Source organism: Coregonus lavaretus, assembly GCF_964263955.1.
Source record: "Coregonus lavaretus genome assembly, chromosome: 2".
Classification (NCBI taxonomy): Eukaryota; Metazoa; Chordata; class Actinopteri; order Salmoniformes; family Salmonidae; genus Coregonus; species Coregonus lavaretus.
The window spans coordinates 14,372,779-14,516,957 of record NC_139989.1 but is presented as its reverse complement, the minus strand read 5'-3'; the positions used below and the strand labels follow the sequence as shown (position 1 = coordinate 14,516,957).

The 144,179-nt window shown below is 42.3% G+C and overlaps 1 protein-coding gene across 1 annotated transcript; it reads left to right on the top strand.

The window, feature by feature from the left end:
- Positions 1 to 46,585: 46,585 nt before the first annotated feature.
- ralyl (RALY RNA binding protein like) lies at positions 46,586 to 135,584 on the top strand (the record flags this gene model as incomplete). Its single annotated transcript, XM_084178471.1, has 7 exons — positions 46,586 to 46,841; positions 111,694 to 111,769; positions 113,667 to 113,714; positions 121,571 to 121,758; positions 133,246 to 133,362; positions 134,283 to 134,452; positions 135,552 to 135,584. The coding sequence occupies 7 exons, from the start codon at positions 46,586 to 46,588 to the stop codon at positions 135,582 to 135,584; spliced, it is 888 nt and encodes a 295-aa protein (XP_084034597.1).
- Positions 135,585 to 144,179: the final 8,595 nt, after the last annotated feature.

Here is a 144,179-nt window from a genome sequence, read left to right as displayed (position 1 = left end):
TAACACACTACGCGGTCATGGATTAAAATCCTGCAGCGCACGCAAGGTTCCCCTGCTCAAGCCAGCGCATCTCCAGGCCCGTCTGAAGTTTGCCAATGACCATCTGGATGATCCAGAGGAGGAATGGGAGAAGGTCATGTGGTCTGATGAGACAAAAATATAGCTTTTTGGTCTAAACTCCACTCGCCGTGTTTGGAGGAAGAAGAAGGATGAGTACAACCCCAAGAACACCATCCCAACCGTGAAGCATGGAGGTGGAAACATCATTCTTTGGGGATGCTTTTCTGCAAAGGGGACAGGACGACTGCACCGTATTGAGGGGAGGATGGATGGGGCCATGTATCGCAAGATCTTGGCCAACAACCTCCTTCCCTCAGTAAGACCATTGAAGATGGGTCGTGGCTGGGTCTTCCAGCATGACAATGACCCGAAACACACAGCCAGGGCAACTAAGGAGTGGCTCCGTAAGAAGCAGTCTCCATACCTGAACCCAATAGAACATCTTTGGAGGGAGCTTAACCCTTCCGTTGTTTATTAAGTTTACCAACTTTATTTAATTTTTATATTTTTGGGATCATTTGTGAGAAGGATGCAGTGAGACTTTAAATAAAGTATCACTGCCTCCTTCTCACAAATGATCCAAAAAATATAAAAATTAAATAAAGTTTGTTCAACATATTGGCGGGTCATTTTGACCCTAGGACAACGGGAGGGTTAAAGTCTGTATTGCCCAGCGATAGCCCCAAAACCTGAAGGATCTGGAGAAGGTCTGTATGGAGGAGTGGGCCAAAATCCCTGCTGCAGTGTGTGCAAACCTGGTCAAGACCTACAGGAAATGTATGATCTCTGTAATTGCAAACAAAGGTTTCTGTACCAAATATTAAGTTCTGCTTTTCTGATGTATCAAATACTTATGTCATGCAATAAAATGCAAATTAATTACTTAAAAATCATACAATGTGATTTTCTGGATTTTTGTTTTAGATTCCGTCTCTCACAGTTGAAGTGTACCTATGATAAAAATTACAGACCTCTACATGCTTTGTAAGTAGGAACACCTGCAAAATCGGCAGTGTATCAAATACTTGTTTTCCCCACTGTATGTAAACAGACCATAAATGTCTAAATGTTTTGTTTTCTTGGAAAGCTGTGAGTGCTATTATATGATACAATATCAGTACTTGTTGCATTTACAACTTGTCTATCATCAACTGATTTTAGCCAGTTGGAATGTTGCCATATTGGCAGTTAATTTGAAAAAAATGTATGGAATCCTTCCTCTATAACTAGCTGGCTGGCTAGCTAGCTAACAAACATACAGTGCAGATAGCCTAGCGGTTAAGCGTATTAGGCCAGTAACCGAAAGGTTGCTGGTTTGAATTGCTATTTTTAGATACAAAACTAGACAGCACTTCAAGTAGACAATTATCAACCATAATATCAGCATACTGAAAGTCTTAATTTTTTTGCTGAACTGTCAGATGTCACAAGCATGATGATAATGAGTGACACTGTTAGCCCAATGGCAAATTAAGCACCATGAGTAAATAGGCACAACCTTAAAGCCAAGATGCGTTAAAATAGAACGCTAATTATAGGTACACCATGTATATTTTAGCTGTCCATCTTCATATTTAAATGACTCTTCCACTGTCTTTGACTTCCTGCTCTTGTGAGTCGTAATGAGGAGTGGTCGAGTTGATCACGTCTTTGTGGAGCCACTCAGGGTAATGTACTGTGACGCTCTGAACAGAGGGAGGAAGGCTTTAACCCTCTATTCCACATAGAGCTTAGCTGTGACTGCAGCCTTGACTAGCTCCGTAGCTGACTTGACTTTGTGGCAAGTTTTTTTTCTCCATTTGTCCATCAAGGAGAGTCACTGGCTGGCTAGCTAGCTAACAAACATACAAGGCAGGTAGCCTAGTGGTTAAGCGCATTAGGACAGTAACTGAAAGGTTGCTGGTTTGAATCACTTAGATGACTAGGTGAAAAATCTCTGTGCACTTGAGCAAAGCACTTAACCCTAGTTACTCTGGATAAGAGTGTCTGTTAAAATTCATTATTTTACACAGTATCTTATCACAGCAGTGGCAAACGATGGTTGACCAATTCCCTGACCGAAATGGCTGACCTTTAGACCATCATTAGAAAGTTAATGTCCATTCTAGTATTCTAATTTCTAATTCTATGGTCATACCAGAGTATCATGGTGTGTATCTCTAGTCAGTACAATCCTGTTGACAGGAATCTGCTTCAGCAGCCTCTGTACTGGATGTAAGAGGCAAAACTCACAACATGTTTATTTTTAGACTCCATAGTGCTGATTGAGTTGATAGTGATTTAATAAGCAGGGGGAGATTGACTTTGCTGGGTTTTAGACGTCACACTGGAAAGATTAGCCACATAAAGCAGACCTTTAGGAGTAGGAGGGAAGAGGGAGGGAGACTTCACTGTTAACTACACTGACTGACGCATGTAAGTGGTCACCTGGAGCCTTATTTATAAACCGTGCCTAAGTACAAAATATACCCCAACATTTGTGTGCGTTAGAAAACGTGTGCTTTGCTATATTAAACTAAACAAAAATATAAACGTAACATGCAACAATTTCAAAGATTTTACTGAATTACAGTTCATATAAGGGAATCAGTCAATTGAAATAATTAATTAGGCCCTAATCTATGGATTTCACATGACTGGGCAGGGGCGCAGCCATGTGTGGGCCTGGGAGGGCATATGCCCACCCACTTGGGAGCCAGGCCCAGCCAATCAGAATACGTTTTTCCCCACAAAAGGGCTTTATTACAGACAGATATACTCCTCGGTTTCATCAGCTGTCCAGGTGGCTGGTCTCAGACGATCCCGCAGGTGAAGAAGCCGGATGTGGAGGTCCTGGGCTGGTGTGGTTACACGTGGTCTGTAGTTGTGAGGCCGGTTGGACGTACTGCCAAATTCTCTAAAACGGCGTTGGAAGTGGCTTATGAACATTACATTCTCTGGCAACAGTTCTGGTGGACATTCCTGCAGTCATCTTGCCAATTTGTTGTGTGACAAAACATTTTAGAGTGGCCTTTTATTGTTCCCAGTACAAGGTGCACCTGTGTAATGATCATGCTGTTTAATCAGCTTCTTGATATGCCACACCTGTCAGGTGGATGGATTATCTTGGCAAAGGAGAAATGCTCACTAACAGCGATGTAAACATATTTGTGCACAACATTTTAGAGAAATAAGCTTTTTGTGCGTATGGAACATATCTTGGATCTTTTATTTCAGCTCATGAAAAATGGGACCAACACTTTACATGTTGTGTTAAAACTTTAGCTCAGTGTATATATATATATATATATATATATATATATATATATATATATATATATATATATATATATATATATATATATATATTTCATATCTTAAAGTCTGGCAGCCTGTAGCAATGATATGCTCTGGAACAGACCTAGTGACATTCAAACAGAAGGCGTGTGGCATAGAGCAAGGCACCCTGGGACTAGGGCATTGGCCCTCCAGACATGCCAGATGGAGTGTCAGGAAGGGTGATATAAAGCGCGCTAACAGCCCCTGAACACTTCCTCAGATACAGGCAGGCACTGTGGCTAGCAATATGAGAGATATACCTCTCGGGATATAAATTGAGCACACTGCTGCAGCACCTGCATAGAACAGCATAGATGTAGACATAGAGATCTACAGTACACAGACATACACTGTACATTATGATAATACAACTTTACTCCTATTATCCAAGCAGTCTGCAACCCCACTATCCTGCAGAAAGTTGGTGATTTAGTTAGTAGTGTTACAGGATATTGGCAGATATGTGTGGCAGGTCAAAATCTATTTATGCTAACAGCGATACACCTTTCCATGTACTGTATTGATCAAACAGAGTGCCACAGCACTAGCCTACAGATAAATATATAAATAGTGTATTGACCGACACTGTACAGTAGGTAAAAAGCCAGCAACACAACCAATTACACACCCATACCCATATCGATCACATAGACTTCAACTGTAGCACTCTCCTTCTGAGATTGAAGCATCCAGACTTGTATCCCCTCTACACCGCAGGGATCGATAAATATTGACTAATGAGACTGCTTTATGAGATTCACCCTCCGAGAATAATTATTGCCTCTGACTGAGCAGCGGCTGTATCCATGGATATTGGTGTTCTGAGACAACAGAGCTCATCTCTTTTTTAAAACACAGTAGAATCAAGAGGATCTTTTTTGTGGTGAAATTTTGCAGTCATCGATCAGAAACAAACATTATTTGATGATGTAGGGAGAGGTATGTTACAATAATTGCCAAATATTGGCGTTGTTTGGTACAAGACACAGACGAGGTGTAAAGGTACAGTATGTCCCATGAATATTTCAGAACAGCCATGCAGTACAATCTTCTACGGTTATTGAGCAGACAACAGCCTTCTTGTAAAACTAAGCCTACTGATTGGGTGGTACAAAAGACCACCATGTGCTTGTCACACATCAGTGTTTCTGTGAAGTCTAACAATACCACTATCAATACCATATCAGTACGCTACTCACTTATCAGTACTTATACGTAACACAAATATAAATACAACATGTAAAGTGTTGGTCCCATGTTTCATGAAATAAAAGATCCCAGAAATGTTCGACACGAAATGTTCAGTTTTGTGCAGAAATGTGTTTATATCACTGTTAGTGAGCATTTCTCCTTTGCCAAGATAACCCATCCACCTGATAGTTGTGGGATATCAAGAAGCTGATTAAACAGCATGATCATTACAAAGGTGCACCTTGTGCTGGGGACAATAAATGGCCACTTTAAAATGTGCAGTTTGTCACACAATACAATGCCACAGATGTCTCAAGTTTTGAGGGAGTTTGCAATTGGCATGCTGACTGCAGGAACGTCCACCAGAGCTGTTGCCAGGTAATTGAATGTTAATTTCTCTACCATAAGCCGCCTCCAACGTCATTTTAGAGAATTTGGCAGTACATCCAACCGGCCTCACAACCGCGGAACACGTGTAACCACACTAGCCCAGGACCTCCACATCCGGCTTCTTCACCTGCGGGATCGTCTGAGACCAGCCACCCAGACAGCTGATGAAACTGAGGAGTATTTATGTCTGTAATAAAGCCCTTTTTGTGGGGAAAAACGTATTCTGATTGGCTGGGCCTGGCTCTGCAGTGGGTCGGCCTGGCTCCCAAGTGGGTGGGCATATGCCCTCCCAGGCCCACTCATGGCTGCGCCCCTGCCCAGTCATGTGAAATCCATAGATTAGGGCCTAGTGAATATATTTCAATTGACTGATTTCCTTATATGAACTGTAACTCAGTAAAGTCGTTGAAATTGTTGCATGTTGTATTTATATTTTTGTTCAGTATATATCAGTATCATATTAGTACTCCGAATCGCAAGCATTAAATGCCCAAAATATGTTTTATAAGTGCACTGCTTACTCATTCAACTATATTTAACTTTGTGGTACAATAGTGCTCTTTTGAATTATCTGACATCAGCACACTCAGAGACAGATCTAGGGACAGATTTCACATTCTTGCCTCATCTCTAACCATTCTCTGATACAACTGTCACTTTTCATTGTGGCCCTTTTCATATATATATTCATGAAGTCTAATAAGAAGAAAACATATTTGTTTTGTTTTATCCTCATGTTCTAAAGGGCCATTTCATTTCACACCAAAGCTGAACTTCATCCTTCTCTTTCTCTTCTTCATCTCCTCTGTCTGTTACAGACAATCTCCCTTTCATAAATAAGCTCCAGAGAGAGTCATTCATTACAGGAGAAAGTCATTACATGTCTTCTGCATACTGAATGATGAAGCTCAGCGGAGACTTGTGTGTTAGTCGTTAATTCATTCATTACCGGGCTTCAATCTGGCCTTCATCAGGAACAAGGATACAGCTGCATAATCAGTCCTCTCTTGATGCTGCCCAGTGACAAGACTTCCTTCATGAACGTGTTTGCTCTGTCACATCATAACCTACACAAACACTCCTAATTGGCCTGGTGCTCTTTAGGACGCTTTGTTACTCCTGGGGAGAAACACACATTGGAAAATGGAGACCCTCTTGCAGAGTGGAGATTGAAGTGAAGGCTGAACAGATTCAATACGTCAGACTTTATAGGAACTAACTATCTATGACAGAAAGTCATTTGTACCCAGTGTTGATGTTTGAAGCTAGTAGGAGGACTCTAACATATTTACTCCACCTTCTCAAACCCATGTATTTATAAGTCAATTAGACAATTCAATTATTTAATTCTCTACATAATGATGTGCTATATAATATGCATTCAGAGGCTATTGATAGTGCATATAACCATATTGATGAAACATACAGTAGATGGTACACTCATACGCTCAGCTGCAACGGGCGGATAGCCAAAAAGCAGCAAACAGTACAATGCTATAAATTAAATGTAACAAAATGATTTGCAGCAGGTATTCAAGAGCACTTTAAGTATCTCATAAAAAGTCAATGGTTTTTGTGCAAGCTCAATTTGAGAGAGCCAGAACCCCTTTTGACAGCCTGCAAATGGAGCGTGGCTTATAAGGTATTTTCTACAGTGTGGTAGCATGCCAGTTTCTGAATAGCTTAGTGCTGGCTAACGGATTAAACTGTCTATAGGCATTGAACACAATGGGATCGTATTACGTGGGGAAATTATGTTTTTATGCTTCTGACGTTATTTCCTCATTGTGAAGGAACAGAACATTGGACTGGGAGGCTAAAGAAAAGGCTGCAGCAAGTCTAGATGCACACCACTGGTGTGTGTGCGTGAGTGAGTGTGTGTGTGTGTGTGAGAGAGACAGAAAGTAAACATGTTGTGTGTGTGTGAGAGAGAAAGAAAGAAAGAGAGGGAGAGAAAGAGAGAGAGAGAGAGATCATCCAGGACCAGAGTTTCCCACATTCCTCAGAGAGATGGGGAACAGTAAACACTAAGCTGCCTGCAGCCCTGTCATAAATATTATTGGCTTTGATATGATGAGAGCCTCCAAATAATCCTCTTGCACTCTGTTTGGCGAGTTGGAGAACGAATGTACACTGAATAAGCATATGATGGGCATATGGGTGTGTGGGTGTGTGTCTGTGAGTGTGTGTGCATGTGAGTGAGTGAGTGAGTGAGTGAGTGAGTGAGTGAGTGAGTGAGTGAGTGAGTGAATGAGTGAGTGAGTGAGTGAGTGAGTGAGTGAGTGAGTGAGTGAGTGAGTGAGTGAGTGAGTGAGTGAGTGAGTGAGTGAGTGAGTGAGTGAGTGAGTGAGTGAAAGAAAGAAAATAATAACTGAAAGCACCATGTCACGCTATGTGTGTCATATGAGAATCAATTACTTCTGTCTTTGGTCAGTGTGGTCAATATACTGTAAATAAAATAAAAGTTTATTTATTAATGTTTTCCGATAGCTTCTGTAGCTATAGAGTAAATACCCTGCCATCCATCCACACTCCCATAATCCTTACTCTGCATTACGAGGCCTATCAGCACTTCTCATTTCTCACTCCTCTGTGTTGCATTATTCACTAGGTACTTCACCCAATGTTAATAGATTGAGTTGACAGATTTTGTGTCTTGCCCAGCTTTGGATGCAACTGGTAAGAAGCATTAAATGAGTGAGAACATTTCCTATGTTAGCAGCCATCACATCATAGTAGGATTATTTTTTATATTATAATATCTTCTCTGCGATTATGAAATACTTTGCTAAACTAATAATTCACTCAGGATATGCCATATATGAAAATAAAGAGTATGGGCACTTGAAGAGTCTCCTTCCAAAGCGCTATATAAACACATTTTTCACATTTGTGTTTTTTCAACAGAAATGATTGCTTATGGGTACCCTCATTTGTGTGTAAAATATTACTGTTCTCAGATTTTTATTTTAGGTGTGTATTAAAATGGGTTTTGTTGCAAAACACTATATATCCATTGTTTAGATAGAATGGAATGTGCCAAACATAGCAGTACTACTTATTCCTCTGAGAGTTTGCAACAAAACATGATTATTTGTCTCACTGAAATGAAACCATCAAGTGATAGATTTTAAACAAATACATGTCTGTCATTGAACAACCCCATGCCATAATTAGATTGGTGTGTTTTTTCTCCTATCTCTTTCATGAGTTCTGTAGTAAACAATAAAAGCTAATTTACTAACATTTCTGAAAATGGATATATAGTGTTTTGGAGTGAAACTCTTCACTTTTAAACTAACAACAACTATCCATCCCTCTTTTACTTGCAATTGTCAGTGTATGTATAACTGGGTTTTGTCCCCTGCAGTGGTCAGGTTAATAAAGTTAATTAAAGTGCTAACATGTTCATTTGCATTAACTTATTCATCTTGATGACTTTAATTCAACACAGCAAATATGGCAAAAGTGTTGACAAGTTCCTAGAGCAATACCAAGAGGCACTAAATATGTAAATTACTTAATTTGTTTTCTTTATCTTGTTGTTTACTTTATCTTGTGATCTGGCTGCCTCTCAGACATGTCACTGGAGTCTTGTTAGGCACTGTATTACAACAGCAATTCACAGGGTCATATTTGATGATATGAACTTCTGATCAAATATAAACATAGTGGATGGCAAAATGAAGAGGCGATAGGGGGCCTCCATTTCAAGTATTAAAGACTGTCCCCTAAATGGTCTATTTGTTTGGAACATCTATGGTGTCAATGGACTCTTGTCAAGCATTAGGCACATTAACACTGTTTTTATGTCTCATTCACATTTATGGACCCACTGACATAAAATAATGTTGCTGTCTATCATGCAGTACAAATGGTGAGGTGTAAGTGTGGTAGGGTGATATGATTATTGTGCTGGAGGGTGAATGCAGAAGTTGGAACATTCCTGCTCAAGTTTAGCTTCATCGCCTGGCTTTAGCTCACCCCTCCAGGATGTTCCTGTCACTAAAGCAGCAGGAAAATGAAATTGTTTGATAACTCTGTTGCTTTATCAAGTCTGACCTCCAAAACAGCCAGGCTGACATTTGGACTGAGATTGCTTGTGGACTTGGTTGAATTTAGCTCATAGACTGTAGTGAGGGTACTTTTATTAGGATTGGATTTTGGAGGGTTGCTTGATGACCAGACATAGGGGGATTATCTTTGAAGGTCAATTTGACATTAAGTTTACATAAATGTAATTTATTGGCATAAAATGTCCCTTTCCTGTGCTGTGATTCAAAGGAGAAGACATACAGTAGTAGAATTTGGTTTAAATGTGCTTTTATGCCTGAGGAGCTGCACAGCAATTTATGTTCAATTAAATTAGTCATGTTGAAAATTATAATTAGTCTTGTTAAGTGAAAAGATTGCCCAATTCCAGATAGTGATAAAGCATGTCACGATTATAGCTGCTAGACTTGTTTTCTTTTATTCATAGGGAACGAATCAAGACATCTAAAAATATGAAGAAATGTAGTTCTGAAATCATTACAACATGGCATGCGAAGCACAGTCATGCTCTCTGAAAGTAGTGTGGTCCCTGCTGTTAGTAATTCCAACTTCAGAATGCACGTGGGAAATTTTTTGTATTTCAACTTCATCATTAACATCTTTGTGAGACACAATCACAAAATAAAATCTAATTGAACCAATGATGAGACACCTTCATTGACATCTGATTTGGTTTGTGCATTCCTTCATGTGCATTGTTTTTTTCTGAGGTGGGGAATGAAATTGACTCATCTGCAAAGATTTGATGTTTGTCAAAGCACCCAAAGTTAAAATTTTCCTTATCTTTAACTACGCTGTAAAGGTGTTACCATGAATTTGACAGTAATTTACAGGCAGCTCGATGGCAAGTCAAATTGTGTATTTAATATATTGGCTAGCTCCTTTGAACAGTGTCCTGACGAGAGAGTACATTTTCTATGCCAGGAGAAATCGCGCATCATTAGCTCATTGTTATGGATGTATCCAAATAAATGTCACTAGAAAACTGCTTAAACAAACACAAATGCAGCTACTTTGCTGTTATTCTGGCTGCACTGTTTGACGTGACTGTGTTAGCCATAGTTGGCTAGCTAGCAAGCAAGGGATAAGAGTGTTGCCAGCCAGCATAGCAACGGAATATTTAGAACAAACGACTGGGTCGTGTCTCTGGCAACCTAACTGATAGAATGAACGACCAGCCGGCTTGGCTAGCAAACAAAGATTTGTGTTGGGACTAGGCCTACATTTTCACGGTGGGATGACATAGTAGCCTATGAATACATTTATCAAAATAATGTTTTTTTATTATATGGTAACCCGTTGTAGAAGAGCAGTTTTATACTTGAGGTTGTGCTAAACAATTTTTTTAGCACGGCTGTGCTGATCTATGGTACTTGGCGTACTGCAGCACAGCCGTGCTAAAAAAGTTGTTTAGCACACCGTCTCGTGTACAATTGCTTTAGTATTCTGTGGGGTGGAATTACAGTACCATTCGAAATCTAGCCATTTTAGGGCGGCAGGTAGCCTAGTGGTTAGAGAGTTGGGCTAGTAACCAACAAGGTGAAAAATCTGTCGATGTACCCTTGAGCAAGGCACTTAACCCTAATTTGCTCCAGGGTTGCCGTACTACTATGGCGGACCCTGTAAAACAACACATTTCACTGCACCTACAGTATCTGGTGTATGTGGGCTCCCGAGTGGCGCAGCGGTCTAAGGCACTGCATCTCAGTGCTTGAGGTGTCACTACAGACCCCCTGGTTGGATTCCAGGCTGTATCACAACCGACCGTGATTGGTAGTCCCATAGGGTGGCGCACAATTGGCCCAGCGTCGTCCGGGTTTGGCCGGTGTAAGCTGTCATTGTAAATAAGAATTTGTTCTTAACTGACTTGCCTAGTTAAATAAAGGTTAAATAAATAAAATGTGACAATAAAACATATATATACAGTGGGGAAAAAAAAGTATTTAGTCAGCCACCAACTGTGCAAGTTCTCCCACTTAAAAAGATGAGAGAGGCCTGTAATTTTCATCACAGGTACACGTCAACTATGACAGACAAAATGAGAAAAAAAAATCCAGAAAATCACATTGTAGGATTTTTTATGAATTTATTTGCAAATTATGGTGGAAAATAAGTATTTGGTCACCTACAAACAAGCAATATTTCTGGCTCTCACAGACCTGTAACTTCTTCTTTAAGAGGCTCCTCTGTCCTACACTCGTTACCTGTATTAATGGCACCTGTTTGAACTTGTTATCAGTATAAAAGACACCTGTCCACAACCTCAAACAGTCATACTCCAAACTCCACTACGGCCAAGACCAAAGAGCTGTCAAAGGACACCAGAAACAAAATTGTAGACCTGCACCAGGCTGGGAAGACTGAATCTGCAATAGGTAAGCAGCTTGGTTTGAAGAAATCAACTGTGGGAGCAATTATTAGGAAATGGAAGACATACAAGGCCACTGATAATCTCCCTCGATCTGGGGCTCCACGCAAGATCTCACCCCGTGGGGTCAAAATGATCACAAGAACGGTGAGCAAAAATCCCAGAACCACACGGGGGGACCTAGTGAATGACCTGCAGAGAGCTGGGACCAAAGTAACAAAGCCTACCATCAGTAACACACTACGCCGCCAGGGACTCAAATCCTGCAGTGCCAGACGTGTCCCCCTGCTTAAGCCAGGCCCGTCTGAAGTTTGCTAGAGTGCATTTGGATGATCCAGAAGAGGATTGGGAGTATGTCATATGGTCAGATGAAACCAAAATATAACTTTTTGGTAAAAACTCAACTCGTCGTGTTTGGAGGACAAAGAATGCTGAGTTGCATCCAAAGAACACCATACCTACTGTGAAGCATGGGGGTGGAAACATCATGCTTTGGGGCTGTTTTTCTGCAAAGGGACCAGGTCGACTGATCCGTGTAAAGGAAAGAATGAATGGGGCCATGTATCGTGAGATTTTGAGTGAAAACCTCCTTCCATCAGCAAGGGCATTGAAGATGAAACGTGGCTGGGTCTTTCAGCATGACAATGATCCCAAACACACCGCCGGGCAACGAAGGAGTGGCTTCGTAAGAAGCATTTCAAGGTCCTGGAGTGGCCTAGCCAGTCTCCAGATCTCAACCTCATAGAAAATCTTTGGAGGGAGCTGAAAGTCCGTGTTGCCCAGCGACAGCCCCAAAACATCACTGCTCTAGAGGAGATCTGCATGGAGGAATGGGCCAAAATACCAGCAACAGTGTGTGAAAACCTTGTGAAGACTTACAGAAAACGTTTGACCTGTGTCATTGCCAACAAAGGTATATAACAAAGTATTGAGAAACTTTTGTTATTGACCAAATACTTATTTTCCACCATAATTTGCAAATAAATTCATTAAAAATCCTACAATGTGATTTTCTGGAATTTCTTTTCTCAATTTGTCTGTTATAGTTGACGTGTACCTATGATGAAAAGTACAGGCCTCTCTCATCTTTTTAAGTGGGAGAACTTGCACAATTGGTGGCTGACTAAATACTTTTTTCCCCCACTGTACAAGGCACTGTCATTTACAGTATGCTGCAGTAAAACTTTTCAGTTTTTTTTTTACTGTTGATAATACCTCAAATACCATATGAATTGCAGTTTTTCATTACAGTGTAGTAGTTCTACTACAACTGTAAGTATCAAACAGCAAACATTGATAATTAATAAAGAACTCCTCCTTAACTTTGGGCTTTATGACTTGTGTATATTTGTATATGATGTATTTAGGTAATGAACTTCAGGGAGTTACATAGAGGGCTGCTGCAATGCCAATGTGATTTTTTTTATCTCTCTGTGGGGAGGAAGACAGGAAGATACATATTTCAATAATCCTCAAAGTACACACAATGAAGAGATTGCACTGTCAAACTGTCCACATTTCTGAAGTTATACTTTGAAGACTGTGCGTGCGTGAGCACGTGTGTGTGTGCATTTCTTATGGTAATCTGTTTTATAATCTAAAAGGAATGAAGCACTAAGGCAACTATTGCTGTGTATGTATTTCCAGAAGAAGACCAATGACTATTCACATGCAGGAATAAGGATAGAGTGATGAACTGAATATAATTGGTTTCTTTGTTCTCTCTGTCTCCATCACTTACCAAAGCCTCCACACAGCTCCCAACTACTATGTGTGTGCGTGCATGGGTGTGTAAGTAGTGAGAGTGCACATACTTTCTATACCAGTGGCGGTCAGTGCCGTTTAAAATTAGGGAGGACTTATTTCTAATACAGCATATTCGATGACTGTCATTCATATTCTATTCACCCAACTCATTGTAACATCGATAGGTTTAGGCTACTACATGAAACTCAAATTTGCCCTATACCCATCATGAGGTTGCTATAACCCAGCCTACAAATTAAAGTTTATAACGTAGGTGCACAGGTCGAAAGGACAAATTGGAGTAATCAAGGCGACAGATGGTGACACATTCAATACCGCTTTGCACACTCTTGCTTGCATCTAGCTGATCTTGGGTGTAATCATTAGTCCATACAGTTGCTAAACGTTCCGTTTTACAACTAAAATGAGAGTTTCTTTTAGAAAAAGTTATTGTAGGTCCATCCCCGTTTTGTTCCGTTTGCTTCCGTTTAAGAAAACCTTTTCAACAGAATCGGCGGAATAAATACACACCTGATCACCCACACACACAGTTCACTTTCATGCAGCCACATAAAGCATCATTACTTTGCTTGTTGTATAATTCCTTCTCGCATCTACGCGCTCTCCTCCTCTCACCTTTTCCCTTCCCTTGTGGACTTCAGTGCAAAACACAACAGCTGTGTGTGACCAGGCGCAAAAATCTCTTAAAGCCAAACCTTCATACCATAACCGCTAACCGCTACACAGCCTAGAGTACATCGTTGTCACCATATCAGCTAACGTCATAGTCAACAAACTAGAACCAATGCCTTAGTAAACCCACAATCCAATCCATGTGTACAATCACACAGTACAGTGTACAGCAAGCAGTTACACCGGCGGGCCCCGGTGGCAATAAATTAATAAAACCGAAAGCTTACCTTGACTTGGAAGAGTTGCAGCGTTGGATAGCCTTAGCCAATGTGCTAACATTAATAGCATTCATCTCTGTTTGAATCTGGTTGTTGAGTAGGATAAATTAGCTACATTAGCTAAGTAAGTGAAAGATGAACTAAGAAGAAGAAAAAAATACAATGAAATATAGCTTTCTTTCTCTCTCTCTCTCTCTCTCTCTCTCTCTCTCTCTCTCTCTCTCTCTCTCTCTCTCTCTCTCTCTCGCTCTCTGCTGCTTCTCCTTAATTTTGGAAGAAATTAATTTGTTTAAAACTGTTCAACTATTGTCTTTCTTTCTCTTTGAGTCAACTACTCACCACACGTTATGCACTACAGTGCTAGCTAGTTGTAGCTTATGCTTTCAGCTCTGATAGGTTGGAGGACATCCTCTGGAAGTTGTCATAATTACTGTGTAAGTCTATGGAAGGGGGTGAGAACTATGAGCCTCCTAGGGTGACTATTGAAGTCAATGTACCCAGAGGAGGATGGAAAATAGCTGTCCTCCCGCTACACCATGGTGCTACCCTAGAGGGTGCTGTTGAGGCTACTTAATTGCAAAACAGTGTGTTTTAATCAGTTATTTGGTGACGTGAATATATTTAGTATAGTTTTATATATATCCTACACAAGTCCCTACACCCAAACGAGGGCATTGCGTTCTTCCACCTCTGGCCTGCTGGTCCCCCTACCTCTGCGGAAGCACAGGTCCCGCTCAGCCCAGTCAAAACTGTTCGCTGCTCTGGCACCCCAATGGTGGAACAAGCTCCCTCACGACGCCAGGACAGCAGAGTCACTGACCACCTTCCGGAGACACTTGAAACCCTACCTTTTTAAGGAATACCTGGGATAGTATAAAAGTAATCCTTCTACCCCCACCCCACCCCAACAAAAATAAAAAATAAAAACAATAAAAATAAAAAAACTATATATATATATATATATATATATATATATATATATATAAAACAAATGACAATAAAAAATATAAAAAATTGGAAAATATAACAAATTATAATTGTAAAGTGGTTGTCCCACTGGCTATCATAAGATGAATGCACCAATTTGTAAGTCGCTCTGGATAAGAGCGTCTGCTAAATGACGTAAATGTAAATGTAATATAAAAATGATATGTTTTTCTGAAATTCACTGAGGAGCCTCCACTGCTCTATACTTATTCATCTTGTGTGGCCACACACAGTACGTTTGTGTATTCAGACAGTTAATCTCAGTCTGTGATCTATTCCACTGATACATGTGGCCTTGCAGTGTGCAGTGATAGACTCACTCTTCAGTAAAATATGAACAAATCTAGAGTAATAAAACAAGCCGCTACCCTCAATGAAACAGCAATGACCATTTAGGAGATCTGGGGACTCATGGAGGTGCCCTCTGGGCTCTGCTTGGCTACATCCAGAACCTTCTCTCTGTCCTGTATGTCTACCCACTAATCACAGCTCTGAGTCATCAGTCTGTCCACTAAATTAGCAGGTAATTAGGCCAGTCATTCAGGGCTACAGACGCTCTACTGCACACATTTAGGTTTTTCATTAAAACAAATATGTCATCTTATTTTTTGGAAGACTTAGGTTTTCTGATAATGTATCAGTAATTTAAAAAATCACTTTTACCCCCCACACCCAGATTATTTTTGGTTGCCTCAGGGCAACGCTGTGCCATAAGGGTCCTAAAACACCAAGAAAAATCTGATATTTTCAGAACATTTATTAAGTGAAACATAGTAGAAACAAGCACTATTTTCGTAAGAAAATGCAAGTTGGTCATAAACTAGTATATCACTGACTTTCAAAGCTGATTATGGGATCCATTCTTCCTTGCTGTCACTGTCCTCAAGCTCACTGTCCTCACTATCAGAGGGTATGATCCTTACTGCTCGATTAGGCTCCTTTCACCCATAGAATGTCCCTGTGTCCATTAAGTGAATGTCCAAGTCCCTAATTTTACATCAAATTACCTCTTTCATTGAGCATGATATTGCCCAGAAAAGTAGCCTAATGGCACAATGTTGCCCCAAGGCAACAAAAATAAAACTACTTATATACTATATATATCTTTTTGATAGTTTGTTTTTATGTATATATATATATATATATATACAGTGGGGAGAACAGGTATTTGATACACTGCCGAATTCTCCTGTTCTCCACTCATTACCTGTATTAACTGCACCTGTTTGAACTCGTTACCTGTATAAAATACATCTGTCCACACACTCAATCAAACAGACTCCAACCTCTCCACAATGGCCAAGACCAGAGAGCTGTGTAAGGACATCAGGGATAAAATTGTAGACCTGCACAAGGCTGGGATGGGCTACAGGACAATAGGCAAGCAGCTTGGTGAGAAGGCAACAACTGTTGGCGCAATTATTAGAAAATGGAAGAAGTTCAAGATGACGGTCAATCATCCTCGGTCTGGGGCTCCATGCAAGATCTCACCTCTTGGGGCATCAATGATCATGAGGAAGGTGAGGGATCAGCCCAGAACTACACGGCAGGACCTGGTCAATGACCTGAAGAGAGCTGGGACCACAGTCTCAAAGAAAACCATTAGTAACACACTACGCCGTCATGGATTAAAATCCTGCAGCGCACGCAAGGTCCCCCTGCTCAAGCCAGCGCATGTCCAGGCCCGTCTGAAGTTTGCCAATGACCATCTGGATGATCCAGAGGAGGAATGGGAGAAGGTTATGTGGTCTGATGAGACAAAAATATAGCTTTTTGGTCTAAACTCCACTCGCCGTGTTTGGAGGAAGAAGAAGGATGAGTACAACCCCAAGAACACCATCCCAACCGTGAAGCATGGAGGTGGAAACATCTTCTTTGGGGATGCTTTTCTGCAAAGGGGACAGGACGACTGCACCGTATTGAGGGGAGGATGGATGGGGCCATGTATCGCGAGATCTTGGCCAACAACCTCCTTCCCTCAGTAAGAGCATTGAAGATGGGTCGTGGCTGGGTCTTCCAGCATGACAACGACCCGAAACACACAGCCAGGGCAACTAAAGAGTGGCTCCGTAAGAAGCATCTCAAGGTCCTGGAGTGGCCTAGCCAGTCTCCAGACCTGAACCCAATAGAAAATCTTTGGAGGGAGCTGAAAGTCCGTATTGCCCAGCGACAGCCGCGAAACCTGAAGGATCTGGAGAAGGTCTGTATGGAGGAGTGGGCCAAAATCCCTGCTGCAGTGTGTGCAAACCTGGTCAAGACCTACAGGAAACGTATGATCTCTGTAAATGCAAACAAAGGTTTCTGTACCAAATATTAAGTTCTGCTTTTCTGATGTATCAAATACTTATGTCATGCAATAAAATGCAAATTAATTACTTAAAAATCATACAATGTGATTTTCTGGATTTTTGTTTTAGATTCCGTCTCTCACAGTTGCAGTGTACCTATGATAAAAATTACAGACCTCTACATGCTTTGTAAGTAGGAAAACCTGCAAAATCGGCAGTGCATCAAATACTTGTTCTCCCCACTGTATATATATATATATATATATATATATATATATATATATATATATATATATATATATATATATATATATATATAAACAAACTATCAACAATTCTTCTTTAGTGGTTCCTACACAAGTACATCTTTTTTTAAATTATCAAGTTATCTCTATTTAAAAATGCTAAATAATTAAATATATCTTACCCTTCTCTCACACCATGCGCTCAGGTCACTCTGCTTCCTGAAAGAAGGTCCCTCCCCCAATTTATACATCATACCAACTTCTGCACCTCATTGGATTGTTCACAGACATGTCATCACATATTGTCATGTGTAGGATGTTTTTTTTATTTATATGGGCAGATGTGAGGGGCAAAAAGGTTTTCTCTTGCCTGAGGGCAATGATGTGCAGTAGAGGGTTAAGAAAACAGTGGCGCATAAAGAGCAATTTTTCCAGAATACCACCAGAAAGAGAGAAAGACTATGGCTAATATGGAGAGACATACTTAGCGTGACGGTCTCTCTCATTAACCCTATCTGATTTTGCCTGTTTGTCATTCCTCTTATGGAGTGTTTCCCCAGACTTGAATAATTCAATGGGCTGCAGACATCAAGTGCACCTCTGCTGAAAGATTCATACACAGTGGATGGAGGAGCCATCAAATATGGAGGACCCTTTATTTGGGCTTTCTCCATTACAAACACTATGCAATTAAAGGGAAGTGCTATGAATGGGAGTAATGAGGATTCTGCCAGGAGAGGGTGAGGGCGTGAACCATGCTTAATATAGACACCTTGCACTGGCACCCAATTAAATAATGCAGTTGAACATATAATCTACCTCTCAGAGACAATTTATACTTCTCAGACTCAAGCATGTTTTAAACTGAACCATCCAGCCAGCAATGGGGATATGTATCTACCTTCAAGGATAGGTATCTACAAATGTTCCCTTTCTTAGAATTGTCTGTGTTTTGACAGAGCACGCTCCTTGAAGTCAAAATATGGCATCTTGGTTCATAGAGAGTTAATGTGTTTGTTCCTGTTCAGACTGGTAAATGATTGGGTGGAATCGATTTCTTTGTCTGACTTCCCCTCCTGGAGGACTTGCATGTCTCGCATGAAGCGTTTGACAACAAGGCTCTGGTTGGACAACTCCTTCTAGCCCAGAGGAGAATACATGTTACACCTTCCTCCCCAAACCTAAAGCTGCTCCACACTGCTACACTTTTTCTGGTGTTTTCCAGTCTTTCAGGTGGCCTATTGAGGTATATGGGTGGTTCCCGCTCTATCCGCATTTCATTTGAATTGCCCAATGTTCTAATATTCAGTAGTTAGCCTACACATTAAGCGTATAGGGGATTAGAGTCGACAGCGATATGATTTTCAGACATGCTGTTAGTCAAATTGTTGATTGTTGATGTGTTTTGTCAGACTTCTAATATATCACATAATCTCAGAGGGAAAGGACCTAAGCCTGTCTGACAGACAGATCCAGCTACGTGCAGTTGTCAGTTAGGCTTCTTGTTCATCTCTGTAATCTCACTGCAGCGCTCCAAAAGACAAAAGCATCAGTCCTCCCCCAACAGAACAAAGCAAGCTAGGAAAGAAAAAGCACCTGTCTTTTTACAGTGGAAAAGGGGAACAATATTGATTCACCAGGTACAGTGTAAGAAACTGTAGACTTTTTGCAAGAATCAGTCTCAAAGAAAAAGATGGAAAAAGTACATAGTTACAGTAAAGATGAGATTAAGATTGTCCTAGACAATTCATGGGGTCATCCTAGTGTCTGGACGACATGATGTAGCCAAAGTGCTCAATTATGACTATGAATATAAGATATTGCAGGGGCGCTAATGACAGCTGGATATCCTAGAATACCCCTTAATGGCAGCACTTAACCTGTGATTGCACAATCGTTCGACTGATTGGTGTGTCCTGGCAGCTGTAATTACCAAAGTGTCTTCAGCCAACGGAAGGGCAAAGCATGCAGGCTGGGGGCAGTCTCTGTCTCAATTAGTCTGCTCAATTTTATCAGCCTCACTCCAAACACACTTCAATGGCACCGAGAAGGACGTCTGTCCCAGCAAAACACAGCTGGTGGGTATGTCCTGTCGTCTTGTCCTTAAAACAGAACTGGAGAAGATGAAAAGCTGTCATTGAAGTCTGGGAGATTCTTTGAAGTTGATATTGGGTATCTTTAATTGATGTTACACAAAGGATTATACAAACCCTTTTATGCATAATAAAGAGTAACATGATACTGTAACTAATGTTATGTACTTTTTGACAAACTCGCACACTTTCTTATCAGGGTCTTCCTAAATTGGGAGGGCAACTATGGTCCAGAATAAGCTATGAATGTGTGGAAGCCTCTAATCTGGTTCCATGTAGAACCCTTTTTGGTTCTAGGTAGAAACCTTTTGGATTCCATGTAAAACCCTCAGTGGAAAAGGTTCTACATGGAACCCCAAAAGGTTCTACCTGGAACCAAAAGAGTTCTATCTGGAACCAAAAAGGGTTCTTCAAAGGGTTTTCCTATAGGACAGCCGAAGAACCCTTTTAGGTTCACCTTTTTTCTAAGTGTGTACCTCGCATCAACCTTAAACAGAGTACAGCCCTAAACATAGTACAATATGCTAATGATGCAATTACAAGCCAATAAAAAAAGATGCGCAAACTGACAAGCTTTTCTGTCTGTGCTATGGATATGTGTCGATCATGAGAAAAACATGGTAAGGCAGAAAAATTGCAGGGGAATGCAATAGTATGCAGATGAGCTTGAGGGCCAAGGTTCAGTAATTATGCAACAATCTAACCTTGAGTTTGTAGCAGAGGTACGCATCGAATCAAACTGAATTCTGTGGCTAGTCTTAGTAGATAGTTCTCTACGGTATGTGCACATACTGTGGAAAGCAAATAGTTTGATGCATCGTTATGACATACACACACACACACACACAACACACACACAACACACATATATATATATACATACCTCAGGGCTACTTCACAGCTGTATTTTTCTGAGTGAGAACAGGGGAGGAAAAACCAGAAGCAGGTCTGTGTGCGCTCCCTGTCTACCTCATCATGCATTACTTTTGCATGAGAAATATGCACTGTAGAAAAAAGAGGTTGAGACGCAGAACTACTAACATGACGTCACTGTGGTGTCAGAGCGGAGAGGAGGACTGCAGGAAAGGAAGGTGGGTGGTGGTCTGGTGGATGAGGAGACTGCTTACTCATGGGTCAAGTCAAGACTACTGATGCTTCACATGCCGTCAGCATAACACCACTGGAGAACAGAGAGGGGGACTCTAATACAGAGTGGAGATAATGTACAGTAGTTGGATATTTTTATAATGGTACACTGCAGACACACATAAAACTAAAAGGGTCAGTAAATTGAAAATGCGGCACATTTCCCAGTTCTGGGAGATGGTCACTTCTGGTCACTAACTCAGTTGGGAATGTTCCCTTTGTGTTTGTCTGAGTATTTTGTCCATTTGCAAATGATTTACATTTCTTCCTCCTTCCAATCAGACTCAGGCTGTCTCAGGCAAGCCTTGAGAGCCACATAATGGACTGTCATCATGCTGATAAAGACAGGCATTTCAGCACTTAAAGCACTTTCAGAGCACTTTCAGACTCTTTGTAGTCAAATGTTTTGATTTCCACCAAGCAAATTTGTCCCGGACAACTGCCAATACTTTTGAGTGAATATTTTTCAAGAAGTGTTAGTGATGAAACAAGAATGTGTTCCCTCATATGCTAATTCTCCTAAACCCCACTCATCGGTGCCAAAGGATGTTTCTCCATCACATGGTATCAGTTCTGATAGAGGCATACCTTTCATAACTTTGCTTGTTGAAGGAGCCACTAATAATATTTAGACTGTCGATTATCTGTACTAATGTAGAGTTGAGACACTGTTTTACTTCCCCTGCAGAGTGCAACATAAGCAAATGCTAATTTCTTCCCATTAAAAGCACTTTCAGTTGCACCTGGTACTAAGAGTGCTAATCATGACATAGATTCTAACGAGGGAAGAAGAGCGTCCCTTGAAATCAAGTACACCCAAAACAGACAAGACTCAGTCACTGCATTACCAACCTAAAGCATGTGTGTATGATTGCCTGCTTTGACCCGACAAACTAATAGATGTTTGGTGGTACCTTTGAATCAAATTGATATACAGTGGGGAAAAAAAGTATTTAGTCAGCCACCAATTGTGCAAGTTCTCCCACTTAAAAAGATGAGAGAGGCCTGTCATTTTCATCATAGGTACACATCAACTATGACAGACAAATTGAGAAAAAAAAATCCAGAAAATCACATTGTAGGATTTTTAATGAATTTATTTGCAAATTATGGTGGAAAATAAGTATTTGGTCACCTACAAACAAGCAAGATTTCTGGCTCTCACAGACCTGTAACTTCTTCTTTAAGAGGCTCCTCTGTCCTCCACTCGTTACCTGTATTAACGGCACCTGTTTGAACTTGTTATCAGTATAAAAGACACCTGTCCACAACCTCAAACAGTCACACTCCAAACTCCACTATGGTCAAGACCAAAGAGCTGTCAAAGGACACCAGAAACAAAATTGTAGACCTGCACCAGGCTGGGAAGACTGAATCTGCAATAGGTAAGCAGCTTGGTTTGAAGAAATCAACTGTGGGAGCAATTATTAGGAAATGGAAGACATACAAGACCACTGATAATCTCCCTCGATCTGGGGCTCCACGCAAGATCTCACCCCGTGGGGTCAAAATTATCACAAGAACGGTGAGCAAAAATCCCAGAACCACACGGGGGGACCTAGTGAATGACCTGCAGAGAGATGGGACCAAAGTAACAAAGCCTACCATCAGTAACACACTACTCCGCCAGGGACTCAAATCCTGCATTGCCAGACGTGTCCCCCTGCTTAAGCCAGTACATGTCCAGGCCCGTCTGAAGAGTGCATTTGGATGATCCAGAAGAGGATTGGGAGAATGTCATATTGTCAGATGAAACCAAAATATAACTTTTTGGTAAAAACTCAACTCATCGTGTTTGGAGGACAAAGAATGCTGAGTTGCATCCAAAGAACACCATACCTACTGTGAAGCATGGGGGTGGAAACTTCATGCTTTGGGGCTGTTTTTCTGCAAAGGGACCAGGACGACTGATCCGTGTAAAGGAAAGAATGAATGGGGCCATGTATCGTGAGATTTTGAGTGAAAACCTCCTTCCATCAGCAAGGACATTGAAGATGAAACGTGGCTGGGTCTTTTAGCATGACAATGATCCCAAACACACCTCCCGGGCAACGAAGGAGTGGCTTCGTAAGAAGCATTTCAAGGTCCTGGAGTGGCCTAGCCAGTCTCCAGATCTCAACCCCATAGAAAATCTTTGGAGGGAGTTGAAAGTCCGTGTTGCCCAGCGACAGCCCCAAAACATCACTGCTCTAGAGGAGATCTGCATGGAGGAATGGGCCAAAATACCAGCAACAGTGTGTGAAAACCTTGTGAAGACTTACAGAAAACGTTTGACCTGTGTCATTGCCAACAAGGGGTATATAACAAAGTATTGAGAAACTTTTGTTATTGACCAAATACTTATTTTCCACCATCATTTGCAAATAAATTCATAAAAAATCCTACAATGTGATTTTCTGGATTTTTTTTTCTCATTTTGTCTGTCATAGTTGACATGTACCTATGATGAAAATTACAGGCCTCTCTCATCTTTTTAAGTGGGAGAACTTGCACAATTGGTGGCTGACTAAATACTTTTTTCCCCCACTGTATCTCTGCTGTACCTCAGATTGCATATCTGCAGATCAATGCAAATAGATACTGAACTCAGTGACATTCACACTGCTGTTACAGGCTGACAATATTGATACCATCTGGCTCATGCTGGTATATTCCAAGAGATAGTAGCCAGACATATGTCCAATGTCCAAGGGTAAGCTGGGGGCAAGACCAAGGCATGTTTTACAGACCAAGGCATGTTTGCAGTAGATAATGGATTGGCCTGGAGCCACGGATTTGACCAACCACCTGAGGCAATACACAAGGGTCAAATAAGTGGGGGTAGAAGAGGAACCTGTTGACTTCACATATGGGCAAACCCCAAGCTAACTACAAGCATTCTCATCGCTCATCCCAACGTCTCTGTCTCCAGTGCAGTGGGTTTTTCTTCAATTTTCCCTTCTATCGAGGAGATTTTCATGTCCAATATGGGAGAGCCATCTTTTACGAAGACATTGGTTTCAAATTATGATAAATAACACAGATGCTGGGTTAAAAACAACCCAATTTGAGTAAATATTGGACAGAACAAACGTTGGGTTATTTTGACCCAGCCAGTTGGGTCACAGACAACCCATTGTTTTCTTTAAGTTGGGTTGTTGATGCTGGTTTATTGAGCTATGATCGACCAGGGCAGATCAGAAGACTGGAGGCATGGCTTAGTAGGGGTGTTGCTTTCAAATAGTAATTTTTGGCCACCCGTGAGACTAAATGCCAATCCGGTTCTGTTGTATTGTCAGCACATGTTAAGGTTGAGCACTGACATGTTTGTAGCTTTAATAAAGCTAATGCTAGATACAGTTGAAGTCGGAAGTTTACATACACTTAGGTTGGAGTCATTAAAACTCATTTTTCAACCACTCCACAAATTTCTTGTTAACAAACTATCATTTTGGCAAGTCGGTTATGACATCTACTTTGTGCATGACACAAGTAATTTTTCCAACAATTGTTTACAGACAGATTATTTCACTTATAATTCACTGTATCACAATTCCAGTAGGTCAGAAGTTTACATACACTAAGTTGACTGTGCCTTTAAACAGCTTGGAAAATTCCAGAAAATGATGTCATGGCTTTAGAAGCTTCTGATATGCTAATTGACATCATTTGAGTCAATTGGAGGTGTTCCTGTGGATGTATTTCCAGGCCTACCTTCAAACTCAGTGACTTTTTGCTTGACATCATGGGAAAATCAAAAGAAATCAGCCAAGTCATCAGAAAAAAAATTGTAGACCTCCAAAGTCTGGTTCATCCTTGGGTGCAATTTCCAAACGCCTGAAGGTACCACGTTCATCTGTACAAACAATAGTACGCAGGTATAAACACCATGGGACCACGCAGCCATCATACCGCTCAGGAAGGAGACGCGTTCTGTCTTCTAGAGATTAACGTACTTTGGTGCGAAAAGTGCAAATCAATCCCAGAACAACAGCAAATGACCTTGTGAAGATGACCATCGTTATGTTTGGAGGAAATAGGGGGTCGCTTACAAGCCGAAGAACACCATCCCAACCGTGAAGCACGGGGATGGCAGCATCATGCAGTGAGGGTGCTTTGCTGCAGGAGAGACTGGTGCACTTCACAAAATAGATGGCATCATGAGGAAGGAAAATTATGTGGATATATTGAAGCAACATCTCAGACATCAGTCAGAAAGTTAAAGCTTTGTCGCAAATGGGTCTTCCAAATGGACAATAACCCCAAGCATACTTCCAAAGTTGTGGCAAAATGGCTTAAGGACAACAAAGTAAAGGTATTGGAGTGGCCATCACAAAGCCCTGACCTCAATCCTATAGAAAATTTGTGGGCAGAACTGAAAAGGCGTGTGCGAGCAAGGAGGCCTACAAACCTGACTCAGTTACACCAGCTCTGTCAGGAGGAATGGGCCAAAATTCACCCAACGTATTGTGGGAAGCTTGTGGAAGGCTCCCTGAAACATTTGACCCAAGTTAAACAATTTAAAGGCAATGCTACCAAATACTAATTGAGTGTATGTAAACTTCTGACCCACTGGGAATGTGATGAAAGAAATAAAAGCTGAAATAAATCATTCTCTCTACAATTATTCTGACATTTCACATTCTTAAAATAAAGTGGTGATCCTAACTGACCTAAGACAGGGAACTTTTACTAGGATTAAATGTCAGGAATTGCGAAAAAACTGAGTTTAAATATATTTGGCTAAGGTGTATGTAAACCTCCGACTTCAACTGTATGAGTTCCTTAAGTGCCTATGCATATCCCAATGTTGTGATAGTTACCACTTTGTTATAATATTGTTACGAATTTTCTATAAAAAAAATAGGTCATGTGCAAAAATAGAAGTGCCAATTTTATTTTCAGCGTACCAACTTAACATGATGAACATGAATGACCAAAAATAACTAGCTGAAAGCCACACCCCCAATAGGCAATGTCTTTGGATTACCAAACATGGGTTAATTTAACCATCAGTTGGGTTTTTATTCACTTTCATGCTAGGTTGACCCAGCAGATGAGTCTTCAGAAGTTGTGGCCTATTGGGGCATGGCTTTCAGATAGGTATTTTTGGCCACTTGTGACAGTAAATGTAATTCATGTTCATCATATTATGTTTGTACACTGCAAATTAAAACGACCCTTTAATATTTTTACACATTACGTATTTTAATATACAATTATTTACTTGTATTATTTAAATATCCTAACAAAGTAATAACTATCCCAACATTGGGCTACATGTAAGCACTTGAGGAACTTAACTTGTGCAAGCTTAATTAAGCTACAAAAGTGTCAGTGCTCAACCTTAACATATACTATGTAGACTATACAACAGAACAGATGAACCGGAATTACATTTACTCTCATGGGTGTCCATAAAATAACCATTAAAGCCACACCCCTACTAAGTCATGCCTCCAGTCTTCTGATCTGACCTGGTGGATCATAGCTCAATACCCCAAATAAGTGACCCAACTGGCTGGGTCAGAAATAACCCAACATGTGTTCTGTCCACTATTTACCCAGCACTGGGTTGTTTTTAACCCAGCATTTTTTTAAGTGTAGGTGCCAGCCTTACCAATCAAGTGGAACTACAACCAGACAGGGATTTATCTTTTTTTTATTAGCACTTCTTTGTGTTCGGAGAGATCGGTGTAAGTAATGTGTAGCTCGACCGTACGTTGGAAAGCAATTAAATCGAGTCACTGCAAAGGCGTTTCCCTGTCCATCGTGAACAAGTGATTCCTTTAAGACAATTACGAGTTCCGCAGTTATCCATTTGGTATTTGCAATGCTCCCAAACACGAACTCCTGTAGCTCCCTTTCCACCCCTTGTCCCACATCACACTCCTTCAGGGAAGGGTTTTAGTTCCATGTTGGGAGATGAATGAGGTTCTCAGTCTTAGTAATGTCGTGTTACAGAATTCATACACTGCACATTAGCTACAACAGGGACATCGCAGCCGACAATAGTGACTTGTTGTCACACCTTCCACAGAAGGCAATGAATAAACTGAACCTAAAGGAATTGAACATCTTTGAGTGAGGGTTAGAGAGAGAAAAATATTTTGCATATTGCATGTCATGGTCCTTGAGTTATTTTAGACCCACTACTGTAGAACGAGGAAGGCAAGAGACAAAGTATTATCGGTAGTCTATACTCATTACACTAATAGAGTGAAGTCATTTACTGTATCGAGGGATCTTGATGCGATGTTGTGCACAGTGTCCAGTCACAGTGGGAAAAACAGGTATGTGAGTGAGGCTACCCTTTTCTGTTTGACTGAGCTTTTTCAGCCTGATTGTCAATATGACAGGCTGCCTTGGCAACAGTCAGAGTAGGGCAACTGTGGCAGAGGGGGAAATGAGCAGTGGCAGAGTTGTAAATTACACAGGATGTCAATTCTGGAGAATATCTTAATGAACCCACAGGCAGACCTCTTCAAAACTAAAACGGTTCCCTTTTGAGAACCTTCTCTACCTTCGTACAATCCATTACACTGCAAGCCCTAGCACTTGCCCTGCTAAGTTTGTCATCCAACTCTCTCATCTTGAGGCTTTTACTTTGCACCAGTTTTCCACAATATCCCATTATATCCCAGCCTCCCGAGTGGCGCAGTGGTCTAAGGCATGTAGCCCGCGACCGGGAGACCAATGGGGCGGCGCACAAGTCGTCCAGGGTAGGGGAGGGAATGGCCGGCAGGGATGTTGGTAGAGCATGGCGTTTGCAACGCCAGGGTTGTGGGTTCGATTCCCACGGGAGAAAATATATATAATGTATGCACTCACTAACTGTAAGTCACTCTGGATAAGAGCGTCTGCTAAATGACTCAAATTTAAAATGTTATAGAAATATATCACATTTTACATGATGGTTTCTATGGATATATATATTGACATTTGCCTCGAGAGCTTGGCCTTATCAAGACAACTTTTCACTCTCATCTTGAACAGTGAAAATTGTTTGATAGGTTTCAGTGATGGATTTTTACCTTAACATCCTTCTTTACCAGTCTAATATGCTGGTGAAGGTTATGGATTCCAGTCAATGCTTGGAGATCCAATGTCATTATAGCCTTATTTCAGAGGCAGATAAATTAGTTGGAGAGTATTTCTGTTAGGCGTATGACCAGGGGATATTGGGCACATTGGGAACAGGGAACTAGGCCATTGCATAGTGTGCTAATAACCAAAATGGCTTAGGACATTGTTAAAACATTTGCTATACCTGTTTCGACAGCATTTAGTATTTCCCATACATAATCAGTTTGCACCGTGTTTGACATCCAAGTTGTTATCTAATGTTCTCTTCATTGCAATGTCACTCAAGTGGTTGGACAGTTTAATGCAGGTTGTAAATAAAGCAAACAGCAACAGCAGCAGGAAAAGTGGAGATGAAATCTATTAGAGGCCTGTGCTGAAAAAAAGACCGGAACTATAATAGTGATGACGAGGCTGTGGTGAGGAAGAGGGCACACGTGACTATTACCCACGTGATTTATCGGATGAGATTGAGAGGCAATCTAACGCTTCAACGCTTATTTGTGGACTTCCTTCATTCCCTGTCCACGACATCCATTTGGGTGTCAGAGTTGCCGGCCTAAATTACTGTTCGATGCTCATCATGACAGTAAACTCATAAAAAATCAGTGTGTGCACCTGCACCAGCATTTATTTTATTGCTTGCCAATAAATATCAAGGCTATAAGAGCGGGTAACTCACAACAGTGAAATCAAGCTTAGAAACATTTCAAAAACCCACTTTAACCTAGAGTCGATGTCCGTTCCCCCGCGGAAATGTAATTAGCATAATAAACAAATCCCAATAAAATCCAACTGTTTAAGCTAGAGATATCAGTTTTTTGCATGGGCTGCGTCTCAGTCCACCACATCCGCCAATGGTGGCCTTCCGCATCTAGGGTGGAAGGTTGCCGAGCTACAGCGGTGTTTGTCAGACCATGAGACATCCCGAAAATCAGGCTTCTCACGAAAACATCTGAGCGGTTTGGCCTACAAAAACTAATACGACCACTCAATGGAAAGATGAAGGATTACTTTATCCTATCCCAGGTATTCCTTAAAGAGGTGGGGTTTCAAATGTCTCCGGAAGGTGGTGAGTGACTCCGCTGTGGGGTGGGGGGGGGGGGGGGGGGGGGGGGGTAGAAGGATTACTTTATCCTATCCCAGGTATTCCTTAAAGAGGTGGGGTTTCAAATGTCTCCGGAAGGTGGTGAGTGACTCCGCTGTGTGTGTGGGGGGGGGGGGGGGTAGAAGGATTGCTTTATCCTATCCCAGGTATTCCTTAAAGAGGTGGGGTTTCAAATGTCTCCGGAAGGTGGTGAGTGACTCCGCTGTCCTGGCGTCGTGAGGGAGCTTGTTCCACCATTGGGGTGCCAGAGCAGCGAACAGTTTTGACTGGGCTGAGCGGGAGCTATGCTTCCGCAGAGGAAGGGGAGCCAGCAGGCCAGAGGTGGATGAACGCAATGCCCTCGTTTGGGTGTAGGGACTGATCAGAGCCCGAAGGTACAGAGGTGCCGTTCCCCTCGCTGCTCCAAAGGCAAGCACCATGGTCTTGTAACGGATGCGAGCTTCAACTGGAAGCCAGTGGAGTGTGCGGAGGAGGGGGGTGACGTGAGAGAACTTGGGAAGGTTGAACACCAGACGGGCTGCGGCATTCTGGATGAGTTGTAGGGGTTTAATGGCACATGCAGGGAGGCCAGCCAACAGCGAGTTGCAGTAATCCAGACGGGAGATGACAAGTGCCTGGATTAGGACCTGTGCCGCTTCCTGTGTAAGGCAGGGTCGTACTCTCCGAATGTTGTAGAGCATGAACCTGCAGGAGCGGGTCACCGCCTTGATGTTAGCGGAGAACGACAGGGTGTTGTCCAGGGTCACGCCAAGGCTCTTCGCACTCTGGGAGGAGGACACAACGGAGTTGTCAACCGTGATGGCGAGATCATGGAACGGGCAGTCCTTCCCCGGGAGGAAGAGCAGCTCCGTCTTGCCAGGGTTCAGCTTGAGGTGGTGATCCGTCATCCATACTGATATGTCTGCCAGACATGCAGAGATGCGATTCGCCACCTGGTTATCAGAAGGGGGAAAGGAGAAGATTAGTTGTGTATCGTCAGCGTAGCAATGATAGGAGAGGCCGTGTGAGGATATGACAGAGCCAAGTGACTTGGTGTATAGGGAGAAAAGGAGAGGGCCTAGAACTGAGCCCTGGGGGACACCAGTGGTGAGAGCACGTGGTGCGGAGACAGCTTCTCGCCACGCCACTTGGTAGGAGCGACCGGTCAGGTAGGACGCAATCCAGGAGTGAGCCGCGCCGGAGATGCCCAGCTCGGAGAGGGTGGAGAGGAGGATCTGATGGTTCACAGTATCAAAGGCAGCAGACAGGTCTAGAAGGACAAGAGCAGAGGAGAGAGAGTTAGCTTTAGCAGTGCGGAGAGTCTCCGTGACACAGAGAAGAGCAGTCTCAGTTGAATGACCAGTCCTGAAACCTGATTGGTTTGGATCAAGAAGGTCATTCTGAGAGAGATAGCAAGAGAGTTGGCTAAAGACGGCACGCTCAATAGTTTTGGAAAGAAAAGAAAGAAGGGATACTGGTCTGTAGTTGTTGACATCAGTGGGGTCGAGTGTTGGTTTTTTGAGAAGGGGAGCAACTCTCGCTCTCTTGAAGACGGAAGGGACATGGCCAGCGGTCAAGGATGAGTTGATCAGCGAGGTGAGGTAGGGGAGAAGGTCACCGGAGATGGTCTGGAGAAGGGAGGAGGGGATGGGGTCAAGCGGGCAGGTTGTTGGGCGGCCTGCAGTCACAAGTCGCAGGATTTTATCTGGAGAGAGAGGGGAGAAAGAAGTCAAAGCATAGGGTAGGGCAGTGTGAGCAGGACCAGCAGTGTCATTAGACTTAACAAACGAGGATCGGATGTCGTCAACCTTCTTTTCAAAGTGGTTGACGAAGTCATCCACAGAGAGAGAGGAGGGGGGGGGGGGGGGGGGGGGGGGGAGGATTCAGGAGGGAGGAAAATGTGGCAAAGAGCTTCCTAGGGTTAGAGGCAGATGCTTGGAATTTAGAGTGGTAGAAGGTGGCCTTAGCAGCAGAAACAGATGAAGAAAATGTAGAGAGGAGGGAGTGAAAAGATGCCAGGTCGGCAGGGAGTTTAGTTTTCTTCCATTTCCGCTCCGCTGCCCGGAGCTCTGTTCTGTGAGCTCGCAATGAGTCATCAAGCCACGGAGCTGGAGGGGAGGACCGAGCCGGCCGGGAGGATAGGGGACACAGAGAGTCAAAGGATGCAGAAAGGGAGGAGAGGAGGGTTGAGGAGGCAGAATCAGGAGATTGGAGGGAGAAGGATTGAGCAGAGGGAAGAGATGATAGGATGGAAGAGGAGAGAGTAGTGGGAGAGAGAGAGCGAAGGTTGCGGCGGCGCATTACCATCTGTGTAGGGGCAGAGTGAGTAGTGTGGGAGGAGAGCGAGAGACAAAAGGAAACAAAGTAGTGGTCGGAGACATGGAGGGGAGTTGCAGTGAGATTAGTAGAGGAGCAGCATCTAGTGAAGATGAGGTCAAGCGTATTGCCTGCCTTGTGAGTAGGGGGGGACGGTGAGAGGGTGAGGTCAAAAGAGGAGAGGAGTGGAAAGAAGGAGGCAGAGAGAAATGAGTCAAATGTGGACATAGGGAGGTTGAAATCCCCCAAAACTGTGAGGGGTGAGCCAACCTCAGGAAAGGAACTTATCAAGGCGTCAAGCTCATTGATGAACTCTCCAAGGGAACCTGGAGGGCGATAGATGACAAGGATATTAAGCTTAAATCATGTAGTAACCAAAAAAGTGTTAAACAAATCAAGATATACAGTGGGGAAAAAAGTATTTAGTCAGCCACCAATTGTGCAAGTTCTCCCACTTAAAAAGATGAGAGAGGCCTATAATTTTCATCATAGGTACACGTCAACTATGACAGACAAATTGAGAATTTTTTTCTCCAGAAAATCACATTGTAGGATTTTTTATGAATTTATTTGCAAATTATGGTGGAAAATAAGTATTTGGTCAATAACAAAAGTTTCTCAATACTTTGTTATATACCCTTTGTTGGCAATGACACAGGTCAAACGTTTTCTGTAAGTCTTCACAAGGTTTTCACACACTATTGCTGGTATTTTGGCCCATTCCTCCATGCAGATCTCCTCTAGAGCAGTGATGTTTTGGGGCTGTCGCTGGGCAACACAGACTTTCAACTCCCTCCAAAGATTTTCTATGGGGTTGAGATCTGGAGACTGGCTAGGCCACTCCAGGACCTTGAAATGCTTCTTACGAAGCCACTCCTTCGTTGCCTGGGCGGTGTGTTTTGGATCATTGTCATGCTGAAAGACCCAGCCACGTTTCATCTTCAATGCCCTTGCTGATGGAAGGAGGTTTTCACTCAAAATCTCACGATACATGACCCCATTCATTCTTTCCTTTACATGGATCAGTCGTCCTGGTCCCTTTGCAGAAAAACAGCCCCAAAGCATGATGTTTCCACCCCCATGCTTCACAGTAGGTATGATGTTCTTTGGATGCAACTCAGCATTCTTTGTCCTCCAAACACGACGAGTTGAGTTTTTACCAAAAAGTTATATTTTGGTTTCATCTGACCATATGACATTCTCCCAATCCTCTTCTGGATCATCCAAATGCACTCTAGCAAACTTCAGACGGGCCTGGACATGTACTGGCTTAAGCAGGGGGACACGTCAGGCACTGCAGGATTTGAGTCCCTGGCGGCGTAGTGTGTTACTGATGGTAGGCTTTGTTACTTTGGTCCCAGCTCTCTGCAGGTCATTCACTAGGTCCCCCCGTGTGGTTCTGGGATTTTTGCTCACCGTTCTTGTGATCATTTTGACCCCACGGGGTGAAATCTTGCGTGGAGCCCCAGATCGAGGGAGATTATCAGTGGTCTTGTATGTCTTCCATTTCCTAATAATTGCTCCCACAGTTGATTTCTTCAAACCAAGCTGCTTACCTATTAGGAAATGCTGACAATGGTCCTCGGGATCTCGTCACGGTATCTCTGTGCATTCAAATTGCCATCGATAAAATGCAATTGTGTTCATTGTCAGTAACTTATGCCTGCCCATACCATAACCCCACCGCCACCATGGGGCACTATGTTCACAACATTGACATCAGAAAACCGCTCGCTCACACGACACCATACACGCTGTTTGCCATCTGCCCAGTACAGTTGCAACTGGGATTCATCCATGAAGAGCACACTTCTCCAGCGTGCCAGTGGCCATTGAAGGTGAGCATTTGCCCACTGAAGTCTGTTACGACACCAAACTACAGTCAGGTCAAGACCCTTGTGAGGAAAACGAGCACGCAGATGAGCTTCCCTGAGACGGTTTCTGACTGTTTGTGCAGAAATTCTGTGGTTGTGCAAACCCACAGTTTCATCAGCTGTCCGGGTGGCTGGCCTCAGGCGATCCCGCAGTTGAAGAAGCCGGATGTGCAGGTCCTGGGCTGGCATGGTTACACATGCTCTGCGGTTTTGAGGCCGGTAGGACGTACTGCAGAATTCGCTAAAACGATGTTGGAAGTGGCTTATGGTAGAGAAATTAACATTCAATTCTCTGGCAACAGCTCTGGTGGACAATCCTGCAGTCAGCATGCCAATTGCATGCTCCCTCAAAACCTGATACATCTGTGGCAGTGTGTTGTGTGACAAAACTGCACATTTTAGAGTGGCTTTTTATTGTCCCCAGCACAAGGTTCACCTGTGTAATGATCATGCTGTTTAATCAGCTTCTTGATATGATACACCTGTCAGGTGGATGGATTATCTTGTCAAAGGAGAAATGCTCACTAACAGGGATATAAATACATTTGTGCTCAAAATTTGAGAGAAATAAGCTTTTTGTGCGTATGGAACATTTCTGGGATCTTTTATTTCAGCTCATGAAACATGGGACCAACACTTTACATGTTGTGTTTATATTTTTGTTCAGTATATGTTTGCAACATAGAGTATCTAAGTAGCTATATAAACAACACCCCTCTGCAAACACGCCTTCTCCGATGTTGGTTACAAGGCGGTACTTACTTAAATTAGGTAAGAGACTATCATGTTACAATTGGTGTATTAAAATTAGAGTTAGGGTGATGTCACCCTATCCTCTTAATAATCCTGAATCCAAGTGTTTGACATGCGGGAGGGGACCAGTAACTTTATGATTAAACTTTGTCAACGTAGAAGCAACAGTCATTGTTCATACTTCAGTCATCATACTTTGATCTGGTTTCATACAAATATCATCAATTTTCATGAAAAACATAATTTGACTGTTCATGACCATTAAATTGATGAGGTACTATAACCACATAGGAGTTAAATTGGTACAACATTCTCACTCACGGGTGCAGTCATCATACTTTGATCTGGTTATAAGGCCATATGTAAACAGGAAAACGCTCATCCAGAGGCAGGGCTCCTAGAGGCCCGGGGACTTTAATGCAGGGAAACTTAAATCCGTTCTACCTAATTTCTACTAGCATGTTAAATGTTCAACCAGAGGAAAGAAAACTCTAGACCACTTTTACTCCACACACAGAGACGCGTACAAAGCCCTCCATTTGGCAAATCTGACTATAACTCTATCCTCCTGATTCCTACTTATAAGCAAAAACTAAAGCAGGAAGCACCAGTGACTCGGTTAATAAGGAAGTGGTCAGATGACGCAGATGTTAAGCTACAGGACTGTTTTGCTAGCACAGACTGGAATATGTTCCGGGATTCTTCCAATAGCATTGAGGAGTACACCACATCAGTCACTGGCTTCATCAATAAGTGCATCGACGACGTCGTCCCCACAGTGACCGTATGTACATACCCCAACTAGAGGCCATGGATTACAGGCAACATCCGCACTGAGCTAAAGGGTAGAGCTGCCGCTTTCATGGAGCGGGACTCTAAACCTGACGCTTATAAGAAATCCCGCTATGCCCTCCTATGAACCATCAAACAGGCAAAGAGTCAATACAGGACTAAGATTTAATCGTACTACACCAGCTCTGATGCTCGTCGGATGTGGCAGGGGTTGAAAACTATTACAGACTACAAAGGGAAGCATAGCCGCGAGCTGCCTAGTGACACAAGCCTACCAGACGAGCTAAATCACTTCTATGCTACAAGGCAGGTAACACTGAAGCATGGATGAGAGCATCAGCTGTTCCGGATGACTATGTGATCACGTTCTCCGTAGCCGATGTGAGTAAGACTTTTAAGCAGGTCAACATTCATAAGGCCACAGGGCCAGACAGATTACCAGGATGTGTACTCCGAGCATGCGCTGACCAACTGGCAAGTGTCTTCACTGACATTTTCAACATGTTTCTGACTGAGTCTGTAATACCAACATGTTTCAAGCAGACCACCATAGTCCTTGTGCCCAAGAACACTAAGATAACCTGCCTAAATGACAACCCATAGCACTCACGTATGTAGGCATGAATTGCTTTTTAAGGCTGGTCATGGCTCACATCAACACCATTAACCCAGAAACCCTAGACCCACTCCAATTTGCATACCGCCCCAACAGATCCACAGATGATACAATCTCTATTGCACTCCACACTGCCCTTTCCCACCTAGAGAAGAGGAACACCTACGTAAGAATGCTATTAATTGACTGCAGCTCAGCGTTCAACACCATAGTGCCCTCAAAGTTCATCACTAACCTAAGGACCCTGGTACTAAACACCTCCCTCTGCAACTGGATCCTGGACTTCCTGACGGGCCGCCCCTAGGTGGTAAGGGTAGGTAACAACACATCTGCCACTCTGATCCTCAACACGGGGGCCCCTCAGGGGTGCGTGCTCAGTCCCCTACTATACTCCCTGTTCACCCATGATTGCATGGCCAGGCACAACTCCAACACTTAAGTTTGCCGACACAACAGTGGTAGGTCTAATCACCGACAATGATGCAACAGCCTATAGGGAGGAGGTCAGTGACCTGGCCGTGTGGTGCCAGGATAACAAGCTGTAATCAAGACAAAGGAGATGATTGTGGACTACAGGAAAAAAAGAGGACTGAGCACGCCCCCATTCTCATCGACGGGGCTGTAGTGGAACAGGTTGAGAGCTTCAAGTTCCTTGGTGTCCACAACACCAACAAACTATCATGGTCCAAACACACCAAGACAGTCATGAAGAGGGCACGACAAAGCCTATTCCCCCTCAGGAGACTGAAAAGATTTGGCATGGGTCCTCAGATCCTCAAAAAGTTATACAGCTGCACCATTGAGAGCATCCTGACTGGTTGCATCACCGCCTGGTATGGCAACTACTCGGCCTCCGACCGCAAGGCACTACAGAGGGTGGCGCGTACAGCCCAGTACATCCCTGGGGCCAAGCTTCCTGCCATCCAGGACCTCTATACCAGTCGGTGTCAGAGGAAGGCGTTTGTGTGTTTATGACCGAGGACTTCATGTTTCGTTTTTGTTGTTTGTATCGTGTTGCTAAGTACACATTAAAAAGATGTACGCATATCACGCTGCGCCTTGGTCCGTTGCTTACGACGATCGTGACAGAAGATCCCACCAAACAGGACCAAGCAACGTGTTTCGGAGCAAACGCCGGGTAAGGAGCTGGAGAAGTTGGCGATGGCCCAGGTGGGCCAATGGTGGTCCTGGGAGGACATGTTCGCGGGCAAAGGGCCATGGGCAAAGGTTAAAGCCCTGGCGAGAGAGGAGGTACGGCGCCAACCGTGCCGACGACGGACAGGCGAGAGGCAACCTCAATAAAAAATTTTGGGGGGGCACACGGCGTGGACGACGGGGCAGCAGGAGGCAGCTACAGGGCGAATCTGCAGAATAGGAGAGGAGGCCACCAAGTTACGGGGGCTATTGGTCATGAGGGAGCAGGAGTTAGTTGGTCAGAGGGAGGAGCTACTGGAGGCGATAAGGGAGAAGGAGAGAGTAGAGGCACGGCGAGAGGAACTGGTTAGGCAGCAGAGGGAGCGGAGGTTTATGAGGAAACCCAGTCCCGCTTCTCGCACTAAGCAAGTGGTGTGTGTCACCAGTCCAGTCCGGCCCGTTCCTGATCCCCGCACTAAGTTAGTGGTGCGTGTTCCCAGTCCAGCCCGACCCGTTCCCGCTCCCCGCACTAAGTTAGTGGTGCGTGTTCCCAGTACGGCCCAACCCGTTCCTGCTCCCTGCACTAAAGTTAGTGGTGCGTGTTCCCAGTACAGCCCAACCCGTTCCTGCTCCCCGCACTAAGTTAGTGGTGCGTGTTCCCAGTCCGGCCCAACCCGTTCCTGCTCCCCGCACTAAGTTAGTGGTGCGTGTTCCCAGTACGGCCCAACCCGTTCCTGCTCCCCGCACTAAGTTAGTGGTGCGTGTTCCCAGTCCGGCCCAACCCGTTCCTGCTCCCCGCACTAAGTTAGTGGTGCGTGTTCCCAGTATGGCCCAACCCGTTCCTGCTCCCCGCACTAAGTTAGTGGTGCATGTTCCCAGTCCGGCCCGACCCGTTCCTGGCCCTCGCACCAAGCCAGTGGTGCGCGTCGCCAGCCCGGCCCGGCCTGTTCCTGCCCCTCGCACCAAGCCTGTGGTGCGCGTCGCCAGCCCGGCCCAGCCTGTTCCTGCCCCTTGCACCAAGCCAGTGGTGCGCGTCGCCAGCCCGGCCCGGCCTGTTCCTGCCCCTCGCACCAAGCCTGTGGTGCGCGTCGCCAGCCCGGCCCGGCCTGTTCCTGCCCCTCGCACCAAGCCTGTGGTGCGCGTCGCCAGCCCGGCCCGGTCTATTCCTGCTCCCCGCACCAAGCCAGTGGTGCGCGTCGCCAGCCCGGTCCGGCCTGTTCCTGCTCCCCGCACCAAGCCAGTGGTGCGCGTCGCCAGCCCGGTCCGGCCTGTTCCTGCTCCCCGCACCAAGCCAGTGGTGCACGTCGTCAGTCCGGCACAGCCCGTGCCTGTTGCACCGGTGCCTGGTCAGGCACCGGTCAGCTGCTCCACACCGGAGCCTAAGCAATCCGCTCCACCGATGTCAAGTCCAGCTCCAGCCAGCGGGACCAGACCAGGGGCGCTACGGGGGGGTAGCTAGAGAGTGGTGGTCACGCCCGGAGCCGGATCCGCCTCCGAGGCAGAATGCCCACCCGGCCTCTCCCCTCTTGGGTTTAGTTGGCGCGGTCGCAGTCCGCGCCTTTGGGGGGGGGTACTGTCACGCCCTGGCTCTGGGGACTTTTATATGTTGAGCCAGGGTGTTAGTTTCTATGTGTTAGTTTCTGGGTGTTAGGTTCTATGTTTCGTTTTCTATGTTCATGATCTAGTTTATGTGTTCTATGTTGGCCGGGGTGGTTCCCAATTAGAGACAGCTGTGTCTTGTTGTCTCTGATTGGGAACCATACTTAGGCAGCCTTTTGTGCACTTGTCATTTGTGGGATCTTGTTCCGTGTAGGTTTGTGTGTTTATGACCGAGGACTTCACGTTTCGTTTTTGTTGTTTGTATCGTGTTGCTAAGTACACATTAAAAAGATGTACGCATATCACGCTGCGCCTTGGTCCGTTGCTTACGACGATCGTGACAGTACTTTGGTGCGAAAAGTGAAAATCAATCACAGAACAACAGCAAAGGACCTTGTGAAGATGCTGGAGGAAACAGGTACAAAAGTGTATATATCCACAGTAAAACGAGTCCTTCATCGACATAACCTGAATGGCCGCTCAGCAAGGAAGAAGCCACTGCTCCAAAACAGCCATAAAGAAGCCAGACTACGGTTTGCAACTGCACATGGGGACAAAGATGGTACTTTTTGGAGAAATGTCCTCTGGTCTGATGAAACAGAAATCGAACTGTTTGGCCATAATGACCATCGTTATGTTTGGAGGAAAAATGGGGTTGCTTGCAAGCTGAAGAACACCACCCCAACCGCACGGGGGTGGCAACATCATGCTGTGGGGGTGCTTTGCTGCAGGAGAGACTGCTGCACTTCACAAAATATATGGCATCATGAGGAAGGAAAATTATGTGGATATATATAAGCAACATCTCAAGACATCAGTCAGGAAGTTAAAGTTTGGTCGCAAATGGGTCTTCCAAATGGACAATGACCCCAAGCATACTTCCAAAGTTGTGGCAAAATGGCTTAAGGACAACAAAGTCAAGGTATTGGAGTGGCCATCACAAAGCCCTGACCTCAATCCTATTGAACATTTGTGGGCAGAACTGAAAAAGGCGTGTGCGAGCAAGGAGGCCTACAAACCTGACTCAGTTACACCAGCTCTGTCAGGAGGAATGGGCCAAAATTCACCCAACTTATTGTGGAAAGCTTGTGGAAGGCTACCCAAAACGTTTGATCCAAGTTAAACAATTTAAAGGCAATGCTACCAAATTATAATTGAGTGTATGTAAACTTCTGACCCACTGGGAATGTGATGAAAGATTTCAATGCCCTGGCTGAGGGAAGGAGGTCCTCACCCAAGATTTGACGGTACATGGCCCCGTCCATCGTCCCTTTGATGCGGTGAAGTTGTCCTGTCCCCTTAGCAGAAAAACACCCCCAAAGCATAATGTTTCCACCTCCATGTTTGACGGTGGGGATGGTGTTCTTGGGGTCATAGGCAGCATTCCTCCTCCCACAAACACGGCGAGTTGAGTTGATGCCAAAGAGCTCCATTATGGTCTCATCTGACCACAACACTTTCACCCAGTTCTCCTCTGAATCATTCAGATGTTCATTGGCAAACTTCAGACGGGCCTGTATACAGTGGGGAGAACAAGTATTTGATACACTGCAGGTTTTCCTACTTACAAAGCATGTAGAGGTCTGTAATTTAATCATAGGTACACTTCAACTGTGAGAGACGGAATCTAAAACAAAAATCCAGAAAATCACATTGTATGATTTTTAAGTAATTAATTTGCATTTTATTGCATGACATAAGTATTTGATACATCAGAAAAGCAGAACTTAATATTTGGTACAGAAACCTTTGTTTGCAATTACAGAGATCATACGTTTCCTGTAGGTCTTGACCAGGTTTGCACACACTGCAGCAGGGCTTTTGGCCCACTCTTCCATACAGACCTTCTCCAGATCCTTCAGGTTTTGGGGCTGTCGCTGGGCAATACGGACTTTCAGCTCCCTCCAAAGATTTTCTATTGGGTTCAGGTCTGGAGACTGGCTAGGCCACTCCAGGACCTTGAGATGCTTCTTACGGAGCCACTCCTTAGTTGCCCTGGCTGTGTGTTTCGGGTCATTGTCATGCTGGAAGACCCAGCCACGACCCATCTTCAATGCTCTTACTAAGGGAAGGAGGTTGTTGGCCAAGATCTCGCGATACATGGCCCCATCCATCCTCCCCTCAATACGGTGCAGTCGTCCTGTCCCCTTTGCAGAAAAGCATCCCCAAAGAATGATGTTTCCACCTCCATGCTTCACGGTTGGGATGGTGTTCTTGGGGTTGTACTCATCCTTCTTCTTCCTCCAAACACGGCGAGTGGAGTTTAGACCAAAAAGCTATATTTTTGTCTCATCAGACCACATAACCTTCTCCCATTCCTCCTCTGGATCATCCAGATGGTCCTTGGCAAACTTCAGACGGGCCTGGACATGCGCTGGCTTGAGCAGGGGGACCTTGCGTGCGCTGCAGGATTTTAATCCATGACGGCGTAGTGTGTTACTAATGGTTTTCTTTGAGACTGTGGTCCCAGCTCTCTTCAGGTCATTGACCAGGTCCTGCCGTGTAGTTCTGGGCTGATCCCTCACCTTCCTCATGATCATTGATGCCCCACTAGGTGAGATCTTGCATGGAGCCCCAGACCGAGGGTGATTGACCGTCATCTTGAACTTCTTCCATTTTCTAATGATTGTGCCAACAGTTGTTGCCTTCTCACCAAGCTGCTTGCCTATTGTCCTGTAGCCCATCCCAGCCTTGTGCAGGTCTACAATTTTATCCCTGATGTCCTTACACAGCTCTCTGGTCTTAGCCATTGTGGAGAGGTTGGAGTCTGTTTGATTGAGTGTGTGGACAGGTGTCTTTTATACAGGTAACGAGTTCAAACAGGTGCAGTTAATACAGGTAATGAGTGGAGAACAGGAGGGCTTCTTAAAGAAAAACTAACAGGTCTGTGAGAGCCGGAATTCTTACTGGTTGGCAGGTGATCAAATACTTATGTCATGCAATAAAATGCAAATTAATTACTTAAAAATCATACAATGTGATTTTCTGGATTTTTGTTTTAGATTATGTCTCTCACAGTTGAAGTGTACCTATGATAAAAATTACAGACCTCTACATGCTTTGTAAGTAGGAAAACCTGCAAAATCGGCAGTGTTTCAAATACTTGTTCACCCCACTGTATGTGCTTTCTTGAGCAGGGGGACCTTGCGGGCGCTGCAGGATTTCAGTCCTTCACGGCGTAGTGTGTTACCAATTGTTTTCTTGGCGACTATGGTCCCAGCTGCCTTGAGATCATTGACAAGATCCTCCCGTGTAGTTCTGGGCTGATTCCTCACCGTTCTCATGATCATTGCAACTCCACGAGGTGAGATCTTGCATGGAGCCCCAGGCCGAGGGAGATTGACAGTTCTATTGTGTTTCTTCCATTTGCGAATAATCACACCAACTATTGTCTCCTAATCTCAGCTCATTACCTGTATAAAAGACACCTGGGAGACAGAAATCTTTTTGATTGACAGGGGATCAAATACTTATTTCCCTCATTAAAATGCAAATCAATTTATAAAATTTTTGACATGCGTTTTTCTGGATTTTTTTTGTTGTTATTCTGTCTCTCACTGTTCAAATAAAACTACCATTAAAATTATAGACTGATCATTTCTTTGTCAGTGGGCAAACGTACAAAATCAGCAGGGGATCAAATACTTTTTTCCCTCACTTTATACAGTACACACACACACACAAACACACACACACACACACACATTGAAGAAAGATTTTCCTCTTGGATAAACCATATTTCCTTTGATTGTCTCCATTCTATGATACTTTAGATTGAAGACTCACAGGATTGTAGATGATTTTGGAGTGTGTAATGGCTTACGCATATACTGTACTATCACAAGTCAGAGAAAGACATGGAAGAGTGGTGTTTCTGTTCCTGAGTGGGCTACTGAACAGCCATACTAGAGTGATCTCAGTGTCAGGTGTAATGGACACCTGACAGAGAATCTCTCCCCTGTAAATCACATGGCTGTTCTCTATTTAGCGGCTGGCTGAACAATTTCCTCCCTCGGCCAAGTACAAAACAAGCTAGTTTTGGAGCGAAACTTCACTCAATGGTAAGGGACAGTTCTATTGGTAGTATTTGACTTGGGCACATTGCATCTTAGAGATAATCAAGCGCGTCAAAAGGGGGGAAATATGCATGTTTAGCCATGGGATTCAGGTTAGAAATAATGACATTTTACATATTTATAAACAGTTAATGAAACCTTACAAAGGGTGAAGTATAATTTTTTTAAATATATTTTGTATATATATTTATTGAACATTTAAAACATACAATATACTTCCAGTGAAGCCGCTCAACAACAACATCACATTAGTAATCAAACAGACTCCCATCCAGAGCGACACGCAAAAGCAACCAGGGTCAAAAACGGGGACCCGAACCAGCAATCCATCAGCCACCGGCCCAAGCTCCCAACCGCCAGGCCACCAGCTCTCCAAGATCCCCCCCACAGTTCCCCAAGAGTTGCCCCTCAACCATTGAATGAGAGTGTGTGTATATGCATGTGTACAAACACCTGCACGGCATCAGCCTCAGGCAAACAGGCATTAGCTGTAACAACACGGCCCCTCAGTGTCATTCAAACATACTTTCTGTTATGTTTTATTTTGACTTGATATTTTTTGACTTTTATCTTTGACCATCATTCTATCCCCCGCACAGCAACTCCACTCCCACATGTCTCCAATTCCACATCCCAACCCTCAGCTTCCCTCAGCCCATCCCACCGATCTCTGCTGGCCACCCTCTTCGGATTTCTACGCACCATATATCTTTCAACTATGCTGTGATGTTTAACATACAATTTCAATCTATCTAATTGAATAGAATCCACAAATTGCGAGTTGAAGATAAATACTTTTATTAAGAGTATTAGTATACAGTGAGGAAAAAAAGTATTTAGTCAGCCACCAATTCTGCAAGTTCTCCCACTTAAAAAGATGAGAGAGGCCTGTAATTTTCATCATAGGTACACGTCAACTATGACAGACAAAATGAGGAAAAAAAATCCAGAAAATCACATTGTAGGATTTTTTATGAATTTATTTGCAAATTATGGTGGAAAATAAGTATTTGGTCAATAACGAAAGTTTCTCAATAGTTTGTTATATACCCTTTGTTGGCAATGACACAGGTCAAACGTTTTCTGTAAGTCTTCACAAGGTTTTCACACACTGTTGCTGGTATTATGGCCCATTCCTCCATGCAGATCTCCTCTAGAGCAGTGATGTTTTGGGGCTGTCGCTGGGCAACACGGACTTTCAACTCCCTCCAATGATTTTCTATGGGGTTGAGATCTGGAGACTGGCTAGGCCACTCCAGGACCTTGAAATGCTTCTTACGAAGCCACTCCTTCGTTGCCCGGGTGGTGTGTTTGGGATCATTGTCATGCTGAAAGACCCAGCCACATTTCATCTTCAATGCCCTTGCTGATGGAAGGAGGTTTTCACTCAAAATCTCACGATACATGGCCCCATTCATTCTTTCCTTTACACGGATCAGTCGTCCTGGTCCCTTTGCAGAAAAACAGTCCCAAAGCATGATGTTTCCACCCCCATGCTTCACAGTAGGTATGGTGTTCTTTGGATGCAACTCAGCATTCTTTGCCCTCCAAACACGACGAGTTGGGTTTTTACCAAAAAGTTATATTTTGGTTTCATCTGACCATATGACATTCTCCCAATCCTCTTTTGGATCATCCAAATGCACTCTAGCAAACTTCAGACGGGCCTGGACATGTACTGGCTTAAGCAGGGGAACACGTCTGGCACTGCATGATTTGAGTCCCTGGCGGCGTAGTGTGTTACTGATGGTAGGCTTTGTTACTTTGGTCCCAGCTCTCTGCAGGTCATTCACTAGGTCCCCCCGTGTGGTTCTGGGATTTTTGCTCACCGTTCTTGTGATCATTTTGACCCCACGGGGTGAGATCTTGCGTGGAGCCCCAGATCGAGGGAGATTATCAGTGGTCTTGTATGTCTTCCATTTCCTAATAATTGCTCCCACAGTTGATTTCTTCAAACCAAGCTGCTTACCTATTGCAGATTCAGTCTTCCCAGCCTGGTGCAGGTCTACAATTTAGTTTCTGGTGTCCTTTGACAGCTCTTTCGTCTTGGCCATAGTGGAGTTTGGAGTGTGACTGTTTGAGGTTGTGGACAGGTGTCTTTTATACTGATAACAAGTTCAAACAGGTGCCATTAATACAGGTAACGATTGGAGGACAGAGAAGCCTCTTAAAAAAGAAGTTACAGGTCTGTGAGAGCCAGAAATCTTGCTTGTTTGTAGGTGACCAAATACTTATTTTCCACCATCATTTGCAAATAAATTCATTAAAAATCCTACAATGTGATTTTCTGGATTTTTTTTCCTCAATTTGTCTGTCATAGTTGACATGTACCTATGATGAAAATTACAGGCCTCTCTCATCTTTTTAAGTGGGAGAACTTGCACAATTGGTGGCTGACTAAATACTTTTTTTCCCCACTGTATAAGTAATTGACTGACCCAGTCTCTCCAGATCTCCCAACAGTACTATTTATATGGTCAATTTTAGATCAATGTTATGCATTTTCAGCCATTCCTGAACCTGAGACCAGAAACAGGCTACCTGAGGGCAATACCAAAATAAATGGTCTATTGATTCTGTATCCTCACAACAAAATCTGCAGAGCGTCAATGATTGTATGCCCCAAATATTCAACATTTTGTTGGTGGCAAGAATTCTATATAATAATTTTAGCTGAAAAGCACGAAGTCTTGAATCTTGTGTCGTTTTATATACACCAAAAATCTCTTCCCAACTATTTAGCAATCTGTATGGCACAGCTGTCAACATCCTGGTCCTCATATGAAACTGGTATACTTTCCTATTTATGCTATTTTTATTCCTCCGCCAGTTTTGATCCTTTATATTGGGCACTGCCACCTGCCTCCTCCAATTTTTGGGGTAATGCTGTAATCAATTGATTGTAATCTTGGATTGAGCAGACCTTCCCATACAATTCTGATAACTCCATGAAAGACATGGCTCTACCATTCAAATGTACAATATAATTTAAAAACAAAATACCCTTTTCAAACATATTCCCATAAATAAAGGGTGAAGTATTAGTCAAATAGTGTACTGAAATGTAGCTATAAATTATGACTAAGGAATTACATAAACTGAGAGGAGAGTGAAATGTGTAGTGTTGTGCAAATCTGGGAGATAGAGATGTTTTATCAGACCACAGACCACACATTGTGTTTGTCTGAGCTTTGAGGAAAATGGGAAGATTTGAGCTGGTAAGTCACCTTGGTGGAAAATGAATGAATACCTACATTTCTGGGAGCTCACAACAATGCAACAGTGCGTGCGTGCGAGCATCAGTCAGTATCTGTGTTACCGTGGTAACTAATCCTATTTACTGAGAATTGGATCCATTATTCAGGTATTTGGTCTCAAAGCAGAATAGATTTTATCTCCCTTTCTCCTGTCTCAGGGACACTGAAGCAAGAGACCATGACGATCATTGATTGTTTTCTCTGTTACTGAATATTGCACTTAATTCTGTTATTGTATTCCTAGGTCAATTCAATTATACAGCATGGAACTCTTTTAGACATTAACAACGGTGACACCAGTTTGCTTATTTGACACGGGGTAAATGCTTATGTGGTCCCCTAGATCACAACAGGTGTCATTTCACTCACATAATTGGTTGTGCACCCCCGCAAACCTTTACAACAACTTCTCCCCGGGCACCAATGACGTGGATGTCGATTAAGGCAGCCCCCGCACCTCTCTGATTCAGAGGGGTTGGGTTAAACGCGGAAGACACATTTCGGTTGAATGGAGTCAGTTGTGCAACTGACTAGGTATCCCCTTTTTCCCTAGTAAAATGTCTAAATCAGTGCGATGAACGCTAGTCTGAGAGATTCCATTGAGATGTTGAAGACAGCCTTTAAGGGGATCAGTGATCTTGGCAACCATGGTGCTTTGCGCTCTAGGTGTAGGGCTGTCACACCGAGAAGCATTGAATGAAGTGCTTTACAGCCCAAATCTATGTATTTCAAGCCTATTCCTGGTGACTCAAGGACTCTGTGCAACCCGATGATATCTTTATAACTGACAATGTTACAATGTATGTAAGGGCCATGACACGCTCACTTAAAATGGGTGCGAGGGCAGCATTCAGAACTCATACCTAATTTCAGGTGACATTTCGACATCACAAAAATAGAGGCGCTGTTATAAAAATAGACTTATCACTTCAAATAGTTGTGCAAAATGTATTCAAAACAAATTTGTGACTGATCACTTGTAGGCTCAATTTGTGATTGAAACATTTAGCAGTCATATCACATGGTTTAGTTGTCTGCAGTGTTCATTATTGCCAATCTCACTTGACCAGTGCACTAGCATAAAATAAACCAAAGTTGAACATGTTGTCTTCTCTCCATTCACATTAGATCAACTCTCAACCAGAGGGTTAGGGTTGATTAGTGACTCTAAAGCCCTCTACTCCTTGTATCTGTCTGTGTCCCAGGAGGGCAACCGGAGGAGGATGACCGGTAAGATTCAGACCAGCAACGTGACCAACAAGAATGACCCGCGCTCCCTCAACTCCAGAGTCTTCATCGGCAACCTCAACACCGCCATCGTCAAGAAGACCGACATCGAGGTCATCTTCGCCAAGTATGGCAGGATCGTAGGCTGCTCTGTTCACAAGGGCTTCGCCTTCGTCCAGTACATCAGCGAGAGGAACGCCCGCGCCGCCGTGGCCGGAGAAAACGCACGTATCATCGCTGGACAGCCGCTCGGTGAGTTACCATTTAGATTTTCCCTGGTTTTCAATGTGAGCATCAGATCTTCTTTCAGTGTTGAGTGAATTGTTTTTACTGCCTTTAGAGATCAAATAGCCAGGAAATGGCTTGGTAAACGTGGACATTTGGTTTCAAGTGCATTATGGAATGCCTGTGTCTGTACTCATTGCCATTGAACACAGCAATAGTTGTATTATAGACTGTGCTATTTTAATGAGTAATGGACTGTATGTCCCTCATGGGGACCCATCATGCCTGAGACGTCTTACAGTGAGGGAAAACAGTATTTGATCCCCTGCTGATTTTGTACGTTTGCCCACTGACAAAGAAATGATCAGTCTATAATTTTAATGGTAGGTTTATTTGAACAGTGAGAGACAGAATAACAACAACAAAAATCCAGAAAAACGCATATAAAAAATGTTATGAATTGATTTGCATTTTAATGAGGGAAATAAGTATTTGACCCCTCTGCAAAACATGACTTAGTACTTGGTGGCAAAACCCTTGTTGGCAATCACAGAGGTCAGACGTTTCTTGTAGTTGGCCACCAGGTTTGCACACATCTCAGGAGGGATTTTGTCCCACTCCTCTTTGCAGATCTTCTCCAAGTCATTAAGGTTTCGAGGCTGACGTTTGGCAACTCGAACCTTCAGCTCCCTCCACAGATTTTCTATGGGATTAAGGTCTGGAGACTGGCTAGGCCACTCCAGGACCTTAATGTGCTTCTTCTTGAGCCACTCCTTTGTTGCCTTGGCCGTGTGTTTTGGGTCATTGTCATGCTGGAATACCCATCCACAACCCATTTTCAATGCCCTGGCTGAGGGAAGGAGGTTCTCACCCAAGATTTGACGGTACATGGCCCCGTCCATCGTCCCTTTGATGCGGTGAAGTTGTCCTGTCCCCTTAGCAGAAAAACACCCCCAAAGCATAATGTTTCCACCTCCATGTTTGACGGTGGGGATGGTGTTCTTGGGGTTATAGGCAGCATTCCTCCTCCTCCAAACACGGCGAGTTGAGTTGATGCCAAAGAGCTCCATTTTTCTCTCATCTGACCACAACACTTTCACCCAGTTCTCCTCTGAATCATTCAGATGTTCATTGGCAAACTTCAGACGGGCATATATATGTGCTTTCTTGAGCAGGGGGACCTTGCGGGCTCTGCAGGATTTCAGTCCTTCACGGCGTAGTGTGTTACCAATTGTTTTCTTGTTGACTATGGTCCCAGCTGCCTTGAGATCATTGACAAGATCCTCCCGTGTAGTTCTGGGATGATTCCTCACCATTCTCATGATCATTGCAACTCCACGAGGTGAGATCTTGCATGGAGCCCCAGGCTGAGGGAGATTGACAGTTCTTTTGTGTTTCTTCCATTTGCGAATAATCGCACCAACTGTTGTCACCTTCTCACCAAGCTACTTGGCGATGGTCTTGTAGCCCATTCCAGCCTACAATCTTGTCCCTGACATCCTTGGAGAGCTCTTTGGTCTTGGCTATGGTCTTGGCTTTGGAATCTGATTTATTGATTGCTTCTGTGGACAGGTGTCTTTTATACAGGTAACAAGCTGAGATTAGGAGCACTCCCTTTAAGAGTGTGCTCCTAATCTCAGCTCGTTACCTGTATAAAAGACACCTGGGAGCCAGAAATCTTTCTGATTGAGGGGGTCAAATATTTATTTCCCTCATTAAAATGCAAATCAATTTATAACATTTTTGACATGCGTTTTTCTGGATTTTGTTGTTGTTATTCTGTCTCTCACTGTTCAAATAAACCTACCATTAAAATTATAGACTGATCATTTCTTTGTCAGTGGGCAAACGTACAAAATCAGCAGGGGATCAAATACTTTTTTCCCTCACTGTAGGCTTGTTTAGATGCTCTCATGGTTCTCGAGGTTGAAGAGTGTGTGTGTCATGCTGTTCTCAGGAAAGGGGACCTGCTGAATCCATTAGTTTAAATAGTAGCGTATTTCAACACAGTTGGAATGTGGCTCACTAAACTATGTCAAAGTTCCTTTATAAGTTCCTGTGGCTAAAACCACTAAAGGAAAAGCACAGACCTGTTTTCTTCTTGGAAAAATTCAGGCAGTAGATACCTCTCTGTACACTCTGTTTCAAAAATGTTTTCTTTCTACTGAATATGACCTTGGTTGACACACTGCAATGCTAGTTGCAGGGTTGTTTTGCTGTGCCAAGGTTTGCCTTTAAAACCCTTTCTGTGACTCTAGAGCTATGGATTTTGAGTAGTTGAGGCTCTAAACGGCAGCCATTTTGCCATTAAAATGTCTTCTGTGTGTTCCCTCAGGAGACATAAAGATAAATTACAGATGCGCTGCAGCAGTACACAGTCTAACTGAAATCCCTGACCTCTCTTGGGACCACTACTTTTAACAAGGAGGTGCTACAGATAACTTACCCTTTAACTGCAGTCTCATTATCCACTTGACCTGCTTTCAGAAAAGTTATTTTGTTTTTGCAATGCAAATCTGTGGCACAAAACAGCAGCTCTCTATATATAATGCAGAGTATAGCCAAGAGACCACCATTAAAACTAGCCTATTAGGTTAGATGTAATTGCATTCAGGGGCAGTGAGAGTGTGTCAAAGAGAGAAAAGAAGGAGAGCATAAAAAGGAGAGAAATGATGGTGTTGTGGAGAGAGGGAGCAAGAGAGAGACAGAGAGAGAGAGTGAGAGAGAGTGAGAGAGAGTGAGAGAGTGAGAGCGATGCTCCCAGGCCCCTTATATAATCTTCCAGCAACACACAGGTCTGTTGGCTATTACATGAGTGATAGCTGGTTAGATGACTGATGATGGCTAATGCACTGAAAATGTCTTTCAGTATTTTAGGTCTCTCACTTGCAGTTTCCGTTTTAGCGTGAACTTGTGCATTCAGTGTGTAAACAGAACAGACAGAACCATTGGCTAATGGAATCCAGTCAGGGAGATAGATACCATCGCCAAGCCTCTATTACGCCAAGCTCCCTCTTTCTCTCTGCAGTCATGGCGAGTGTCCTGGAGAGCCCTGCCGGATGTTACATATTTATACTCTCCGACATTGCTTTACGATAAGCAACTTGAATATAAATATTTATTTTCATAAAGCCACTCGCTTTGCGGTTTCCTGAAGACACGTACAACCTCAGGCTGTTTTCTATTTACAAACCCCATATCGGAATAGAAATGTTGAAGCTATTCAGCGTTCAGTTCCCTGTCACTAGCTCTACATTGGGGATTCTGTCACTGAAGACCCATTAGTAGAGAAGAAGACAGAGATTCATCTCAGGCATACTGATGTGGGATTATGGAACTATCTGAAATGCTGTGGTGTCCACCAAGGCAGTGTATGTGGTTCTTTTTTGGGTGTTACATAAAATACCAGCTATTTAACATTACTAGGGTTGCATATTTCTGGTAACTTTCCCACATTTCCCAGGTTTTCCAGAAATCCCGGTTAGAAGGTTCCCGGATTTCCTTCTTATTCCCTCCAGATTATGGGAATCTTCCATCCGGGATTTCTAGGAAACCTGTACATTTTGGGTAAATTACAGGACATTTGCAACCCTAAATATGACCCTTATTGCCACAAGGTTTTCATGATACATTGGCTTCAAAATAATCTAAAAACTCCTCTAAATATTTTTAAAGCGACAGGTCATTTTCCATTAGATTTTTGCAGATGACACTGCATTTCTCGTGTTCTACTGCTCTCTGCTCTTTCTACCTACCGTATGAGTGGTACTGCATGGCTGACAAAGCCATTGGAATCTTAAGTATTTTCATCACTTCACAAAGGTCATCGACATGATCACTCAATCTACAAATCATGTGGAGTAATGTTTGAAAATCAAATCAAATCAAATCAAATTTTATTGGTCACATGCGCCGAATACAACAGGTGCAGACATTACAGTGAAATGCTTACTTACAGCCCTTAACCAACAGTGCATTTATTTTAAACAAAAAAGTAAGAATAAAACAACAACAAAAAAGTGTTGAGAAAAAAAGAGCAGAAGTAAAATAAAGTGACAGTAGGGAGGCTATATATACAGTAAAATAAAGTGACAGTAGGGAGGCTATATATACAGGGGGGTACCGTTGCAGAGTCAATGTGCGGGGGCACCGGCTAGTTGAGGTAGTTGAGGTAATATGTACATGTGGGTAGAGTTAAAGTGACTATGCATAAATACTTACTTAACAGAGTAGCAGCAGCGTAAAAAGGATGGGGTGGGGGGGCAGTGCAAATAGTCCGGGTAGCCATGATTAGCTGTTCAGGAGTCTTATGGCTTGGGGGTAGAAGCTGTTGAGAAGTCTTTTGGACCTAGACTTGGCACTCCGGTACCGCTTGCCGTGCGGTAGCAGAGAGAACAGTCTATGACTAGGGTGGCTGGAGTCTTTGACAATTTTGAGGGCCTTCCTCTGACACCGCCTGGTATAGAGGTCCTGGATGGCAGGGAGCTTTGCCCCAGTGATGTACTGGGCCGTACGCACTACCCTCTGTAGTGCCTTGCGGTCAGAGGCCAAGCAGTTGCCATACCAGGCGGTGATGCAACCAGTCAGGATGCTCTCGATGGTGCAGCTGTAGAATTTTTTGAGGATCTGAGGACCCATGCCAAATCTTTTTAGTCTCCTGAGGGGGAATAGGCTTTGTCGTGCCCTCTTCACGACTGTCTTGGTGTGTTTGGACCATGATAGTTCGTTGGTGATGTGGACACCAAGGAACTTGAAGCTCTCAACCTGTTCCACTACAGCCCCGTCGATGAGAATGGTACATCCCTGATTGCCAATTATGGACACTCACTCTCATTCTCCTGGACTGATATGTTTTATTAACATTGTGTAGAGTTCAAGTGAATTTACATGTGCAGCACAATTATATATCGAGGACCGGCTCTCCCAAATGGACTACTGCTGAACCTGTTCTCCCTCTCCATAAATTCTAATTAAAGGAAATTGTGGTGTTAAGCCTGTCAGTTGCTTGTGGCCTAAACACCATGGTGAAAATAGTAATATAAGTGTGATGTGCCGTTGTAGATCTTGCAAAAAGGAGAGAGTTGCAACCCACTACTAGCGTTTCGGCATTGGAAGGTCAAATGTCATTGCCTAGCATTAGGGGTTATGACATTTGTCATGTCTTGCAGGCTATTTTATGCCTATTTCAAGAGCCACACTACTCTTCTCCTTCTCATTCAGTTCATGTTGTTAGAGTATTCCTCCCCTTTGGCTGATGGCTGTGTGGAAGTTTCCTGCTGGCACCATAACAACAGCTAACATTCATGCCACCATAACGCATCATCTGATATGACAGTTCCCTTACCTCACCCTTCATTGGGCTGCCATGGTTACGTAACTTTAGAGACCAACTCGCAGCCCTGAGCCATCCCAGCATGCAGTGTACCTTTCCATGTGTCAGCACAGCGCAGTGTCCAAATCCACATATGCTCAACGAGAGGAACTCCAGGAGGTCCTGAGGACGAGCACACCATGCTTCACCTACATTTCTGCCTGCAGTACTGCAACCTCAGAATAGAAAACAACCAGAGAAAATTAACGTTTTCGTCTTGGAGAGATGTTTACTGGAGTCTTGCTGCAAGTAGGCCTGAAAAGAAATAATGAATTAGCATTGCATCTATAATTCATCAAAACATAAGCCCTCATTTTATATTTATCTAGATTTGGCATACGTTTGAGATGGCTGGTCTTGTTTCATGGCTTCCTTACTAAATCCATAAATTGACCAGTAGGATTGTCAGCTGAGTTTTCCCCTGTTTCTAGTGTTGTTTGTTATAAGACTTACTGCATTATGGAAGTTCTTCAGAGCTTAATTGAGATTGTACAGTATATCCTTGACTGGTTCAGTGTAAGGGTATGTGAACCGGTATTGGATGAATTTTGTATGATGCTGCCCAGCTTGCTGACCGGGTTGGAGTTGGATTAGTTTTCCCTCTGGACTACTACAGCATCTTCCCTTACTCTAGGGTTTTGTCAATGAGCAGGAGGTTTTATATACAGTTGAAGTCGGAAGTTTACATACACCTTAGCCAAACACATTTAACCTCAGTTTTTCACAATTCCTGAGATTTAATCCTAGTAAAAATTCCCTGTCTTAGGTCAGGTAGGATCACCACTTTATTTTAAGAATGTGAAATGTCAGAATAATAGTAGAGAGAATTATTAATTGCAGCTTTTATTTCTTTCATCACATTCCCTGTGGGTCAGAAGTTTACATACACTCAATTAGTATTTGGTAGCATTGCCTTTAAATTGTTTAACTTGGGTCAAACGTTTTGGGTAGCCCTCCACAAGCTTCCCAAAATAAGTTGGGTGAATTTTGGCCCATTCCTCCTGACAGAGCTGGTGTAACTGAGTCAGGTTTGTAGGCCTCCTTGCTCACACATGCTTTTTCAGTTCTGCCCACAACATTTCTATAGGATTGAGGTCAAGGCTTTGTGATGGCCACTCCAATACCTTTACTTTGTTGTCCTTAAGCCATTTTGCCACAACTTTGGAAGTATGCTTGGGGTCATTGTCCATTTGGAAGACCCATTTGCGACCAATCTTTAAGTTCCTGACTGATGTCTTGAGTTGTTGCTTCAATGTATCCACATAATTTTCATTCCTCATGATGCCATCTATTTTGTGAAGTGCACCAGTCTCTCCTGCAGTAAAGCACCCCCACAGCATGATGCTGCCACCCCCGTGCTTCACTGTTGGGATGGTGTTCTTCGGCTTGCAAGGTGCGACCTTTTTCCTCCAAACATAACGATGGTCATTATGGCCAAACAGTTCTATTTTTGTTTCATCAGATCAGAGGACATTTCTCCAAAAAGTACGATCTTTGTCCCCATGTGCAGTTGCAAACCGTATTTTGGCTTTTTTATGGCGGTTTTGGAGCAGTGGCTTCTTCCTTGCTGAGCGGTCTTTCAGGTTATGTCGATATAGGACTCCTTTTACTGTGGATATAGATACTTTTGTACCTGTTTCCTCCAGCATCTTCACAAGGTCCTTTGCTGTTGTTCTGGGATTGATTTGCACTTTTCACACAAAAGTACGTTCATCTCTAGGAGACAGAACACGTCTCCTTCCTGAGCGGTATGACGGCTGCGTGGTCCCATGGTGTTTATACTTGCACACTATTGTTTATACAGATGAACGTGGTACCTTCAGGCATTTGGAAATTTCTCCCAAGGATGAACCAGACTTGTGGAGGTCTACAATTTTTTTTCTGAGGTCTTGGCTAATTTCTTTTGATTTTCCCATGATGTCAAGCAAAGAGGCACTGAGTTTGAACGTAGGCCTTGAAATACATCGACAGGTACACCTCCAATTGACTCAAATGATGTCAATTAGCCTATCAGAAGCTTCTAAAGCCATGACATCATTTTCTGGAATTTTCCAAGCTGTTTAAAGGCACAGTCAACTTAGTGTATGTAAACTTCTGACCTACTGGAATTGTGATACAGTGAATTATAAGTGAAATAATCTGTCTGTAAACAATTGTTGGAAAAATTACTCGTGTCATGCACAAAGTAGATGTCCTAACCGACTTGCCAAAACTATAGTTTGTTAACAAGAAATTTGTGGAGTGGTTGAAAAACAAGTTTTAATGACTCCAACCTAAGTGTATGTAAACTTTCGACTTCAACTGTAAGATCTGTGAGTTCCATACACTGTAAACGTGTCAAACGTGGCTTTTAGAATTTCAATGAAAACACGTCACAGTGTTTAGAACTGTTTATTCGCTGTAACACGTTTTAAACATGAACATGTTTATTCAGCACAAGGCGTTTTAGATTTTAAAAACGAAACACTGGGGGTGTTGTTTTAACACTGTAGCATGGAAAGCTGTATTTTCATATTTCTCAGCATGCCTTTTGAGTGAATGTGAGCGATACCCACCCATGACTGTGTTTGTCAGTGAGAGACACATGGTTGTTGCTTAAGTGAATGCATTCAATTAAAAGTAAATGCTTTATGACCATATATTACACATTTCATAAGGCCTTTAGTTATGGCCTAGCTACCCACAACATTGTGGTCTGAAAATCCTGGCTCATGGGTCTCATCAGACCTATATGTCACAATATGATGGTTTGTGAAATTATTATTAAATCCTATCAGAATACAGCCAGAAAGAGGATATCCAAGAATTTGAATATTTTATCACCCACAACCTGCCATCAGAATGACTGCTATGGTGAAGGACTTAACAGATAATACTACCTAAACCATCTAAACTGGAACAACCATCTCAGTAACGGGTGCAATAAGTCCAACCCCTTACAGATTGGATTAGTTTAGAAAAATGTCAATTATTTATCTTTGTATAATATAAGATCAATTAATCATTCAATGTCCATAGATATTTAAACAAACTATTCAAAAAAATCCAATAGTGTGCGACTGCAGCACGCAATTCGGGGCATTCCTGCATGTGGGCATTCCTGCATCTGCAGGAACGCCCCCCCTCGAGCAACCCATTGGTTCCTGCATGTACACACCCCCTCGAGCACCCCATTGGTTCCTGCATGAACGGAAATTAACTACACAGTTGAATAACAACAACACCACGCGATTGAAAATATTTCTTGAATTAAATGTCCTGTTCAGTTGTGTTGAACTGTAGGTAACAGACATTCCTAACACTGATCTGAATAAAAGGCATGGAAAGTCACATCAATTTCTAATGACTAAATGCACTCTAAACAGGACGATGGGAATGTAAACATTAGTGTTTCAAATCTGAACACTTAGTACCAGTCAAACGTTTGGACACACCTACTCATTCAAGGGGTTTTCTTTATGTTTACTATTTTCTACAGAAATCTCACATTTGGACTCATCAGACCAAAGGACAGATTTCCACTGGTTTAATGTCCATTGCTTGTGTTTCTTGGCCCAAGCAAATCTCTTCTTCTTATTGGTGTCCTTTAGTAGTGGTTTCTTTGCAGCAATTCAACCATGAAGGCCTGATTCACGCAGTCTCCTCTGAACAGTTGATGTTGAGATGTGTCTGTTACTTGAACTCTGTGAAGCATTTATTTGGGCTGCAATCTGAGGTGCAGTTAACTCTAATGAACTTATCCTCTGCAGCAGAGGTAACTCTGGGTCTTCCATTCCTGTGGCGGTTCTCATGAGAGCCAGTTTCATCATAGCGCTTGATGGTTTTTGCGACTGCACTTGAAGAAACTTTCAAAGTTCTTGAAATGTTCCAGATTGACTGACCATCATGTCTTAAAGTAATGATGGACTGTCATTTCTCATCACTTATTTGAGCTGTTCCTGACACAATATGGACTTGGTCTTTTACCAAATAGGGCTATTTTCTGTATACCACCCCTACCTTGTCACAACACAACTGATTGGCTCAAACGCATTAAGAAGGAAAGAAATTCCACAAATTAACTTTTAAGAAGGCACACCTGTTAATTGAAATGCATTCCAGGTGACTACCTCATGAAGCTGGTTGAGAGAATACCAAGAGTGTGCAAAGCTGTCATCAAGGCAAAGGGTGGCTACTTTGAAGAATCTCATATATAAAATATACATGACCAGTCAAAGGTTTAGACACCTACTCATTCAAGGGTTTGTCTTTATTTTTACAATTTTTTACATTGTAGAATAATAGTGAGGACATCAAAACAATGAAATAACACATATGGAATCATGCAGTAACCAAAAAAGTGTTAAACAAATCAAAATATATTTTATATTTGAGATTCTTCAAATAGCCACCCTTTGCCTTGATGACAGCTTTGCACACCTTTGGCATTCTCTCAACCAGCTTGATGAGGTAGTCAAATTTGAGATTCTTGGTTTCAACCGCCATGTCTTTGTGAGACCTGGTGTGGGTGAACAGATGATCTCCGCATGTGAAGTTCCCACCGTAAAGCATGGAGGAGGTGTTATGGTGTGGGGGTACTTTGCTTGTGACACTGTCTGTGATTTATTTAGAATTCAAGGCACACTTAACCAGCATTGCTACCACAGCATTCTGCAGCGATACGCCATCCCATCTGGTTTGGGCTTAGTGGGACTATCATTTGTTTTTCAACAGGACAATGACCCAACACACTTCCAGGCTGTGTAAGGGCTATTTTACCAAGTAGGAGAGTGACGGAGTGCTGCATCAGATGACCTGGCCTCCACAGTCCCCCGACCTCAACCCAATTGAGATGGTTTGGGATGAGTTGGACCGCAGAGTGAAGGAAAAGTAGCCAAAAAGTGCTCAGCATATGTGGGAACTCCTTCAAGACTGTTGGAAAGGCATTCCAGGTGAAGCTGGTTGAAAGAATGCCAAAAGTGTGCAAAGCTGTCATCAAGGCAAATGGTGTCTATTTGAAGAATCTCAAATATAAAATATATTTAGATGTGTTTATCACTTTTTTATTTACTACATGATTCCATATGTGTTATTTCATAGTGTTGATGTCTTCCCTATTATTCTACAATGTAGAAATAGTAAAAATAAAGAAAAACCCTGGAATGAGTAGGTGTGTCCAAACTTTTGACTGGGACTGTAGGTGTTCTCCTGGTTGGAAACTGACTGGAAAAAGCTGACTATCATTGTTAACCTTGCATTCTAAAGCCTGTGTTTAAGATGAGAAGATTTATTTGCAAATCGAAATGCCTAATGTAAAAAAAAATAACACGTTTAGGTTATAAACATGTCACATGTTTCATGGTTTTACAGTGTGCACAGATGTTCTGATTTTTTAAAAATATATATATGATTCTCATTTCTATCCTGATGGTGGTAAAGATAATATTATGAACAGAAATATTGTTTTGTATCTCGCCTGTGTCTTTTAGTGTTTGTTGTAACTGTGTTAGGTGTTTGTGAGCCTGGCGGCAGCAGGAGTGTGTGGCTAGCAGGGAGAGATGGAGGCACCGGTAGAGAAGACTGATAGGATAACACAACATGCTGTTAGAGTGGCCGGGTATAAAGAGTCCTGAGTCTCCAGCTCCAAGTAGAGAGAGAAGGAGAGGAAGAGAAAGGTAGAAAGAGAGAGAGAGCGTACTAACATCTCCAGAGAGACTCATCGTTGATGTTTTCCCTTTTAATTCTATGGAGAGAAATGAACAACAGAGTCCAACAGAAATGTATTCGCACTTCACAAACAATAATATTTGATAAGATGCTGTGTAACATCCAATCATCTAATAGTGTAACTCTATATCACCTGCTGCCATCCAAAGCTCTAACCCAAGGTTCAATGGCCAATATATGGCCATATTGTATGCACACCTTGTGTGCACTTCACCTGAACAGTAGAGAGGGGCTTCTGCTATTACATTACAGTGGTAATGAGCACAGTGAAGGGTAATGAATGATGGATCACCTATCACTGTGTCTCCAAATGGAATTGGCAAGAGTTAGACACATACATAACAAAGTGATTTAGATGCAAAATCCATCCTAAGCGGATTACAGTGGCAGCGACTCTGCAATCAATCGTCATTTTGGGCCAACATGATGCATGGCAAGTAGAAACACACAGAAAATAACCAGTGGAGGCAGGGAAGAAGGAAGGGAACGAGGGTGGGAACGAGGGTGGGAACGAGGGATGGAACGAGGGTGGGAACTAGGGTGGGAACGAGGGAGGGAACGAGGGAGGGAGGGGCAGGATGAAATTACAGTAGAGCCTCTTCCAAACTCTACATAGTATCTGTGTCTGCCTCTGTAATCTCTCTTTCTCTCTTGCTCTCTTTCTACATCCCTCTCTCCCACCTGTCTGTGCCACACTGCTTTTGGAACAGGAAGGAAAGGTCACACCATCTCTTCACAAAATGGCAGCATATCCATCTCCTCCATTTCAATAAAATTATTCAGTCCCACAACCTTACACACTACCATAGTCAGCAGATTTACTCAAATGTTGAACCTGAAAAGGTCCACATATCCCTATGGATGCTGAACAAAATAACAGCATGGAGCTTTGAAATGATTTAAAAATAAGCTTCAGAGGCTAGTATTTAACCAGTGATAGCAGGTACTGTATTAGGCGATCACTCGAGGTACGTAGGTGCACGATAGTTTCCAGAAATCAACAGAAGCCACAGGATTTTCTTATTTGGGGGTCTATTCAATCCGTATCATGGAGGTTCAGCGTTACAGCGTGATTAAAATTTCAAGGCAATGTTCCCGCATTAGCGTAGACTGCTCACGGTGCATATGTCGGCTGTATATGTCGGCTCAATCGGAAGTTACCTTTACATTTCCATCGTGCAATCTATAATACTTCAGCGATACAGATTGAATAGGGCCCTTGATCCTCAAGGTTACGCCAAGGAAAAACATGAGGACGCTTCAGTCAGGGGTGTGCAATGTTGTTTAACTATGGCCCTCACCTATGGCCCTCACAACGTTGTGAGGTCCATAGATAAGCAGCATTGCACACCCCTGACTGAATGGAGTTCCATGGGGATTGTAGTATGGAACTAGAAAGGCCAATCCTTCCTGATCCACTGGACTGAGCTTTGCCAGGACTAACCCCATAAGACCCACTCTCTGTCTTTCATGTGCCTGCGTTTGGTTCTGAGGCTTCAACTCTGTGTTGTGTGTATGTGTGTGTGTGTATGTGTATGTGTGTGTGTGATGGAGGACATGAAGGAGGTTTCTACTCTTTGCTCTCCTCCACAGGCAAAAAATAAGGAATTTAAGACACCTTACTGGAATGATAATTTCAAAACAACTCTCTTTCTTTCTTTCTTTCTTTCTTTTTCTCTCTCTCTCTCTCTGACACACACGCGCGCACATACACGCACGCACGCACACACACACACACACACACACTCGCACATACACACACACACACACACAAACAAACTCGTCAGTATAGTAGAGAGTCCTTGTGGGTGATTAAAATGCACCCTGACTGTCTGTCTGTTCTCTCATTAATCACACACTGACACACTGAGGTGGACTCACGGTGTGTTCACACTACCCCACACAGCTATTATGATGAATATTGACCTTAAAGAGCTCCACGTAGAACCATAACACTTACTATACAGCATGTAAGTACAGCATGTAAGAACACCGTGACCATACTGCTAAAAGCAGTGTGTCTTCAGTCTTGTGAATGGAACAAAAGGCTGAATATACAGCAGAAAAAGGGAACTGTACAGGGATCCTATTCTGTATATAATAGGATAATAATTCGGAAGATACAGCACACAGTGTGCTGAGAGAGAGAGAGAGAGAGAGAGAGAGAGAGAGAGAGAGAGAGAGAGAGAGCTTGGCAGGTCTATTAAAGCTCTGTGTGCCGTGACTCTGATTCACTGCTCAGCGTTTCCAGCCTCCTGAACCCAGATTTCTAATCACAGAATTAGCAGTGTTTGTCCTGCCAACATGCAGCCTATAATCCATCTCACTTTGCCCAGGCTGTGCTTCTGTATAGCCCCATGGAGAGGTGTGTGTTTGTGCGTGCTTCTGAGTCTTTGTTGGCCAGCAATGACCACAGCAGGGCTGAATCCACTCACCTAAACACCTCTCTCTCTCTCTCTCTCTCTCACTCTCATACATTGTAAACCCCAATGTATTTCGAACTCAAAAACTTCTAGTAAGTTGAACTCAAAGTCAATGAAAAGTCATTTTTACTTAAAATGTTTGTGGTACTGACTCAAAACTAAATGTGAAGTCACATCAACTCTATTTTTGTAAATTATTATAACAAATGCATTTTTTTCCCCAGCATGCTCTACGGCAGGTTGATTTTTTTAGAATAGTTTTTAATATCTGTGTTTTTGCATATCCATTGAGAAATGTATTGATTCATTTTAAGCTACACAAAGCTTAATAACATACCGTTTTCTGCTGAAATGGTTGTTCCAGTTGAAATGGCTTAGATAGTGTCTTCACACTGTTCCTAACCCTGGCAGTCATTATGAATGCAGGTTGCGGGTGAATAAAAATGTCAACTGTTGAATATCCTAACTCCGACTCGATTCCAATAAGAATTACACTTCACTTTGCAAGCAAGCGTGATGTGACTTTTCGGTAGGGTTGCAAAATTCTGATACATTTTCCAGGTTTTCCAGAAATCCCTGTTGGAATATTCCTGGAAGTCCTTCAAACAGAATTGTTGTAAAATCTGGGAATTTTGGGAAAGTTACTGGAATTTTGCAACCCTACTTGCAGGCCTGTTGTTGCCTGTAAACCATGAGTTTCAGGCCGACCTTCCCAAATTCCCGGAGATGGTGGAACAATGGTCTAGCCTCTTCGGTGAAGCCAGGTAGCCTGGGAGTCCTACTGGAGAGAAACTAAGACGCCGACAGAGAGGCAGACGTGCGGGGGTCTTGGCGAGATTGAGACGCAGAGCGACCCATCCTCCATTAGCGAGCATACTACTCACAAATGTTCAATCATTAGTGAATAAACTTGACGAACTCAGAGCGAGGATCTCCTTCCGGAGGGACATCAAATTCTGCAACATTCTCTGTTTTCTGAGACTTGGCTTTCCTCCGACATCCAAATGGATTATATACAACCAGCGGGTTTTACAGTTCATCGAGCAGATAGGAAGCGGGCTCTTTCTGGCAAGAACAAAGGCGGTGAAAAAAGTAAGGAACTTGTCTGTCAGCCCTGCATTAAAGAACATAATTGGTTAAAGAAAATTGTGATAAATAAAAAAGTGTACCAGTTTCATTTAAGGACCAAAGGATTGATAGCCGTCCCATATAGATTGCAAAATAGTTGGGAAGAGATTTTTGACGTACCGATTCCATGGCATAGTGTTTATGAACTGATGCGCAAAAACGACGCCGGATTCAAAACTTTAATTATTATATATAAAACTTGCTACCAATATAAAAAAAATTATATGGGGGATACAATCTTCCCAGCTCTGCAGATTTTGCTGCGAAGAGACAGAATCATTAGATCATTTGTTTTGGTACTGTCCATTTGTAACTTGTTTTTGGACACAGGTCCAGGAATGGCTAAAGGATTGCAATATTTACCTGGAGCTAACCCTGCATATAGCACTACTGGGTGATCTGAAAAGTCATACATAGTCAATTGATCAATAATATAATAATACTTTTAGCAAAAATGTTTATTTTCAATTTACAATCTGTAGAAACAATGAGAATAGAAGGGTTCAGAACTTTTGTAAAACATCAAAGTACATTTGAAAAATATATGGCAAATAGAAATCCAATATGGATGGTGTTAAGATACAGATGGGTGGTGTTGAATGGAGTTGAAGTAAGGGACTAACAACAACTAATAACAACAAGATAACTAATGTAAAGCATACTGTGTCCATAACAAGTAAATAGGTTATAGGTTGAGAGCTTTTGTGAAAGAGCACAGTTAGAAAGATATGGCATATAGAAGCAAACCGGATGGAAAACATGAAAATGATCGGAGAGGTTGAGGGTAGAGGAAGTTCATGAGTAAAAACAAACTAAATAGAATTATTGTAAAATTGACTGTGTCCATAAAATGTATATAGTATGTATAAACTGGAAGTAGAGGCCTAAGCATTGTTGTTCACTAGTTTACTCCAATTCGGGAAGGGGTGGAGGGGTTGGAAAGTAATAAAGGGATTTTTTTTTTTTTTTAAGGATATGTGTATATATATGTACAGTGGCGGAAAAAAGTATTTAGTCAGCCACCAATTGTGCAAGTTCTCCCACTTAAAAAGATGAGAGAGGCCTGTAATTTTCATCATAGGTACACGTCAACTATGAAAGACAAATTGAGAAAAAAAAATACAGAAAATCACATTGTAGGAATTTTAATGAATTCATTTGCAAATTATGGTGGAAAATAAGTATTTGGTCACCTACAAACAAGCAAGATTTCTGGCTCTCACAGACCTGTAACTTCTTCTTTAAGAGGCTCATCTGTCCTCCACTCGTTACCTGTATTAATGGCACCTGTTTGAACTTGTTATCAGTATAAAAGACACCTGTCCACAACCTCAAACAGTCACACTCCAAACTCCACTATGGCCAAGACCAAAGAGCTGTCAAAGGACACCAGAAACAAAATTGTAGACCTGCACCAGGCTGGGAAGACTGAATCTGCAATAGGTAAGCAGCTTGGTTTGAAGAAATCAACTGTGGGAGCAATTATTAGGAAATGGAAGACATACAAGACCACTGATCATCTCCCTCGATCTGGGGCTCCACGCAAGATCTCACCCCGTGGGGTCAAAATGATCACAAGAACGGCGAGCAAAAATCCCAGAACCACACGGGGGGACCTAGTGAATGACCTGCAGAGAGCTGGGACCAAAGTAACAAAGCCTACCATCAGTAACACACTACGCCGCCAGGGACTCAAATCCTGCAGTGCCAGACGTGTCCCCCTGCTTAAGCCAGTACATGTCCAGGCCCGTCTGAAGTTTGCTAGAGTGCATTTGGATGATCCAGAAGAGGATTGGGAGAATGTCATATGGTCAGATGAAACCAAAATATAACTTTTTGGTAAAAACTCAACTCGTTGTGTTTGGAGGACAAAGAATGCTGAGTTGCATCCAAAGAACACCATACCTACTGTGAAGCATGGGGGTGGAAACATCATGCTTTGGGGCTGTTTTTCTGCAAAGGGACCAGGACGACTGATCCGTGTAAAGGAAAGAATGAATGGGGCCATGTATCGTGATATTATATGATTTGAGTGAAAACCTCCTTCCATCAGCAAGGGCATTGAAGATGAAACGTGGCTGGGTCTTTCAGCATGACAATGATCCCAAACACACCGCCCGGGCAACGAAGGAGTGGCTTTGTAAGAAGCATTTCAAGGTCCTGGAGTGGCCTAGCCAGTCTCCAGATCTCAACCCCATAGAAAATCTTTGGAGGGAGTTGAAAGTCCGTGTTGCCCAGCGACAGCCCCAAAACATCACTGCTCTAGAGGAGATCTGCATGGAGGAATGGGCCAAAATACAAGCAACAGTGTGTGAAAACCTTGTGAAGACTTACAGAAAACATTTGACCTGTGTCATTGCCAACAAAGGGTATATAACAAAGTATTGAGAAATTTTTGTTATTGACCAAATACTTATTTTCCACCATAATTTGCAAATAAATTCATAAAAAATCCTACAATGTGATTTTCTGGATTTCTTTTCTCATTTTGTCTGTCATAGTTGACGTGTACCTATGATGAAAATTACAGGCCTCTCTCATCTTTTTAAGTGGGTGAACTTGCACAATTGGTGGCTGACTAAATACTTTTTTCCCCCACTGTATTTATATGTATGTGTATGTGTATGTATGTATGTATGTATGTATGTGTCTATGTATATATATATTTTTAAGAAAAAATTAAGAGACCACTGCAAATTTTTCTTAAATCAGCATCTCTACATGTATGACAGTATCACGCCCTGACCTATAGAACTCTTGTTCGTTTGGGTGTGGGTGTGGAAATCTATGTTGTATATTCTATGTTTATGTTCTAGTTATTCTATATCTATGTCTGGCCAGGTATGATTCCCAATCAGAGGCAGCTGTCACTCATTGTCTCTGATTGGGGATCATACTTAGGTAGCCCATTGCCTACTGTGTATTGTGGGATCTTGTTCCTGTTAGGCTGGTATGTGTATAGCCCTTTGGACTTCACGTTACGTTGTTTTCTTGTTTTGGTGAATGTTTATTTAGTTAATAAACATGTACGTTTTTCACGCTGCACCTTGGTCCGACCCGTCTCTCAACGACCGTGACAGACAGCCATTCCATTCCAGTGTCTGTTGAATTCCACAGGCACACCTCATTCTACTGAATTAGGTACTGATTAGGTGATCACATGAACCAAATCTTATTTAACGAGGAAAAGTATAAAGTCCACTGCTGTGGTCATCACTATCCTCTTGCAATAGGACCAGCTGGATGGCAAAAACAGTGCTAATAGTACCTCAAAAGTAATATTAATCAAAAAATAACTATTGACCATGCCAAAAGAGTTGAAAAGGAACGTTTTAGAGTGAGGAAAAGAAGGGTTCAATTCTGGCTTTACTGGCAGAGGGATACAGTGAGCGTCAGGTTGCTTCCATCCTTAAAATTTCAAAGACGGCGGTTCATAAGAACAAGGTCAAGCAGCAGACATTGGGGACAACAAAGCTACAGACCGGCAGAGGGCGAAAACGACACTCTACTGACCGGGATGACCGCCAACTCATTCGAATGTCACTCAACAACCGTAGGATGACATCAAGTGACCTACAAAAAGAATGGCAAACGGCAGCTGGGGTGAAGTGCATGGTGAGGACGGTTCGAAACATGCTCCTAGGGGCAGGGCTGAAGTCGTGCAAAGCTAGAAAAAAGCCCTTCATCAATGAGAAGCAAAGAAGAGCCAGGCTGAGGTTAGCAAAATACCATTAGGATTGGGCCATAGAGGACTGGAGTAAGGTCATCTTCTCTGATGAGTCCAATTTTCAGCTTTGCCCAACACCTGGTCGTCAAATGGTTAGACGGAGACCTGGAGAGCCTACAAGCCACAGTGTCTCGCACCCACAAGCTGAACCTTGGCAAGACGGAGCTGCTCTTCCTCCCGGGGAAGGACTGCCTGTTCCATGATCTCGCCATCACGGTTGACAACTCTGTTGTGTCCTCCTCCCAGAGTGCGAAGAGCCTTGGCGTGACCCTGGACAACACCCTGTTGTTCTCCGCTAACATCAAGGCGGTGACCCGATCCTGTAGGTTCATGCTCTACAACATTCGGAGAGTACGACCCTGCCTTACACAGGAAGCGGCACAGGTCCTAATCCAGGCACTTGTCATCTCCCGTCTGGATTACTGCAACTCGCTGTTGGCTGGGCTCCCTGCCTGTGCCATTAAACCCCTACAACTCATCCAGAATGGCGCAGCCCGTCTGGTGTTCAACCTTCTCTCACGTCACCCCGCTCCTTCGCACACTCCACTGGCTTCCAGTTGAAGCTCGCATCTGCTACAATACCATGGTGCTTGCCTACGGAGCTGTGAGGGGAACGGCACCTCCGTACCTTCAGGCTCTGATCAGTCCCTACACCCAAACGAGGGCATTGCGTTCATCCACCTCTGGCCTGCTGGCTCCCCTACCTCTGCGTAAGCATAGTTCCCGCTCAGCCCAGTCAAAACTGTTCGCTGCTCTGGCACCCCAATGGTGGAACAAGCTCCCTCACGACGCCAGGACAGCGGAGTCACTCACCACCTTCCGGAGACATTTGAAACCCCACCTCTTTAAGGAATACCTGGGATAGGATAAAGTAATCATTCTACCCCCCCCCCCCCAAAAAAAACAAAAAAAACTTTGTAAAGGTGTTATCCCACTGGCTATAAGGTGAATGCACCTATTTGTAAGTCGCTCTGGATAAGAGCGTCTGCTAAATGACGTAAATGTAAATGTAATGTAATGATCTGGGGGTGCTTCAAACGGGCAGATTTGTCTTTGTGAAGGACGCATGAATCAAGCCACGTACAAGGTTGTCCTGGAAGAAAACTTGCTTCCTTTTGCTCTGACATTGTTCCCCAACTCTGAGGATTGGTTTTTCCAGCAGGATAATGCGCCATGCCACACAGCCAGGTCAATCAAGGTGTGGATGGAGGACCACCAGATCAAAACCTTGTCATGGCCAGCCCAATCTCCAGACCTGAACCCCATTGAAAACTTCTGGAATGTGATCAAGAGGAAGATGGATGGTCACAAGCCATCAAACAAAGCAGAGCTGCTTGACTTTTTGCGCCAGGAGTGGCATAAAGTCACCCAACATCAATGTGAAAGACTGGTGGAGAGCATGCCAAGACGCATGAAAGCTGTGATTGAAAATCAGGGTTATTCCACCAAATATTGATTTCTGAACTCTTCCTTAGTTAAAACATTAGTATTGTGTTGTTTAAAAATGAACATGAACTTATTTTCTTTGCATTATTCGAGGTCTGACAACACTGCATCTTTTTTGTTATTTTGACCAGTTGTAATTTTCTGCAAATAAATGCTCTAAATGACAATATTTTTATTTGGAATTTGGGAGAAATGTTGTCAGTAGTTTATAGAAAAACAAAAATGTTAATTTCATCCAAACACATACCTATAAATAGTAAAACCAGAGAAACGTATATTTTTGCAGTGGTCTCTTAATTTTTTCCAGAGCTGTATATATATATATATATATATATATATATATATATATATATATATATATATATATATATATATATATACATTTGCGAGAAAAAAACATATGGGGGATTGGAAGTGATGCAGACAATTACATTGATGGAAGTTACAATCTATCTGCAATATTAAAGCTGATCTACCCCCTAAAAAAATATATTAAAAAAAAGGCAGTGGGGTCTGCTTTAGGACCAATAACAAGTGGGGAAACGTACAGGAACTCCTGACTTGGTCATCAAAAAATAATGTTTGGTCATCAAATGTCGCCCTTTTTACCTTCCGAGAGAGTTCTCAGGGATTATTGCCACGGTTGTGTACATCTCGCACCAAGCCGACACAAAAAATGCTCTCAAGGATCTTCATTGGACAATGAACAAAATGGGGATTGCGTACCTGGAACCAGCGTTCATTGTTACGGGGGACTTTAACAAAAGTAATTTGAGGACCATGCTCCCGAATTACTATCAACACATTGACTGTCCAACTCACGGAAATTAAACTCTTGACCACTGCTACACGCCTTTTTGACATGGTAAAAGGCCCTCTCCCGTGCTCCTTTCGGCAAATCGGACCATGACTCCATTTTGCTCCTCCCCACCTACAAACAAAGACTCAAGAGGGACGTTCCGGTGGTCAGGTCTGTACAACACTGGTCTGACCAATCAGAATTCATGCTCCAAGACTGTTTTGATCACGTGGACTGGAATATGTTCCAGGTCACCTCTGTCAATAACATCAATGAATACATCGACTCAGTCAATGGATTCATCAAAAAATGAAAAAAAAAAGTGATACCGATGGTGACTTTCAAAACTTTCCCGAATCAAAAAACGTGGATTGACGGCAGCCTTGTCAGGAAACTGAAGGAGAGAGATGCTGCTTATAAACACGGCAAAGTGACCAGAGACAAGCGTATGGTTAAACAGTACAAATACGACCTATGCAGATCGATCAAGGTGGTGAGACACAAGTATAGGGACAAAGTGGAGTAGCAATTCAGCAAGTCGGACACAAGGATTATGTGGCAGGAGCTTCTAACAATCACAGATTACAAAGAAAGCCGGTCACTTCGCGGACAACTACGCTGCCCTACCGGACGAGCTAAACACCTTTTTCTCACGCTTTGAGCATAACAAATCTGAGCCGCTGAGGATAGCCCCTGAGGACGACACGGTCTGCATGAAGGACGTATGTAAGTCATTCAAGCATGTTAACCCTCGCAAGGCCGCCGGCCCAGTTGGCATCCATAGCCACGCCATCAAGCATGTGCAGACCAGTTAGCTGATGTGTTTTCTGACATTTTCAATCTCTCTCTTGCTCAGGCCGTTATCCCCACCTGCTTCAAGATGTCCACTACAATCCCAGTTTCCAAGAAAGGGAAAGTAACTGAACTGAATGACTACTGATCTGTAGCACTCCCTTCTGTCATCATGAAGTGCTTCGAGAGGCTAGTCAAAGACCACATGACCTCCTCCCTCCCCGGTACACCCGACCCACTCCAATTTGCCTACCGCCCGACAGATCCACGGACGACGCAATTGCCATTGCACTGCACACTGCCTTCACCCACCTGGACAAAAGGAATGTCATACTTCTATATATGCAACTGGGTCCTAAACTTCCTGATGGGTTGCCCCCAGGTGGTGAAGGTAGGCAACATCACCTCCTCCACACTGATCCTCAACACGGGGGCCCCACAAGGCTGCGTCCTCAGTCCCCTCCTGTACACCCACGACTGCGTGGCCTCACACAGTTCCAACTCCATCATCAAGTTCGCTGATGACGTGACAGTAGTAGGACTGATTACCAACAACGACGAGACGGCCTACAGAGAGGAGGTAGGCACTCTTGACGGAGTGGTGCCAGGTAAACAACCTCTCCCTCAATGTCAGTAAAACAAATGACCTGATTGTGGACTTCAGGAGGAACCAGTCTGGGCACGCCCCCATGGAGACAGTTAGAAATGTCAAGTTCCTCTGTGTAGATATCTCAGAGGAGCTGAAATGGTCAAGCCACACAGACACTGTGGTGAAGAAGGCACAATAGTGACTCTTCAACCTCAGGAGGCTGAAGAAATTTGGCCTGTCCCCGAGGAGTGTTCTCACAGTGTTTTACAAGAGCACCATCGAGACCATACTGTCGAGTTGCATCACATCCTGGTACAGCAACTCCACCACCGGTGACCGCAAGGCACTACAGAGGGTGGTACACTCAGCCAAACGCACCATCGGGTGCATACTGGTTTCCTTCTATGGACAAGTATCCTTGTTCAGTTCAGTACTTTTAACTGCAGCAACTGTATAGAATTTAAAACTATTTGTATAGTATTCAGACCCCTTGACTTTTCCCACATTTTGTTACGTTACAGCCTTATTCTAAAATGGATTAAATAAATAAAAATCCTCATCAATAGACACACAATACCCCATAATGACAAAGCGAAAACAGGTTTTTAGAAATGTTTGCTAATGTCAAAAAAATAATTACAAAACAAACAGACCCTTTGCTATGAGATGCGAAATTGAGCTCAGGTGCATCCTGTTTCCATTGATCATCCTTGAGATGTTTCTACAACTTGACTGGAGTCCACCCGTGGTAAATGCAATGGATTGGACATGATTTGGAAAGGCACACACATGTCTATATAAAGTCCCACAGTTGACAGTGCATGTCATAGCAAAAACCAAGCCATGAGGTCGAAGGAATTGTCCGTAGAGCTCCGAGACAGGATTGTGTCGAGGCACAGATCTGGGGAAGGGTACCAAAAAATGTCTGCAGCATTGAAGGTCCCCAAGAACACAGTGGCCTCCATCATTCTTAAATGGAAGAAGTTTGGAACCACCAAGAATCTTCCTAAAGCTGGCCACCCGGCCAAACTGAGCAATCGGGGGAGAAGAGCCTTGGTCAGGGAGGTGACCAAGAATATGATGGTCACTCTCACAGAGCTCCAGAGTTCCTCTGTGGAGATGGGAGAAACTTCCAGAATGCCAAGCGTCAAGTCTGGAGAAAACCTGGCACCATCCCAACGTTGAAGCATGGTGTTGGCAGCATCATGCTGTGGGGAAGTTGTTCAGCGGCAGGGACTGGGAGACTAGTCAGGATTGAGGGAAAGATGAATGGAGCAAAGTATAGAGAGATCCTTGATAAAAACCTGCTCCAGAGAGCTCAGGACCTCGGACTGGGGCGAAGGTTCACCTTCCAACAGGACAACGACCCTAAGCACACAGCCAAGACAACGCAGGAAACGGAAACATCTCAAGGATGATCAATGGAAACAGGATGTACCTGAGTTCAATTTCGAGTCACATAGCAAAGGGTCTGAATACTTACAGTGGGGGAAAAAAGTATTTAGTCAGCCACCAATTGTGCAAGTTCTCCCACTTAAAAAGATGAGAGAGGCCTGTAATTTTCATCATAGGTACACGTCAACTATGACAGACAAATTGAGAGAAAAAATTCCAGAAAATCACATTGTAGGATTTTTAATGAATTTATTTGCAAATTATGGTGGAAAATAAGTATTTGGTCAATAACAAAAGTTTCTCAATACTTTGTTATATACCCTTTGTTGGCAATGACACAGGTCAAATGTTTTCTGTAAGTCTTCACAAGGTTTTCACACACTGTTGCTGGTATTTTGGCCCATTCCTCCATGCAGATCTCCTCTAGAGCAGTGATGTTTTGGGGCTGTCGCTGGGCAACACAGACTTTCAACTCCCTCCAAAGATTTTCTATGGGGTTGAGATCTGGAGAATGGCTAGGCCACTCCAGGACCTTGAAATGCTTCTTACGAAGCCACTCCTTCGTTGCCCGGGCTCTCACAGACCTGTAACTTCTTCTTTAAGAGGCTCCTCTGTCCTCCACTCGTTACCTGTATTATTGGCACCTGTTTGAACTTGTTATCAGTATAAAAGACACCTGTCCACAACCTCAAACAGTCACACTCCAAACTCCACTATGGCCAAGACCAAAGAGCTGTCAAAGGACACCAGAAACAAAATTGTAGACCTGCACCAGGCTGGGAAGACTGAATCTGCAATAGGTAAGCAGCTTGGTTTGAAGAAATCAACTGTGGGAGCAATTATTAGGAAATGGAAGACATACAAGACCACTGATCATCTCCCTCGATCTGGGGCTCCACGCAAGATCTCACCCCGTGGGGTCAAAATGATCACAAGAACGGTGAGCAAAAATCCCAGATCCACACGGGGGGACCTAGTGAATGATCTGCAGAGAGCTGGGACCAAAGTAACAAAGCCTACCATCAGTAACACACTACGCCGCCAGGGACTCAAATCCTGCAGTGCCAGACGTGTCCCCCTGCTAAAGCCAGTACATGTCCAGGCCCGTCTGAAGTTTGCTAGAGTGCATTTGGATGATCCAGAAGAGGATTGGGAGAATGTCATATGGTCAGATGAAACCAAAATATAACATTTAGGTAAAAACTCAACTCGTCGTGTTTGGAGGACAAAGAATGCTAAGTTGCATCCAAAGAACACCATACCTACTGTGAAGCATGGGGGTGGAAACATCATGCTTTGGGGCTGTTTTTCTGCAAAGGGACCAGGACGACTGATCCGTGTAAAGGAAAGAATGAATGGGGCCATGTATCGTGAGATTTTGAGTGAAAACCTCCTTCCATCAGCAAGGGCATTGAAGATGAAACGTGGCTGGGTCTTTCAGCATGACAATGATCCCAAACACACCGCCCGGGCAACGAAGCAGTGGCTTCGTAAGAAGCATTTCAAGGTCCTGGAGTGGCCTAGCCAGTCTCCAGATCTCAACCCCATATAAAATCTTTGGAGGGAGTTGAAAGTCTGTGTTGCCCAGCGACAGCCCCAAAACATCACTGCTCTAGAGGAGATATGCATGGAGGAATGGGCCAAAATACCAGCAATAGTGTGTGAAAACCTTGTGAAGACTTACAGAAAACGTTTGACCTGTGTCATTGCCAACAAAGGGTATATAACAAAGTATTGAGAAACTTTTGTTATTGACCAAATACTTATTTTCCACCATAATTTGCAAATAAATTAATTAAAAATCCTACAATGTGATTTTCTGGATTTTTTTCCCTCATTTTGTCTGTCATAGTTGACGTGTACCTATGATGAAAATTACAGGCCTCTCTCATCTTTTTAAGTGGGAGAACATGCACAATTGGTGGCTGACTAAAAAAATTTTCCCCACTGTATGTAAATAAGGTATTTATGTTTTTTATTTTGAATACATTTGCAAAAATATCTATAAACCTGTTTTCACTTCGTCATTATGGGGTATTGTGTGTAGATTGCGGAGGATTTTAATTTATTTAATCCATTTTAGAATAAGGCTGTAACGTAACAAAATGTGGAAAGAGTCAAGGGGTCTGAATACTTTCCGAAGGCACTGTCCATAAGCAACCCTGTACATGTGACTAATAAACTCTGATTTGATTTGGGTAAAGCTAAGCCTCAAAATAAGGCGTTATGAGATATGTAATGTATTGTCATAAAGAGTTTAATTTTAATAATAACATTTAACTAGGAACTCACTTGGTGAAGGCCGCAGGACTGAAAATGATCAAATTCAACAACCATGTCTCTGTCACTAACAAATACAGTCATGGGTGTTAACTCTACAATTCACTCGAAAAGGCAAGGCACAACAGGAAATTATATTGGAGGCATGGCTTAGTGGGGGCGTACTCAAAATGTTCAAGCTGATACAACTCAAATATAGACCCCCTACAGCAGGGGTATTCAACTCTTACCCTACGAGGTCCAGAGCCTTCTGGTTTTCTGTTCTACCTGATAATTCATTTCACCCACCTGGTGTCCCAGGTTTAAATCAGTCCCTGATTAGAGGGGAACAATTAAAAAAGGAGTGGAACTGGCTTCGAGGTCCAGAGTTGAGTTTGCGTACCCTGCAGGGTCACAGTGACTCTATCGGTTTGAGTAATGACTACAAAATCACTGTAGCCATTTCCTGCAGTCAAATTACCTAGTGACCCTATGAGTGGAATGTTATTAATATTTTTCATATTTTCATAATTAATGAACAATATTTTTTTCTATGTGAAACAGTTTTGATATATTTCAGTCTTCTGTGATGTATAGTGTAATATTGGGATGCAAACTCAAAATTGAATACATTTCAACCCTATATCTGATATGGTACAGGTGCAATGCTCCCTCTAAGCTGCGCAGGTGCGCTCAGCTCCCAGGGACTGCTGCACAGGAGAAATATCAGCCTGCAGCAGAGAAGCACGAGATTTAACCACTCCAATGTCTAGTTTTCCCCTTTAGTTAACATTATCAACATTTCTCTCTACTGTGGGAATTGCTAATATTATCCACTTTCAATGCAACATACCGAAACAAAATGAACTAGAATGCAAAACTAACTATGCAAGAGATTTTCCTGTACGCAGAACGCACTGGAGTAGGATTCTATTGCATTGACAGGCAGGATATTGCATTGACAGTGCGGCATAACCAATCACAGCTGCAGTATCCTTATATGCAAATGGTACATTGCCATATATGGATCTGTGCTGTTGACTTTGAACTGAACTGTGTTTACAGCATGAGTTGTCGTGAGTAGATGCGCTTGTTTTGAGATCAAAGCAAGAGCTGCATGTAGCCACGTGTGCACATTTGTTAATATTCTTTGCTAGTAAGTGAGTTATTAGCCCAGTTACAGCTAATTTCTAGTCAGCAATGGGGGAGTGGTTGCTTCCTACAAGACCACAAAACGTGTGCATTTCTAGCCATGTTTGAAAAACAAGTCAGGTAAAGAACATGTTTTATGTCTTAAAGGGGCAGTGTTGTATTTTGAGGCAGGCTTGAATAAGCTAAGTAGAAAATAGGCAGAGGGTAGCATAATTTGTCTGATTCTCTGTAATAATGGTATGGGAATAACCTTATCTTGTAAAGTGGTTTCTTGCATCAAACAACACATTTTCAGTCACCTCCTTGTCTGAAGGACAAGTGGATAAACAGGTTAATGTCATGCCCTGCATATTTTTTCCAAAGGTCTCACGGAATGTAGGCCTACAGGTTACTGTAGGCTGAATGATAGAACAAATATTTCCATGTTAAAATGTTATGGGATGCATTTTCTCCATTGTTTTTGATGGTAGGCCACTCATAGGCCTAAATTATGATCAAATAGCCACAGTAGCCTACTTGGCCAGTGTTATAACTGTAACTTAAAGTGGGTACAGCCTCAGTGTTCACAGTAAACGCGCACTAGAAGTTGCACTGAATTTTCACAACATTCAAGTTTGCGCTCAGCAGACCTGACATTTGCTCAGTGCCTAAATATTTTTGAGGGAACATTGTACAGGTGTCTTCTTTTTTTAAGCCCATAACCATGTGTGTGAGGTGTATACTTTTGTTTCAAAGCAGATTTTTTAAGACTACCAAGAAGCACTCTGTGTGACCATGATTTAGCACACTACAGTAAAAGGTTAAGTAACTGTACTCAGATATATTAAGTGCAACAGATTTCATCAAAAGGTTTGAGTAATGACAACACATTGGGGTTTACAGTGTACACAGATTTACACTAGACCAGGGACATAATTCAGAAGATCCCTGGTACAGTGGAAAAAATACAGATGTGTGTTATAATCACACAACATTTTAAGTCTTAATGCATCCTTCCTCCATTTCATTTTGCATTTGATTCTCACAGCAATTCTACATTCATAGATATAAAATGTGAGTTTGAGTGCAGTAATCAACTTGAATGGCCCTGAAAATGTTTGTTTTCTTAGGGCTAAAAATAGTTTGAGTGTGTTAAAAGAATAATACATCATATGAAAAAAAGAATGTTATTTTGGGTCATGTTGACAACTAATCCCTCTATTTAAATTTTCAACTGAGACAACAGATTGGCTCTGACAGATTGATAAACATCCACGATTATGAGCACCTTGAGGCATTGAAGAATCCACAAACCATTCAATAGAGATTGTGTTGTCTATTGTTATTGTAGTGCAATATAATTGTGTAGCATGTCTGCTTGTTTTATGAACATTTTTGTTTCTCTTTTTCACTCCAGTTCTCTTGTGGTGTATCTTCCACCTGACTGGTCTCTACAAGCTGCAGGACGACTGAGGTTACAGTTATTCCCCTTAGCGTTACACTGTGCAGTAAACAGCACACAGAATATCTGTCCACTTTGAGACCGCATGGGGGAGCGTGGCATGAAGGACCAGCTCATAGCCCAACAAGAAACACTCTCTTCCAGGGACACTCATTACAATTCTGTATGGCAGTGTAAAACACACATGCGCACACACACAGGCAGGCACGCACGCACGCACGCACGCACACACACACACACACACACACACACACACACACACACACACACACACACACACACACACACACACACACACACACACACACACACACACACACACACACACACACACAGAGAGCTTGGCTCTCCTATACAAACGCAGGCACGGTGGAGTCCAAGCTGTGAGGAGACTGCAGAAGTGCTGAGTTTGAGTTTTATCAGGCCATGGAAGGTTGGCATTGCAGTATTTCCCCTGGATAACTTTATCAAAGATGTATGCTTGCTTACAGATGAGGTCTGGAGTTCACATAGAGGTCAATTACACCTGTGGGAGAGGGGTGTGGGCGGGGGCGGGGGGGATAGCAAATCTTCATGGATTTGCTATTGGTCACTTGAGGGGGATAATGAACCAGCCACAAGTTTTGCCATGAAAATACAGAACTTTTTGAATAGTTTGATGGACATAGGCTACATGGACATTTTGGTAGTGAAATCTGGAGAGGAACAATTTTTGTTGTTTGGAATTGGTCCATTGAATCGTGGTTTTCCAGGAAATAAAACTCCATCTCCTAGTATACATAATAATGTTTTCTAATGGACTGGAATAGAAACTCTCTTCTGCAAGAGCATGGTTGATAATGGCTTGGAACAGATCCCTGGACTACAAGGGCATGGTTTGAACTGAGTTTTAACGGGAATCCTGAGGGTATGTACTGTAATGGATTGGAACGGCTCTTTGTCTTTAGGATCAGGACTAATGGAGATGTCACAGAGTCAGCCAGCGAGACAATATGTGTGAGGTAGAGGCAAAGACGATGAGTGTGTGTGTGTGTGTGTGTTATGACAGGACAGCAGGTGACCTTTAAACGGAGCGAGCCTTTACAGCAGAACATATCTTTATTGGTCTCACATGGACCCCTGGAATGGAAAAGCTGCCCTTTTTACTCTCCATCAGGATTGATCGGCTCGCCATGCCTGGCTCCTTATTCATGCCATAATCATCGACTGGTTGTGCCTGAGAGCCTATTCAACTAAGATTATATCACAGAATTAACACTAGGAGTGCGATAAGAGCAAGTAAACGTTGTAAAGATTACGTATACTCTAGTCTTACATCGTGGTTCATGGTTTCTAATTATACATGCAAGGATAATTACTTTGACCCTTGAGGTTTTTTCTGTGACTGTAGAACTGCTCTTCTGACTCTCACACTTAGAGGGCAGATTTAGAATGACTTTGACATATGTTCTGGAGTACATAGCCTAGGCCCGGAACAAGATGGACATTGTAAACAAAATAACACACACACACTCTACACACACCCACACATTATTCTTAGTAATGTAATGTAGTATTACAATATTGTAATGTAATAATAGAGCAATGTAAATTTGTATAATTCACAATCTTTTTTTTTATTTTTTTATCTCTGTTTGGACGCCAGGAAGAGTAGCTGCTGCCTTGGCAACAGCTAATGGGGATTCTAATAAAATACTAAATACTAAACTAACACACTCACACACAAACACAATTAGCGGCTAAGAGAAGGGGCAATGCATGAGTCACTGCAGTCACTGGTCTTCAGTGTTGTCTAATTTGTGAAGGAGCAGGAAAGCCTTGGGCCCATCTGGCTACCAAAAGGTCACATCAAGCATATTTCAGTAGACACACAACATTACCCCCTAGTCTATGTTGAATTACCTCCAGTTTGTTTCTGTAGATACCACACATTACCTCAAGCATTTTACAGCATTTCTAACAATGCTACCAGCTAGCGTTAGATTTTATAGCATTGTAGACACCACCTTCTTGACCTTGACCTCAACCAAGTTATATTGTATCTATATACCAGAGGAGACGCTCGAGTCTCTTTGGCCAAATTACTGATGGAGCAGAAACAGCTCTGTTAGGTCGTGTGAGTTCCTTAAAGTGTGCCATTGCTCCTGTCCTGTGGGACCACTGAGCGTGCAGTACAGTATGTGTGTTCTCTAAAGTGTGCCATCTCTCCCAGGCCTACCTGTGTGACAGCATTATTAGTAGACACTGTCCATAATTATTCAACTTGTAGTCCTGGTAGAAGAGGAGCTGAGCTGACTTATTTGAAAAGTGGCACCGCTGATGTCAAATTAAATTTGGGTCTGGGCTAAGATGATAGGCTCTTGTTATAACTAAAGTGGAACTTGATGAAATATTCATTACTTTTGAGATGATGCTGAAGAAATTCTCAATGAAGTAATGTGCTTGTTGAAAGAATGAATGGTCTTTATGAAAAGGCAAGACATGCCTTCCAGCTCTGTAGAGATGATATGTTCTGCTCCTTTACTTTTGTGGTCCTTAAGCGCCACAATGTGGCGTACATTGGTACTGTTACAGCGCCTAGAGAAATTAATGCATTAGGCGTATTTCATATAATCTCCTTAGATTTATTTGATCATCTACATTTAATGATATTATACTGAACAAAAATATAAACACAACATGTAAAGTGTTGGTCCCATGTTTCATGAGCTGAAATAAAAGATCCCAGAAATTGTCCATATTCACAAAATGCTTATTTCTCTCAAATGTTGTGCACAAATTTGTTTACATCCCTGTTAGTGAGCATTTCTCCTTTACCAAGATAATCCATCCACCTGACAGGTGGGGCATATCAAGAAGATGATTAAACATCATGACCATTACACAGGTCCACATTGTTCTAGGGACAATATTAGGCCACCCTAAAAAGTGCAGTTTTGTCACACAACACAATGCCACAGATGTCTCAAGTTTTGAGGGAGTGTGCAATTCGCATGCTGACTGCAGGAATGTCCAACTGTACCGGGCAGATGGCAGACAGTGTGTATAGCGTCGTGTGGGCGAGCTGTTTGCTGATGTCAACGTTGTGAACAGAGTGCCCCATGGTGGTGGTGGGGTTATGGTATGGGCAGGCATAAGCTACGTACAATGAACACAATTGCATTATATTGATGGCAATTTGAATGAACAGAGATACCGTGACGAGATCCTGAGGCCCATTTTCGTGCCATTCATCTGCCACCATCACCTCATGTTTCAGCATGATAATGCACGGGCCAATGGCGCAAGGATCTGTACACAATTCCTGGAATCTGAAAATGTTATTCCATGGCCTGCATACTCACCAGACATGTCACCCATTGAGCATGTTTGAGATGCTCTGGATTGACATGTACGGCAGCGGGTTCCAGTTCCCACCAATATCCAGCAACTTCGCACAGCCATTGAAGAGGAGTGGGACAAGATTCCACAGGCCACAATCAACAGCCTGATCAACTCTATGTGAAGGAGATGTGTCGCGCTGCATGAGGAAAATGGTGTTCAATTCAGATACTTCCTGGTTTTCTGATCCACGCCCCTACCTTTTTTTAAGGTATCTGTGAGACAGAGACAGATTGAGATAACTTGCCTCAGTTCCTCTTACTGACACACCATAACTCTTTTGACTTACAAATATAATTTACCAGTACATCACAGAATTACACTGAGTGTAATTTCAATATATTCCTTGATGGGTTGTTTGTTGGTAGCCTTTGAGAGGGAGTAGGGCTAAGGCTAAAATGGTGGCCATGTGTGACCCACTCATTGTTTTTTTCTGGATTATGGCAGTATTTTCTTAACCTTTTAGTGCACTGGGCTAAATCAGGGTCAGTGTTTCACGGTAGTCTTAAACAAATCTAGTACTTTGAAACAAAAGTATACACCTCACACACATGGTTATGGACTTAAAAAAAGAAGACACCTGTACCATGTCAAATATAGAGTTGAAATGTATTTAATTTTGAGTTTTCATCCCAATATTACACTTTATATACATCATAGAAGACTGAAATATAACAAAACCGTTTGACATAGTAACACCGGATTTTCAGGGTATAGAATAAATAATTGTTTATTAATTATGAAAATGATTAATAACATTCCACCCATGAGGTACCTAGGTCATTTGACTGTAGGAAAGGGCTACTAGGATTCAACACACACAATAATTAGTGTGTCTGTAAGACATTTTCTTCTTCCGAAGCTGTAGCTATTGCTGTGCTGTATGTGTCCACTTTTAGGATATCTTTATAATCCCTACAAATGCAGTTAATAACTAATAACTCATCTTTAGCAGAGGGGCCAGCTCATCATGGTGATATAGGCCAGCTCATGTGTGTGGCAGGAGTGGTCTGCTGCCTGTCCCTCTGACTCCTCATCATTATGTCATGCATGAGAGAGAGAAAGAGGAAGAGAAAGCGATTTTTTACTTGTGAAACCATGTGGTTTTGGTACACTTCACATGTGATGATTTTTCACATGAAGTTTAACATGATGTTTTTCACATGTGATCACATAACCTTTCACATGTGAAATCATGTGTTTTTGGAACACTTCACATGCCATGATATTTTACATGAAGTTTCACTTCACAGGTGATGCCATGCAAACGGAAATGAGTGGTTAGGAGTTCCCCAGAATGTCAAGGAGACGCATAGTTTTCAACTTACATATTTGACATACATGATTACATTGTGTATGTTTATTTATAAAGTAATTATTATTCAACATGTCCTCAACAGGGGCCTCAATTATAAATCATGGGTAGGCACAAATCTGTGCGTAAATCATGCGTGGGATCATTTCCACGCAAAGTGTGAGACTTATCAATATGAACGTTTGCTTGAGAGTGTGCATAAATTTACGCACAGCCATGACCATACATACGTACAGCGCCAAGTGGTGCAATAAGCAAACTGCTTGTCAAGCATAGAATGGGGAAAATATAATGTTGAAAATTGTAAGAGTAGGCCTAATAATGAAATAATTTTTCGATTTAATTGTATTTCCATTGTGAATTCATGCAACACAGGCTATATATACATTGACCACATTGTTACGATATTAATCCATATAAATTACAGTAATTGGTTCAATTAGAGGCACGTCTGAAAGTGAATCAAATCAAATCAAATTGTAGTTGTCACATGCGCCGAATAAAACAGGTGTAGACCTTCCAGTGAAATTCTTACTTACAAGCCCTTAACCAACAATGCAGTTTTAAGAAAAAATAAGTGTTAAGTAAAAAATAGATAAGTAAAAATAAATAAAAATGAACAATAATAATAAATAACTAATAATTAAAGAGCAGCAGTAAAATAACAGTATCGAGGCAATATACAGGGGGTACCGGTACAGAGTCAATGTGCGGGGGCACAGGTTAGTCGAGGTAATTGAGTTAATATGTACATGTAGGTAGAGTTAAAGTGACTATGCATAAATAATAAACAGAGAGTAGCAGCAGTGTAAAACAGGGGGTGGGTGGGAGGGGGTGGGGGAACAATGCAAATAGTCCGGGTAGCCATTTGATTACCTTTTCAGGAGTCTTATGGCTTGGGGGTAGAAGCTGAACTAAAATAGCAGTGCAGATTGCACTCTTTTGCTAAATGCAGAGATGCATTATAGGTCATAAATCTGTAGGGGACTTCTGAGACTGCTTCAGATTTTGTGGAACAGCAGAAAGATCAGTGTACCCCAAATCTAGAGGTTGTGAGTTCAAATCCCAGGTGGGGTCATATCGAGAAGTTAGCACTAGGTGATCATGTCAAATGTAATAATTTTTATGAAAGATCTTAGCACTATTTTAGCTTAACAGTGTACCACTTTCTTTAAAACAAGTTTCACATGTAGTTTCACAGTTTCACATGTAGTTTGATTCACACGTGAAATAGCTGTTTTCACATGTTGAGCTGAAATGTTCACATGTGAAAACAAGATACACGTGAGGTGATGTGTGTGTTTTATATATATTTCTACACTATGAGGTTGGAATAATACTGTGAAATCCTATTAGTGTAAGAGCGGTTTCAGCTTGTATTGGTGGGAGGGGGTTTTGGACTGCCTGGTGACATCACAATGCGGTAAGTTAGTTAATAGACCAATAAGAAAGATAGTTCCGAATCCTCTCTGCCAATAACAGCTAGTTTTCCATTTTCCCCTCCCCACTCAGACCACTCCCAGACAGTTCTAGCAAAATTCTTGCTTGAGAAATTGCTGCGTTGGACCTTTAACATCACCTTTTCCCATGTGAGGAGAATAACATGTTTTTCACCTCATGTGAATTCCAGATTCACATGAGAATTAGCATTTTCACAAACAGCGGGCGTCACAAAAATCAGGAATCTTGAACTTCAATTGCTCCACCTCCACACTTAACACTACCCCAGAAATCACTCCTTACAATCGTGCCCTATTCTTAAGAACAAAGCAAGAAACAGATCTTGACCCAAGTTGCGTGACATGGAGCACCTGCTCCCTCTGGGCAGAATAAACACAAACATATACAGTGGGGGGGAAAAGTATTTAGTCAGCCACCAATTGTGCAAGTTCTCCCACTTAAAAAGATGAGAGAGGCCTGTAATTTTCATCATAGGTACACGTCAACTATGACAGACAAAATGAGAAAAAAATCCAGAAAATCACATTGTAGGATTTTTTATGAATTTATTTGCAAATTATGGTGGAAAAGAAGTATTTGGTCAATAACAAAAGTTTCTCAATACTTTGTTATATACCCTTTGTTGGCAATGACACAGGTCAAACGTTTTCTGTAAGTCTTCACAAGGTTTTCACACACTGTTGCTGGTATTTTGGCCCATTCCTCCATGCAGATCTCCTCTAGAGCAGTGATGTTTTGGGGCTGTCGCTGGGCAACACAGACTTTCAACTCCCTCCAAAGATTTTCTATGGGGTTGAGATCTGGAGACTGGCTAGGCCACTCCAGGACCTTGAAATGCTTCTTACGAAGCCACTCCTTCGTTGCCCGGGCGGTGTGTATGGGATCATTGTCATGCTGAAAGACCCAGCCACGTTTCATCTTCAATGCCCTTGCTGATGGAAGGAGGTTTTCACTCAAAATCTCACGATACATGGCCCCATTCATTCTTTCCTTTACACGGATCAGTCGTCCTGGTCCCTTTGCAGAAAAACAGCCCCAAAGCATGATGTTTCCACCCCCATGCTTCACAGTAGGTATGGTGTTCTTTGGATGCAACTCAGCATTCTTTGTCCTCCAAACACAACGAGTTGAGTTTTTACCAAAAAGTTATATTTTGGTTTCATCTGACCATATGACATTCTCCCAATCCTCTTCTGGATCATCCAAATGCACTCTAGCAAACTTCAGACGGGCCTGGACATGTACTGGCTTAAGCAGGGGGACACGTCTGGCACTGCAGGATTTGAGTCCCTGGCGGCGTAGTGTGTTACTGATGGTAGGCTTTGTTACTTTGGTCCCAGCTCTCTGCAGGTCATTCACTAGGTCCCCCGTGTGGTTCTGGGATTTTTGCTCATCGTTCTTGTGATCATTTTGACCCCACGGGGTGAGATCTTGCGTGGAGCCCCAGATCGAGGGAGATTATCAGTGGTCTTGTATGTCTTCCATTTCCTAATAATTGCTCCCACAGTTGATTTCTTCAAACCAAGCTGCTTACCTATTGCAGATTCAGTCTTCCCAGCCTGGTGCAGGTCTACAATTTTGTTTCTGGTGTTTTTTGACAGCTCTTTGGTCTTGGCCATAGTGGAGTTTGGAGTGTGACTGTTTGAGGTTGTGGACAGATGTCTTTTATACTGATAACAAGTTCAAACAGGTGCCATTAATACAGGTAATGAGTGGAGGACAGAGGAGCCTCTTAAAGAAGAAGTTACAGGTCTGTGAGAGCCAGAAATCTTGCTTGTTTGTAGGTGACCAAATACTTATTTTCCACCATAATTTGCAAATAAATTCATTAAAAATCCTACAGTGTGATTTTCTGGATTTTCTTTTCTCAATTTGTCTGTCATAGTTGACGTGTACCTATGATGAAAATTACAGGCCTCTCTCATCTTTTTAAGTGGGAGAACTTGCACAATTGGTGGCTGACTAAATACTTTTTTTCCCCACTGTATCACAAGTCCACCAGCGGCGGTCGGTGCCGTTTAAGATGAGGGAGGATTTAAAAAATAATTATGAGCATGGCCTTATTTCTATTACAGCATATTGGATGACTGTCATTCATATTCCATTCACCCAGCTAAATGTAACATCGATAGGTTTAGGCTACTACATGATACTTGAATTTTCCCTGTACCCATCATGAGGTTGCTACAACCTAGCCTATGAATGAAAGTTTACGACGTAGGTGGACAGGTCGAGAGAATTTTGAGTAATCAAGGTGACACACAGTGACACGTTTAATACCACCTTGCACACTCTTCAAATTAAATCAAAATCGAATCAAATTTTATTGGCCACATGCGCCGAATACAACAGGTGCAGACATTACAGTGAAATGCTTACTTACAGCCCTTAACCAACAGTGCATTTATTTTTAATACAAAAGTAAAATAAAACAACAACAAAAAAAGTGTTGAGAAAAAAAGAGCAGAAGTAAAATAAAATAACAGTAAGGAGGCTATATATACAGGGGGGTACCGGTGCAGAGTCGATGTGCGGGGGCACCGGCTAGTTGAGGTAGTTGAAGTAATATGTACATGTGGGTAGAGTTAAAGTGACTATGCATAAATAATTAACAGAGTAGCAGCAGCGTAAAAAGATGGGGTGGGGGGGCAGTGCAAATAGTCCGGGTAGCCATGATTAGCTGTTCAGGAGTCTTATGGCTTGGGGGTAGAAGCTGTTGAGAAGTCTTTTGGACCTAGACTTGGCACTCCGGTACCGCTTGCCGTGCGGTAGCAGAGAGAACAGTCTACGACTAGGGTGGCTGGAGTCTTTGACAATTTTGAGGGCCTTCCTCTGACACCGCCTGGTATAGAGGTCCTGGATGGCAGGAAGCTTGGCCCCAGTGATGTACTGGGCCATACGCACTACCCTCTGTAGTGCCTTGCGGTCGGAGGCCAAGCAGTTGCCATACCAGGCGGTGATGCAACCAGTCAGGATGCTCTCGATGGTGCAGCTGTAGAATTCTTTGAGGATCTGAGGACCCATGCCAAATCTTTTCAGTCTCCTGAGGGGGAATAGGCTTTGTCGTGCCCTCTTCACGACTGTCTTGGTGTGTTTGGACCATGATAGTTCGTTGGTGATGTGGACACCAAGGAACTTGAAGCTCTCAACCTGTTCCACTACAGCCCCGTCGATGAGAATGGGGGCGTGCTCAGTCCTCTTTTTTTTCCTGTAGTCTACAATCATCTCCTTTGTCTTCGTCACGTTGAGGGAGAGGTTGTTATACTGGCACCACACGGCCAGGTCTCTGACCTCCTCCCTATAGGCTGTCTCATCGTTGTCGGTGATCAGGCCTACCACTGTTGTGTCGTCGGCAAACTTAATGATGGTGTTGGAGTCGTGCCTGGCCATGAAGTCATGGGTGAACAGGGAGTACAGGAGGGGACTGAGCACGCACCCCTGAAGGGTCCCCGTGTTGAGGATCAGTGTGGCAGATGTGTTGTTACCTACCCTTACCACCTGGGGGCGGCCCGTCAGGAAGTCCAGGATCCAGTTGCAGAGGGAGGTGTTTAGTCCCAGGATCCTTAGCTTAGTGATGAGCTTTGAGGGCACTATGGTCTTGAATGCTGAGCTGTAGTCAATGAATAGCATTCTCACGTAGGTGTTCCTCTTGTCCAGGTGGGAAAGGGCAGTGTGGTGTGCAATAGAGATTGCATCATCTGTGGATCTGTTGGGGCGGTATGCAAATTGGAGTGGGTCTAGGGTTTCTGGAATAATGGTGTTGATGTGAGCCATGACCACTCTTGCCTGCATCTAGCTGATCTAGGGTGTAATCATTAGTCCAACAGTTGCAAATGAGTTTCTATTGGACAAATTCAGGTATGCTTATCCCCGTTCCGTTCGCTTCCGTTTAAGAAACTTTTTTCAACAGAATCGGCGGAATGAATACACCCCTGATCACACACAAACTCACTTTCATAGCAGCCACATAAAAACAGCATGATCGCTTTGCTCGTTGTATATATAATTCCTTCTCGCAACTATCTACCCGCTGTCCTCCTCTCACCTTTTCCCTTCACTTGTGGACTTCAGTGCACAGCACATCAGCTGTCTGTTACCAGGCGAAAAAACTTTCCAAGCCAAACCTTCATATCATGACCGCTAACCGCTACAAACAGCCTACATCGTTGTCACGTCATAGTCAACTAGAACTACTAGAACTAACACGTTAGTAAACCCGCTACAATCATGCAGTACTGTGTACAGTCAGAAAGCAGTTTAGCAGTTACACCGGCGGGCCCCAGTGGCAATAAATTAATAAAATCAAAAGCTTATCTTGACTTGGAAGAGTTCCAGTGTTGGATAACCATAGCCAGGTAGCTAACAAAGCAGCCCTCTCTGTTTGAGCCAGGTGTTTGAGTAGGCTAAACTAGCTAGCTGCATAAGCAGTTTAGCAGTTCCGCCGGCTGGCCCCGGTGGCAATAAATTAATAAAACCAAAAGCTTACCTTGACTTGGAAGAGTTCCAGTGTTGGATAGCCATAGCCAGCTAGCTAACATAGCATCCCTCTGTTTGAGCTGGGTGTTTCAGTAGGCTAAACTAGCTAGCTGCATTTGCTACTAAGTGAATGTGAAAGCTTTTTTTAAACACAATTAAAAATCTCTCTCTCTCTCTCTCTCTTGCTTCTACTTAATTTTGGAATAAATACATTTGTTCAAAACTGTTCAACCATTGTCTTTCTCTCTCTTTGAGTCAACTCAAGATTAATTCACTGATCCTTTGATTGGGTGGACAACATGTCAGTTCATGCTGCAAGAGCTTTGATAGGAAGTTGTCATAATTACTGTGTAAGTCCATGGAGTCAGTGTACCCAGAGGAGGACAGAAGCTAGTTGTCCTTCGGCTACACCATGGTGCTACCCTACAGAGTGCTGCTGAGGCTACTGTAGACCTTCATTGCAAAATTATTTGGTGTCGTGAATATATTTAGTATAGTTTTATCTACAAAGGATAACTTTTTTTATGTTTCACTATTTAGATTTTTATGACTGAGGAGGATGGTCTTTCCCTTACACCTCTGAGGTCCACAACAGGTTACCTTCACTGATTCAACTGCACCCAACTCCTTTCCCACCCCTCCCTGAAAACACAAATGGATCCGCCAAAAGTGAAGAAAAAAAAATCATTCTCTTCTTCCTCTCTTTTTCCCTCCATGGAACATTCCTCTCTTGCTAGATGCGCAATTAAAGGGCTAGATGCGCAATTAAAGGGCTAGATGCGCAATTAAAGGGGAATTACACTCAAACATCTAAATGTGTTAGTTTCTTTTTTCTTCTGATGTGATTTAATCCTTGACATGGACTCAGAACATCAATTTCGCTGTTTCTCTATGAATAATTGTAATATTGAGAGTAAAAAACAGAAACAAATCCCAAACCAGGAAATTTTTTACAGAGAACACAGAATTCAGGAAAACAGAATTAGTTGTTTATTAGCCATTATTTTACCAGGTGTATTGACAGAAAACACATATCTTGTACACCAACAATGCAGGGAAGAGAAAAATGTGCCTATTTGAATGCTATAAAAAAAATGGCTAGCGACATCTTTTTTTTTATTTTTTAAGTAGCTCTCATGCTAGAAAAGGTTGCAGACCCCTGCCTTAAGGGACCTCCAAAATTATCATTTAAAATAATTATTGGGTCAGTGGAGCCAAACACAGGCAAAACATACACCCTCCGAAAGAGATGAGTACAGTGTCAAAAGCAATTGAACTAACCAGCTAATTTACTAGTGGCTAATAAGCAAAAGGAACTCATGGCCTTGGACCTGACCTGACACCCTGTATTTTATGCCGTATATCAACCAATGTTGACCATGTTACAAAAACATTAGGAGAAGTACAGAAGGGTCTCTAAACTATAACATACAGTAATCCATCTAGCCTAATTGGGGTCCAAGGCATTTTGTAAGACGACTGCCACAGCCCCCCAGGGGTGAAAGCAGTGGTACCTCCATATCTAAATCTTTTCGGGGTACATGAATCTCCCTCTGTGCCACATTTAGTGTGTTTAGGCCTATCTAAAAAATAAGGCCCTCTGAATTGTAATATTGTTTTACCAACAGTGGCCATTGTGTAAGATGCCATGACTCCCAAGGACTAAATATGTGGTAACTACATATCTTAGTCTTTTCAGGGTCCATAAAACAAGCTCTGTGCCAAATTTGAAGCCTTTATTTAAAAATGGTCCTTTTGATTTGTAAAATAATGGTACTGCTGGTGTCCATTTTCAAATATGGTTGCCACAGTCCCCAGGAGCCAAATAGGCGATATGCACAGGCGAGCATGACGTATTTCCGGTTAAATCTCAGGATGGATGTAAACTTCCGGTTATCGTAGAATGCTGTGCTACCGTATGCTAGCATTGAATGCTTATCATCAAAAACATCCGTAACGGTTAATTTTCGTAGTTGTTGTTGTTTATCTTAATGTTTATGTTAATGTTTTTACTTGTAATAACACGATGACGTGTAAACGTACGAAAGTGTCCTTTCAAAAACGGGATGACAGCTCTTCCAGCCATCACTGCTGTGTGCCGAAATGTACAGTGTCTGCCAGATGCAATTCTTCTGTTAGTTTTTTTACTTTTCCCAAAGACAGTGAATTACATAAACGGTGGGTGATTAACATTCGACGAGTCAACTTTCTTACAACAAACACACAAGTCTGCAGCCGACACTTTCTAAGTGAAGATGTGAAAGAGCCTCCGACTTCAGCTGGGCGCAGACGTCTGAAGAAGGGAGCTGTTCCAGTGCTGTTTCAATGGAACAATTTCAGTCTTCCAGTCCCACGGCCCTGAGTTTGGGAAAGGACCGAGCGTCCCAACACAGAAACCATGAATGATCCGTCTGTGGAATTGGACTGTCCTCCTGACCATGACTACTGCAACTGTACTGAACCTGCTGCGCTGGATATGTCCCTTGACCACAATGAAGAACTTACTGTAGAGATAGCAAGGCTCCGAAATCAAATTGAGGAGATAACTATCAGCAGCAAGTTCTGCTTGGAGCGGTTTGCTGGATCTGATGATGACATAAGGTTTTTCACAAGGTAAATTAAAATGTCCAATGTGTTTAATATATAGGCCTATGTATTTGAGCTGTCAACAATGACTAGTATTATTATCTGTTTAAATGATGCATGTGTGATGTGTGTTGTTGTAAGCTACTGGAAACCTTGAATTTCCCTCGGGATGAGTAAAGTACATAAATCAAGTACAAAAGCAAGGAAGTTGGGCCATATGTTTATAAAGAAAGAAGTAAAGATGACAGGACAGTTTTTAGTAGAACATCAGCAGTTTGAAGAACAGCTGAGTGGAATATGTTACTGTCATTGCAGTCATCGAGTCAGGAAAAAGTAGTAATCTCATTATTGTTTACATTTTAAACCAAACTCCAATTTGTTTACAACAGACCCAACAACAAAGCATGGCAATTCCCACTCAGCTACCCTGGTCTGTATTAGGCTACCACTGTTCAGCTATCGTGAAAACCACTAAAGTTCTAAAGTGTTCTCTTAGCAAAGGCAATCAAAGCTGTGGTAACATTAAACAAGTAAAACATGTGTTGAACGGAACCTTGAACAAGTTCAACAGAACTTTGAACGTGTCACTTAATCTAGTCCTACTCTCAGCTGGTGTGGTGGCTTTAGTTTCTTCATTGAGCGGTATCAGTGGGCTCTCACAGAGATCTCATTTGTAGCCCTGTTTTTACCTGATACTTTCATAAAAGTACAAACACATGAAGTGAGAGGTATATACACATGATTCAACTTTATTTAAAGCATGATTAACCTGAAGCAGGACGGAGTCATGACTTAAAACACCAAAGCAAGGCTTCTAGCTCAGGCTAGCTAGCTTTAGCATATTACCTTAAAAGTTGCAAAGAAAATAAGAAACGTAAAATTTGAAGCCTTTATCCAATTTGCTACGTGGTGTCGTACTGGATGTCCGGACGACCCTCCGTATATCATTAACAGATACTTTAGGCAACTCCAGCAAACACCTTGTAAACTTCATCTCTGCCATCATAACGGTCTACTGTCACTGTCTAATGTTTTTTTCCGGTAACCGGAAATGCCCAAGCATCCTTACGCCAATGCGGAAGTGATGCGTGCATAGAGCCTATTTGGTGCATTATTTTTTTAAAGGCCTTTAGAATTGTAACATTGTAATACTATTACATGTTGTAAGTTTGCTGCTTTATCACAAAATGCTTTTTTTGTTTTGCTTAGCTGCCACATTAGAGCGAGATCACATTCAGCAGTTTCATGAGTCAGTCTGTCACATCATGCAGCAGACAGACTACAACCCTAATACTGCTCAGTTGGCTATCTACTGCTCACTGTAACTGGTATAACATAGCTATCTGCATCCCCTGTTTTCGGTCTGAATACAACTTATGTGGACTGTCAATGGAAAGCATTATCATTATCATGGTGACCAAAAAAAGACGATTGACAATAGGGTCAAACAAGTCCATGTCACAAAGATGATAATGGGATTCAAACCCACAACCGACCTTCATACCTGGTTGTGCCCCTTATTTGAAACCCATTCCACTCACTCCAATCTCTCATTAGGAAATATTAAGCTGCCAATCTGAATGAAGCTCTGTCCAACAACATCCATCATCCATGCTATATTAATCTCAAACTGGCTGCCATTACGCTGAGAAGCAGCTCTACACAATGGAACATCAGGAGATAATAGACTTTTCATCATTAACCGTTTTACATGATGAATGCAAAGCTTAGTGGGGTGGATGGAATGAGGGAGGATGGGAAGCGTGAAGACAATTAAAAGAGAGGAAGGAAAGAGGAAGAAAAAATGTAATGTGCCCACAATTTAATTTTTTTCCCTACATTTTGTTATTTATCTCTCTCTCTCTCTGTCTCTCTGTCTAAATATCATTCCACGGGTGCTGCTGCGTCTGCCATTTGAAGCTCCATTATTTTGAGGAGACATTATATTGCGTGAGGCACGTTTCTCTAACCTGTGTGGTTTGTATTATCTCTGCTGGCTCGATGAGTGACTGTGAGAGTGATAGTGTCTGAACCATATTAGATTAGTCAGCTTCTAATGCATGTCTGAATAGCAATCGGCAACATTTGAATATTTCTTAACGTGATGCTTTGCACTCTGCTGCCCCTGACAGACGGAGAGAGCAAAATGGATGGAGAGAAGGAGAGAGAGAGAGAAGAGAAGAAAATAGAAGGAAATGTTTGCTTACAGATCTTCATGACAAGAATAGGAAATTATTCAAGTCTCTTTTTCAAGACAGTTTCTATAGTGTTCAATGTTTGATGTGTTTTGCTGTAGAAAACTATACATCCAGTATAAAACTATAAATATACAATACGAATATTACTATATTTTTGGATGCATGGTTGATTAAAAACTTGAGTTGAAAGTTGTGTGTTGTGGTAGGGTGACATGGTACTGGGTAGGCTGTCATAAGAAAAAAAACTATAAAAATTGAGCAATATTTACTGGGGACACAAGACAATGGAGGATGTGATTAAATCCAGCCATGTACTGTACACTGAGTGTACAAAACATTAGGAAAACCTGCTCTTTCCATGACATAGACTGACCAGGTGAATCCAAGTGAAAGATATGATCCCTTATTGATGTAAATCCACAAGAATGGTCCACCACCCAAAGGACATCCAGCCAACTTGACACAACTGTGGGAAGCATCGGAGTCAACATGGGCCAGCATCCCTGTGGAATGCTTTTGACACCTTGTAGTGTCCATGCCCTGACAAATTGATGCTGTTCTCAGGGCAAAAGGGGGTGCAACTCAATATTAGGACAATATATTTGTACACTCAGAGTATGTGAGCTGCTGCTGCTGTTGCTCCGCTCTCCACTAGGGGATGCTCACTCCCATCTCAGGCTCTGGAAGCCTATGACTCGTCATGTAAAATTAAAATAGACCAAGGATAGGAGGTGTTGAATGAATAGGAATAGGCCTACCAGTATCCCATAGAAAAATTAATGGTTTATACTGTTTTCAATAATTTTCATGATTCTGTCCCCAAATTGCCCATGTTTTTGTGCAGACCTGGTTTTCATGCATGAGTTGAGATCTCTCAATTTATATTTTTCAGAGCATTAAATGTAACAGATGCTTAGACTAGACGAGAGCACCTGTTCTATTGCAAACTGTAGCAGTGTGGTGCTTCTAATGCAAATTTGATTGACGATCAAAACGTTCCTCTAAATGAGGTTGCAATGCAGGAAATTAGTTTGTGCTTGTTATCAAAGCTGAGTTACAAAGCCGAGTGCTTGCGTGCGTATGTTTGTGTCTGAAACTATTGCGCAACACCACATGCAGTACAATAACTTCCTCCAATGAGCTATTAGAAGTTATGCGCCAAAGGTTAATGAGATTGGATGGTTTTACCAGCTGGAGAAACCACCATGTAGACATTCTATCCTGTGGACAAATGTATTGCTGTATCTCTGTTCCAATGAGTGTCATTTCAACAGCAAGCCTTGTCTGTGACGTCAGTGGATCATAATGGAGAATAGCAGACAACAGATGGTGTTGATGCACAAGTACTCTGAATGGTATACATTTTCACCAAATTTTGAAAATTACAAAAGATGGCACAGTTGGTCATCCATAAATGACTTTTCCTCCAGATCAAGTTCGTGGCTTGAGATAGTGAAGTTCTAGATCAAAGGTAGGCCCTACATCAAGAAGATTCCTGAATACATTAATTTCAGAACTATGATCAAAAGCTTATATGTTCTATTCCTTTTGATTTTCAGTTGAGGAAAGATCTTGGTGGGTGCATTGAAAGACTAGCGTTTGTATTCTGACAACACACATTTTACTTTTCATCTACAAAAATATTTAGTTTGAACTGGAAAATATAAGATATAAACTCTATGTTACATGAATTATCATGAGTCTCTTAATAATATGATACCGTGCAACAATCACTTAAGACCAGTAGAGGGCCCCATAGGAAAGGAATGAATGTTTTCTTGCCAGTGAAAAGTTTCATTATGTTTTTAACCCTTGCCTCAAGGAAGGAACACTGATTAAAGCTTTTGTTGATTTTTTTTGTACAGAGGGGAACACTGATTGACTGTGTAGATGTGTATGGTGTAAGCAGGCTAAATGCACAGTGCTATGTGCAAAAAATGGCAAATTAAAGTTCAGAGTATCCATTATGTGCAGAATTTACATTGAATCAATTTCGTGGGAAATCATCATCCATTTGAGGAGAAAGAATAAACAGGTGTGATTTATCATTTTAGAGTAGAGCTGTAGACACAGAGCTGTGGAATATTGATGGGCTTCTAGCTATTTCCATACAATGCAATTGGATTTTATATTGTTCATCTTCACTGCATAATTCTTAACAGGCCCCCCATAAATTGTAATTCAACCCGTATAGAGACACTGCACAATAGCTGAATAAATAGCACAAGATCAACATACTGCTCCCCTTCTCCTTTGTCTCCTTAGCAACCCAATCCCCTTTATAGCCCGATAAGAATGTCCTCAAGTATAGGCCTACCCAGAGGTGGTGCATAATTGAATATTGTAGTGACCCAGTCTATAGCTAGGTTTCCATCCAATTGTCGACAGATTTTCATGCGAGTAGTCTAAAATCCGCATTAAAACAATATGCGCATTTTCCCACGAGATGTTTCCATCAAATTGACTTATTGCAGATAAAGGGCTGTGCGTGATGACGTAGTGCACATAACAATACCCTTTGCGGTAAAATTCCATGTTCCGAATAAAAAATACAAGTTTTAAATGGGTTTATTTTCAACTCTATTGATGGTTTTAAAATGTTGCGTTACATATAGCAGGTGTCCACACTGGTATTGGCACGTGCGCTCTAGCCAACAGCCTGCACTGTTGGCTAGAGCGCACATATAGCCTACATGATGAGATTATTACAGACAAACGAGCGAGATTATTGTTATTTGTCAAACGGCAGCCAAGCATCGATGGTGATGTCACCCCCGATATTTATTGGAAAGGAGCATCAAGCTCATCACCTTTCACCACCCTGTGAAGTTCATAATAACTTATTTCATCTGTAGCCTAATAAACTGCATGCTTTCACGACGAGTCGTTGTGGGAGGACCACACAACATGTCATCGCGTGACCCACGTTTACTTCGATATTATGGTTTCCACCGACATTTCTCGCATAATTAATTTACTGCCACAAAAAGATCCCACCTTGTCTAGTGTATTTTGTTTTGTCGACATTTGGAAAGTTTACCGAAAAAAAGTTATGTTTCCATCAGGCCTGTAGTGACATTTTTTATCTGACATGTACTTTACTCTCATAAAAAGGTTGTCTGGACTCTGTGTTATTGGTAAATAAAATACCGTTTTTGTTGAGTGGGTTAATTGTATTGGCACTATAACACATTGTGGATGCACCTCACAAGCGCATGCTGCTGAGTTGATGTACCTCACCCTTAGGAATTTACTACACTGGTGTCAGAAGTGGGATTGAGCTGCAGTTGGGCAATTGGTTGTGCATCTGGGTGGTAGTCTGAAAGTGCGTGAAATAAATTAGCCTACTGCAGTGGGTTACCCCTAATAGCAAAGGAGCAATCCTTGTAGACAGATGCTTTTGGTCTCCAATGGGAGAATAAGGTAGTAGACTGGCTGCATTACTATTTAACATTAATAATAGCGACAGTTAGTAATGGTTGATGATATGTCCGAATTTAATTACAGTGCCTTCAGAAAGTATTCACACCCCTTGACTTTTTACACATTTTGTTGTGCTACAGCCTGAATGTAAAATTCATTAAATTTAGATTTTTGGGTCACTGGCCTACATACAATGCCCCTAATGTCAAGGTGGATTTATGAAATGTTTACAGATTAATTAAGTATTCAACCCCTTTGTTATGGCAAGCCTAAATATGTTCAGGAGTAGAAATGTACTTAACAAGTCACATAATAAGTTGCATGGACTCACTATGTGCAATAATAGTGTTTAACATGATTTTTGAATGACTACCTCATCTCTGTACCCCACACATACAATTATCTGTAAGGTCCCTCAGTCGATCAGTGAATTTCAAACACAGATTCAACCACAATGACCAGGGAGGTTATCCAATGCCTCGCAAAGAAGGACACCTATTGGTAGATGCGTACAAATAAAAGAAGCAGACATTGAATATCCCTATGAGTATAGAGATCAATACACAGAGTCACTACAAAAATACAGGCGTCCTTCCTTACTCAGTTGCTGGAGAGGAAGGAAACCACTCAGGGATTTCACCATGAGGGCAATGGTGACTTTAAAACAGTTACAGAGTTTAACGGCTGTGATAGGAGAAAACTGATGATGGATCAACAACATTGTAGTTACTCCACAATACTAACCTAAATGACAGAGTGAAAAGAAATAAGCCTGTACAGAATAAAAATATTTTTGCAATAAGGCACTAAAGTAAAACTGCATAAAATGTGGCAAAGAAATTAACTTCATGTCCTGAATACAAATCGTTATGTTTGGGGCAAATCCAACACACCACATCACTGAGTACCACGCTTCATATTTTCAAGCATGGTGGTGGCTGCATCATGTTCAGTCTGCTTTCCAACAGACACTGGGAGACAAATTCACCTTTCAGCAGGACAATAACCTAAAACACGAGGCCAAATATACATTGGAGTTGTTAATACCAATACGACATTGAATGTTCCTGAGTGGCCTAGTTAGTTTTGACTTAAATCGGCTTGAAAATCTAAAGTATGGCAAGACTTGAAAATGGCTGTCTAGCAATGATCAACAACCAATTTGATAGAACTTGAAGAATTTTGAAAATAATAATGTGCAAATATTGTACAATCCAGATGTGTGAAGCTCTTAGAGACTTACCCAGAAAGACTCACAGCTGTAATCACTTCCAAAGGTGATTCTAACATGTATTGACTCAGGGGTGTGAATACTTATGTAAATTAGATATTTCATTTTCAATAAATGTGCAAACATTTCTAAAAACATGTTTTCACTTTGTCATTGTTGGGTATTGTGTGTAGATAGATGGGTGAGGGCAAAAAAAGCTATGTAATCAATTTTGAATGCAGGATGTAACACAACAAAATGTGGAATAAGTCAAGAGGTATGAATTTATGCAGTATTATATGAGGACTTCTTTCAGTACTGAAAATCCACCAATCAAGTAACTACTGATGCAGAAGAATGAAGGGTTTTAAAATAATTAACCCCAAGGTTTATCATGAATTGAGTAAATCGCTGTGTGTACTGCCTGGTAGGCTAGTGGATATCCATCCTCAAATAATTAATTCGCGAAGCGTCCCAAAATTGATGATCCAGGCTCTGTCGCAGCCGGCCGCGACCGGGAGACTCATGGGCGGCGCACAATTGGCCCAGCGTCGTCTAGGGTAGGGGAGGGAATGGCCGGCAGGGATGTAGCTCAGTTGATAGAGCATGGCGTTTGCAACGCCAGGGTTGTGGGTTCGATTCCCACGGGGGGCCAGTATAAAAAAAAAAATGTAATCACTAACTGTAAGTCGCTCTGGATAAGAGCGTCTGCTAAATGACTAAAATGTAAATATGTAAATGATGATGAGCCAGCCATAGGCTACTGGCATGATCCTAAAACGAAGAAACCCCCCTCTCTGAATGCTGCGATTGGTATGGTCCTTACTCAAGAAGTGGTTTCAATTCTCCTCTGAAAAGGCAGATTTATTTCAAGGCATATACCAGGTTGGATGAGGCTGACATTCTTGTGCATCGACGTTGTTTCAAAGGGGTTTTCATCTCGCAAAACTGGACCCATACAGAATGACTATGTATAAAGGAAAGCGTCGTAATCAACGATGTAAGTTGCCCTGCATCCGTACCAGTCTTCTTGATTAGAAAAAACATCTGTTTTTGTGTAGAGCGTGCCTTTATAGATTTTCTGAAGTTATCGATATGAACTCCGTTGTATTTGCTGTTTTTTACAGTTGTATTTATTTTGATAATTCTATAAAACGATACGTTTTATGGATCAACCAAACTCGTCTGGGATGGGTGCGATTCGATAAGAACTAGAAATGGTTAAATTCACGTTTCAGTATGGGTTAAGGCTGAGCAACGGAATAATTTAAAATTAACATGCAGATAATGTTTTCAGGGAAGGTGTAATTGTGTAATTAACATGTAATAAAAAAAAGTTACATTATAGCATGTAGCTTTAGGTTATGAAACCTGTACTAGCCTATTAAGAAATACAGGTATAGGTAAGGTACATGGTTTTATTGACACTAATTAATTTAGTTTGTAAAAAGAGTTATATTAAATATTTTCATTTTAGTAAAGCAATTTATCTAAGCCAAATATTAAAGTCTAAGATAATAATCCTGTATTCTTAGGTAATGGGTATTGTAGTTAAATGTCAGTAAAATGTGTCATTATAGTGCAATTGTGTGTGCATAATGAGATTGCATCTTTGGGGTTAGGAACACATAGACAGGATAGCATTGGTCTGTGCCTCTGTGAACAAAAAGCTTTCTGCTCTTTTCCATTTTGAGTCTTAAATCGCAAATATCTAAGACTTTACATTTAAGGAATCTTCTGAGATCAGATTCAGTTCCAGTTTATATTGCTCACAAATTGGCTCTAACGTTATAGCATTTGGGGGTAATGTCTTTTTGAATGTCTGCTGCAATAGATTCTGTTCAAAGTGTGATAGCTACCCTTTTTAGATCCTCTGTGCGTCACGAGTTTTGACCCTCCAGATGTCTGCAGCTGTCTTTTGTTCCAAGTAGGCATTTCCCCCAAACATTCCTAGTTGCAGTCTTACATTTGACATTTTAGTCATTTTAGCAGATGCTCTTGTCCAGAGCGACTTACAGTTAGTGAGTTCATAAATTTTTCATACTGCCCCCCCGTGGGAAACGAACCCACAACCATGGCGTTGCAAGCGCCATGCTCTACCAACTGAGCTACAGGGGACCTTCAGTGCAGGGCAAATTAATGGAAGCCCACCGTCTCCTGCTAAACCTCTGCAGATGTTATCGGTGTTCTGTCTGTCTTGCCCTGACAGAGAGGAAGCGGGATGGAATGATAGAAACATGGCATAGAGTAGTAGCACTAAGATGCTTAATAGCACCCTGTGTCATGCCAAGGGCCCAAATTAGTTCTGTGTAATATCGCCTAAACAAACCTTATAGCATACAACAGCAGAATATTACTGTATCTTAGTTTACATTTGCCATCATAGCAGATTCTTCCTTGCATTGATGGTTAAAGGGATAGTTCACCAAAAATTCAAAAATGACATATTGGTTTCCTTAGCCTATGGACAAGGTATGACAACAATCCATGCTTTGGTTTAGTTTCCCTGGCACGGTTTCCAAATGCATTTGTGGCACAAATCCCATTTAGCATTTGTGGCACAAATCCCGTTCAAGTCATGGGAAATCCCATTCAAATCCCATTCATATAATTTTTTGCACATCATGTTCTCATAATCTATAAGTGACTTTGATTCGCTTTTTTATTTTATTTTTATATTTTAGATACTTTCGGATGATTTGGACAGGAAAAATGTAGAAAATGCTAAAATCAGTCCCATGACTTAAATTAGATTTGTAAAAACCAAAGCATGGAAATAAAACCAAAGCATGGACTGCTGTCATACCTTATCCATAGACTGCTTACAGGATAAGGAAACCAATGTGCCATTTGGTAATCTGGGTGAACTATCCCTTTAAGGCAAGCCTATAACTTCCTAGTGCTCCCAGTCTTAGTGCTTAGACCTTCCATCCCACATAAGATATGACATGTTGTTGACATCTCCCTAGAGACACTCAACTCAAGGCTAAAAGCCTGAAGAGTGTCACCAGTGATACAGAGATAGCGCTGTCCTGGACATGTTTGGTGTCTATCAGCATGGGTCTAATGAGGTCCTCTGTCTGATGAAATTGGCTAACATAGTAAACTAGTTTTCTCCCCCAGCACCTCTCCAGTCTCCACATACACACTGACTGCTGCCTCTCCACCTGTCTCATCACCAGCAGTGTGTGGGTGGACATTCACCAGGGCAAACACCAATAAGTAGTCAAAGTCACTCACACACACACACACACACACACACACATAAATCGTGTGCAAGAATGACTGGCAAAAATTTACACACACACATTCTGGTGCAAGAATGACTGCCAGCTTCTAGTTCACATATTTTAAACTTTATAATGAGGTCTGATTCATGTGAAACCCCACAGGAAATCCACCAGCTATATAGAGCAACAGGCTTGTGTGACTGACATTTTCTTGTATTAGGCCAAATGTGAGAAGTTAATGAATATGCAAACGACTAGGTGTTGCCACAACAATATGTTCAACACTGAAGTAAATGGATCATACTGTATGATATATGTCAGATGTTGTACTTACTTGATAGCAAGAGAACTTTCAGATTTTTTAGGGCAACAAGGAATAACATAACATTGACAACAAACAGATAAACCAGCAACCTTTTTGATTTGAGGTTCCCCATAACTTGTCAGTACTTAGATGTTATGTTCCTACCCCACTTTTATTAACTGACACTGTATATCTGTGATACTATTAGATATGCTCTTTATTCCTGTGTCGAAATGAAATATACATGTTGTACAGAGAAGTGCAAGGTGTTGTGATGTAAGCCCTGTTCAAAGAGATCTTTGTCATACATTTGACAACAGAGACTTAGCTAGTGACGGCCTATTTTTTGAGTTCATACTAGGCAGTCAGAGAGTTGCCGTAGATAGATAAACATTTGTAGTGGTAACCTGATTATCATGGCCTGTCATGATTATTTCAAACCACAAAATATCAAAGGGAAAACGCATTCTAAAATGTATTCATATTTGTTTTCTCCTACACGCCTCGTTGCTCACAATCAAATTATCACAAGCCTTTAAGCTAATTAGGTTCCTATCCCTCTAGTGCCTTCCACACTGCAATATTTATCAGTCTCTAAAGGGGAATATGGTTCAAGCTTGATTTCTCTGCTTTTTAACGAAGTGCATCATTGTTTACGGAAGGGAAGGTAGCCAGCTCGCTTGATTTCACAGTTCATATCAAAGTGCTATCTCACCAGGATGCCTTTTCCCTTATCTGTTATTCCGGTCCCTGAGGGCCATGGATTTGGAGTTGATCCATTTAGACTATGTGGTACTCATAGTGTAGAGCTTCAGAGACTAACTGGGATGGGGGAATGAGACTCAGTCCTCTGTGTTCTGTTCACTGTTATGGAAAAAGGTGTCATATAAAGTCCATGCATTTTCCACTGAATGGACAAGTCGCTTATGCAGAAGAGATAAGAAACTCTGCCAAACATTTAACATCTGTTCCATGTTAAAATTATTGATGGTTTATAGTCAAGAAAACCAGGTTACAATACTAAACAAAAATATAAACGCAACATGTAAATGTTGGTCCCATATTTCATGAGCTGAAATAAAAGATCCCAGAAATGTTCCATACGCACAAAAAGCTTACACTACCAGTCAAAAGTTTGGACACACCTACTCATTCAAGGGTTTTTCTTTATTTTTACTATTTTTTACATTGTAGAATAACAGTGAAGACATCAAAACTATGAAATAACACATATGGAATCATGTAGTAACCAAAAAAGTGTTAAACAAATCAAAATATATATTATATTTGAGATTCTTTAAATAGCCACCCTTTGCCTTGATGACAGCTTTGCACACTCTTGGCATTTGACTGGTACTGTATTTCTCTCAAATTTTGTGCACACATTTTTTACATCCCTGTTAGTGAGCATTTCTCTAAGATAATTAATCCACCTGACAGGTGTGGCATATCAAGAAGCCGATTAAGCAGCATGATCATTACACAGGTGCACCTTGTGCTGGAGACAATAAAAGGCCACTCTAAAATGTGCAGTTTTGTCACACAACACAATGCCTCAGATATCTCAAGTTTCGAGGGAGTGTGCAATTGGCATGCTGACTGCAGGAATGTCCACCAAAGCTGTTGCCAGAGAATTTAATGTTCATTTCTCTACCATAAGCCACCTCCAACGTCATTTTTGAAAATTTGGCAGTACGTCCTACCGGCCTCACAACCGCAGACCACGTGTAATCTCACCAGCCCAGGACCTTCACATCCGGCTTCTTCATGTGCGGGATTGTCTGAGACCAGCCACCCGGACAGTTGATGAAACTGTGGGTTTGCACAACCGAAGAATTTCTGCACAAACTGTCAGAAATCTTCTCAGGGAAGCTCATCTGTGTGCTCGTCGTCCTCACCAGGGTCTTGACCTGACTGCAGTTCGGCGTCGTAACCGACTTCAGTGGGCAAATGCTCACCTTTGATGGCCACTGGCACGCTGGAGAAGTGTGCTCTTCACGGATGAATTCCGGTTTCAACTGTACCGGGCAGATGGCAGACGGCTTGTATGGGCGAGCGGTTTGCTGATGTCAACGTTGTGAGCAGAGTGCCCCATGGTGGCGGTGGGGTTATGGTATGGGCAGGCATAAGCTATGGACAATGAACACAATTGCATTTTATCGATGGCAATTTGAATGCACAGAGATACCGTGACGAGATCCTGAGGCCTATTGTCGTGCCATTCATCCGCAGCCATCACCTCATGTTTCAGCATGATAATTCAGGGCCCCATGTTGCAATGGTCTGTACACAATTCCTGGAAACTGAAAATGTCCCAGTTCTTCCATGGCCTGCATACTCACCAGACTTGACACCCATTGAGGATGTTTGGGATGCTCTGGATTGACGTGTACGACAGCAAGTTCCAGTTCCCACCAATATCCAGAAACTTCGCACAGCCATTGAAGAGGAGTGGGACAACATTCCACAGGTCACGATCAACAGCCTGATCAACTCTATGCGAAGGAGATGTGTCGCGCTGCATGAGGCAAATGGTGGGCACACCAGATACTGACTGGATAGTTTTTTTAAAGGTATCTGTGACCAACAGATGGATATCTGTATTCCCAGTCAAGTGAAATCCATAGATTAGGGCCTAATGAATTTATTTAAATTGACTGATTTCCTTATATGAACTGCAGCTCAGTAAAATATTTGAAATTGTTCCATGTTGCATTTATATTTTTGTTCAATGTAGTTTTGATTGAATAGGGCTAGGGATAAACTCATTGCACTGATATGAATATTCTAGGCTAATACCGTTAGCAATAACGGAAAACACCTTGATATGCAGAGTGCTTAAGCCTCAATGCCAGCCAAGTGTTTTACTGTTTAATGAAATCACAGTGTAACCTCGGGCTGCATGTAGCCTTTCCCCACTGTTACCCTCTTTAGAAGCCAGCCCTGATTAGTAAACAGGTAGTATCTCCGTTGAAAGGTCTGGCATTGAGCCAACATAGAGGAGAAAAGAGACGGAAGTGTTCAAGTGACAAAGGACAGCGTAAATGGTTTTGGCAAGATGGGCAACGCTTTCTATATGTGACCTCGGTTGAAAGCCGCACTGCTCGAGGAAAGGGATAATAGTGTCTCCGACTGGAGGGAAGGAAAAGTGATGTCTGTATTGCAAACAAACCAGGGTACATGAAGTCTTTATTTGTCTGAAGAACAGGCGGTGTTGTTAAAGGCAGGGATGCAGAATGATATTAGCCTGCTAGACAGCTGTTTCAGGTAATCTCTTTGTGGTAGCTATTCTGTCTGATCTTGAGCGTAATAAGTGTTCTCAGGCCCTTGCTCTAAGGGCTAGGTGGACCAGACATCTTCTTTCTCTGCATCAACAATTCACGTTCTTTGTACCTCACCCAAGTATGACATAATAAAACCTAGTACATTAGGTAATTCCAGTGTTCCAGGCATTGTTTATATAAGGGATTTATTTTCTATAGATTGAAAGAGAGAGAAAACAGGCAGCAAAAATGTCAACGTGAACACCAGCAAGAATCAAAGGCAGTTTGAGTCAGACAATGCTCTTCCCACAGTTATTTATACTGAAGACGATATGCCGTCTTTTCACTGAGCAACTTCACCATGACCTCCCTCCTCCTCATCTCTCTCCTTACCTACTCTCACATCTAAACAGCACAGTCTCTGTTAGAAAGCTATTTCAACCCATCTTAAAGACAAACTTATGATGAGCTGTGTGGGTTGGCCACTGGGTGGTCTGACAACAATCTATTCTACTAAACGCTGCCAGCTCTCCCGCCTCGCCACACGTCCATCACAAGCACGTTTCCTCCTCTGCTCCTCTGTTCTTTTTTCCTTCCCTCCCGCCGCGTCTCGCTTTCCGTAATTAGTTACTTCGTTCAATTAATTAAGACGGAAGTAAGATTGGCGGCAGCAGACAACTCTCTTTCTCTCTCTCTCCCTTTAAGGTTTATCTCGTCAAAGACACAGCAGGCCTAGGAGGGGTAGGAGGGAGAGTGCATGGTCAATTTGACAAAGATGTATTACGAAACGCCAGTAATCGGGGATACAGAGTCTGCGTCTGTTTGAGGGAGATGTAAGGGATGTGTTTTTCAATGAGAGACAGAGAGAGAGACAGAGAGAGAGAGAGACAGAGAGAGAGAGTCAAAACAGCAGGTCTGGGACAAAATAACACGACCGGATAATCAGGCCAGGGGTCCACAGCTGCAGGCAGAGAGAGATCAGCAGTCACGCTGGCTCGAGAAGCGCCTGAGATGCTTTCAGACCAGGCAGAAGCATCGACATTGTGATTAATCAAGAGATGCCGTTGTAAGAGGCTGGTGCACTGTAGGTCTGATTCTATCTGTGTGTTTACCGTCGAGCTGTAAAACAGATGGTAGCCTAGGATGACTCAGGCTAATGTTGGCCGGGACAACTGTCAGAGATTAGATGTGACTGTAATATATGGCAAGACAGCATTCAATGGAGCTCATTCCATTGAGTCACTGCCCAATGTCAAGCCAATACTGAAGCATTTTTCTTAAAGGTGAGGCTGTTCAAGGATTAAGTACTTGGTTTATCTGGTGATTGCACATGGTTGGCACAGTATAAGACAACTGGAAATACAGTTATGAAAATAAAAGAGTAGGCCTATGGAAAAGAGGCCATATTTTGCTGATATTTTAATCTTCATATGACCAGCAAATTGATTAAATAGTAAAACACTCCCACTTTTCGCTTCCAGACTCCATATCTCTCACTCCTACACGTTCTATCTTGGTCTCTTCCCTCCTTACACACACCTTTTCTCCCTCCACTCACCCACTCTCTTTTCCCTCATCCCCTCTCACTCTCTCTGAAGTGATTCTGTCTCTCCCACACCCACTCTGTAAGTGGGTGTGGGGTTTCTACCCCCTCTCTCTCTGACCTTGAGGTGATCCCTGCAGTCCAAGTCTGCCAGCTCCTTTCTCAAGCCCCAGGCTCTCTGTGTGTGTGTGTGTCTGTGTGTGTCTGTCTGTGTTCATGCATGTGTGAAGAGAAGGTCTGAGAACTGGAGAAGTGCCCTTTCTAGCTGTCTGACTGTGTGTGTGTGTGTGTTGGAGGGGTAGTTAGGAGAGAAGAATGTCTGACCTTACTGCCAGGACTGGGTTTATGCTTAAAGGGACACCACCTTTTAGATCTGCTTCAGTACCTTAGGTGGAATCCCTCCCAGCAATACGAGTAAGTTTTCTCTCTCTCTCTCTCTCTCTCTCTCTCTCTCTCTCTCTCTCTCTCTCTCTCTCTCTCTCTCTCTCTCTCTCTCTCTCTCTCTCTCTGTCTCTCTCTCTCTCTCTCTCTCTCTCTCTCTCTCGCTCTCTCTCTCTCTCTCTCTCTCTGTCTGTCTCTGTCTTTCTCTCGGTCTCTGTCTCTGTCTCTCTCTCTCTCTTCTGTCTCTCTCCTCTCGGTCTGTCTCTCTCCTCTCTGACTGTCTGTCATTTCACTCTGTCAATGTCTTTCTCTCTCTTAGTCTTTTCCTCTATGCTGTTCCTCCATCCTTATCTAAATTGTGGTCATAGCCCGAATTTTATTTTTCAAATGTGCTACTGCCACTGGGTATTGCGTCAGCTTGTTTCATCCCTCACTTTGTAGTAGTACTTACTCTAATATGCCTAAGTGCTATTTCCACAGTTTTATATATCCATGCAAAGGCTACGTTGGTGAGGTGGTATGACTAAATGTTGCAGTCATGGCTTATATAGTCAAGGCTTCCACATATTGATACGGTATTATTCATTCCTCGCTTCTAGGGATAATAAAAAGAGGGTGAGAGTGAGGCATGACATGCAAGTCTCTCTTTGGCAGCACAGGTCAGATATGAAGGACACGCAGGTAAGGCTCAGCATTAAAATGTCTTATAAGTGAAGCTCTCGCTCCTATGGGGAGATGTGAGGGGCACAAATAAGTCCAATAAAAAAGCAGTCTTCCGTACCCCAGGGAGACACGGATGCATGTTCACTTGTCAGAGGAACACAGCTGAAGCTGAAATGATTGCTCTCTCACGCTCTTTCCCTGCCTCCCTGCCTCTCGACTAGATTTCACCCTGTACCCACTTCTTTTATTTATTCATCCTTTCAGAGAAGATACAGGATGGCTTTCACTTATTCATCCACCTGGATCATATGTGCTATAGGGCCTACATATGATTACGGAAGTTAATGTACTGCAAATACAGTGGGGAGAACAAGTATTTGATACACTGCTGATTTTGCAGGTTTTCCTACTTACAAAGCATGTAGAGGCCTGTAATTTTTATCATAGGTACACTTCAACTGTGAGAAACGGAATCTAAAATCCAGAAAATCACATTGTATGATTTTTAAGTAATTAATTTGAATTTTATTGCATGACATAAGTATTTGATCACCTACCAACCAGTAAGAATTCCGGCTCTCACAGACCTGTTAGTTTTCCTTTAAGAAGCCCTCCTGTTCTCCACTCATTACATGTATTAACTGCACCTGTTTGAACTCATTACCTGTATAAAAGACACCTGTCCACACACTCAATCAAACAGACTCCAACCTCTCCACAATGGCCATGACCAGAGAGCTGTGTAAGGACATCAGGGATAAAATTGTAGACCTGCACAAGGCTGGGATGGTCTACAGGACAATAGGCAAGCAGCTTGGTGAGAAGGCAACAACTGTTGGCGCAATTATTAGAAAATGGAAGAAGTTCAAGATGACTGTCAATCACCCTCGGTCTGGGGCTCCATGCAAGATCTCACCTCGTGGGGCATCAATGATCATGAGGAAGGTGAGGGATCATCCCAGAACTACACGGCAGGACCTGGTCAATGACCTGAAGAGAGCTGGGACCACAGTCTCAAAGAAAAACATTAGTAACACACTACGCCGTCATGGATTAAAATGCTGCAGTGCACGCAAGGTCCCCCTGCTCAAGCCAGCGCATGTCCAGGCCCATCTGAAGTTTGCCAAGGACCATCTGGATGATCCAGAGGAGGAATGGGAGAAGATCATGTGGTCTGATGAGACAAAAATAGAGCTGTTTGGTCTAAACTCCACTCGCCATGTTTGGAGGAAGAAGAAGAATGAGTACAACCCCAAGAACACCATCCCAACCGTGAAGCATGGAGGTGGAAACATCATTCTTTGGGGATGCTTTTCTGCAAAGGGGACAGGACGACTGCACCGTATTGAGGGGAGGATGAATGGGGCCATGTATCGCGAGATCTTGGCCAACAACCTCCTTCCCTCAGTAAGAGCATTGAAGATGGGTCGTGGCTGGGTCTTCCAGCATGACAACGACCCGAAACACACAGCCAGGGCAACTAAGGAGTGGCTCTGTAAGAAGCATCTCAAGGTCCTGGAGTGGCCTAGCCAGTCTCCAGACCTGAACCCAATAGAAAATCTTTGGAGGGAGCTGAAAGGCCGTATTGCCCAGCGACAGCCCCGAAACCTGAAGGATCTGGAGAAGGTCTGTATGGAGGAGTGGGCCAAAATCCCTGCTGCAGTGTGTGCAAACCTGGTCAAGACCTACAGGAAATGTATGATCTCTGTAATTGCAAACAAAGGTTTCTGTACCAAATATTAAGTTCTGCTTTTCTGATGTATCAAATACTTATGTCATGCAATAAAATGCAAATTAATTACTTAAAAATCATACAATGTGATTTTCTGGATTTTTGTTTTAGATTCCGTCTCTCACAGTTGAAGTGTACCTATGATAAAAATTACAGACCTCTACATGCTTTGTAAGTAGGAAAACCTGCAAAATCGGCAGTGTATCAAATACTTGTTCTCCCCACTGTGTATATATATATATTTGGACACACCTACTCATTCCAGGGCTTTTCTTTATATATGACCTGGCCTCCAAAATCCCCTGACCTCAACCCAATAGAGATGGTTTGGGATGAGTCGGACCACTGAGTGAAGGAAAAGCAGCCAACAAGTGCTAAGCATATGTGGGAACTCCTTCAAGTCTGTTACTGTTGACTGGTACTGTATATACAGTGCATTCGGAAAGTATTCAGACCCCTTGACTTTTTACACATTTTATTACATTACAGCCTTATTCTAAAATTGATTAAATGTTTTTTTTCCCCCTCATTAATCTACACAACCCATAATGACAAAGCAAAAACAGGATTTTGGAATCATTTGGAATGTATAAATATCACATTTGCATAAATATTCAGACCCTTTACTCAGTACTTTGTTGAAGCACCTTTGGCAGCGAATACAGCCTCAAGTCTTCTTGGGAATGATGCTACAAGCTTGGCACACCTGTATTTGGGGAGTTTCTCCCATTCTTCACTGCAGATCCTCTCAAACTCTGTCAGGTTTGATGGGGAGTGTCGCTGCACAGCTATTTTCAGGTCTCTCCAGAGACGTTAGATCGGGTTCAAGTCCAGGCTCTGGCTGGGCCACTCAAGGAAATTCAGAGACTTGTCCCGAAGCCCATCCTGCGTTGTCTTGGCTGTGTGCTTAGGGTCGTTGTCCTGTTGGAAGGTGAACCTTCACCCCAGTCTGAGGTCCTGAGTGCTCTGGAGCAGGTTTTCATCAAGGATCTCTCTGCACTTTGCTCTGTTCATCTTTCCCTCGATCCTGACTAGTCTCACAGTCCCTGACACTGAAAAACATCCCCACAGCATGAGGCTGCCACCACTATGTTTCACCATAGGGATGGTGCCAGGTTTCCTCCATATGTGACACTTGGCAGTCAGGCCGAAGAGTTCAATCTTGGTTTCATCAGACCAGAGAATCTTGTTTCTCATGGTCTGAGAGTCCTTGAGGTGCCTTTTGCAAACTCCAAGCGGGCTGTCGTATGCCTTTTACTCAGGAGTGGCTTCCGTCTGGCCACTCTACCATAAAGACCTGATTGGTGGAGTGCTGCAGAGATGGTTGTCCTTCTGGAAGGTTTTCCCATCTCCACAGAGGAACTCTGGAGCTCTGTCAGAGTGACCATCGGGTTCTTGGTCACTTCCCTGACCAAGGTCCTTTTCCCCCGATTGCTTAGTTTGGCCGGGCGGCCAGCTCTAGGAAGAGTCTTGGTGGTTCCAAACTTCTTACATTTAAGAATTATGGAAGCCACTGTCTTCTTGGGGACCTTCAATGCTGCAGGCATTTTTTGGTACCCTTCCCCAGATCTGTGCCTCGACACAATCCTGTCTCGGAGCGCTACGGACAATTCCTTCGAACTCATGGCTTGGTTTTTGCTCTTACATGTACTGTCAACTGTGTGACCTTATATAGACAGGTGTGACTTTCCAAATCATGTCCAATCAATTAAATTTACCACAGGTGGACTCCAATCAAGTTGAAGAAACATCTCAAGGATGATCAATGGAAACAGGATGCACCTGAGCTCAATTTTGAGTCTCATAGCAAAAGGTCTGAATACTTGTGTAAATAAGGTATTTCAGTTTTCTATTTTTAATACATTTGCAAAAATTTCAAAACTGTTTTTTGCTTTGTCATTATGGGTATTGTGTGTGGATTGATGAGGGAAAAATAATTTAATCAATTTTAGAATAAGGCTGTAAAGTAACAAAATTTGGAAAAAGTTAAGGGGTCTTCATACTTTCCGAATGCACTGTATGTATGTATGTATGTATGTATGTGTGTATATCGGTATAAGTTGTGCAATATTACTGTAGGCAGCAAGTTGAGTGATTACAGAGCGTTGAATGTAGCCATTGAGATGAAGAAGTAGCTGAAGAAGTAGTTCTCGTTGCAGTTGCTGCGAATGATTCAGTGTGAAAGCCGGTCTGAATAGGGAGCTTTAATTTCTCCTGCAGCCAAAAGTCACCGAGTTCTCTCCCTCTTCTCCTCTCCACGGAGCTCTGATTTAGCGCCCTTCCTCTCTACGTGCCAAGGCTTAACTTGACACATTCGAGCAGAACTTGAACATTTGTATAGTCATGCCTTGAAATCAATGGGAAATAAAATAAAATGTGCATTTGTGTATGTCAAGTTAAGATTTGGCCGAGTGGAGTGGATGTCTGCTTTAACACCATGGACAGTATTCCGTCTTCTCCGTAGTAGTGGTACTTGATATCAGCACCAAGGACAACACCCCTCGTCTTGACCCAGGGAATCTGATTCATTGCATTCATTGTAATGTGCTGATGCTCCAGCGAGAGAGCCCTAAGGGCTGGTCTAGGATCAGCATTCGCTTTCCTTGTCGCTTCTCAAATGGTGTAGCACCTGAGTTAGGTTTATCCTGAAAGCCCAGTCAAACTGTTCTAAACCATGTGGCAGAGTGACTATTGCCAAGCGGAGCCAATGCCGATAGACAGTCTGTCAGGTTGCTGGACGAAGTGCTGTATGGCACAGTGTCAAGTTGTGTGTGCAGTGTTTAACCCATGCAGAGATTATTCTGTGTTATACTAAAGTACTACCTGATCTTTATACCTGTTATCACCTGGGGCTTACATGACTTCAAATGGATCTTAAAGGCCCATTGCAGTCAAAAACGTGATTTTCCTTTGTTTTATACACTGAGTGTACAAAACATTAAGAACACCTTCCTAATATTGAGTTGCACCCTTCAGAACAGCCTCAATTCGTCGGGGCATGGACTCTACAAGGTGTCGAAAGCATTCCAATGCTTCCCACAGTTGTGTCAAGTTGGCCGGATGTCCTTTGGGTGGTGGACCATTCTTGATACACACAGGAAACTTTTGAGCTTGAAAAACAGCAGCGTTGCAGTTCTTGACACACTCAAACTGGTGCGCCTGGCACCTACTACCATACCCAATTCAAAGGCACTTAAATATTTTGTCTTGCCCATTCACCCTCTGAATGGAACACATACACAATCCATGTCTCAATTGTCTCAAGGCTTAAAAATCCTTCTTTAACCTGTCTCCTCCACCTCATCTACACTGATTAAAGTGGATTTAGCAGGTAACATCAATAAGGGATCATAGCTTTCACCTGGATTCACATGGTCAGTCTATGTCATGGAAGGAGCAGGTGTTCCTAATGTTTTGTATATATTTCCACACTATGAGGTTGAAATAATACTGTGAAATTGTGAAAATGATGATAATGCCATTTTAGTGTAAGAGCGGTTTGAAAAGGACATCTGAAATTTCAGCCTGTTTTGGTGGGATGGATTTTTGACCTTCCATGGTGACATCACCATGCGGTAAATTAGTTATTATAAACTGGGTGGATCGAACCCTGAATGCTGATTGGCTGACAGACGTGGCATATCAGACCGTATACCATGGGTATGACAAAACATTTATTTGTACTGCTCTAATTACGTTGGTAACCAGTTTAAAATAGCAATAAGGCACCTCAGGGGTTTGTGGTATATTGGCCATATGCCACACCCCCCTCGTGCGTTATTGCTTAAATAGACCATTAAAAAAGAGGGTTCCCAACCTCTCTGCCAATAACAGCTAATTATCAGTTTTCCTCTCCCCAGTCAGACCACTCCCAGACAGTCCTAGCTAAATTCTTGCTTGAGATTTTTTTACCATTTTAATTGGAAACAATCACAGTAAGGTACTTAACTGTTACCCATTATTTTAGTCATGCACACACACACACCTAGGTAATATGATTATATTAAAGTAATCCTCACTGATAACACATGCACACCCCACACACTTTCTCTCCCACATTCTAAATCAACAAGGCGGTGTTTTAGGATGTCTAACAGGGTAGTGTACAAACAGCCGTGGGCATAATCACATTTCTGTGGAGAGCGGAGGAGCGGGAAGCTAGTCTGCAGAAATCCTCCTGCCGTTTATTCTGCCTCTCCCTGCTAAGATCTCACTAGTGAGGTTCAGCTGCTCCCGAGTGAGCCCAGCTGGGTCCACATGCATAATTTAGACTGACATCTGCTTAGATAGGACTGACTGGAAGTGTACCCTAAACAGTGAGATATGCATATACATGGTATTCGGTTAGCCACAAAAGGCTATGGCGAACATCCTGTACTGTAGCTCTCATCAAGGGTCTTGTTTTGTGAGGACTGAGGAGTGATGTAAGTTCCTGTTCCTGTCTCTCTTGTGTACTGGGTTCCTGTCTCTCTTGTGTTGCCGTTTCAGAACGACCTTGCTGCTCAAACAGGTGTTGAGCATCTTTGACATGCAATACAAAGGGATGAATTGTAAGGAAGGTAGAAGTTGTGAAGGAGACCTTGTAAAAGCCTTGCTGATATAGAGATAGAGATTTGAATAGCCAGTGTTTGTGATCACAGTACATCTGATAAAGCGAGTCAGATCAGTTGAGACCTTCAATGGTACTCAAGAGTGACGGTCTCATACACACATGAGCAAGTACATAGACAATAGGATACCGAATGGAGGAAAATTGTTCATGTCATACTTGTGGATAAGGAGAAAAAAAATAAAAACGGATGTTCTTTCCTTCAACTATCTATTTTCTACCCAAACATTGGATGGTTGTAAATTAAAGAGCTTTTGCTCTACAGCATCCTTACCTTGTTGGGTTCTCTTCTCTCCCAAGGAAGCCCATTCCATTAATGATTAATGATGGACACTGATTTCTCTCCCTCCCCTTACACCAGGGGTCGTATTGGTACCATGGTTGTTATGGCTATCTTCAGAGCACTTTAGAAAAGAGCTTCAAGCTGGAAAGTTTCAAGGAGGATGTCAGACATATTCACATGTAGACTACTATATTATTTGAAATAGTAAGTTACATGGAATTGTTCAATTAGAGGTATTTGAATCTCCCCAGCACTGAAGATGACCAACCTTGTTCTGTATTACATCAAATCAGTCCTCATTGTACACCACATGTTAAACATTTAATTGACACACTAAATAATGATGTCTGACGCTATTTTTGCATCCCTTTACTGAAAAGGGTTCTTCAAAACCCAGACTTTTTCTAGTAATTTACACTGCACTGAAGTGTTAAATTGGATTAGATGTCGGAACAGTTTTTCAGTGACAGGATTGGTACTGACATGAGTTGCCGGTACTTTAGGTGTTTGACTGTTTTAGGGAGGGGGGAAAGAGTTGATGAAAAAAATAAAAGATGAGTAAAGAACTGCTTTTATTTGTATGTTTTTTACAGACATAAACATGGCAGGGGAGCCCAAACCGTACCGGCCCAAGCCAGGCTCCAAACGGCCTCTGTCAGCTGTTTACAGGTAATCCCGTAAAGATCTCTCTCACTCTCTCTGTCTGTCTGTCTCTCTCCCTCTCTCTCCCTCTCGGCTATGGCGAGATGAGGATCCTGTCTAAAGTGTGTGTCTGAGGCTTTCTCCTTCTGCAACAACTTGTAAAGGAGTTGTATTAGTGTGTGGTGTCAGGTGAAGGCTAAGGAGTGATGCAAATTCAGATTATGTCTAGGAGTTATGTTTAGCAGCTACGTTAGGCTAAAGGGACTCTGGCTTTGCATGAGAACTGGCATCGTTGTTTTGTTCGAGGTCAGTGTTCTGTGTTACTTTAACTCTAGGATTGGGATATGGTTTTAAATCATTGACAATTTGGGATATAGTTTGACCATGTTTCTCAAGAGCACAAAAAATAAGAACCATGATTACTTCTGGCAAAAATGTTAATTCTTATTTCCCAATTTAAACCTGGAGCTCCCCATGCACTAGTTATTCGCTCTTGACATATCCTTAAAATTGTCAAGTAAAACAGATCCAATATAAAAGAGGCATTCCATGCAGAAAATGTTGAATATGAAGGTCTTATTACATATGGCCCTAATTCTTCTCCCATGATCATCAGAGCTATATTTCTTTGTCAATTCGATTGAACGTTAGAATGGGCAAAATAAGTGGCCTAAGCGACTTTGAGCGTGGTATGATTGTCGGTCCCAGGCGCGCCGGTTCCAGTATCTCAGAAACGGCCGGTCTCCTGGGCTTTTCACGCACGACAGTGTCTAGGGTTTACCATACATAGTGCGACAAACCAAAAACATCCAGTCACCGGCAGTCCTGTGGGCGAAAACCGCTAATTGATGAGAGGTCGAAGGAGAATGGCAAGAATCGTGCAAGCTAGCAGGTGGGTCACAAACAGGCAAATAACGGCGCAGCACAACAGTGGGGTGCAGAACGGCATCTCGGAGCGCACAACTCGTCGGTCGTTGTCACGGATGTGCTATTGCAGCAGACAACCACGCCGGGTTCCACTCCTATCAGCTAAAAACAATAAGAAGCTGCTCCAGTGGGCACGCGGTCACTAACACTGGGCAATTGAGGAGTGGAAAAACATTGCCTGGTCCGACAAATCCCAGTTCCTGTTGCGTCATGCTGATGGCAGAGTCAGGATTTGGCGTAAGCAGCATGAGTCCATAGCCCCATCCTGCCTAGTGTCAACAGTGCAGCCATATTGGTCTATTTACTATGACTAATGGTTACTAGACTGTTGTATAGTGGTCCCTTGACACCCTGTCAACCCATAGTTGTCCCATTCATTGGCTTGTTCCATTAGGCCTCTTTGTTTTCTTATTTATTAATTTGCACACGTTTTTTATGTTACACCTTCATTTGCATTTTAATACCACAGCTCAAAACAGCCGTGATGTAACATGGTAATTAGAGAGCCAAAACCAACACTGGGCTGCTCTAAATGGAAATTACATTTGCATGAATCTTAATTAAAAATTATCCCTGTGAAAAAGAAATGTGAACTTCTCTCCTGTTCTGAATAGGTGTTCATTTGTTCCTTCCCTGAAATGTAAATTGTGTTCAATCTTTTTGTTATTACTCATTTTTCATGATTACTCTGAGCTCACAATTGACGTGACATGGTGAGTGTTTTGTTGATTGAGGTACCTTAGTTCTTGTGACCTTCCTAGGTTTATCCACAGGTTGCAGCCTTTATTGTAGAACCGCTCTGAAATCACTCTTATTCCTGTCAGTCAGTCTTTGGCCTCCGCATGTCAGATTAGCTAAGGTTTTCTCCATCTGCGGTGACCTTAAGACTTGACCTGCATGTCTGTTTGGATCAAACGGTTTCTGTTTTGATATGTTAGCATTTGACATGCTTATGGTAAACATTAAACGTTAAACTCTCTCTCTCTCCTATCCCCAGTGGTTATGAATTTGACTATGACTACTACAGGGATGATTTCTACAGTCGGTATGTATTGAATAATTCACTTACTTTTACGAAATTTGAAAAAACTGTAAATGACATTATGCCAAATGTAAAACTGGTAAAATGAAAAATTCCTGCAAAGATTGAAACGTTCTCAGCGAAGTACCTTCTGCTTCAAGTTGTTCTATCTATCTGTTTTGCTAAGCAACCTTCTCTCCATTTGCCTTGAGATGAAAAATAATATTAATAAGATAACTCTATTCAGTTGTTTCATCCATTTGAAAAGACTGAATAGAGCACATCCTTAAACTTTATCAACCCTTGCTTTCTTTCTCTAATTTGTTTGGTGTTCAGTACTTTTATCTGGTGAGACATTTACTAAATGTCAACTCAGACAGAGCTGCAATAAAAATCAACTGGCGCTGTGAAATTAGTCAAGGAAGACACCTCACTTTGACATTTACATCTTCTTTTATTTATCCCCCCTTCTTTTAAAGATGGATGGGAAGATTATTGGTAGTACATTAGTGCGTAATAGTAATTTGATCAATGTGAAAAATAATGAAAAGGCTGGCATGTGAGAGATTTGACATTTATTTGCATCCAAAAGGACACTTGAATTGGAATGTTTCAAAATGGTAGAGCACAGATTTGTATGTCATTGATAATAAACAATATATAACTAAGAGGTCCTAGAATTAGATATACTGTATAGTAATATATTGTGAGATATAGGCCTAGGCAGCAGCTAGCTAGTTAATACCAGTATATGAGAAGCAAGCTACAAGCAAAGGAAGCTAGCTAGCTAGGTATATTTAGCTCTGGAAGGTTTTCCATATGGCTGAAGTCATCTGTGTAAACTAAATCAGAGCACAAATAAATAAGCTAGTGAACGTCCTTGGCTGCTATTATAGCGCATTGCTCATCTAGCTACTCCGGAATGATACAGTCGAACTCTCTAGATAGCTACAGTGGGGAGAACAAGTATTTGATACACTGCCGATTTTGCAGGTTTTCCTACTTACAAAGCATGTAGAGGTCTGTAATTTTTATCATAGGTACACTTCAACTGTGAGAGAAAATCACATTGTATGATTTTTAAGTAATTAATTTGCATTTTATTGCATGACATAAGTATTTGATCACCTACCAACCAGTAAGAATTCTGGCTCTCACAGACCTGTTAGTTTTTATTTAAGAAGCCCTCCTGTTCTCCACTCATTACCTTTATTAACTGCACCTGTTTGAACTCGTTACCTGTATAAAAGACACCTGTCCACACACTCAATCAAACAGACTCCAACCTCTCCACAATGGCCAAGACCAGAGAGCTGTGTAAGGACATCAGGGATAAAATTGTAGACCTGTACAAGGCTGGGATGGGCTACAGGACAATATGCAAGCAGCTTGGTGAGAAGGCAACAACTGTAGGCGCAATTATTAGAAAATGGAAGAAGTTCAAGATGACGGTCAATCACCCTCGGTCTGGGGCTCCATGCAAGATCTCACCTCATGGGGCATCAATGATCATGAGGAAGGTGAGGGATCATCCCAGAACTACACTGCAGGACCTGGTCAATGACCTGAAGAGAGCTGGGACCACAGTCTCAAAGAAAAACATTAGTAACACACTACGCCGTCATGGATTAAAATGCTGCAGCGCACGCAAGGTCCCCCTGCTCAAGCCAGCGCATGTCCAGGCCCATCTGAAGTTTGCCAATGACCATCTGGATGATCCAGAGGAGGAATGGGAGAAGGTCATGTGGTCTGATGAGACAAAAATAGAGCTTTTTGGTCTAAACTCCACTCGCCGTGTTTGGAGGAAGAAGAAGGATGAGTACAACCCCAAGAACACCATCCCAACCGTGAAGCATGGAGGTGGAAACATCATTCTTTGGGGATGCTTTTCTGCAAAGGGGACAGGACGACTGCACCGTATTGAGGGGAGGATGGATGGGGCCATGTATCGCGAGATCTTGGCCAACAACCTCCTTCCCTCAGTAAGAGCATTGAAGATGGGTCGTGGCTGGGTCTTCCAGCATGACAACGACCCGAAACACACAGCCAGGGCAACTAAGAAGCATCTCAAGGTCCGGGAGTGTCCTAGCCAGTCTCCAGACCTGAACCCAATAGAAAATCTTTGGAGGGAGCTGAAAGTCCGTATTGCCCAGCGACAGCCCCGAAACCTGAAGGATCTGGAGAAGGTCTGTATGGAGGAGTGGGCCAAAATCCCTGCTGCAGTGTGTGCAAACCTGGTCAAGACCTACAGTATGATCTCTGTAATTGCAAACAAAGGTTTCTGTACCAAATATTAAGTTCTGCTTTTCTGATGTATCAAATACTTATGTCATGCAATAAAATGCAAATGATTTACTTAAAAATCACACAATGTGATTATAGACCTCTACATGTTTTGTTAGTAGGAAAACCTGCAAAATCGGCAGTGTATCAAATACTTGTTCTCCCCACTGTACATGTGCAGCCAGATGTCAGTTTCAGCACAAACATTGCTAACATTTCCTCAACCAAGACCAGCCTCTCACAACTCAAAATGTTGCTGATGAAACAAACTGTCTTGCTAAGGAGCAGTTGACTATGTTGAATCTAAACCCTGCCAATGCACATGCAAGTAGCGCATCGGCTGTGCATTGCAGTGAGTGTGCACATGCTAGCTAGCTAATTAGCTACACGAGACAGAAGACACGTCTCTGTTCAAGCATCCAGAACAAATTCCAGCCCTTACCTTATGATGAATTAATTCAGTACACCGTCCTCTATCAATGCAATTTTCTTCATGCCATTTTTAATCCAAATTTGCGGTGACTGACCAACAGTGTCAAGTTACTTTTCAGTGTGTTCCCAAAGATCTGAATCCAGAAAGCAAAATTACATTTAAAATACATATTTTCCAGACATTGAAGATAGGTTCATTTTAGGTTTTGAATGAAAGGTGAAAATAAGTATTTTCAGGAAATTTAAAATGTTTTCCCAGATGTTGAAAATATGTTTGTTTTTTCGGACGTTGCAAATATGTATTTTCCAGACATTAAAAATACCTATTTTCCGGACGTTGAAATCAGGTTTGTTTTCGGTTCTGAATGAATGTTGAAAATACTTTCTTTACTTTTTTAACTGTACTGTAATGTACTGCACTCTGCTGTGCTCTACTGCAGTGGTTCTCAAACCTCTCCTCGGGGACCCCAAGATGTTTCACAATTTTGCTGTAGCTCTGAACTTGCTATTCAAAAGCTTGAGGATTAGTTGACAAGTTGAATCAGGTGTGCTAGCTCTGGAATATATCAATTACATGGAACAGCCTGGGATCCCCATGGAAATGTTTAAAAGCCACTACTCTACTGTACTGTACTGTGCTGTCCAAACTTGTGATTAATAGATGTCTATGATTGGTTCAGATTTGGTCTGTTTTCCCGTCTATGTATGGGCCAAATCAAGGCCAGTCCGGATCGGACCAAATCTCAACCAAACATAGACGTCTATGATTGGTTCAGATTTGGTCCAGACCAGAACGAAAATCTACGTCCATGGACGAGATTCCCTAAAAACACGCCACTTCGATACAGCTACAACTTTTTCGTAATGCTCTCCTAATTAACGTAGCAGGTTAGGAGAATTAGGTTAAGGTTAGGAAAAGGGTTAGGGTCAGCAAAAATGCTCTCCTAATTTGCTACGAAAAGTCACTTGAATCGAAGTGGCGTGTTTTTAGGGAGGCAAGAATTACAGATAGTAGCCTACAATTAGAAAAATAGAACTCAATTGATTGAACATGAAATTGATTCAATATTATTGAAATACAGTGCCTTCAAAAAGTATTCAAACTCCTTGACTTTTTCCACATTTTGTTGTGTTACAGCCTGAATTTAAAAATGATTACATTGAGATGTTTTGGTCACTGGCCTACACACAATACCCCATAATGTCAAAGTGGAATTATGTTTTTTCAAATGTTTACAAATTAATTAAAAATGAAAAGCTAAAATGTCTTGAGTCAATAAGTATTCAACCATTTTGTTATAGCAAACCAAAATAAGTTTAGTAGTAAAAATGTGCTTAACAAGTCACATAGTAGGTTACAATAATAGTGTTTAACATAATTTTTTAATGACTACCTCATCTCTGTACCCCACACATACAATTATCTGTAAGGTCCCTCAGTCGATCAGTGAATTTGTGGTTGAACCACAGATTCAACCACAAATGCCTCGCAAAGAAGGGCACCTATTGGTAGATGGGTAAAAAATAAAAAAGCAGACATTGAATATACCTTTCAGCATAGTGAAATTATTAATTACACTTTAGATGGTGTATCAATACACCCAGTCACTACAAGGATACAGGTGTCCTTCCTTACTCAGTTGCCGGAGAGGAAGGAAACCGCTCATGGATTTCACCATGAGGCCAATGGTGACTTTAAAACAGTTACACAGTTTAATGGCTATGATAGGAGAAAAATGAGGACTGATCAACAACGTTGTAGTTACTCCCCAATACTAACCTAAATGACAGAATGAAAAGGACGCCTGTACAGAATACAAATATTCCAAAATGCATCCTGTTTGCAACAAGGCACTAAAGTAATACTTCAAAAAATTTGGCAAAGCAATTAACTTTTTGTCCCAAATACAAAGTGTTATGTTTGGGGCAAATCCAATACAACACATTATTGAGTACCACTCTCCATATTTTCAGGGGGGGAACGAAACTGAATGGAGCTAAGCACAGGCAGAGAAAAACCTGGTTCAGTCTGCGTTCCACTAGACACTGGGAGATTAATTCACCTTTTAGCTGGACAATAACCTAAAACACAAAGCCAAATCTACACTGGAGTTGCTTTCCAAGAAGACAGTGAATGTTCCTGAGTGGCCGAGTTACAATTTTGACTTAAATCTCCTTAGAAATTATGGCAAGACCTGAAAATTGTTGTCTAGCAATGATCAACAACCAACTTGACAGAGCTTGAAGAATTTCCAAAATAATAATGTGAAAATATTGTACAATCAAGATGTGCAAACATCTTAGAGACTTACCCAGAAAGACTCACAGCTGTAATTGCTGCCAAAGGGGATTCTAACGTATTGACACAACAAAATGTAACACAACAAAATGTGGAATAAGTCAAAGGGTATGAATACATTCTGAAGGAACTGTAAATCCAATTTTATCCCACTTTGTAACACAACAAAATTTGGAAAAAGTCAAGGGGTGTGAATACTTTCTGATGGCATAGGCCTATGTAGCTTACTGTATTTATATTTTCATTTGAAGCATATTTTTACCCTTTGCTTGTTTATAACAATTGCAAAGACATTGGCCACTTTGTATTGTAGTCAACTTCGTTGTGAAGCTATCGACGGTCACAGAGGGACAGATAAACATCTTTATTCTAGGTTTAGCAGAGATCTTCTGTGTATAAAGTGGGTAAAAAAGCATCTAATGACCCAGTTGTCTGTTCTACGGGTGGTCTGAGGCAGTCGATAAATAACGATTGTTTTCAACTTTAGTAACGATGGTTTTGGGAAACAGCTCTGAGATGTAACCATGTGCCTCCGAAGGGTCTAACGACTTTTGGCAAACCGGGCCCTGGACAATAAATTATGTGAGACAAAACACATATATATTTGTAACATAACTTTAAAATTACATTTTCGAAAGTCACTTTTTGCATGTGGAAATGTTTTATATTTTTGTATAATCACCTTCCAGTGGAAATTAAAAACAATGTTTTAAGTGAGAAGTAGGCATTGGTCTGAAGCCGAAAAAGCAAGGAAATTCACGAGCCCCACAGTGCCTACTCCACCCATGCTCTACCAAACAAGTGTTTCTGAGCTTACAGTGAGGGAAAAAAGTATTTGATCCCCTGCTGATTTTGTATGTTTGCCCACTGACAAAGAAATGATCAGTCTATAATTTTAATGGTAGGTTTATTTGAAAAGTGAGAGACAGAAAACAACAACAAAATCCAGAAAAATGCATGTCAAAAATGTTATAAATTGATTTGCATTTTAATGAGGGAAATAAGTATTTGACCCCCTCTCAATCAGAAAGATTTCTGGCTCCCAGGTGTCTTTTATACAGGTAACGAGCTGAGTTTAGGAGCACACTCTTAAAGGGAGTGCTCCTAATCTCAGCTTGTTACCTGTATAAAAGACACCTGTCCACAGAAGCAATCAATCAATCAGATTCCAAACTCTCCACCATGGCCAAGACCAAAGAACTCTCCAAGGATGTCAGGGACAATATTGTAAACCTACACAAGGCTGGAATGGGCTACAAGACCATCGCCAAGCAGCTTGGTGAGAAGGTGACAACAGTTGGTGCGATTATTCACAAATGGAAGAAACACAAAATAACTGTCAATCTCCCTCGGCCTGGGGCTCCATGCAAGATCTCACCTCGTGGAGTTGCAATGATCATGAGAACGGTGAGGAATCAGCCCAGAACTACACAGGAGGATATTGTCAATGATCTCAAGGCAGCTGGGACCATAGTCACCAAGAAAACAATTGGTAACACACTACGCCGTAAAAGACTGAAATTCTGCAGTGCCCGCAAGGTCCCCCTGCTCAAGAAAGCACATATACAGGGCCGTCTGAAGTTTGCCAATGAACATCTGAATGATTCAGAGGAGAACTGGGTGAAAGTGTTGTGGTCAGATGAGACCAAAATGGAGCTATTTGGCATCAACTCAACTCGCCGTGTTTGGAGGAGGAGGAATGCTGCCTATGACCCCAAGAACACCATCCCCACCGTCAAACATGGAGGTGGAAACATTATGCTTTGGGGGTGTTTTTCAGCTAAGGGGACAGGACAACTTCACCGCATCAAAGGGACGATGGATGGGGCCATGTACCGTCAAATCTTGGGTGAGAACCTCCTTCCCTCAGCCCTCAGCCAGGGCATTGAAAATGGGTTGTGGATGGGTATTCCAGCATGACAATGACCCAAAACACACGGCCAAGGCAACAAAGGAGTGGCTCAAGAAGAAGCACATTAAGGTCCTGGAGTGGCCTAGCCAGTCTCCAGACCTTAATCCTATAAAAAATCTGTGGAGGGAGCTGAAGGTTCGAGTTGCCAAACGTCAACCTCGAAACCTTATTGACTTGGAGAAGATCTGCAAAGAGGAGTGGGACAAAATCCCTCCTGAGATGTGTGCAAACCTGGTGGCCAACTACAAGAAACATCTGACCTCTGTGATTGCCAACAAGGGTTTTGCCACCAAGTACTAAGTCATGTTTTGCAGAGGGGTCAAATACTTATTTCCCTCATTAAAATGCAAATCAATTTATAACATTTTTGACATGCGTTTTTCTGGATTTTTTTGTTGTTATTCTGTATCTCACTGTTCAAATAAACCTACCATTAAAATTATAGACTGATCATTTCTTTGTCAGTGGGCAAACATACAAAATCAGCAGGGGATCAAATACTTTTTTCCCTCACTGTATGTCCAATGTTACAGAGGTAAGCTAACGGTTACAGAAATCAGGAATGGAGACAGGCTCTATAGACCTCTATATATGAGTGACTTGTCCAACACACCACCACCTGTTGTTATGTGGGGCACCTACTGACCCAAAAAATATGTTATGAAATATATATTTTTCTATTGCTAAATAAATGTTTAATGACATACAGGCAGGCACCACATTACTACAATACAAAACAGCTTGCTCACTCAAGCATGATGGCCTTGTAAGTATAAAAGCAAAGCTTGCGTTCATATAATTTAAAAAAGCTTGAAAAGGTAGTGGAATGGGATTAGTGGAATCCAATACTTTAACATGTATGCGATAGAAATCACATGAATGTGGGAGCACCTCCTCTAATAGTATTAAGTAGTCTGTTTGTTCTCTACGGGTGTAATTCCCTCCTGTCCTCAGGCTGTTTGACTACCATGGCCGAGTGGCCCCACCCCCCAGGGCGGTGATCCCCTTGAAGCGCTCCCGGGTCCTGGCTCCATCCACACGACGTGGGAAGACCTCCTTCCCCATCAAGACTACCTCCTCTTCCTCCTCTTCCTCCAGACCACCCACCTCCTCCTCCTCCTCTACCTCTTCCGGACTCAAGTGTATGTTCACAACTGTTATACTGTATATGTGGCTGATTCCAATGTAGCAATTCTAGGATTGGAAAATGGTGAACACATGTGGCTAACATTCAGCTAAACATAATAGATATTGTCGTGGAATGTGAGGGGGATAAATAATCCAATGACGCAGGAAAATATGTACAGACAGATTAAGTTGCTTAATATACATAAACTATTTCACGTTGGTAAACCATCTGAATAATAAAAAAAGACTTACCAAGTGACTTTACTCTCCCTTAACAAAAGGAGCTGTCATGTCCCAACATACCTCAGCATAACTTGCACTTACTGTGCCACTATAAAACAGGAACGAGCAACAGCAATGTAGAGCACAAACATACTGAGTCATCTCCCTATACACTGACTAAGAACGCTGTATCCTTCCAGTCACAAACATACTGAGTCATCTCCCTATACACTGACTAAGAACGCTGTATCCTTCCAGTCACAAACATACTGAGTCATCTCCCTATACACTGACTAAGAACGCTGTATCCTTCCAGTCACAAACGATTCATCCATATCTGTCATTCCCCCACATTGAATCATTTGATTAGCAAATGAATAATAAGACCATGTTTTACATTTAACATGTTGATCAGAGTTCTGTGTTCTTGAACGGCAGTCTTTAAGGCATGGGCTGTATAATTGGACTCAGTGTGTAGTCTGTACGGTTTCTACTTCTCCCTTATTCAGGGCAGTGTTATCAGTACCCACAGCTTGCTAGCGTCAGTCAGGGGGCTCTGATGCAGTGGACGTATGGAGGGAGGGGAAAAACATGTTTTCCTCCTTTTTTAGATAGACTTTATTGATTTTTCTCCAAGCCGGGCATCACAGTTCTATATCTGGTAGCCACAGTCGCTAAAGTTGGAACCGTGAGAAATTGCTGTTTCTATTGATGTAGATGGATTGGGAGCAAGCTATGGTTAGATAGTCCAAAGATTTGGGTGGGTGGATCTATATAGTTTGTAGGGGCTGTGATGCATAACAGCCATTCAGAATATATGTAAACCATAGCTGTCAAAGACATGGGCTAGCAGACAAATGGACTAATATACTCAGTATTGATCTCTTCGTCCTCTACAATTCAATAGAGATACAGTGGGGAAAAAAAGTATTTAGTCAGCCACCAATTGTGCAAGTTCTCCCACTTAAAAAGATGAGAGAGGGCTGTAATTTTCATCATAGGTACACGTCAACTATGACAGACAAATTGAGGAAATAAATTCCAGAAAATCACATTGTAGGATTTTTTATAAGTATTTGGTCACCTACAAACAAGCAAGATTTCTGGCTCTCACAGACCTGTAACATCTTCTTTAAGAGGCTCCTCTGTCCTCCACTCGTTACCTGTATTAATGGCACCTGTTTGAACTTGTTATCAGTATAAAAGACACCTGTCCACAACCTCAAACAGTCACACTCCAAACTCCACTATGGCCAAGACCAAAGAGCTGTCAAAGGACACCAGAAACAAAATTGTAGACCTGCACCAGGCTGGGAAGACTGAATCTGCAATAGCTAAGCAGCTTGGTTTGAAGAAATCAACTGTGGGAGCAATTATTAGGAAATGGAAGACATACAAGACCACTGATAATCTCCCTCGATCTGGGGCTCCACGCAAGATCTCACCCCGTGGGGTCAAAATGATCACAAGAACGGTGAGCAAAAATCCCAGAACCACACGGGGGGACCTAGTGAATGACCTGCAGAGAGCTGGGACCAAAGTAACAAAGCCTACCATCAGTAACACACTACGCCGCCAGGGACTCAAATCCTGCAGTGCCAGACGTGTCCCCCTGCTTAAGCCAGTACATGTCCAGGCCCGTCTGAAGTTTGCTAGAGTGCATTTGGATGATCCAGAAGAGGATTGGGAGAATGTCATATGGTCAGATGAAACCAAAATAGAACTTTTTGGTCAAAACTCAACTCGTCGTGTTTGGAGGACAAAGAATGCTGAGTTGCATCCAAAGAACATCATACCTACTGTGAAGCATGGGGGTGGAAACATCATGCTTTGGGGCTGTTGTTCTGCAAAGGGACCAGGACGACTGATCCGTGTAAAGGAAAGAATGAATGGGGCCATGTATCGTGAGATTTTGAGTGAAAACCTCCTTCCATCAGCAAGGGCATTGAAGATGAAACGTGGCTGGGTCTTTCAGCATGACAATGATCCCAAACACACCGCCCGGGCAACGAAGGAGTGGCTTCGTAAGAAGCATTTCAAGGTCCTGGAGTGGCCTAGCCAGTCTCCAGATCTCAACCCCATAGAAAATCTTTGGAGGGAGTTGAAAGTCTGTGTTGCCCAGCAACAGCCCCAAAACATCACTGCTCTAGAGGAGATCTGCATGGAGGAATGGGCCAAAATACCAGCAACAGTGTGTGAAAACCTTGTGAAGACTTACAGAAAACGTTTGACCTGTGTCATTGCCAACAAAGGGTATATAACAAAGTATTGAGAAACTTTTGTTATTGACCAAATGCTTATTTTCCACCATAATTTGCAAATAAATTCATAAAAAATCCTACAATGTGATTTTCTGGATTTTTTTTCTTCTCATTTTGTCTGTCATAGTTGACGTGTACCTATGATGAAAATTACAGGCCTCTCTCATCCTGGGAGAACTTGCACAATTGGTGGCTGACTAAATACTTTTTTTCCCCACTGTAAGCTCTGCATATGACAACAAAAGTAATGCCAGTGGCAAAACGTACCATATTGCTCAGAGCTTGCTGGAGATTTCCCTAGCACTCGAATCGACTTAAAGCTATCCAGGGTCTGAAATGACTTCAGTAAGAACAATCTGAACTCTCATTGTCTGTTGCAATCTTCATCTTGCAGTGATTCAAAGAGACCCTTGCTATCTCCAAGAACACATTTTTCTTTATGGGTCATCGTTAAGTCCCAAAATAAGATCCATCTATCCACCCCATAGAAATAGAAGAGACTATCAGGGGACTATGTTGTTTTTCTCTGTAATGCTGAGCTATCAAAGGATGCTGTTGATGAAATTATGTTGGATTAGGCCGGCTATGTCTGGAGTCTCTCTCTATCTGTGGCTCGTGTGGTTTATATCACAAAGGAACAGGGCCTGAAGTCACTGATAAATTGGAAATGGCTCCACACTTTCTTATCATCAAAGGACAACTATAGTAGGTTGCCCAAAGCATACACAGTTGTTGTTGAAGATGTTGAAATAACAAATTGCTGTGTGCGTGTGTACGTGTGTGCGTGCTTACGTGTGCGCCTGTGCATGTGTGTGCGTGTGCAAAATGCATTGAGGGGACAGCAATGAAGGAGAGAGACTTCAATGTATCATATATCACACCTCCTTGGCACCATTCTCCATCTCCTCTATATCCTCTATACTTTCTATTTTCTCTGTCTGTGGTATGGTTGATCCAGAGCTCTCACTGCTCAAACAATAGAGTCCATGGCCACTTTAGAGAACAACAGGTGGCTGGCTTGTGATTCCAATACACACATTGACTCTGCATTGCCTCTGAAGTAGGATTGCATACCACACAAACACACACAATGCTGCTTTGAATGGAGCGAATGCATTTACGAACACCACCACAGAATGCACACACACGTTCTGTCCACACATATGTCCTTACCGATACTTTCAAGTACCTTCCACTTTCAGATCAACAAGGGGCCATGTCACCTCTAGGGTCAGGTGCTTGTGGTTTGACTATGGGCTGGGCAAGAGAGACAAAGACCTATATGGCTTCAACTGTGTCCAGGCCTTCATTGTAAATCAAGTTATATAAATAAGTTCAACTGATCAGAGAGGAAAGGGGCAGTAGAAAGAAGTTCCACCAGGCCTATCTGATTTCCCTAGAGATAGAGCTATTTCTCCTGATCTCATAGCAACACTATATACTCTTAGAAAAAAGGGTTCCAAAAGGGTTCTTCGACTGTCCCAGTAGGAGAAGCCTTTTTGGTTCCAGGTAGAACTCTTTTGGGTTTCATGTACACCCCTCTGAGGAAAGGGTTCTACATTGAACCCAATAGGGTTGTACCTGGAACCAAAAGGGTTCTACCTGGAACCAAAAAGGGTACTCTAAAGGGTTCTCCTATGGGGACAGCCGAAGAACCCTTTTAGGTTCTAGATAGCACCTTTTTTTCGAAGAGTGTAGGACATGTCCTTGGTGAGAAAGTAGAGGAGAGAACCACAGCGGGGAGCTTAGTGATGTGTTTTTGTGTAATAAATCAATGTTTATAAATAGTGGCTACAAAGCAGCCATGAGATTGCACATAATGAACAATTCTACAACACTTTTCAGAGGCTTCTGATTCGGCGGCTAAAGCCCCAGAATGAAGTAATGGGAAGGCTTCACACAGCCACTCATGCGTCCTCGTTCTGACACTGACCAGCTTTGATAGGTGTCAAAGTCAGTTTTCTTGTTTCAAACTTATGCTGTCTGTTTTCCCCTTATTTTGACGGTTGACTAATTTTCAACCATCAAAAAATTGACAGCTGTGCCATATAGATTGCAAAATAGTTGGGAAGAGATTTTCGATATACCGATTCAATGGCACATGGTTTATGAACTGATACACAAAAAGATGCCGGATTCAAAACGTTGAGTTTCTCAATGTAAATTATTATACAAAATTCTTGCAACCAATAGAATGTTATATATATGGGGCATACAACCATCCCGAAGAGACAGAATCATTAGATCATTTGTTTTGGTACTTTCCATATGTACAATAGCTTGTTTTTGGTCGCAGGTTCAGGAATGGCTGAAGAATTTCAACATTTACCTGGAGCTAACTCTGCAAATAGCACTGCAGGGTGATTTGAAAAGTCATAGTCAATTGATCAATAATATAATAATACTCTTAGCAAAAACATTATCTTTAATTTACAATCTTTAGAAACTATGAGAATAGAAAGGTTCAGAGCTTTTGTGAAACTTCACAGCACAGTTGAAAAATATATGGCAAATACAAATCAAAACCGAATGGTCTTCAGAGATAGATGGAAGGGGTTGAGGGTAGCTGAAGGATGGGACTAAAAATAAACAAATAATAACTATTGTAAAATATACTGTGTCTGTAAAATGTATATAGTATGTATTAGCTGGAAGTAGAAGCCTAAGTGTTGTTGTCCATTAGTTTACAGCAATTAGGGGAGGGGTAGTAGGGTTAGCGGAAAATAATAAAGGAAAAAAATATATACAGTGGGGAGAACAAGTATTTGATACACTGCCGATTTTGCAGGTTTTCCTACTTCCAAAGCATGTAGAGGTCTGTAATCCAGAAAATCACATTGTATGATTTTTAAGTAATTAATTTGCATTTTATTGCATGACATAAGTATTTGATACATCAGAAAAGCAGAACTTAATATTTGGTACAGAAACCTTTGTTTGCAATTACAGAGATCATACGTTTCCTGTAGGTCTTGACCAGGTTTGCACACACTGCAGCAGGGATTTTGGCCCACTCCTCCATACAGACCTTCTCCAGATCCTTCAGGTTTCGGGGCTGTCGCTGGGCAATACAGACTTTCAGCTCCCTCCAAAGATGTTCTATTGGGTTCAGGTCTGGAGACTGGCTAGGCCACTCCAGGACCTTGAGATGCTTCTTACGGAGCCACTCCTTAGTTGCCCTGGCTGTGTGTTTCGGGTCGTTGTCATGCTGGAAGACCCAGCCACGACCCATCTTCAATGCTCTTACTGAGGGAAGGAGGTTGTTGGCCAAGATCTCGCGATACATGGCCCCATCCATCCTCCCCTCAATACGGTGCAGTCGTCCTGTCCCCTTTGCAGAAAAGCATCCCCAAAGAATGATGTTTCCACCTCCATGCTTCACGGTTGGGATGGTGTTCTTGGGGTTGTACTCATTCTTCTTCTTCCTCCAAACACGGCGAGTGGAGTTTAGACCAAAAAGCTATATTTTTGTCTCATCAGACCACATGACCTTCTCCCATTCCTCCTCTGGATCATCCAGATGGTCATTGGCAAACTTCAGACGGGCCTGGACATGCGCTGGCTTGAGCAGGGGGACCTTGCGTGCGCTGCAGGATTTTAATCCATGACGGCGTAGTGTGTTACTAATGTTTTTCTTTGAGACTGTGGTCCCAGCTCTCTTCAGGTCATTGACCAGGTCCTGCTGTGTTGTTCTGGGCTGATCCCTCACCTTCCTCATGATCATTGATGCCCCACGAGGTGAGATCTTGCATGGAGCCCCAGACCGAGGATGATTGACCGTCATCTTGAACTTCTTCCATTTTCTAATAATTGCGCCAACAGTTGTTGCCTTCTCACCAAGCTGCTTGCCTATTGTCCTGTAGCCCATCCCAGCCTTGTACAGGTCTACAATTTTATCCCTGATGTCCTTACACAGCTCTCTGGTCTTGACCATTGTGGAGAGGTTGGAGTCTGTTTGATTGAGTGTGGACAGGTGTCTTTTATACAGGTAACGAGTTCAAACAGGTGCAGTTAATACAGGTAATGAGTGGAGAACAGGAGGGCTTCTTAAAGAAAAAGTAACAGGTCTGTGAGAGCTGGAATTCTTACTGGTTGGTAGGTGATCAAATACTTATGTCATGCAATAAAATGCAAATTAATTACTTAAAAATCATACAATGTGATTTTCTGGATTTTTTTCAGTTGAAGTGTACCTATGATAAAAATTACAGACCTCTACATGCTTTGTAAGTAGGAACACCTGCAAAATCGGCAGTGTATCAAATACTTGTTCTCCCCACTGTAAATTGAGGATTGGAAATGATGCAGAAAATTACATTGATGGAAGCCACAATCTATCTGCAATATTAAAGCTGATTTACCCCCTTAAAAATATATATAATAATAATAATACTTTTCAACCACCAAGGTAGTGAAGCAGGATATCGTTTTTTAAACCCGGAATTCCTAGTAGTTCCAGCTACTTAAGTATACAGCCTAATGTCTACTGTACATCAGAGATATGGGCCTGCGCAGAATTAATCTGATGTACATCAGATATTATGTATTTGGTAGGCCTATTTTTTAAGTGGATGTGATCTGCATACTGACATTTCAAAGTCAAATCCCATACTGTGGTTGAATCCCAAATGGCACCCTATTCCCTACCTGGTGCACTGCTTTTGACTAGAAGCTGTGGTTAAAATAAATGAAATATATACGAAATAGGGTGCCATTTGGGATGCAGCCTGTAGCTTTTCAGGCATGTGTAATGTAACAATGCAGCCAAATAACATTTGACCACACCTCCACAAGTTCACAAACATCAGTTTATTTCTATATTTAGATATCTGTTTGAAATACATTACTTATTCACATGAGACATAAATATTTAATAAATTATCAGCTTATTATTATTAGCTTATCATATTTGATTTACAAAGCAGCTATACATTTTTTTGTTCATTGTTTGTTACACAGACCTGGGTTAAAATACTATTTAGGGTATTTCATTTATTTAAAATGATATTTGGAAGTAAGTATTTAGATTATTTTTTTTTGAAAATACAAGTAGTTGAATATTGGAATGTATTTGAAAATACTCAAATACACTGACACAGATACACTCCCATGCATTTAACCCAGGTATTTGAAAATAATATTTGAAATAAGTATTTGAAAATACTTTCAAATATTAGGCTATTTATATGAAATTATTAGAAAATACTTTCAAATACTTCCAATAGAAGTAGTTGATTCTGCCACATTATTTGAAAATACTCAAATACACTGAAAATTAATTATTTAAATAACTAATAATCAAATACACATGTATTTGAACCCAGGTCTGTTGTTACATCATGTAAAAATGGCATCATCCCGTTTGTGTAGTCTTATTATGTCCCCAAACAGTAATCAGAAATTATACAGTTGAAGTCGGAAGTTTACATACACTTAGGTTGGAGTCGGTTAGGACATCTACATTGTGCATGACACAAGTAATTTTTCCAACAATTGTTTATAGACAGATTATTTCACTTATAATTCACTGTATCACAATTCCAGAGGGTCAGAAGTTTACCTACACTGAGTTGACTGTGCCTTTAAACAGCTTTGAAAATTCCAGAAAATGATGTCATGGCTTTAGAAGCTTCTGATAGGCTAATTGACATCATTTGAGTCAATTGGAGGTGTACCTGTGGATTTATTTATTTATACAAACTCAGTGCCTCTTTGCTTGACATCATGGGAAAATCAAAAGAAATCAGCCAAGACCTCAGGAAAAAAATTGTAGACCTCCACAAGTCTGGTTCATCTTTGGGAGCAATTTCCAAATGCCTGAAGGCACCAAGTTCATCTGTACAAACAATAGTACGCAAGTATAAACACCATGGGACCACGCAGCGCCATACCGCTCAGGAAGGAGACATGTTCTGTCTCCTAGAGATGAACGTACTTTGGTGCGAAAAGTGCAAATCAAACCCAGAACAACAGCAAAGGACCTTGTGAAGATGCTGGAGGAAACAGGTACAACAGTATGTATATTCACAGTAAAACGAGTCCTACAGTATCTCTCAAAAGTGAGTACACCCCTCACATTTTTGTAAATATTTGAGTATATCTTTTCATGTGACAACACTGAAGAAATGACACTTTGCTACAATGTAAAGTAGTGAGTGTACAGCTTGTATAACAGTGTACATTTGCTGTCCCCTCAAAATAACTCAACACACAACCATTCATGTCTAAACCGCTGGCAACAAAAGTGAGTATACCCCTAAGTGAAAATGTCCAAATTGGGCCCAATTAGCCATTTTCCCTCCCTGGTGTCATGTGACTCATTAGTGTTACAAGGTCTCAGGTGTGAATGGGGAGCAGGTGTGTTAAATTTGGTGTCATCGCTCTCACACTCCCTCATACTGGTCACTGGAAGTTCAACATGGCACCTCATGGCAAAGAACTCTCTGAGGATCTGATAAAAAGGAATTGTTTCTCTACATAAAGATGGCCTGGGCTATAAGAAGATTGCCAAGACCCTGAAACTGAGCTGCGGCACGGTGGCCAAGACCATACAGTGGTTTAACAGGACAGGTTCCACTCAGAACAGGCCTCGCCATGGTCGGCCGAAGAAGTTGAGTGCACGTGCTCAGCGTCATATCCAGAGGTTGTCTTTGGGAAATAGACGTATGAGTGCTGCCAGCATTGCTGCAGAGGTTGAAGGGGTGGGGGGTCAGCCTGTCAGTGCTCAGACCATACGCCGCACACTGCATCAAATTGGTCTGCATGGCTGTCGTCCCAGGAGGAAGCCTCTTCTAAAGATGATGCACAAGAAAGCCCGCAAACAGTTTGCTGAAGACAAGCAGACTAAGGACATGGATTACTGGAACCATGTCCTGTGGTCTGATGAGACCAAGATAAACTTATTTGGTTCAGATGGTGTCAAGCATGTGTGGCGGCAACCAGGTGAGGAGTACAAAGACAAGTGTGTCTTGCCGACAGTCAAGCATGGTGGTGGGAGTGTCATGGTCTGGGGCTGCATGAGTGCTGCCGGCACTGGGGAGCTACAGTTCATTGAGGGAACCATGAATGCCAACATGTACTGTGACATACTGAAGCAGAACATGATCCCCTCCCTTCGGAGACTGGGCCGCAGGGCAGTATTCCAACATGATAACGACCCCAAACACACCTCCAAGATGACCACTGCCTTGCTAAAGAAGCTGAGGGTAAAGGTGATGGACTGGCCAAGCATGTCTCCAGACCTAAACCCTATTGAGCATCTGTGGGGCATTCTCAAACAGAAGGTGGAGGAGTGCAAGGTCTCTAACATCCACCAGCTCTGTGATGTCGTCATGGAGGAGTGGAAGAGGACTCCAGAGGCAACCTGTGAAGCTCTGGTGAACTCCATGCCCAAGAGGGTTAAGGCAGTGCTGGAAAATGATGGTGGCCATTGGACATTTTCACTTAGGGGTGTACTCACTTTTGTTGCCAGCGGTTTAGACATTAATGTCTGTGTGTTGTGTTATTTTGAGGGGACAGCAAATGTACACTGTTATACAAGCTGTACACTCACTAATTTACATTGTAGCAAAGTGTCATTTCTTCAGTGTTGTCACATGAAAAGATATACTCAAATATTTACAGAAATGTGAGGGGTGTACTCACTTTTGTGAGATACTGTATATCGACATAATCTGAAAGGCCGCTCAGCAAGGAAGAAGCCACTGCTCCAAAACCGCCATAAAAAAGCCAGACTACGGTTTGCAACTGCACATGGGAACAAAGATCATATTTTTTGGAGAAATGTCCTCTGGTCTGATTAAACAAAAATAGAACTGTTTGGCCATAATGACCATCGTTATGTTTGGAGGAAAAAGGGGAAGGCTTGCAAGCCGAAGAACACCATCCCAACCGCAGCGTCATGCTGTGGGGGTGCTTTGCTGCAGGAGGGACTGGTGCAATTCACAAAATAGATGGCATCTTGAGGAAGGAAAATTGTGGAAATATTGAAGCAACATCTCAAGACATCACTCAGGAAGTTAAAGCTTGGTCGCAAATGGGTTTTCCAAATGGACAATGACCCCAAGCATACTTCCAAAGTTGTGCCAAAATGGCTTAATGACAACAAAGTCAAGGTATTGGAGTGGCCATCACAAAGCCCTGACCTCAATCCTATAGAACATTTGTGGGGAGAACTTAAAAAGCGTGTGCGAGCAAGGAGGCCTACAAACCTGACTCAGTTACACCAGCTCTGTCAGGAGGAATGGGCCAAAATTCACCCAACTTATTGTGGAAAGCTTGTGGAAGGCTACCCGAAACGTTTGACCCAAGTTAAACAATTTAAAGACAATGCTACCAAATACTAATTGAGTGTATGTAAACTTCTGACCCACTGGGAATGTGATGAAAGAAATAAAAGCTGAAATAAATCATTCTCTCTACTATTATTCTGACATTTCATATTCTTAAAATAAAGTGGTGATCCTACCTGACCTAAGACAGGGAATTTTTACTAGGATTAAATGTCAGGAATTGTGAAAAACTGAGTTTAAATGTATTTGGCTAAGGTGTATGTAAACTTCCGACTTCAACTGTAAGTATGAAAATGTATGCACTCACTAACTGTAAGTCGCTCTGGATAAGAGCCTCTGCTAAATGACTAAAATGTAAATGTAATAAGGAGAGAGGTTGGCTACAGCTGTTAGCGCAGGTAATGAGCAGGAATCAGACATCATGGTGGATGTACTGTAAGCCATTAACTAATCTCCAAATTGAAAGCAGCGGGTTCATATTTGGAATAGAAGAACTGTACACGGTCGGATAAATTGATATGTTCACCCCTGAAGAAAATGTAATTTGGCTTGATGAAAGGATAGAATGATAGGGGGTCCTGGGGTACGACCAGATGATAACATCAGTTCTGTGATACGCTGAAAATGAATCGTGGGGTTTAAAAGAAAAATAACATTGTAAAATAAACCCAGACTATGGCATAATAAATCGATTTATTGTCTGTTTGTGTTTTTGATTATGTCTCAGCAGTGAAGACGGACCAGCTCCAGACCATTAAACGAGAGCTAACACAGATCAAGATAAAGATCGACTCTCTGCTGGGTCGCCTGGAGAAGATCGAGAAACAGCAGAGAGCCGAGTCCGGTGAGAGAGAATGAGGGGGGGAGAAAGAGAGAGGCTAAGGGTGTCAGAGAGAAAGAGAGGGCGACGGGGGGAGAGAGATCGAGACGGAAAGGGGGAGAGAGAGAAAAGGAGAGAGAGGGAAAAGGTGTCAGAGAGAGAGAGAGGGAGAGAGAGAGAAAAACAATATGAGATGGGAACCTGCCAGCAAAAAACACCAACCGCAGGGTTAAAATTAAGAGCGCACACCAGCCATCAGTCTTCCTGACAAAATGTGAAGATAAGAGGCCCGAGCTCTCTGTCATAACAGTAGACGTGTGTCAACACTAGACTAATTCAGTTTATATGAGGGGCCTTTATAGTTTGTCCTAGACTAGAGGACAGTCTCACAGCAGGGGAGGTGAAGTAGAAGAACATTTAAAGCTTGTTCAGATGTTAAACACGGTTTCACCAAGACTGATGTTTATGAGAGCGTCTGCTAAATGACTAAAATGTAAATGTAAATGTATGATGGTATGGCGCAGTGGTCTAAGGCACTGCATGGTAGTGCTAGCTGTGCCACTAGAGATCCTGGTTCGAGTCCAGGCTCTGTCGCAGCCGGCCGCGACCGGGAGACCCATGGGCGGCGCACAATTGGTCCAGCGTCGTCCAAGGTAGGGGAGGGTTTGGCCGGCAGGGATGTGGGTTTGTTTACCACAGGGGGCCAGTATGAAAATAAAATAAAAAATGTATGCATTCACTAACTGTAAGTCGCTCTGGATAAGAGCGTCTGCTAAATGACGTAAATGTAATGGTATGAATCTCAATTGCAAGTCTCTCCTTATCCCCTCAGAGTAGCTAGTCAGCATCTTGTTACTTTTTGTCACCAGTTGTTACTTTGATCTAATTTCTTTGTCCTCCTCTCACTCTTTTTTCCCCACTCTCTCTTTTCACGTTTTCTCCAGAGGCTCAAAGAAAGTACGAGGACCACTGTGACTCTCTCCACGAGGAGTCTGTGTCGGAGACAGCCGAGAACTCCGGGGAGGAGGCTGGCGACAGGGCACTGGATGTCGAGGCCGGAGAGATGACCGACGGGGGCGAGGATGACTACGACGAAGAGGGCAGCCATCATCTGGTAAGGGAAATGGGTGATGAAGGGGGGCCTGGAAGGGGGTCAGGGGAGACAGTGGTTTGGGATGGGAGATTTCAATTGGGCACACCAGTCTTGCCCTAAGAAAGTTAATTCTGCCGAATTATTCATGGCTCAAGATCTGAAAAGCAGTGTGAGGTTGCTCATGAGTGAATGATGAGGGCGCCACGACTGACAGTTTCTCCCTGACAGCCCAACTCAAGTGGAGGCGGTGGCAGGTCCCTGTTCACACACACACACAAATGCGCGTGCGTGCACACACACACACACAAACACACACCACAGACACAACACACACTCTGCCATGGGTTGTAATTAAAACAGGGCGCTGCAGACACACCAGGGGGACTTGGAGGCCTGTCTTAACCGGTCCAAATATGAAAATGAAGATGGAGTTGCTACTGAGGGAACCGAAAGTGTTCTTCAAAGTCACCATTTTATACTCTACAAAGAACTAGACTGAGGGAAAAGCGAAAGTATTTTTGACAACTTCTGGAACAGCTGATATGACACCTTCAATGATTGATCATTTCAGTCAACAACTCACCTTATTGATATTTCTCACAGTTATTATCACAAATAGTATGCTATTTGAACATGTCATTTTTCTGAAGAATCATATCTTCCCTGTTGTGTCACTAGAGTCTGCCTCCTCACAGAGTACACATTATTTCAAGTTCAAGCAGGAAGATCAAAGGAATTATCTGTGTGGTTCATCTGTGGTTCAATGCCACCATGCTTTCCCTATTATGCGATATTTATGACCCATTATAAAATGGAGCGGGTGCATGCCATCCAAGAGCTAAGCCTTGTCTTCTCGCTAATAGAAGAGAGAATTTTTCCCAGCGAGTGTGTGGGAGATTTATTTGTTTCTTCATTCAAGGTCATATTGATCAGATATAGTGGTAATGTACAATGACCCAGGATATTTTTGCAAGTTGACAGAACTCTCCAACAACTTGAAAAACGCTGAATTAAGCTCTAATTTAAGCAGGATTTGTTTTATAGCTGATTACATTAGAACCCCAAATTGGCTTTTAAATACAAATAAATGCTGATGCATTTTGTGTTCTTTTCTTTTCAGATAGAGAACCATGTTTCTGACATTGACAACTGAGAACAGGTAAGAATTTGGAACCAATAACCTTTTGAAAATCATATAATCTAAGATTGTTTGGTCAGCAATTTAGGTTCTCTAACATTTTCCTTTAGTTTCATGAACCTTAGTAAATCACAAATGACACAATTATTTGAGTTTTTCTTTAGGCCTAGATTCAATCAGATCAAGCTTTAAGCCACGGTAGCGGACACCCACATAGCTGGTATTTTGGCGGTGTCGGAGATATAACTGCGTTAGAGCTGTCCAATCGGTGAGCGGCTGCGCTTGTGGTCATTGTCACGAAGCCACACCCGTCCCACTCGCATTACAAGTTCAGAATGAGAAAGTGTAGGCTACTTTAAAATCATTAAACTAAATAATGAGGATTTCTATCAGTCTAATCGAGGTGTAGATTTAATCTCACATTCTAGTATTCCAACTTGTAAACAAGGCTGCATGAGATTTCTCTAAATGCGACTCCGTGAAGCCAATGGCAATGTCCACTTTAGGTTTAATGCCAGGAGCGGTTTGTGGATTTGACAGCTCTAATGCAGTTCCACCTCCGACACCACCAAAACAACCGCTATGCAGGAGTCGGCTAGCGCGGATCTGATAGAATCTAGCCCTTAATCTTTACCATCACCAAGCATTCACTCATCAATCATGTCCTAAAGTAAAAGCACTGTGACAGACGTAGGGCCAGCTAGCTCCAGTGAAGGGCAGCTAATGCAGACGTTGACAGAGAGCGTAGTAATGGAGTTGCAATGGGCCAGAACTGGCCACAAACAACATTCATCTCATTTAATAGTGTGGAAGTGGAGACTGAATGGCAGGGCCCGAGGAAAATTGTTTCTTCTCGCCTGTCGTCCTCTCAGGCTCAGGGTAATGACCAAGGAAGCCACATCATCACTAGGCCTAGCATGCAGAGTTATCCTAGCAGGGCTATTTAGTAGTATTTATGACTTCTGTCCAAATTATGCTACATTAATCCAAGGTTCTCTGAGAGACTGCCTGATAGATGAGACCACTAGCTTTGATGTAGACTAGAGAAAATGTTATATTCATGGTTGTTACAGTATTCATTACTTTTTAGTATAATTTAATTTATTTGGGTTAAGGTTGATGGAGGAAATGTTACATGGGAGATCATACGTAAAGTATTATGTTGGCTACACATGTTGTTAAAAGTCACAGCATATGGCTGTAGTGGACAATGCCAAGTTATCTATCTATCTCTCTCGCTCGCTCGCTCCCTCTCCCTACCTATCCATTCATCTGGAGAGCCAATTCCCTTGCTCATCCACATATAAAACAGCCATATGTCACACTGCCATTTCCCATTTCCTTGCGATATGTTTGCCACTTTCAAATTCAATCGGTGGCCCCATCCATATGCAGCACAACCTCAGACCGCACACTTTAAAAGACCTAAAACACCTACAACCCATAAGACTGTTCTGCTAAGACATAATACTGTTCTCTAAAACGCATAAAACTGTTCTGCTAAGACAGACTGTTCTCTAAAAAACATAAGACTGTTCTGCTAAGACAGACTGTTCTCTAAAACACATATGACTGTACTGCTAAGACATAAGACTGTTCTCTAAAACACATAAAACCAATTACAATGGAGGGAATAGCAGCCGTTCCTGACCAATTGTGCTATACACCGGCTCTGATGCTCGTTGGATGTGGTAGGGCTTGCAAACTATCACAGATTACAAAGGGAAACCCAGCCACAAGCTGTCCAGTGACTGGAGCCTACCAGATAAGCTAAATACCTTCTATGCTCGAGGCAAGCAACACTGAACCACGCATGAGAGCACCATCTGTTGCGGATGACTGTTTGAACACGCTCTCCATAGCCGATGTAAGTAAGACCTTTAAACAGGTTAACATTCACAAAGCCGCAGGGCCAGACGGATTACCATGATTACCATGCGCTGACCAGCTGGCAAGTGTCTTCACTGACATTTTCAACCTCTCCCTGACCCAGTCTGTAATACCTACATGTTTCAAGCAGACCACCGTAATCCCTGTTTCCAAGAACACAAAGGTAACCTGTCTAAATTACTATTGACCCATAGCACTCACATCTGTAGCCATGAAATGCTTCGAAAGGATGGTCATGGCTCACATCAACACCATCATCCCAGAAACCCTTGACCCACTACAATTCGCATACCGCCCCAACAGATCCACAGATGACGCAATCTCTATTGGACTCCACACTGCCCTTTCCCACCTGGACAAAATGAACACCTACGTGAGAATGCTGTTCATTAACTACTGCTCAGCGTTCAACACCATAGTGCCCTACAAGCTCATCACTAAGCTAAAGACCTGGGATTAAACACCTCCCTCTGCAACTGGATCCTGGACTTCCTGACGGGCCACCCCCAGGTGGTGATGGAATGCAACAAGACATCCACAACGCTGACCCTAAACACAGGGGCCCCTCAGAGGTGCTTGATTAGTCCCCTCCTGTACTCCTACGACTGCGTGGCCACGCATGACTCCAACACCATCATTAAGTTTGCCGACTACACGACGGTGGTAGGCCTGATCACCGACAATGATGAGACAGCCTACAGGGAGGATGTCAGCGACCTGGCAGTGTGGTGCCAGGACAACAACCTCTCCCTCAACATCAATAAGACAAAGGAGCTGATCGTGGATTACAGGAAACGGCGGGCCGAGCACGCCCCCATTCACATCGAGGGGGCTGTACTGGAGCGGGTCGAGAGCTTCAAGTTCCTCGGTGTCCACATCACTAAGGACCTATCATGGTCCAAACAAACATAGGCACACTTTCACACTCTTCACATACACTGCTGCTACTCTGTTTATTATCTATCCTGATTGCCTAGTCACTTTTACCCCTACCTATGTACATATTACCTCAATTACCTCAACTACCTCGTACCCCTGCACGTTGACTCGGTACCGGTATGCCTTGTATATAGCCTTGTTTTTGTTATTTTACTGTGTTTTTATTTGCTTATTTTCTTACTTTTTAACTCTGCATTGTTGGTTAAAGGCTTGTAAGTAAGCAGATCACTGTAAAGTCTACACCTGTTGTATTCGGCGCATGTGACAAATACATTTTATTTTATTTCCTAGTAGCAAGGATTGGATTGAGCATCACAGTGAAGACCTCTAGATAGAATGTCTGGAAGGATTAGGGAAGTTCTAGTCCCTACTCCCAAAAGGATCAACAAACTTTCCCAAATATTTCAGAGACAAATTCTAACTGTGCAAGCATTAAGCACTGTGTAATCGTCCGATTTGCAGTATTATAAATAGTCACATTAATACAAAGGAAAGCCTGCGGCTATTTCCTGTTTTCTCATCTGCATTTTTGTCATTGTCATTTGTTTATATCTTCAGGACGAGGGAGCGGACATCTCTCCATCTTCTCTACAGCATCAAGAGACATCATCACCTCCTAGAGAAACCGAAGGATCTCTGGGGGAAAGAACCATTGTGTGGTGTAAAAACAAGATGGCAGTCTCCTTATTTTCCATCTCTCTCTCTGTGTAGCAGAGACGTTGAACAATATTGATGCCCCACTGTGCAGCAGTAACTATATGAATATGGCCTGCTGCTGTCAGAAAAAAAAAGAATTTTACTGCATCTGCCCTAATTCACTCCTAGATATTCAATTTGCAATTGTTTTCAAGAGACTGATTCAATCATATTGATGCTAGAGAGGGAAGAAAATACTCATTAAAATTGTAAGGGAGTGGGATATTTGTTGATGTTGATGATAACTGTCGCTCCCTTGAGTTATGTTCATATTTGTTTGTGTATGGCTTTTCTTTTCAGTGCTGAACACAGTCATTTTTGCATAAGCGTTTACGTTTTTGTCCTGCCGATTTGATCTCAGTTTTTTTTCCATTTGGCCCGAAAGTAATAAATTATGATAAATCATGCACTATTGAGATCACAAATGTTTTTTTTTTAAAGGATTTGGAAAAGTACAGAGGAGCATCAGTCTTACCCATGCATAAGCGATCATTTTAGCGAAACTTTTCCAGCTTATCCATTTATCACATGCATGCCCTGGAAGGGATGTTCCATCCTTTATCCTGACCTCCTACCAAATTTCAAAGGGGAAAACGGGATTCTTGTGATAGCCAGCCAACGTCTGCTTTGGCTTCCTACCAGGGAACAATGTCTCGATGTAGCCGCCCCTGCACAGTTTGTACTACCCAGCATGCATCACTCCGTAGGAAGCTGTGCCCTCTCTCTCCACACGGATCTGACCTGTACTCGGGAGAAGAGACAAGGAGAGAAACTTGTCTTCTTTTGCCTCATTTTAACTCACCACACCACCACCGCAGCACCACCACCACACCACCACCGCAGCACCACCACACCACCACCGCAGCACCAGAGGCTTAAAAACCTATCCCAGCACAAATGAAGAGGGAGAATTATAGTGCTGTACTGTCACTTATCTCATCCAATTTAGAAAATCAGCCTAATTTAATAATTAATGAAATTGCTCCCAATTAACTAATTAGACTACTTTGAACTCATTATTGGGATTGAATGTTGAAATATCTTTCTGTTATTGAAAATATCATTTTTATGTTGTTGATTTTGCAGATTTTTCATTGTAATTGAGTCACCTAATATGTGAAACAGAGTTCCATTGATTCAAGTTTTCAGATAACCTAAATAGAAAGAGCAGAGGATTATATCGATACACTTTCTTGTACACTTTTCAGGTTGCAATTTCTCTGCTGAAAGAGGTCTTTGTATTTAGAGTAGAATTCAAAAGGTTCAGAAACTGCCTCTACACAATAGTTGATTTTCTTACAATCCACTCAAATTTGATTTCTGTTTATTAATATTATCACTACTTTTGTATTGTGGAATGTCGTTAAGAAAATGGTCATACTGCTACCTGTTTTGATTTCACAATGATATATGGTCTTGTGTCAAAAAAAATAAGAAAAAAGCATTCCATTCATTACTCTCAAAAACATAGTTTGAAATTCAATCAGGTCATCACTGCGGTACATCCACACGGCTGAAACACATTGTCACTATACCACTCAAAGCGTATTTTAGGTAGATAAAGTAATACATTAGATAATTATGTAGGCCTACAAGGTGAATCAAGAGAAATGCTCATTTTAATTATATTGAAAGGGTTTTTAGCATAGGTGGTTCAGCAGTGTGGATATATGCATTGCAGGCTTTAATTGAATCCTTAGCTGACACCATTGAGTGAAAGAAAAGAGTCTTGATAGACCAATTATTTGGGTTTGTTTGTTTATTGACGGGTAATGCAATTAGTAGTATCTCATGTCATGTTTTGCATATAAGGTCATCTTTAACTCAAATCTAACTCCATAATTTTGTCTGCGGTTTATGCTACTCTGCACCTTGCTATCAAAAGCAACAAGTGTAATTCGGTGCCAGTGAAGAAGATTAACCAAAAACCATGGAAACATCACAGAGTTGGAGATGATCTTAAAGCCCGGGAAATTAGATTATATCGTGACCTTGTTGCAATTGACCCCCTGTGTTTAAAAGAAAACCATACTGTACTTGGGTTGGGAGTGGAAAAGGGTATTTTAGAGATGTGCAATTAAAAAATATGGTTGCATAGAAATGTACATTTTTGTAAAGATATTTTTATGAATGGCATGTTTATTCTCTCTGTGTTTTTCATTTTAATGTATATGGTTGCAACTGTTGTATGGCTATAGGGTCCATTGCATAGAGCATAATACGATGACGTGTCATTGAAAATAAAAGTGTTTTATTTGTTTTCTCTTGTCGATAAAATGTTTCTGATTTATGTCATGTAATTTGAATGACACACATTTTATTTTACTTTGAAAATAAATATCAACTGAAAGACAACTGAAATGATTATCTATTGTCAATAATAATGCAGTTATTGATAGCTATTTACAATACATTATCTTTGTGTTAAATTTCATCACACATTTTAGATGTTCTAAAATCTCTTGGTAATGTTAAGGCAAACCTAGAAAACTATTATTAAATGTGCAGACCATGAAGTGTGTGCTTAATGCAGTCCTTTCATTCTACCTCCTCAGACAGTATTGTCTAGACAGAGGTCACTCCATGAATTCACATTCCATGCCCAAATAAGTTAATTCCTAGAACAACTCCAAATATATGGGTTAGCTGACAATATCACGAAAATTATGCGCACCCTCAATGGGGCAGAAGTGTGTTGTTGTGATTCTGGATGGCCAGATACTGTAGCTAGCAACAATGTCAAGAAGCTGCCATGTGGCTCGTTTCAGCTAGTTTTATCTTGTTCTTGATACCATGTCTTGTTTTGAGGTGTTTTAACTGATGTCATGTCTATGCTAGGTGATCATACCATGGATCATTTGATTTTGAATTTTAGGACCCCTGTATGAATAAATAAATACATATTTACTACTATAGCCCATAGAAACGCATTGAATAACTCATTCATAATGGCAAAAAAGACTGTAATAATTTTTTTTGTGAAATGTCTGTCCTATATCAATGAGATATAAGCAAGCTCAGGAAATAGTTTGGGTTTTGGACACAATTAACACTTTTTGGGGGGGGCACAAAACTACCTCCATACTTCTATTCATTTCTATGGGTTCCTTCACATGACTCCCGTGGTACTTGTAGGGGTCGTAGATCAACACGGAGAACTTCATCGAGTCTCATCTTATATGAGTTAGTAGGCCAAACCGTTCAGACGCTACAGACGTTTTCGTGAGAAGACTGATTTTCGGGTTGTCTACTGGTCTGACAAACATCGCTGTAGCTCTGCCACTTTGCACCGCAAATGCGGAAGGCCGACAAGGTGGATGCGGTGGATTGAGACACAGCCCATGCAAAAAAATATATCTCTAGCGTAAACTGATGGATTTCGATGGGGATTTTTTATGATGTTAATTAGATTGACGCACGGGGCATCAATGGACTCTTAAGGATTTTAATGAAAGAGCTCTTTCACATAATGTTGACTTGCTAAAGTATGACATTGTCCTTGAAAGGTGTGCAATACGTCCCATGCCTTCAACAGGGTACCTCTTAAAGGTAGCAACAGATGGCTAATTTATACCAGTCAATTAATCAACAGTAAAAGGTAATGTCCCACTGTTAACGAGGGCCAACTGTGATGTCACAGGTAATTAGCCCACTGTATTAAATGGTCCCCAATACCTGGTATGATGGCCCACAGCTGTTTCATTTAACCCGTATTTATGAAACTATTCACCCAAAATAATGTGTTGGTAATGTGGTCTACTCCTTTGGCCGTTTGAATTACAGACCTTAGGATGGAAGCCAAATGGAGATAAAAATACAGTGGGGAAAAAAAGAATTTAGTCAGCCACCAATTGTGCAAGTTCTCCCACTTAAAAAGATGAGAGAGGGCTGTAATTTTCATCATAGGTACACGTCAACAATGACAGACAAATTGAGGGAAAAAAAATCCAGAAAATCACATTGTAGGATTTTTTATGAATTTATTTGCAAATTATGGTGGAAAATAAGTATTTGGTCACCTACAAACAAGCAAGATTTCTGGCTCTCACAGACCTGTAACTTCTTCTTTAAGAGGCTCCTCTGTCCTCCACTTGTTACCTGTATTAATGGCACCTGTTTGAACTTGTTATCAGTATAGAAGACACCTGTCCACAACCTCAAACAGTCACACTCCAAACTCCACTATGGCCAAGACCAAAGAGCTGTCAAAGGATACCAGAAACAAAATTATAGACCTGCACCAGGCTGGGAAGACTGAATCTGCAATAGGTAAGCAGCTTGGTTTGAAGAAATCAACTGTGGGAGCAATTATTTGGAAATGGAAGACATACAAGACCACTGATAATCTCCCTCGATCTGGGGCTCCACGCAAGATCTCACCCCGTGGGGTCAAAATGATCACAAGAACGGTGAGCAAAAATCCCAGAACCACACGGGGGGGCCTAGTGAATGACCTGCAGAGAGCTGGGACCAAAGTAACAAAGCCTACCATCAGTAACACACTACGCCGCCAGGGACTCAAATCCTGCAGTGCCAGACGTGTCCCCCTGCTTAAGCCAGTACATGTCCAGGCCCATCTGAAGTTTGCTAGAGTACATTTGGATGATCCAGAAGAGGATTAGGAGAATGTCATATGGTCAGATGAAACCAAAATAGAACTTTTTGGTAAAAACTCAACTCGTCGTGTTTGGAGGACAAAGAATGCTGAGTTGCATCCAAAGAACACCATACCTACTGTGAAGCATGGGGGTGGAAACATCATGCTTTGGGGCTGTTTTTCTGCAAAGGGACCAGGACGACTGATCCGTGTAAAGGAAAGAATGAATGGGGCCATGTATCGTGAGATTTTGAGTGAAAACCTCCTTCCATCAGCAAGGGCATTGAAGATGAAACGTGGCTGGGTCTTTCAGCACGACAATGATCCCAAACACACCGCCCGGGCAACGAAGGAGTGGCTTCGTAAGAAGCATTTTAAGGTCCTGGAGTGGCCTAGCCAGTCTCCAGATCTCAACCCCATAGAAAATCTTTGGAGGGAGTTGAAAGTCCGTGTTGCCCAGCGACAGCCCCAAAACATCACTGCTCTAG